The sequence below is a fragment of the Temnothorax curvispinosus genome, unplaced genomic scaffold (assembly GCF_003070985.1).
Source record: "Temnothorax curvispinosus isolate PA1 unplaced genomic scaffold, ASM307098v1 QBEX01006756.1, whole genome shotgun sequence".
In the NCBI taxonomy this organism is placed as follows: Eukaryota; Metazoa; Arthropoda; class Insecta; order Hymenoptera; family Formicidae; genus Temnothorax; species Temnothorax curvispinosus.
In genome coordinates, this window is record NW_020216536.1 from 104,888 (window position 1) to 227,866 (window position 122,979).

At 43.0% G+C, this 122,979-nt stretch overlaps 23 protein-coding genes and 2 non-coding genes across 33 annotated transcripts in view; 16 read left to right on the forward strand and 9 right to left on the reverse strand.

The window, feature by feature from the left end:
• The window catches only part of LOC112456363 (forkhead box protein K1), a 5,785-nt gene extending 135 nt beyond the window's left edge, over window positions 1-5,650 (forward strand). Inside the window, exons 1-6 of one of the 3 annotated variants that reach the window (XM_025018853.1) lie at window positions 1-100; window positions 1,074-1,408; window positions 1,909-2,703; window positions 2,788-3,044; window positions 3,131-3,233; window positions 3,350-5,650. The exon at window positions 1-100 is cut by the window's left edge and continues 135 nt beyond it. In XM_025018853.1, coding sequence (XP_024874621.1) covers window positions 1,131-1,408; window positions 1,909-2,703; window positions 2,788-3,044; window positions 3,131-3,233; window positions 3,350-3,527 — 1,611 coding nt within the window. In that variant the 5' untranslated portion in view covers window positions 1-100; window positions 1,074-1,130 and the 3' untranslated portion in view covers window positions 3,528-5,650. Of the gene's footprint in view, window positions 101-148; window positions 1,409-1,908; window positions 2,704-2,787; window positions 3,045-3,102; window positions 3,234-3,349 lie in introns of those variants that run through there. The other 2 variants (XM_025018852.1, XM_025018851.1) reach the window with 2 other exon arrangements.
• A 237-nt stretch (window positions 5,651-5,887) lies between these two features.
• LOC112456359 (gamma-tubulin complex component 6) lies at window positions 5,888-11,867 on the forward strand. Its single transcript, XM_025018842.1, has 15 exons — window positions 5,888-6,218; window positions 6,315-6,529; window positions 6,611-6,849; window positions 6,935-7,034; window positions 7,112-7,462; window positions 7,523-7,633; window positions 7,712-7,882; window positions 7,957-8,252; window positions 8,336-8,555; window positions 8,636-8,867; window positions 8,953-9,145; window positions 9,237-10,929; window positions 11,002-11,211; window positions 11,290-11,462; window positions 11,534-11,867. Exons 1-15 carry the CDS (start codon window positions 6,026-6,028, stop codon window positions 11,832-11,834), a joined length of 4,698 nt encoding a protein of 1,565 aa, XP_024874610.1. The 5' UTR covers window positions 5,888-6,025; the 3' UTR covers window positions 11,835-11,867.
• Window positions 11,868-12,009: 142 nt separating this feature from the next.
• LOC112456360 (isoleucine--tRNA ligase, mitochondrial) lies at window positions 12,010-17,612 on the reverse strand. Of its 3 annotated transcripts, none has more exons than XM_025018844.1 (16): window positions 17,532-17,612; window positions 16,146-16,344; window positions 15,734-15,856; window positions 15,507-15,654; window positions 15,235-15,439; window positions 14,846-15,153; window positions 14,597-14,763; window positions 14,268-14,504; window positions 14,015-14,187; window positions 13,794-13,932; window positions 13,435-13,592; window positions 13,219-13,362; window positions 12,924-13,137; window positions 12,605-12,857; window positions 12,362-12,543; window positions 12,010-12,261 (listed from the first exon to the last, which is right to left on the reverse strand). In XM_025018844.1, exons 2-16 carry the CDS (start codon window positions 16,335-16,337, stop codon window positions 12,028-12,030), a joined length of 2,877 nt encoding a protein of 958 aa, XP_024874612.1. In that variant the 5' UTR covers window positions 16,338-16,344; window positions 17,532-17,612; the 3' UTR covers window positions 12,010-12,027. The 3 variants fall into 3 exon arrangements, with proteins under 3 accessions (XP_024874612.1, XP_024874613.1, XP_024874611.1); XM_025018845.1 differs by lacking the exon at window positions 17,532-17,612 and adding an exon at window positions 16,399-16,407; XM_025018843.1 differs by lacking the exon at window positions 17,532-17,612 and having other exon boundaries at window positions 16,146-16,454.
• A 1,228-nt stretch (window positions 17,613-18,840) lies between these two features.
• On the forward strand, window positions 18,841-20,393 carry LOC112456387 (mevalonate kinase-like). Its single transcript, XM_025018892.1, has 2 exons — window positions 18,841-19,875; window positions 19,913-20,393. The coding sequence occupies exons 1-2, from the start codon at window positions 18,870-18,872 to the stop codon at window positions 20,224-20,226; spliced, it is 1,320 nt and encodes a 439-aa protein (XP_024874660.1). The 5' UTR covers window positions 18,841-18,869; the 3' UTR covers window positions 20,227-20,393.
• Window positions 20,394-26,252: 5,859 nt separating this feature from the next.
• LOC112456361 (cubilin-like) lies at window positions 26,253-37,397 on the forward strand. Of its 2 annotated transcripts, none has more exons than XM_025018848.1 (4): window positions 26,253-27,090; window positions 28,701-28,888; window positions 30,414-30,628; window positions 32,596-37,397. In XM_025018848.1, exons 2-4 carry the CDS (start codon window positions 28,783-28,785, stop codon window positions 35,002-35,004), a joined length of 2,730 nt encoding a protein of 909 aa, XP_024874616.1. In that variant the 5' UTR covers window positions 26,253-27,090; window positions 28,701-28,782; the 3' UTR covers window positions 35,005-37,397. The 2 variants fall into 2 exon arrangements, with proteins under 2 accessions (XP_024874616.1, XP_024874614.1); XM_025018846.1 differs by having other exon boundaries at window positions 28,705-28,888.
• A 457-nt stretch (window positions 37,398-37,854) lies between these two features.
• LOC112456366 (innexin inx2-like) lies at window positions 37,855-41,162 on the forward strand. Its single transcript, XM_025018857.1, has 5 exons — window positions 37,855-38,082; window positions 38,299-38,450; window positions 39,588-39,830; window positions 40,238-40,533; window positions 40,772-41,162. Exons 1-5 carry the CDS (start codon window positions 37,902-37,904, stop codon window positions 40,992-40,994), a joined length of 1,095 nt encoding a protein of 364 aa, XP_024874625.1. The 5' UTR covers window positions 37,855-37,901; the 3' UTR covers window positions 40,995-41,162.
• Window positions 41,163-41,280: 118 nt separating this feature from the next.
• LOC112456364 (tubulin beta chain) lies at window positions 41,281-44,400 on the forward strand. The gene is made up of 5 exons (XM_025018854.1): window positions 41,281-41,836; window positions 42,061-42,525; window positions 43,019-43,323; window positions 43,600-43,897; window positions 44,098-44,400. Exons 1-5 carry the CDS (start codon window positions 41,780-41,782, stop codon window positions 44,314-44,316), a joined length of 1,344 nt encoding a protein of 447 aa, XP_024874622.1. The 5' UTR covers window positions 41,281-41,779; the 3' UTR covers window positions 44,317-44,400.
• A 4,438-nt stretch (window positions 44,401-48,838) lies between these two features.
• On the forward strand, window positions 48,839-51,036 carry LOC112456369 (cuticle protein 10.6-like). Its single transcript, XM_025018862.1, has 3 exons — window positions 48,839-49,061; window positions 50,058-50,258; window positions 50,620-51,036. The coding sequence occupies exons 1-3, from the start codon at window positions 49,050-49,052 to the stop codon at window positions 50,887-50,889; spliced, it is 483 nt and encodes a 160-aa protein (XP_024874630.1). The 5' UTR covers window positions 48,839-49,049; the 3' UTR covers window positions 50,890-51,036.
• A 3,856-nt stretch (window positions 51,037-54,892) lies between these two features.
• On the reverse strand, window positions 54,893-55,186 carry LOC112456372 (pupal cuticle protein C1B-like). Its single transcript, XM_025018866.1, has one exon. It carries the CDS (start codon window positions 55,184-55,186, stop codon window positions 54,893-54,895), a length of 294 nt encoding a protein of 97 aa, XP_024874634.1.
• A 2,608-nt stretch (window positions 55,187-57,794) lies between these two features.
• LOC112456370 (cuticle protein 38-like) lies at window positions 57,795-58,309 on the forward strand. The gene has a single exon (XM_025018863.1). The coding sequence runs from the start codon at window positions 57,795-57,797 to the stop codon at window positions 58,125-58,127; it is 333 nt and encodes a 110-aa protein (XP_024874631.1). The 3' UTR covers window positions 58,128-58,309.
• Window positions 58,310-63,183: 4,874 nt separating this feature from the next.
• Window positions 63,184-64,296, forward strand: LOC112456371 (classical arabinogalactan protein 3-like). Its single transcript, XM_025018865.1, has 3 exons — window positions 63,184-63,241; window positions 63,565-63,762; window positions 64,070-64,296. The coding sequence occupies exons 1-3, from the start codon at window positions 63,230-63,232 to the stop codon at window positions 64,157-64,159; spliced, it is 300 nt and encodes a 99-aa protein (XP_024874633.1). The 5' UTR covers window positions 63,184-63,229; the 3' UTR covers window positions 64,160-64,296.
• Window positions 64,297-66,861: 2,565 nt separating this feature from the next.
• Window positions 66,862-77,021, forward strand: LOC112456373. Its single transcript, XM_025018867.1, has 9 exons — window positions 66,862-66,961; window positions 69,325-69,601; window positions 69,780-69,950; window positions 70,235-71,335; window positions 72,954-73,119; window positions 73,611-73,968; window positions 74,528-74,873; window positions 76,230-76,481; window positions 76,558-77,021. The coding sequence occupies exons 2-9, from the start codon at window positions 69,326-69,328 to the stop codon at window positions 76,960-76,962; spliced, it is 3,075 nt and encodes a 1,024-aa protein (XP_024874635.1). The 5' UTR covers window positions 66,862-66,961; window position 69,325; the 3' UTR covers window positions 76,963-77,021.
• Window positions 77,022-77,141: 120 nt separating this feature from the next.
• LOC112456374 (IQ domain-containing protein K-like) lies at window positions 77,142-77,749 on the reverse strand. Its single transcript, XM_025018868.1, has 3 exons — window positions 77,625-77,749; window positions 77,403-77,539; window positions 77,142-77,343 (listed from the first exon to the last, which is right to left on the reverse strand). Exons 1-3 carry the CDS (start codon window positions 77,733-77,735, stop codon window positions 77,160-77,162), a joined length of 432 nt encoding a protein of 143 aa, XP_024874636.1. The 5' UTR covers window positions 77,736-77,749; the 3' UTR covers window positions 77,142-77,159.
• A 298-nt stretch (window positions 77,750-78,047) lies between these two features.
• On the forward strand, window positions 78,048-80,083 carry LOC112456362 (titin-like). Of its 2 annotated transcripts, XM_025018850.1 has the most exons (3): window positions 78,048-79,237; window positions 79,313-79,687; window positions 79,838-80,083. In XM_025018850.1, the coding sequence occupies exons 1-3, from the start codon at window positions 78,289-78,291 to the stop codon at window positions 80,068-80,070; spliced, it is 1,557 nt and encodes a 518-aa protein (XP_024874618.1). In that variant the 5' UTR covers window positions 78,048-78,288; the 3' UTR covers window positions 80,071-80,083. The 2 variants fall into 2 exon arrangements, with proteins under 2 accessions (XP_024874618.1, XP_024874617.1); XM_025018849.1 differs by having other exon boundaries at window positions 79,313-80,083.
• A 103-nt stretch (window positions 80,084-80,186) lies between these two features.
• On the reverse strand, window positions 80,187-83,121 carry LOC112456365. The gene is made up of 4 exons (XM_025018855.1): window positions 81,939-83,121; window positions 81,369-81,668; window positions 81,095-81,276; window positions 80,187-80,730 (listed from the first exon to the last, which is right to left on the reverse strand). Exons 1-4 carry the CDS (start codon window positions 81,974-81,976, stop codon window positions 80,213-80,215), a joined length of 1,038 nt encoding a protein of 345 aa, XP_024874623.1. The 5' UTR covers window positions 81,977-83,121; the 3' UTR covers window positions 80,187-80,212.
• Window positions 83,122-83,601: 480 nt separating this feature from the next.
• Trnai-uau lies at window positions 83,602-83,693 on the reverse strand. The gene is given in 2 exon segments: window positions 83,602-83,637; window positions 83,656-83,693. It is a non-coding gene; the product is annotated as a tRNA-Ile (tRNA).
• A 315-nt stretch (window positions 83,694-84,008) lies between these two features.
• On the forward strand, window positions 84,009-95,141 carry LOC112456349. The gene is made up of 18 exons (XM_025018824.1): window positions 84,009-84,834; window positions 85,009-87,023; window positions 87,095-87,196; window positions 87,265-87,543; window positions 87,618-87,956; window positions 88,055-88,267; window positions 88,344-88,490; window positions 88,573-88,965; window positions 89,044-89,284; window positions 89,367-89,493; window positions 89,574-89,817; window positions 91,281-91,554; window positions 91,695-92,922; window positions 93,077-93,483; window positions 93,553-93,842; window positions 93,916-94,328; window positions 94,514-94,644; window positions 94,712-95,141. Exons 2-18 carry the CDS (start codon window positions 85,018-85,020, stop codon window positions 95,045-95,047), a joined length of 7,170 nt encoding a protein of 2,389 aa, XP_024874592.1. The 5' UTR covers window positions 84,009-84,834; window positions 85,009-85,017; the 3' UTR covers window positions 95,048-95,141.
• LOC112456348 (protein BUD31 homolog) lies at window positions 94,854-96,042 on the reverse strand. Its single transcript, XM_025018823.1, has 4 exons — window positions 95,759-96,042; window positions 95,464-95,586; window positions 95,141-95,375; window positions 94,854-94,946 (listed from the first exon to the last, which is right to left on the reverse strand). The coding sequence occupies exons 1-3, from the start codon at window positions 95,850-95,852 to the stop codon at window positions 95,158-95,160; spliced, it is 435 nt and encodes a 144-aa protein (XP_024874591.1). The 5' UTR covers window positions 95,853-96,042; the 3' UTR covers window positions 94,854-94,946; window positions 95,141-95,157.
• A 567-nt stretch (window positions 96,043-96,609) lies between these two features.
• On the forward strand, window positions 96,610-100,004 carry LOC112456346 (sphingolipid delta(4)-desaturase DES1). Its single transcript, XM_025018819.1, has 7 exons — window positions 96,610-96,700; window positions 96,833-97,229; window positions 97,793-97,969; window positions 98,070-98,209; window positions 98,303-98,516; window positions 98,608-98,819; window positions 98,898-100,004. The coding sequence occupies exons 2-7, from the start codon at window positions 97,148-97,150 to the stop codon at window positions 99,036-99,038; spliced, it is 966 nt and encodes a 321-aa protein (XP_024874587.1). The 5' UTR covers window positions 96,610-96,700; window positions 96,833-97,147; the 3' UTR covers window positions 99,039-100,004.
• Window positions 100,005-100,240: 236 nt separating this feature from the next.
• LOC112456343 (CCAAT/enhancer-binding protein zeta) lies at window positions 100,241-103,687 on the forward strand. Of its 2 annotated transcripts, none has more exons than XM_025018815.1 (5): window positions 100,241-100,448; window positions 100,605-101,735; window positions 101,827-102,430; window positions 102,504-102,926; window positions 103,088-103,687. In XM_025018815.1, the coding sequence occupies exons 2-5, from the start codon at window positions 100,608-100,610 to the stop codon at window positions 103,657-103,659; spliced, it is 2,727 nt and encodes a 908-aa protein (XP_024874583.1). In that variant the 5' UTR covers window positions 100,241-100,448; window positions 100,605-100,607; the 3' UTR covers window positions 103,660-103,687. The 2 variants fall into 2 exon arrangements, with proteins under 2 accessions (XP_024874583.1, XP_024874584.1); XM_025018816.1 differs by having other exon boundaries at window positions 100,608-101,735.
• On the reverse strand, window positions 103,663-106,481 carry LOC112456347 (chromobox protein homolog 1-like). Of its 2 annotated transcripts, none has more exons than XM_025018820.1 (4): window positions 106,334-106,481; window positions 105,579-105,696; window positions 105,239-105,482; window positions 103,663-105,073 (listed from the first exon to the last, which is right to left on the reverse strand). In XM_025018820.1, the coding sequence occupies exons 2-4, from the start codon at window positions 105,672-105,674 to the stop codon at window positions 104,850-104,852; spliced, it is 564 nt and encodes a 187-aa protein (XP_024874588.1). In that variant the 5' UTR covers window positions 105,675-105,696; window positions 106,334-106,481; the 3' UTR covers window positions 103,663-104,849. The 2 variants fall into 2 exon arrangements, with proteins under 2 accessions (XP_024874588.1, XP_024874590.1); XM_025018822.1 differs by having other exon boundaries at window positions 105,245-105,482; window positions 106,334-106,479.
• A 778-nt stretch (window positions 106,482-107,259) lies between these two features.
• Window positions 107,260-109,808, forward strand: LOC112456345 (isocitrate dehydrogenase [NAD] subunit gamma, mitochondrial). The gene is made up of 3 exons (XM_025018818.1): window positions 107,260-107,383; window positions 107,467-107,699; window positions 108,189-109,808. The coding sequence occupies exons 2-3, from the start codon at window positions 107,484-107,486 to the stop codon at window positions 109,125-109,127; spliced, it is 1,155 nt and encodes a 384-aa protein (XP_024874586.1). The 5' UTR covers window positions 107,260-107,383; window positions 107,467-107,483; the 3' UTR covers window positions 109,128-109,808.
• LOC112456344 (probable ATP-dependent RNA helicase DDX10) lies at window positions 109,669-113,378 on the reverse strand. The gene is made up of 12 exons (XM_025018817.1): window positions 113,156-113,378; window positions 112,884-113,075; window positions 112,543-112,815; window positions 112,333-112,454; window positions 112,056-112,257; window positions 111,824-111,986; window positions 111,487-111,670; window positions 111,234-111,410; window positions 110,907-111,139; window positions 110,608-110,801; window positions 110,038-110,432; window positions 109,669-109,954 (listed from the first exon to the last, which is right to left on the reverse strand). Exons 1-12 carry the CDS (start codon window positions 113,252-113,254, stop codon window positions 109,834-109,836), a joined length of 2,355 nt encoding a protein of 784 aa, XP_024874585.1. The 5' UTR covers window positions 113,255-113,378; the 3' UTR covers window positions 109,669-109,833.
• Window positions 113,379-116,854: 3,476 nt separating this feature from the next.
• On the reverse strand, window positions 116,855-117,905 carry LOC112456375 (cytochrome P450 6k1-like). Its single transcript, XM_025018869.1, has 3 exons — window positions 117,889-117,905; window positions 117,638-117,822; window positions 116,855-117,396 (listed from the first exon to the last, which is right to left on the reverse strand). The coding sequence occupies exons 2-3, from the start codon at window positions 117,638-117,640 to the stop codon at window positions 117,061-117,063; spliced, it is 339 nt and encodes a 112-aa protein (XP_024874637.1). The 5' UTR covers window positions 117,641-117,822; window positions 117,889-117,905; the 3' UTR covers window positions 116,855-117,060.
• A 1,692-nt stretch (window positions 117,906-119,597) lies between these two features.
• On the forward strand, window positions 119,598-119,670 carry Trnav-uac. The gene has a single exon. It is a non-coding gene; the product is annotated as a tRNA-Val (tRNA).
• The last annotated feature ends 3,309 nt before the right edge of the window (window positions 119,671-122,979 follow it).

Genomic DNA, 122,979 nt, shown 5'->3' on the forward strand with positions numbered 1-122,979 from the left:
CGTGTGCCAATTGCCAATCGCTGCCGGCGTCGTCCGCCGTCAGTTTTCGCAGTGCCGAGGCGGCACAAGGAGGACAGGATCGCCGACACGAGGAGGCGAGGTGAGAGCGCGGTAACGAGGCGGCTCGGCGACCACGACCGCGGAGACAGGAGCGAACTTAGAAGGCGTTTGACTACGCCGCTCGCGACGAATGCGCGAGCGCGCATGAGCGAAAGAGAAAGAAGGAGAAAGAGAGAGAGAACGCGGCATCGTGCCCCGCACGCACGAATAACGAACGAACGAACGCACTCGGCGCGCGGAGAAAGGAGCGTTTCGAGACGAGAGCCGAGCCGGCCATTATTTCGCGCGGGTACACGCGCGTTCGTATACGCATCGCGTCGCCAGTGCCGTGTCGTGTCGTGTCTCGTCATACGTGTCCCCCCGCGTTTCTCTCTCTCTTTTTCTCTCTCCCCCCTCCCCCGCGTTCGTTACACGCGCGTGCCCGAGTTCCGACTCTCGTCTCGCCGCCGAAGTCTCTCCCTCGTCTCCCGGGCGCTCCGATTTTCTTGCCCTCTCGTTTTTCTTCATCTCCCTCCTCCCGCGTGCCACCCTCTGCCGCCCCCCTGACTCCCCTGCCCGCTCCCGGCCGTCACGGCGCGCACGCACACCCGCCGCTCCGTCTCCGTCTCGCGTCTAATTTTCGTCATCTATACTCGTATCCCCGAGACGCCCGTGCTTCTCCACCTTCGCCGGTCTATCTCGCGTCCGTTCGCCGTCCGCCGTCGCGTTATCTATTTATCTAGCGTATCTGAATCGCGCGAACGTCCGTGAATTTATCTCCATCTCTGTCCGTCGATCCAGCGACCGTCTATATCTCCGTTTTTCGTTCCTTCTCTCTTTCTCTCGCGCGCGCGCCGTCTCCGTCCCCCTGGGTGCCCCCTCCGCACGCGCGTTTCTTCTCTCTCTCTTTCTCTCTCCGCCCGACTGTCTTCCTCTCCTCTCCTCACCTTTCCTTTCCTTTCCCGTGCCTGCTCTCTCGGCTACACGACGGCTCATTCGCTCTCGGTGCTATGTCTACGTACTCTCGTACCCAGGAGAGCGACGCGTGGGCCCTCCTGGCACTCAAGTCGGCGCCGGCGAGCCCGTCGAAGATGCAGTGGAACCCGGAGTCGAGCGGGGCGCCGATCGCGCGGCTCGAGGCTCGCGAGTTCGAGTACATGGTTAGGCAACGGCGCATCACGATCGGCCGCAACAGCAGCAAGGGTGAGGTCGACGTCAACATGGGCCACTCCAGCTTCATCTCGCGCCGGCACCTCGAGATCTTCTACGAGCACCCGTTCTTCTTCATGGTCTGCAACGGCAAGAACGGCGTGTTCGTCGACGGGGTGTTCCAGCGCAAGGGCGCCCCGGTCTTTCAACTGCCAAAGACGTGAGTCCCGCGAAGCGTTTATTTATTTATTATTGTTTTCGCCGGGTGGCCGGTATTTTGGCCTCGACGCGACGCGACTCGACGTCGCGTTGTTATGGCCTAGGATCGCTAGCTGTCTTTTGCTTTGGAATTTTCCTTGCTCGTCATTGGAGTGAGAAAGGGACAGACCCTAGTAACTGCACAGGTAGCCATGACCCTGATGATTATGTAAAAATGGACGGGCGACGAGCGTGACGATTGTTTCTGTAACGCAAATAATTAGTCTTTACAAAAGCATGAATAGAGATTCTGGATTCTGATACTAATGAGCACGCCATAAATATAAATAATAATTTGCAGCGCTACAGTAAGATACAAATTATGCGTGCTTTTTCAGGCAGGAAAACTTGTTTCACAATTTCGTATTAATGTAGTTACAATTGAGTTGATATATAAATTAATGACAATACTTATTCGAGATATTTTTTGTGACGACGATTGGCTTTTTGATGGTGTTGCAGATGTACATTCAGATTTCCAAGTACAACGATAAAGCTGATGTTCCAGTCGCTTGTCGACGAGCAGGAACAAAGTAACATTCGCGTGCCGTCGCCGCCGAAGCAGCGGGCACCGCTGCCTCCCCTGCGAATAAACATCCCGGACGCCGGATATAGCAGCCCGTTCCCGTCGCCCACGGGCACGATAAGCGCCGCTAATTCGTGTCCAGCGAGTCCGCGTGCCGGCCAGGGCAGGAGAAACATCTCGGCGGACTTACAGATGGCCGCGGTGTACGCCGCCGCTGCCGTGGCGAACGATTCGCAGAGCTCCGCCTTGGATAGGCACAACTTGGAGAGGCACGACGGCGGGCAGAGCTCTAGCAGGCAGATAAGCCCGGAGCCCGGTGCCGACGCGCGTTATCGAGGTGGTAACAGTTCAGGACCGAACGGCACAGCGCCGCGATACAGTCCACCGAAGGACGACTCGAAACCGCCGTATTCCTACGCGCAATTGATCGTCCAGGCGATCGCTTCGGCGCCCGATAAACAGCTCACCTTGTCAGGGATCTATTCGTACATCACCAAGCATTATCCCTACTACAGAACCGCGGATAAGGGCTGGCAAAATTCTATACGGCACAATTTGTCGTTGAATCGATATTTCATCAAAGTACCCAGAAGTCAGGAAGAACCGGGGAAAGGGTCGTTCTGGAAGATAGATCCCCAATCGGAAACCAAACTTATCGAGCAGGCATTCAGACGAAGACGGCAACGTGGTGTACCTTGTTTCCGCGCGCCCTTCGGGACGTTATCATCAAGGTAATGTTGAAAAAAAGTCCCGTATTGTGAATTGTCTGTATCGATCGATAAATCGTTTAATATATTATCACCTGTTTTCAGCAGAAGTGCCCCGGCTTCGCCGTCCCACGTAGGAATTAGTGGATTAATCACGCCCGAGTGTCTAAGCAGAGAGGCTTCCCCAGGACCCGAATCTTATCCGGACAGCTCGGTATCCTCTCCGGCTGGGCAACTCGCGACGAGTCAATCGGCGCCTGGCTCTCCTGGACATCCGTATACATCGTCTCAGACAACTCACAAGGGACGCCTGGTGCAAACAGTGGTAACAAATGGTGTCAGTGGCGATGCCACAGGAAGAGAAGGTGAATTTCTTTCCGTCGTTTAATCTAAAAGATTTCTTTTTTTTTTTCTATCGCTAAGATACCTTACGGTTCGTTTCTTGGAACAGAAAAATATTTGGTGCCTGGGAACGCTGTAGAGGACCATTCTTTATCTCCAGCTGGCCAATACAGTCCAGCTCCTGTTATTGTACAAACAACATATAATTACAGGTACGATTTGCGTTAGAAAGGCGTTACGTTACGAATTATTCAATTTGCACCGATACCCGCGGCTTTATCGACGTACTTCATTTACAATTTCGTGTGTATTTTTTGTTTCGCAACAGTGGAAATTTTATCAGCCCCGATGCTGGCATTGGGGGGATTAGCAAACGCACTCATGAAGAATCGGACAGCTCGCCAGGTTCACCGGCCCCGCTCGCGATCGTCGAGAGCCCCGAGCCTCCTGAACACCAGCCATCGCAATCGAAACGTCAACGTATCCACGAAATGGATGATCATTGAACTGATATATCTAGCATCCTGTTACGTAGAACATTACATTTACATTATTTGCCTGTCGTCGAACACACACACTGCAAACTTCATTTTATTTTAACCGCATAACCCGCTTTAGACTGCACATAATCGAGATCGAGCGTCAGTTCTATGTTCTCGCGAGAATTACGAGAAAACTGTTGTGTGTACGAGTCCGTAAAAGAAAATCAACCACTGAGAGAAAGAACGACGAGCGCAGAAGACACTTTTCCTGTCCTAGGCTTCATGTTCTCGACATGATTTCCTCAACAACAGTCAATGTACATAAGATATATATACTTTATTAAATGCTTTCTCTTTATGACTTGTTAACTTCGGCAGAAGATATAGTATATATGTATATGGAGCTTATTTGATCGAAGGTCATCCAAAATAGTAACATCAGCTGTTGCGCTGACACATCAAATTGCAATAATGTGATGCGGTAACGTGTGCCATTCAGCGTTTAGCCGATATATAAAATAGACAAGAGAGGAGAGGAAGAAACGAGAGTGTTATTCAGTGTAATCCAACCGAATGGAGCGAGAAAAAAAGTGTTTTATCCATAGCGATTTATCCATATAGCTGAATCCGCTGACCGACATCCATTTCACTCGCGCGATTTCTGTTTTTCGTATTATTGCTTGCACCGGCTTGGCGTCGTCATCGCGACTAGACTGCAGATTAACGATAGGCAAAGTGATAAGAAGAGCGAGAAAAAAAAATAGATTATTATTATTACAATTAGCGCTCTTTAAGACGCTCAATCGTTTTATCTGAGGGCAAGATAAGACACGAAATGCTATCAGTGCGACAACGAGAAGACCGATAAAGAAACGGGCGGACGAATCATGACGAGCTTCTGTAGCGTTGACGCGATGGTCTCTGTTAGAGATTGTTACCAGAGCCAGAGAAAACAAAAATAGAGCCTTATAATATTTTACATTGTGTAAAAGTAGGGACGCGATTTTATGGTGTAGTGGAACCTAATTCTAGCTGATCGCGCGGCTGAACACAGGAACACTTATTTTATAAACGCTATTTCCCTCACGTGCGCGTTCACAAGTCGGGCGAATGAGAGGGAGAGAGATATCTTCCGCGTCGAGGATTTTTTCAATTTTCCAAAGTTCTCGCGGCCTTTCGAATGGGCGATTGTCGCAACAGGACGGTTCACCTAAATCGATCATCTATAATAGTCTTTTCGTTTTTAATATTGGAAGAAATTGTTTCTGAAGGAATTAAAAGAAAAAGACAAGATATATGTATATAATAATATATTATATAAATAATATACATATTATATATACATATATAAAATGGAGAAGGAAGATTGGATTGAAAATTTAAGTGAGATAGTCGCGGAGCGATGTCGGAGGGGATGTAGCTGCGGTCGACGATAATGATGCCAAACTCGATTACTGATTTCTCCAGCGATCGGTTTACTTTTTCTCGTGCAATCGTAGTTAATCGTAAACTCGCCGATCCCCCTAGAACATCGGCGTTAGACAAGATAAAAATAAACACAAAAAAAAAAAAACAGGAAAAACGACACATAAGTAGCGTTAGACTTAACGGCGGGGCGGCAAGGAGGGGCGAGCAGGATTGAGCGTAGTTGTTATATAACGGAGATCGGAAAGAGAGGAGCATGGTGCAATAAAGAGGCAAGGAAAAAAAAAGAAAGGGAAGGAAAAACGAAATTTATTTTTCGCACCTTTCGCGAGAGCGAGGCGTACGAAGGCGGTTCTTATCTGAAGCGTTTATTTTTCTATTAGTCGGACGTGTACACGAGGCACAACAAAAGGGGGTGGCTTTCGGACGATTACCGGTAGACGGATTTACACGCTGTACAGTGTTGATACATACGTATCGCGAGCGACGTATGTCAACTATTATTATACATATACGTGCATACGTGTGCGAGATACGTGTACACGCGGCATGGTGCGCGCGCGCACGTGTACACGTGTGTCGCGAACAATCGATATATGCGTAACAAGCACACGTGCGCGACATACACATATATATACACACACCTCTCGATGTCACGATGTGCATGTATGTGTGCATATGTATAATAACGCAATAAAATTAATACTAATTACAAGTCGTCATTCCGTCGTGTTTGTTTATTTATTGTTTTTTTTTTGTATCTCCACGTGCTTCGTCTTTTCCTAAATCAGTTTTTGAATTTGATTGCCCCGAGGGATTGGAGTGTCTCGCTCGATCGAGATTTCGGTTCTCAACTTTTTTTGTTCGACCCGTATATCTCGCCAGTAATTAACTGATTACTGATTACATCTTTACTCTCTCCCTTTCTCTCCCTTTTTTTTTTTTTTACGAGCCGTTTCACGCTCGCCGCCAGATGTCTTCTCTACTCCGCGCGAGTCGCGTTGTTATGGCTGACTATGGCACTATGAAAATAATCGCCGTCTCCCGCGACTCGTCGCAACGGTTAATCAACAATCGCCTGACGGAGTACTTCGATCATGGATCCAGAACGGGGCAACGCCAGTATCTACGAGCTTGTGACGGAGTTGGTCAGGCACACGTTGCGGAGGAATCGCCCCGAGAATGGGAGCGCCTACGTGCCACCCACGAGCGACGTCAAAATAGTGAGGAGCTTTCGCTCGAAGGCTTACGAGATATTGTTAAACAAGAGTAACAAGACGTATGATCAAGGTACTTATGTGCCTCAGGTCGATGGCACAAGTTTAAATGAAAAGACAAAACAATGTAGGTATTTAAATGATAGCGCTTTGTCGAACACAATTGCAGAGAACGCAGCAGATTCTGAGATTGATCCCCTGGTGGAGATACTGAAGCATGCCTTCGTGCTCAGGCTGTCCCTGAGACGTGCGTCGGAGGCGAAAGAGTTAGAAGGTTTGATAAGCAAGTTGTATACTCAGGAGGGTAACACCGACGCTGTAATTTCCACCTTACGGCTGCTGATCGAGCTTAAGAACTTTCAGACCGACACGGGGGCTGCATTGGTATCTATTTTGCTCTAATTTGGTCAGGTAATCGGTTTTCAGGATTTATACCAAAGCTAACGTGAATCGAATTTTGCTTAGGACGTATTTCACTATGGAAAAACCAATCCCTTCTTACCTGAGGATGTTATATCTACAAATGGCGTACCAATGTTTCAAACATATCCCATGGAATCCTTTATCCTGCCAGAGAAGTTTGAGGCGATGCTGGGCATACGCAGAACCTGTACCAGGCAGGATACGGCAACCAATTTTGTTAGCAGAGTATCTTTCGAAGATCAGTGTGTATCAAAATCCATCCTAGGGATCCAAACAATTAGGTACGATCACATGGTCTTAGCGTTTCTTATTTTCTATATATACGTAACATATATTTTTCAAGGATTTTTCGATATATTATTTTAGGTATAATAATGCTATACAAATGACTCCCTGCATATCGAGCTGTACTGAGAATTCTACAAAACATGGTAGCATGGTTACTCCCTTCTTAGCACATATTATGGTAGGATATATCTTGCATTTTTCGATACATGTGTTTTTTTTTTTACGATTATATGTGAATTGTATCTTTTTTACCAGGTTGAACAAACAAATAAGATATATTTGTCTACTCAAAGATTTATGTCAAACATGACTTTACCTTGCGAATGGATAAAGCCTGTAGATAATCAAAATCGTTTCTGTGCTGTGCCGTCGGACAATTCCGATCGTAGTTTTACGAACGAATCAAAAAGCATCGGAAGTATTCCCGATTTAATATGGAAAGAGGTATTATTTTCCGATGATCGTATTTCCAAGTTACGAACGTGGGAATCCCTCGGAGCGCCGGAGCTTTCCAAGCAGTCGCTATTTGTCACAGATCTGCCCGAGACCGCGCTGCACCTGGCGAGGATAAGACAAACAAGTATTTTATCACTGCTGCCAAAGAAGGTAAAGACGACGATGCTTGTGCAAATATATCATGCAAAAATTGTTCCCTTTGTGTTATAGGCAATGCGTTCCGTATCCCTGATGCGGGAGGTTTCGTCCGAGAAATTTTTGTCGGACGTCAAATTGTTGTTATTCGGTATAGATTCGGATACCTTTAGATACGATACCGTGGTACGTGGAATTTGATGAATCACGCTAGCGCAACCGCGCGTTTTATATGCCTGTAAGTCATGATAAGTCCTGTTTCAGACGGGATTTAAATTGGAGGAGAACATCACTGTGCACGGAATAAGCTCCGAGGCGCTGGGGATTACTTGCCAAGAGGCGGTTTGTTGGGGCAACAGTTTCAGGTCCTTGTCACGCCTTGTCGTGCCCGATCCGCAAACGGGTAAATTGCAGCAAGATGGTCTCATATTCAAGGTGCGTAATACAATTTTTTCGCGCTACGACGTGTGTCTGTTCATCTTTTTAAATTACATATGATACAATTGCAGGCAATGTGCGCCAGCGTTAAAGAGCTACTCCTTTACTATCGCTCGGCGTTGCAGAGGATTCTCAACCGATGCGAATTTCATGGATTGTTGAGCCTGTTTAAACAGATTCGTCCGTTGGCGCATTTAATTGTGGAAGTCGCAAAGCTATGCGGTTGTAACGCGAATACGCAGTGCACCTTGGGCGGCGGTAGTGGGATTTTGACGCACATTTACAAAGAAGTGGCCAAAGTCACCAATCCTAAGGTCGCGTTGGTGCTTTACTCCATATTAAAGTCGTGCTGCGAAGTCTACTTTCGGTGAGAAAACGTCACATCTTTTTTTTTTATTCTTCACAAAAAGAATATTAAATCGGACGAATATTTACCAATTATTCTTGTAGGTTGTTGCAAAATTGGTTGTTCGAGGGAACGTGCGATGACGTTTACGGAGAATTTATGATTCAAGCACGGTCTCATTATCTGCGAAAGAGAGGACGTAAATTTTGGACGGAGAGTTTCGCGATCGATACCGAATCGGTACCCGGGTTCTTATCCGAATTGTCGGAGTCGATACTGCAATGCGGGAAAACGTTGCGACTCTTAAAAATTTGCAGTCCAAAGGTAATTTTTTATGACCCCGAGGCTTGTTAATTTTCATCGATTTCAATCAATAAAAAGATCTCTCGATGTTTGCATTTTAGAATCCCGTGTGCAACGCGTCTCTCAATGCTCAACCGGAAGTGAGGGTCTGCTTGAGTGTATCCATGCTGCGAGAGCAGTTGTTGAGGTGTCAGGAATACGAGCGTAAAGGCGAGGCGGCATTGGGACCAATCGTATCACTTTTGTCCGCGATTCAGGACGAGAAGAAAGCCGAGAGGGAAACGGCTGAGCTCGTCATACGTGCGCAACAGGAAACGTTGTCGAGGCTGGACAGTAATATTCTTACATCTTCAGTTTTTATCGCGTTCTAAATTAAAGAATGTACGTATTTAACTACCGTGATAATTGTTTCCTTTAGAGCAACGCAAGGAACTTTCAATGAAGGCCGCGCAAAGTAAACGGGAGTTGCTGCAAGAATTGAAGCAACAGGCGGAAGCGAGCGCCTTGAGTAAAGAAAGGGAAAAGGTGAACGAAATGCTAGCTGATAAATTGTTGCTCGAACAGATTAATCGAGAGCAGGAAGAAATACGGGAGCAACAACGGGCCGAGCGGTGAGATTTAATATCTTAAATAAAAGTCACTGGAAAATGATCGCTGGTTTTAGTTTCAAATATTTATGGCATTAATTGTTGCTTGTTTCAGGGAAAATCTTATAAACTACTATGACACGTTAACTGCCGATATAGAGAGCAAGCGTGCACGATCCATCTGGCGAAAGGCGAGAATGAGTCATTTCGAAAGACGAGTGGAATATTTGAAATCTGTAAAGAGACTCGATAGAGAAATATCGGAAAATCCCGCCACACTAAGTTCCAATGAAAATACGGTCGTCGACGAACAAAATGAAAATACCACGTCCGAGGTGTCCAGCCAAGATGAAAATAGCAACTTTGCGGAAAACGGACCGTTGGATGTAGCTGCGACAGACGTTTCCGATCAGAGCAATTCTAAAGAAAATCTATCGGCCGCCGAATGCGTCGACACGGATGTCCCGCCTGTCTCGCCCGTCGAAGATCGTGAGCTCGATAAAGATGGTGTATCGGACAAGGAAATTACAAGTGAAGAAATTACAAATAACGATTCCCTCGTGACAGCGGATACGCAGAACGCAGAACATCTACCGCAAGAATCTCTACCATTAAAATACAAGATCTACAAGAAGAATAACGAAAGGAGTAACTTACAGGATTTTCTGCGTGACGAAGCAATGAAAAGTATCCATACTATAATGAACGGTGATGATAAAAAAACGAGTGCGCTCAATACTCGTTTAAACGATATCTTAGAAACCGACGAGATGACGGAGAGAATCATTGGTGCTATTAAGAGGCCTAAGTCTTTAGCTATCGGGAGGATAGATAATATGACGACTGCGCAAACCAACAAACTTAAAGTCTTGATGCAAGAGTACGGTATGACTACTCCGAATAACAATGAGCTCAGTACGATACTCACGGACAATCAAGGAATTATTGATCGCGCAAATACAAACGGCAATAATCAGGTATCAATTGATATCAGTAGCGAATCAAGTTCGGATAATACGAAGGAAAACGCGAACAATAATGTTCTTTCGACAACCAATATCGAATTGCCGAAAGAAACGGCGAACGTGCCTACGAATGACGAAGAGTGTTCAAGTAAGAATAATGCAAATAATGAAGCCCACGAGCCGATATTGAATAATACGCAGCAGCAGAATAATATAGACACACCGATGTCGTGTACGACCGACAATTTCACCACGGCATCGATGCATACTCCTTTGTCGCAGATACCGAATAGCGACGATATATTCGCTTTAAACGCCGGCCAGGAAGTCTCGTCTTTATCCGACGACATGACAAAATCGATCACGGAAGAAACGTGCTTCGAATCTCCGATGAGCACTAATTTCAAGCTGCCGAATCTATTCGGCGGTGGTTTCGACGCGAAATCGTCGGTCGCACCCTCATCTCTGACCATAGCGGATGTCGAGATGATCGATCATACATCTCTCAAAGTGTATTTGGAAAAATCCATCATCATTCCCCTGCAGATACAAAGCCGGCTGGTTAACAACGCGATTATTAAATACCTGGTGAACGAACACAACATGCTTTCGCACTTGCACAGTCTACGCAGTTATTTCTTTCTGTTGAACGGCGAATTCGCGAAGAGTCTGACGGACTCGCTTTATTCGCGGCTTTATGCGATATCCGCGCCGATCGAGCTCTTCAATTCCGCCACCCTCACGAATCTCTTAGAAAAAGCGCTGATGAATTCGCTCAGCAATAATTACGCCAATTCGGAACTTTTGAGCCTTTCCGCCGTCGACAAACCGTGTCAGTTATACGTAAGCGCAATCATTTGTTTAAAACTGTTATGATGATACTTGCTCCGATATTAATAATAGTGTTTCTCGCAGATTTCAGATCCGAATGTCTTGGAATGCCTTTGCCTCAACTACAAAATATCATGGCCGTTGAATATTATCTTGGATGACACTATGATGCTGCAATACAGTAAGGTGTTCAAGTTTTTAATCATGATTGGCAGAATGTCGTGGGTACTACAGGAAGACTTTAATATAATGAAGGTGCAGCGTAACGCAGTTAATTCAGAGCAGTATCACAAGGTAGACCGTTTATCGTGGATATTGTGGAGATAACGTTAAGAAATTGTTCTTACTGAGTTTGTTCGTTTTTGGATGCAGTTACAGTTATACAGGCACTCGATGACACAATTCACGAATGCTCTTCACAATTATTTGACGTGTAGCGTCCTGAACTCGAGTTGGAATGAGTTCGAGAAAGATCTGCAGAATTCCCGGACAATAGATCAGATCTATCTTTCGCACATGAGCTACATTAAAAGGATACTTTCAAGGTAGTCTTTGTCATTCGATCGATTTTCCTCGAGACCGAATACAAATATAACTTACAGCGTTCCGATTTCAGGTGCATGCTCAACACGCGCGGAGAAAAGATGCGCGTCTGCTTGATTAACATTTTTAAAATCATATTGAAGTTTCACAATCGCTTGAGATCGCAAGCTTGGACCGTCGGCAGCGCGGGTCGGTACAGCCATCCGAATTACAAGAACTTGGAGCAAATGTACCAGTCGTTCTGCGAGTGGCGGACATATATGGCACACGTCGCGCACAAGTTGGCCACCAGCGGGTACCAGCCGCATCTAACGCATTTTCTCAATGCTTTGAATATAAATCACATGTACGATTTAACGACAAAGCAACAATAGCACTGTGATTAAATTCCGTCGTGTCTTCTTTTATTATCGTTGTATTGAATGTAAAAGAATATCAGTAATCTCTCTGTCGTAGGTATCGGGATTCATTAAAAGTAATTTAATTTTCGAAAAAAAAAGACATACGCTTTTATATTTGTTTATTTAGCAAAATGGGCGATAGTTAAGAAATAGCCGACCACTACGCTTACACGGATATCGATGATACATTCGCCACGTCGAGTACCTTAACGCAACGTCCACAGAGACCGTTTTTATCTAATTCAGGATGTCTCCTGCACCTTTGACAGAGTATTTTTTCAATATTATGTAACTCAACCTGCGTCTCGGTTTCCGTGGGTGATTCTATCAATGTAATTGACGACAGTTGCAAAATGTCGCATAATTCTGACGTAGAGGATTCTCGATCTTTTTGGAGAATCTGCAAGAATAAGCAGATACGATTTATAGTAGTCACGTTTGATCATTATTATTGCGACTCGGAGACTAATATAATTTATGATTTATAGAAAGTTCCTAACCGAGAGCGATTCATAGTCATCCTTTGAAGCTGTTAAGGTGGCCGACAATTCCCACGTGTTACGATCAGCCAATATGTTCACCTTGCTTCTCAAGTTTAAAGCTGTTTCTACGTGTCTAGCAATTTCTGGTCGATGCCAAGTTTCCGATACTTTATATTCAGTATGATACAATGGCACTGACGCTGTAAATAATATGCGAACGGTAATACAATGTGGAAAACGCTTTTTTGTTAAGTCGCTTACCCAAGTTTTCAGGATGGTACAGCCACACTTCTTCTGCTAAATGTGGCACGATCGGCGCAATGGACCTTGCAAATACGGTCAGGGTTGCGCGCGTCACCTCTACCGCGGCCAGACGCGTCGGGGATGCTGCTTCGTCGCAGTAAAGTCTGTCTTTAATCAAGTGACAGTATACCGGCGACACGGTGTTCGCCAGAAAATTCGTTACCAATTTACACGCGTGATGATACAAATAATTGTCATACAAGTTTTGAATCTGTAAGACAGAGGATCGATATCATGAATAACGTGAATACTTCTTAAATATAGCTTACAACCTTACCTTTTTATTATATTCATGCAGAGCGTGTAGCATATACTTGTCAAGATAGAGATATTCCGGTTCGACTGTGATTCCTTCGCTGTACGAATGTAAAACGCCTAACAGGAATCGTAAGACTAAGCGCAATTTTTGTACAGTTTCATGACTCTCGCGCAACAACGCGGTCGTGACCGGAACCTGACTGTGTTGGCATCCGTGACTAGCCACCCACCATCTATAAAAAAATTTTTTTTATTAACTCAACATATTTTATTTTTGACGATCGCTATCAAATCAGTGAATATTTTTAACTGACCTTAGAGTATCGATGCCATACGCCGGATCTTTACTCAAATTTTCTCCACCTTTGATAATTATCTCTGGATTTACGACGTTCCCAACTGATTTCGACATTTTCGAGGCTTTATCGTCCACAGCAAATCCGTGCACGAATAGCGCGCTTTGAAAAGAACAATATGAATATATAAGTATATATGAGAGCCGATATTTAATTTCACGTTGCATGAGCTACCTGTAGGGAGAACGATCTTGAAGAGCAATGGATGTTAGTAATGATGACTGAAACCAACCGCGAAATTGATCCATTCCTTCTAAATACAAATCTGCTTTATGTTCCGGCAAAACGGCCGACCACGAGAGACCGCTATCCAACCAGATATCCATGATATCCTTCAAGAAATGTAATCATGCAGTCATGCATTACTGACATTCTAAATTCCATTAAGGCTGCGGTCCACTTGACGCTACAAATGCTTCGAAGCATTCCTCTTCTCTTTTCTTTCAATGAAGAAAGAAGGAGAAGAACGCTCCAAAGCATTTGTAGCGTCAAGTGGACGGCAGCCTAAAAGAGATAATTAGTTTTGTACATACGGTTCCCCTCTCCAAATCTTGTATATCGTCATTCAATTCTTGCCGAAGCTCGCGACCAATTAATTTTTCGGTCGATAGCTCCCACCAGTAGTCGGTACCGTGTCGCTCCATCAGTCTGCACAGTCTCTCGACCCATTTTCTGCAATACAAAAGTATCCTGTAAGCAATCCTGTTCCCATATCGCAAAACTTCAATCAATTGTATTGCCAATCAGCAATCACCTGCTCGTATACGTATCACCGGTTCGTTTATTGTGCAACACTGGTATCGGCGTTCCCCAGGACCGTTGTCGAGAAATACACCAATAGGGTCGTTGCTTAACTTGTGCGATCAACGCGTTCAAATACGACGCCTGATTTTGCTCCGGGTATATCCTTATATTCGCGATGCTGTCCTTGCGTAAAAAAGACATAAGCACACGAGTGATGAATTCGTAGTAACATGCTTGTTTTCAGAAAGACCCGGCAAACTTACAATCGCCTTCTCCTTGATAGACCTTATGTCTATGAACCATTGGTGACTCGCGCGGATAATCACGGGCTTCTTGGTTCGCCAATCGTACGGATAGCTGTGCGTAATCGTGTCAGCATGCAACACGTCTTCACCGATATGCTGCAAGATCTTATTAGCGCCATCGTTTAGGACATCTAAGCCGGAGAACTCGTCGCCCGCTTCTTTGGTGAAACATCCTTCTTCGTCTATCAAAGATAACTAAAACAACGACGCGGATTGACCCGTTAAAATCGTTATAATACGACTGATTAGAATATAAATTACATTGTCACCGATGAAAGATGCCTTACCACTGGTATATTATTCTCAATTGCAATGAGAAAGTCCTCGGGACCGTGTGCGGGTGCTGTGTGAACTAATCCAGTACCGACACTGGTTGTAACGTGTTGTCCAGGTAAGAATGGCAAACGTTGTTTTGTAATGGGATGAAGATATTTGGCTTCGCTTAAGTCCTGCCCTGTTAATAAATCATCTTTCATTTATTACACAGTCGCTACATATTTATGAAGATAAAGTGTTCGAATGTAGCCAAATATTACCCGTAATAGTTGTAATTAATTTTAATAGACCAAGCTTCTGCTCAATATATGGTAAGCACTCTTGTGCAAGAATATACAGATTTTTCGAATTGTCTTCCACAATGCAGTATACAATGTCACTGGAGAAAGCTATAGCTTGATTAGCCAGCAATGACCATGGAGTAGTAGTCCAAATAAGAGCGTAAAGTGGTTTATTTTCAAAGTTCTTTAATCTCGAGGCTAATGCATGTGTGTCAAGTCGCATGCGAACAATAACGCTCTTGCTCACGTGAGACTCGTATTCCAATTCTGATTCTGCTAACGCCGTTCTACGATTATCAGAAAGAAAAAACATTTAAAGACTGAAGGAATCTTTTTAGAATGGATCTACGGATATTCCTAATTTGTACCTGGAGGACGGTGACCAGTGCACTGGCTTGAAGGCTCTGAACACGAGCCCCTTGTCGTACAGATTTATAAACTGTTGCATCTGGTTCTTCACGTACGAGGTATGATTCGTGAAATAACATCCCGATTCGTTCCAGTCAGCCACAACGCCCCACGACGTAAAAGCTTGTCGTTGCTTCGCTATAGCGTCGCTTGCATATCTTCTAGCTGCGATATAGCAAATTTTAAAGCAACAGGAAATACGACGTCTTGCGACGTTTATGTTTCGACATACCTCTGCGGCGAATCTCTAAGGGACTGTCGTCTTTTATGTCACTAAGCACTTTCTGTTCAATTGGTAAGCCATGACAATCCCAACCTGGGACGTAATGCACCCTTCTGCCTGTTATAATCTTGCTTCTCAGTGTAATATCCTTAAGGACCTAAGTGAATAAAAATAATTTCTAAATATCGGTGTAACAAAAAAGAATGTACCACCTAAAATTCTTTATTAATAAAAACCTTGTTAATAACATGACCCATGTGCGGCTCTCCGTTTGCATACGGCGGTCCGTCGTGCAAAATAAAGTCCGGCCCCTCAAGATTCTTCCTCTGCCAGTTGTACAATTCCAAGAAGCCACATTTCTGTCATAAAAATGCCAAAAGATTATAGCATGAAAATTATGCTACAAAAAGCTTAATTATATTCTTAACGCAAAATGCAAAATTATGCTTGAATTGTTTTGTACAGTTAAATCATAACTGCAGAATTTACACGGTGACGTTATTTAAATTGCGAGCAACGCTAGATACAAAATTCTATTTAAAAACACAGGGAGCCACTGCAGACATGCAAACATTTAGCGATCTTCTGTCGCAGGACAGAGGTTCTAATTTGGAGTGGAAAAAAAAGGTAGATAGACGAAAAATCCACCTCTAGCAAATAACTGTCCATCTCCACCCGTTTGCTGCCGCTGAGTCGCGCCGGGAAATTGGTCTGCGGTAGCAGCACGGTTTTCGTATAGCTCTGCTTCGCGGCGCTCTTCATGCCCCTCAGCCACATCGCGCGGCAGAATTCTGCGTAAGTCCGCAGGGTGAACCCGCTCGTCTTAAACAATCGCCTCATTCTCGCGCTAAGTACGGACATAATTCATATACAAAAAGACACTTCGTTTTATTATCCTAACCTCAGCTTTCTCAGCCGGATCTGTTACGCCATTTTTAAATGCCACAATCCCGTCGACGTCACACGCATGTGCGACACACGAGGTTTGCTTTTAAATACGGCGAGCTATCGATGTTACGGGCTATCGATATTTCTTTCATGAGATCTTCAAATCCTTCTTGGTAGATCTTCAAATCCTACTTTAATTATTTATACTTTGTATATTTTTGCTACTCTTAATGAAGTACAGAAAAGTTCTTGTTTTATAAATCACTTGTTTTATAATACATCGATGTCTCGATCGTAAGTTAAGAGCTTATAATTATCTTTATGAATGTTCTACGTGTGTTATATATCTTAATATTGTTTGCTATGTTTTGATACTATGAAAAAAGATCATTATTTTCCATGTTCCTTTAAACTCTGGCAAGATATTAGCAGTACGTCGTATTTTACAGGTGACAGATTAATCTGACTGTTGCTGAATCTCTAATTGCTAAATTAGAATTGCTAAATTAGTCGTCGTCTCCGATCTGTTTCAAGCCCTTGCTATTACAAGTAATATGTCATACATACTCAGATGTATATACATTCATATAGATTTCAATAAAGAGCTTCAATAATAAAAAATATATGTACAATTCAAGCATAAAAAAAATAAAAAAAACTCAGGCTGTCTCGCTAAAAGAACCAGAAAATTCGGAGAAGTCGAGAACTATCGAATCTCACTAGATCTCCTTCACATATAAATAGAGGATCGATAATAAGTTGGTGACGAGTTATTTTTGTCGGCAGTCGGCATTATTTATCAGCGTTTTTAATTTCTTTAACATGATAAATATAATAATCCGCGGGCTATCGATTCCGTACATTCACAAAGTGACATGTAATCTGACACAAAATCCGATTTCCTACCATCTATCACTCGTCATTACCCTAGTTTTCTAAATACTAGAATTTTTTTTTGTGAAAAGCAAGTATAAATTTAACATCCCAAGTAGCACAGCAAGTCACAATAAAATCAAAATGACGTCAAAATGATGGTAAGATGATGGTAAAATGATCAAAAATCGTCATTTTGCAGTCATTTTGACATCATTTTGACTTTATTGTGACTTGCTGTGCTACTTGGGATATCGGTACCAGTGTTCTTACACGGAGAATTCATGTTGATGTTTAACAAAACTTGCAGCCAGCTTATAGATGTGCGCACCACACTTGCATTCACTTCGCTACCTGAAATTTTCCATGCATTTCTATGACGATAATGCTAATTACGCGTACATTGGTATTGAATTGTGTGAGACAATAAAGAGATTATACCTATCAACTCGTTAAAGGAATACAGCAGTATATACGAACCCAGCAATCGCGCACACCAGTTGACCTACTAACAAGTGTCCTTTTCGCTCCTCATTCTTATCACGTGATAAAAACATTAGTATGAAATTATTTTTTAACGTAAAAATGTCGACGGAATTGGCGATCGGCGAAGATTTGGATAGCTCGCGGTATGTTGTTGTTATTAGTTGCTTCCTCGATATAGTAGTAGTATTCAAAGACAAAATACCGGTGGATATGTTTTATACATTTTAGATAGTAACAAAAGTAAAAAACGATATTCTTTACTGTTAACAGAACAAAATGTCATATGTGTTTAATATCATTATATTACATTGTGAATTATTTAGTGTATTATTATATTTATTATAAATTAGTATATTAATTGTTATATTTATTCAATGACATTTAACTTAACTGTCGCTTCTTGATAGACAAGCCTAACAATGTCAGAAATTGTGTTTATGTTTATATTGTTTATGTTTATGTATGTTCCGCGCGTGTCATTTTCATAGTCCGTTAAACTGATGCTGAGAAAGAAGTCGTTATTATCCACGTTCCTTTAGCCATCACTCTGAAAAATATTGTCTGCAACATATCAAAGGTGACAAATCAATTTGGCAGTTACTAAATTTCTAATTGCTAAACTTTAATCGTTGTCGTGGATTTGTTTTAAGGAAAGCCTTTGTTGTTTTACATCGTAAGTAATATATCACTCTCGAATTATATATAAAATAGTGTGAGATTTAAATTATGTATACGTCCTAATGTCTTCTCACGACGACATTAACGAAAACTTCGTGAGTTTCAATAACCGCAAAGTATGTAATCTAGGGTCGTGCGTATAGAAAGAAGTGAAGAAAATTTACGCTGTCTCGCTAACATCGACAGGAAAATGGGAAAAGTTGAGAAACCAACTGTTGAATCTTATTAAATTTCCTTTGTGGACAGAGGAGCGCGATAACGAATTGGTGACGAGTTACCTCTGCCACAGTCAACCACGAAAGAGTGATAAATATTATTTGTGGCCGATATCCTCATTCTGATCATCTTCGAGAGAGACGCGCAATCTGACGCGCGATCCAATTTTCCATAATCTATCACATTCGGACAATTTTCTGGATACTGGAAAGTTTTTTTTTCGCGCGAAGCATGTACAAGTTTACCATATCCGCACCGGGCAGGGTGTTCTTAAGCGGAGATCCTATGAGATATAACAAACTGTGCATAGCAGCCAGCTTAGACCAACGTACCAAACTCATATTCTCTTTAACTCCAAAAGCTCAAAATGAAGGTCACATAGAAATAAATTTCACGAGTATCCGGTTATATGCGCGGATACCTTTAAGCGCAACGGAGAGCTTTTTTGAGCTGGGGTGTAACAATCAACTCACTGAGGCTAACTTGCGTAACCTCGTAAGAAATTTTGTTGACCAATTATCACGGGAGGTATTCGGACGTAGTGATAATTACGACTGCAACGATCGCGCGCACCTGTTAAGCTTACAAGCGTTCTTTTTACTTCTCATTCTTGTCTCCCGTGGTGATCAAATATGGGTTTATACACAATCATCCTGGAGCGTGAAAATATCGACGAAATTGCCGATTGGAGGGGGCCTGGGTGGCTCCGCATCATTCGCGACATGCCTCGCGGCGTGCTTTTATCGTTGGTTGTTTCGGAAAGATGTTTTTAACCAACGCGATTTGTCAAGAATTCGTTATTACGTTCAAAAGTGTGAACGCATTATATTCAAGTCCCCGACTAGACTGATCGACTCCGTCATATCCGTGTACGGTTCGATATATGTATTCGAGAACGCATGGCCGACGAATGAACGTTTGCGGTATTATAATATTGAAAGAATTGGTAAAGGAATTCCGGGCATGAAGATCGCGCTGGTTTACTCGAATGTCCATAAACTTATATCCGAGCAAAACAAACAAATGGAGAGTATGAAGCAATCGTTTCCGTTCATCAAGTCCATCCAGAGTAACATCGACAATGTAGTGAACAAGATTAAAGTTACGTTAGACGACACGGAGCTAATGATAGGTCAGAGAGATCTGTTAAAAGTTCAAAAACTAGATTACCTGAAGGACGGCTACGTACAATTAGCGGTAAACTTTATTCTGCAAACTTCGATATTATCTATATATTGTGCTATCTCTTAGACAATGCCGTACATAATTATAAGCTGAAAACTTTATTCATCTCTTAACGTATACTTTGCAGAAACTTATCCGCATGAACCAAGAATTGCTACGTGCATTAGGCATGTCGCATCCAAACCTAGACGTTATTTGTAATGTTATTACGCCGCTTTTGTCAATTTCATTTGCGGGGAAGCTTGCAAATAATGGTGGAGGTGGATACGCGTTCATTTTACTGTCCCCGGACAGCCCAGACGCACACATCGATCCCATCGTAAACGCATATAAGTTGCATAATTTCACCGCCGAGATAACCAAATTAAATTGCAAAGGAGTGAGAAATGAACCAACTCTCTAGCAAATCAACAATATGAGCAAGTGAATATCAACATTATAAAGATAACTTTATTGCAACAAAAATGCGAGTCATGGAAAAAAATAGGCTTTTGTATAATATTTTCTGTATAATTAATATATTGCATACGTTAATAGATTTTAGCTATAAAAATACGCATTTGTGTTAAGTCAAAAATAATAATATTAACCGTTAATATTAATATTATATATTAAAATATTTTAATAGTTGCATTATTTAATTGATAATATTAATTTTTATTATTAATAATTAATAATATCAATTAACATTAATAGCAATTAATTAACATTAGTTTTATTAATAGGTCAGAGATAATTAAAATTAAACATAAGAAAACAGTAATGAAATGTTGGTCGAAGAATATGTAACGTTATTTTATGTCTCTTATTAAATTATATTTACGTAAAGGATGAAATATGCCTCTTTTATATTAGACGCGTGATTGATATCTTTACACTACAATCTCATTAGAAATCTATCAAAGCTCATGAAAATTCTGCGAGAAATTTACTCACAATGCTCGTTGAAAATTTTTATTCAAAATTTAATTACCATTTAACGCTAGATATAAATGTTTTCCTTCGTGTATAAAGCTTTGATACGCCCAATTGATATATACTTTATTGTAATAATAAGTCACTTTTCGTCTGCACTCATTGGGGAACGCAATTTTCGTTGTAGTAACGACGATGTTTCTTAGACATTTTTTCAACGCTGAATAAAAAGCTGCGCTTGTTTTGGTATTTATAGATTTTGTATTGTGTTTTGCTTTGTATTTATATATTTCATATTGTTGTATGCGCTAAGTATATATAATATATTGCAAGCAGAAGGTTCAAACTTTATTATTTCTCTTCCCCTGAAATTTTGTTCTTATAAATTACATCCGAGTTATACATCGCGTTCGAGTTGTACAAGCATTCTTATTAAAAAGCTTCGACAATATACAGTTTAGAGCTAACGAGATTCGACGAAAGAACGCATTCGGGGGACGAGATTCAAACAATTTTTCTTGTGTTTCTTCCTGTGCTTATATATCAGGCCACCAGGCCCCAGGTGAATTCGGGGCGCGAGAAATTTCTCTTGATTTTCAGCGGGCGTAATTAAGCGCGCGCGCGCGCCACGCCGAGCTGACGCGACACGGACAATAGATGAGCCGGGCGGGTAGCCTTAATTAAATGGTAAAAGCGGCCGATTAGTTGGCAAACTCGCGATAGTGGAAATTTATTATATCCAATGCAGCCCGCGGGGTCTCACGCGCGCGCTCCGCCACCGTCTTTCGTGCCGGCGCTACCGCACCCCCCGTCGCCCTTCTTCCGCGCAACCAGACCGGGCGAGCCGAGGGGGTTGGTTTGGTTTGTCGTGCATAAATCCTGCCGCTCTCCAGATGGGATACACGCCGCCGCCGCGCGGCGATCAGATAGATGCTTAATGCAATTATACGCCTCGGAAGGAGCACCGAGTCCGATGTACCAGTTTTCACGAGATTACGCGCGGCCAAGCTCGGTCGCGTCGTCGCGCTGATCAGCGAAGCGTACTTTTCCGTGTTCCTGATGTCGCCCCGAAGGACGACGGGTACCCTTGGATTTTCTGGAAGCGCGCGGTAACGCTATCGCGATTATAGAAATTAAACTGTCTTCATCTTTTTTTTTTAGGAAGAAAGAATGGAGGCAATGCGATAATATTGATATATGCAAAATGGGCTGCTCAATTAACGAGATTAATCGAAGCCGCTACGTTATATTTTCCGTCGGGTGTTGAAAAAAGGATGTTATATATAGACCGGCGCGTCGGCCGGGGGAAGAACGAAGATCAATTCGCGCACTTCTCGCGCAGACGGCTGATTACCCGCATCCTGATTATCGAACCTAACCAGGGAACACAAGCCTGCCCGCCGCCGCAAACAAGCCCGTCCGTGTTCGCGCTGCGTCGGCCGAAACTGTGGTCAGGATGGAACACCAGAAAGTGCCTCGTCCGACGTCCACCACTTCGTCAAGTGGCATAGATACGCGCGTCCCGGTCGACGAGCTCTATCTCATTTAATTCGTTTAATAGAGCAGTGATCTTTTTAACAACCCGATTAGACCGACTCTCGCTCTCTCTCTCTCTGGGGATCGATGAATCTGATGAATCGGTCAGCGCTCCTCGGTTCCATTATCGTGCTCCCCGTTTAGCCGCCCAAGTGCTCGACAAAGATATACCGCCGCGTATATACGGGATCGCGTCGCGCATATAAGTATTTGCAGATTAATCTGAATTCAATTCTCTCGGATTTTCGCGAAGGAGCGGCCCCCGACCACGCTGTTGCCTCCGAACTCCACGATTATGCGCGATCGATAAGGGGGAGGGGGGGGGAGGGGGTGGGTGATATATTCGCATATTTCGGCGTATATCCCGGCGCACCTCGACGAATTCTGCTGTTCTACTCCGACGTGCTTGGCGCGCCCCGCGTTACTCTGGTTCTACTCCGACATATTCTCCTTCTCTCTCTCGCTCTCTCGTTCTCTTTCCCTACGGCGTAATCAATATATCGCGTTGCTGAGACCTTCTCAGCGTCGTCGGCGGGTAGGTTTAGGCATGGCTTTTCAGGTGTAGCCAGACAGAGACGCGCCAGAGCCCCTGGGTAGATATGTATCGCCCGTCCGTGTGCATATACATCCGGTATCTCCGTGCTAATTAATATCTCGGACACGGCATCTCTCCCGCCGCGCGAGATGCTGCTGTTGCCGCCGTCGCCGTCGCCGCTGCCGCTGCTGCTTATACAATTAGCATCGTCGGCGAGGTCGAACGGAATCGATCGGATCGCTGGTTTTTAATAGAAGCTCGAGGCTGGTCTATTCTAATAAAAACATCCTTTTTATATCCCCCTCTCCCTCGCCCCTCCGTGTAAACTCGACGTCCCTGTTAACCGTAGTTGCTTTAGTCAATTTGGAGTAGATTTTTTTCTTCTCGGTAAAAATATCGACGAGAGAGGTAATCGCGTCCCCGTATAATTAAATCTCAAACTTTCTGATTCAATTGAAGTAACAATTTTCCCCGTCGGGGCTAAGTTCATCATCGGCGGTTAACTTTTGACATTCAAGGAAAATCGATTTCGTATCGACCAAAGATTCTATATAATGAAAAAGAAAGAAAAGGGCGAGCGAGAGAGACAAAGGGAAATTTATCTGGTATGCTCCGCGTCTTATATAGGCCGATATATATTGGTAACAAAGGGGGCCGTGTTTACGTCGTTCGGTGTATGTTCGCAAATTATTGATCTTACTCCGGAGCATATCTCGGGCAGATTCATTATCGGGCTTTATATACCGATAAGCTCGTTAAGTTTAATAAACGCAAAATAGAAGGGAATGATGAGAGAGATAGCCGACAAAAATTATGTCTCTGTCTAGCAAAAAGGTTTGAATTATCCAGTGATAGTCCTCTTAACCGGCCATTTACCGGTGCGTTCGTTGCATTCATAATTACTCGTTAGCTTTAATTAAATTTCACGAGAGAAATTTCCTATAGAGACAGAGAGAGAGAGAGAGAGAAGCTTCGCTCGTCGAAACTCGATGGATTCCCGTGGTGAGATATCGAGTCCGATTTCCACGCGAGATTCTCCTGATTTTGATTCTTTATTTCCTTAGTCCGCGGACCATGGAGAACGGGTTATCGGAACTTCCCGGGATCTGGGATCATTCCGTTTCACGCCCGCGCCGCCGTCTCAGCTCAATTCGCTTTCTTCCCGGCAGACAGCTCCCACTGATTGCGGCTGGATGCGATCGCGGCGGGCTGGTACGCAATTAATCAACCCGTAAATGACGCCCGCCTTGCCCCCGCTCGTGTTGTCGGACGGAGACGACGACGCTGCGCCGAGGCATCGGGCCTTAATTATACAGCCGGTTTGCGGCGGAGCCCAACGACGAGGCGTCTCTGTTTCCCCGCCGCAAACAAATTGCCCCGTAATTATTCCGCGGCTGTCGGAAAAGTCGGGCAGGGTTTCGGTAAAAGTATACCGACGGTGTAAACGAAGCTGGAATATCGTTAGACAGCTTAGATTAACGAGAACGCGAGTCTTTCTCCAGCGACGCGAGAGGCAAGACGATTCTCTCTCCGGCGAGATGTATCTCATTTTTTTAACAATGCTTCATGCTTGCTCATCTTTTCTTGTGCATTTCAGCTAAAGTGTCCGATTATAAACTACGCAAGAAATATTGTCATATGTTTAAATGAACGCGAAACTATAACATTGGAAAATCGAAAATCCGTTCGCTTCGTAGCCCGCGCGAGCGAGTCCTTCTCCGATGGCGATATTCTCCGTCAATAATTCGGAGCACTGGCGATTGAGTCGGACCATTATCCGTTACGCTGTTGTAACAGACAGATCTACAACGCTGCGCGAGATCTCGAGTCTTTGAGTGACGTGAATGTGCCACTCGATACTAGTCTTTAAAGCTTGCTTTAAACACCTCATCCGTGGAGTGCCGCATAACGAGCTGGAATAAATATAATCATTATGGTACATCTACTGATTTTATTTCACAAATTAATGATGGAGATATTCGTACAAGTGGGGAAAGTGAGGACACCGCGTAAATGGCACGTCGTAATAAATTTCCAATATATATAATCGAGTAAATAATTGCCATAAAATTATATATTACATTAACGAGCGTTCATTTAATAGTCATCAGGAAACCACGAAGAGACAAATGATTACTCTTTTATCATCGGAAAAGTATTCCATATAATTTCAATTATCCGAAGGTATCAATTAACGGACTTTATCAGATTGTAACAATCTACAAACGTCTCTGTAAGGGGAGGAAGGGGAAGGGCCTTTCCGATTTTCGGACAGATTATCGTGGGGCTTATTGTTCCCTTTTAGCTTCATCCGCGAGACCGGAGGCGCTCCATGCTCCATTATCAGTTTTTCGTGCGTTATGCCCGGACGCGGCCTTAATTACCTTCCTTTATACCCGCGGCTTATTATACGTTCCCCGAGTACAATATAATGCGGCTCGATAATCCCTCGCTCGCCGCTAGACTTAGCAGTATCGGCCGAATTACGGTGCGTGAAGCACGTTAGCGCGCGCGGCCACGGGATCGCATCCGTGTACCTCCCGGACCACAACGGCGCGGGGCCATAAATACGGTTTAAGTTATGGCAGCTACCCCCGTGCTATATCTTAAGTTTATTTCGACGCTGATTAATGTAGGATTGCCGGCGCACGCGGTGTTCGTGGCTCTCTCGAGAACGACCTTGCCGGAGCGAGATAAAAGGGTCTCGAAGACGGAGAGAGGTAACTTCGCCGTTGGGGGCTTGCCGAATTTCAACGTATCGGAGGGAAGGACGTGCGGTTGCGATTTATTCGCACGGGGGAGGACACGCGCAGCCTGCGAATTCGTCGAGGTCGCACGTGGATTCGGACAGTTGGGTAAACGCGAGCTAAACGGAGAAACGGCCTCCCATCCCCCTTAACGTTCGGCTGAACTCGCGCGCGCACCAGGATAACCGGCGCGCTCGTCGTAAATCGATACGTCAGGTGTGAATTGCGACGCGTCGCAGCGTCGTGGCAGCGGCGGCGGCGGCGGCGATGCGACGGCTTTTATTTTTAATAGCGGCTCTCGTGTGCTCTCGCGTGCGCGTTCACGGAGCGGAAGCGCTAAATTCGCGCGATAAGCACGCTACGCGCGTTAACATGCCTATCGATTGCCCCCGGCCCGCGTGAGAGGGCATAAGAAGACGGCCGTAGGCGGTAAGATGAGAAAAAACGGGGCGACAAACAGAAGCCTCGAGAGGTAGAAGAAGGGTCGGGGATAAGCGCGACAGGACGGAGGGCCAACGGCAATAGGTGCAATAGGTCATCGCAGGGCGACTCGAGGGGATGCGAGAAGGGTGGAGGGGGGGGCCAAGCGTGGAGGGACAGCGTGGAGGAATAACGAGGGGGGACAGCGAGCAGTTCAATGAAAGTCATCGTAAACGGAAGGGGAGCGGAACTGCGAAACGGGGCACACATCAGAGGGAACGGAGAGAGAGAGAGAGAGAACGGGTGGAGGGTAGAGAACGGGAGAGAGCGTTCCGCCATGCCGACGTCGTGGGAGAAAGACAGCGGGAAAGAGAACGCCAGAGAGCTTGCGCAAGCTTCGACCCGCCGCAGCTCCGATCGGCGGACGGCGGTTAAGCCAGCCGCACGTTCCGAGTTTTCGTGCCAGCAGTCGACTCGCAGCCTGGCTTTCCAACTGGCACGTTGGAGTGCTTTCTCGTACTGTGCCCTCTCGTTCCCTCGTCTCGTCCCTCTCCTCTTCTCCCCCGCGGTCTCTCCTTTCCCCTCGTAATTTCTCTTTATCTCTCTTTATCTGTCTCTCTTCTCTCTTTCTCTTTTTTCTCTTTATATATCTCTCCATTCTTTATCCCCGAGTCTCAATTCCACTCTCCGCGACATGACGCGTTGATGATCTACGCGCTGCTGGAAGCAGCGGAAGCAGTGCTCGTTCGGGACTAAAAACCACCACCGCCGTGCCGGTGGTGGTCCATCACGAGATTCAATTCCGAGCAGCATCCTCCTCGAAGCGTCCTTCGGAGCTTTATGTGCGTCAGTGCGCGGTTAAAAATCGCGGGAGAAACTGTGCCAGGCGACGTCGTGGTCGATACGTCAAGGACGACGATGATGTAAATCCCGGTACGCAAACGGTTCGCTCGAAAAGTCGCCTGTCCTGATGAGAGAGAAGATGGCATACTCGAGGGGACCCGCGTGGAGGATGTCGCGTCGGTGATTCCGATCGGCAGCGAGAACTATAGGCTCTCCGAGGATCGTCGGAGAAATTGGAGTAATCAGGGAGCATGAGAATGTTATGGTAAAGGTGCGTGGACGAACGTGCATGCCCCAGTGTCAACGATAATAGTTAAATTACCCCAATAAGTTCTCCACTAAAAAATAATTTCTATTATTTCTCTCATTTCTAGATTTTTATAGTTAAAATTATCTCAATTATATTAAAAAATTGCATTTGTCTTCCTATTTGGATCCTGAGATTCTTTCGTTTTGATAAAATAAATGTATTTTGATTAAGTAAAATTTTCCTCTCCTTCGTCTCCTACTAATTGTGATGTAGAAAAAAAGAGCGATCGCTGAATCCGAACTGTCGTCGATGCAGTCGCGATCAAATCGTCGCATCGTTACGGAAATCGCGTCCTCATCGCGTATGCAACTCGCGCATGGAAATGCGCGTTTTCGGTAATGCGAAATAATCACGGTCGTTGACGAAAATGTCGGTAAATCGGCAAAAAACGATCGCTCGACGATTCCCGCGAAATCGTCGATCCAGTCCTCCTATACCCCGTGTCTCTTTGCTTGTTTTGCAAAATGCGCGCCCGCGAATCTGCATCCTTTATGCACGCACGTAATCAACGAACGATCTAAATTGCTGATGCGCTAACCGCTCCGGAGCTCGGTTCATTCGACATTTTCGGCACGCGCCTGCCTTTATTCCATTCGCGCACGCCGACAGAATCTGAAAATCCGCGAGTGCATCGATCCTACGGACGATCCGACGGAGAGTTGGCCGGAAAAAAAAAACATTTTCGCGACCTTGGCCGTTCGCGATTTTGAAATCTCGGACTTCCGCGCGGTCCGAAGTTCCGGAGGTTCTCCTGAATCTTTAAATCCTCGTGTGTCGAACGGACTGAATTGTTGGCTGGAGGTCGCGTGTCCCGGGGAAAAAAAAATATTGAATTCTCGAGAGAACGACGAAACAATGAATGCGACGCGAGAATGCGAGGAGCGGGGGAGGAAAGCGACGGTGAATGAAGAGGGAGGGAACGGAGGGAGAAAATTCCGGAGGTGAAGTACCTACTGTTGTCGATAGCCAAGTCAACGCGGATTTAACCAATTATCACCCCCGCTCTCTCGACGTGGATGTACGAACGAGGCCCTTCCGGTATATGCTCGACCCATCTGGCAAACCATACGGCGCGGCGTCCCTTATTGTCCTTTGGGGAAACGATAACGCGATACCCGCACTTGCGCCTGCATCCCATCAAGTAGATCACGCTGTAGAGATATTGCGCTAGCGGAACAACGTAATCGCGGGCAAGACAAAATTGGACATTTTTTTCGGCACGAGCCAGCGATTTTTCCGGCTATTCTCTTCGGCGACTGAATCACAAAAATTTTTGTGGTAGATTAATCATTATTGGATTAGGAAAAAAAAGCTCGAATTAAATTATACGTTTCGCTTCGATGATCCTCGGTATTTCGCGGCGTGAAAAAGGGCACGATGTATTCTCGGCGCGCAAAATTATACGTACTATTTTTCGGAGGACTTTGCGGATGCGCGGCGTTCAATATTTTTTTCAATTTTTCGATGCACACACGGCAGGACGGATCAGTGAGCGATATTATATACGTATATACGAGCACACGCATACGTGTGTTGTTACGTGTATTTTTTTTATATACGCGTGTGCACAGGTAGTTCTCGACGGGAGAGGCAAATGGAGATAAGAGGAGAGAAAGCGGAGGTATTTTGACAGCCTCGGCACTTGTCCCGGGAATGCCTCGAATGCCTGTGCCGGTACTCCTCGGTAGCTGGGGCTGGGGATTTTTCGCCATATTCCTCCTGCTTCTGGCCACCCCCAGTCCCGCTGCCATTCGCAGAGGTAAGTCTAATCCGAGGGGTTGGGGGCGCGGGGGACCGAGGGGGTGAGTATAATTCCGGCGAGAGAGTTCAAATTTCCAGGCCAGCGCGACACGCGAGAACGATCTCTGTATTTATTCGCCGGCGGATGCAATCCGACACCGCGATCGTTTCCCGAGCGCTCTTCCGCAAACTTACGACATCTGTCTAATCAGTAATTACAATATTATGTTTTAGCGATCCAATAAGAATCGTGCGACTCATCTTTCGAGACATTCGAGCCGGATAATGAAAGAAAAGAAAGCGGTGATAAAATATGAGAAAAGCCTTTTCTCATGTCGTGTTTATCCTCGTGTCGCGAATATATATCGTATCCCGACTCCACGTTCTCTGTTATCTGTAACGTCAAACCGTGCGAAATGGCGCAACTTTCAATTTCTAATTTAATCTAGCAGATAAAATTTCGTTGCGATCGGCGGATAAATCTCGTTTACGACGGATGCGGTATCAATCCCTCTTCCCTCTCTCCTTCTCTCTCTCTCTCGAAAGACTTCGATCCTGGCAGTCCGCACCCGATGAATCCGATGATGTGCGGTTTAATGAAGACTCATCCCGGGAGCTACTTATCCCCGGGAGCTGTGCTAGCAATTATCGCAACCCCGTTACGCGGCTAACAGGCCGAATTATCGGTGTAAACAGCCGAGACGCGGCGGCCTCGGATCTTAACCGTCGTATTAGAGAGATTTACTTATCCCGGGTATATCGGTGCGGGCGCGAATCCCGCCGAGGGAGGTTTTGATACCGCGTGGAAAAGGTGATTTACGAACGAGAGGCGGCCCGGCCATAACACGAGGCTGCCGCTTTATAAGAGGTATCTGGCAAGCGGGTCGAATATCGATTACACGGCCGAAACTTGTGTCGCGTGTGTTGTCGCGCGCGCGTTTCCTTACCCTCCGCCATTCTCCTCCGTACCCCATCGGTTTCCGCGTGTCCCGTTCCTTCATCCCGTTCCCTCCATTACCCAACCGGGTCAACGAAAAATACCGTTGTTCTAATACAACGTGCAACGGAACGTCCCGTATTTTCGCGATTTAATAATAGATTTAATATAATAGATTCTCCGGGGGCCAACTCGGTTTTTCGAAATCGATATTTTCTTAGCGAGGACATCGCGATGGGTCGGTCATTTAACTTTATCTTCTCCATTTTTCGTTGAACCGAAGCTACGTGAAATTAATTAAAACGCCTGTTCTTCTGGGGAGTTGAGTTTTACTCATTCCGGGAATATTTGCGGATATCCTGCCCGCTTTAATTACGTATATTTTACTACCAATAAATTTCCCATTGCTAATTAATAAGGTTATTAATTCTTATTAACATAACTAATAACATTTACTTATAACTATAATATTGGTTATTTACTATGGGCTAGTAGCATAATTAATAATTACTAACTGAGATATAAAGAATGTGAACGAGATGAAGAAGAGGGCACTCCGGATGGGTCCCCCTTTGCTTCTTCCTCGTCCTAACCGTCTCTATTTCAGCGGACCGAGGCCACTGCAACAAGACAGTGGACATTTACGAAGATGTGTCGAGCCCGGCGGTGACCCCAGCGAACTGGGGTAAGCCCCTCTCGTGCTGGTACCGTTTCCGTGCCTTTCGCGGAACGCCCCGGGACTGGATTCTGCGGGTGCGCTTCAAGAAGTTTAAGGTCGGGGTGCTGGAGAACGCCACCACCTGCAGCGGCGGTTATCTGCAGGTGAGCGCTTTGTGTGCCTGTGTGTGCCGTCGTTCCGGGAGGAAGAGCAAGGGGAAGGGGGAGGAGAAAAGGGGGTGAGAGACAGCGGTCCTAATTCCGGGATCGCGCGTCCAAACGGCACTGCCGAATCCATCTCGCCGAGTCTCCACCCCCACCCCCTCGCTTCGCGCTCTCCTATTAATTGAATAGGGAGAATCCCGGCCAATTAATCGGGCGCTGGAATTTAATTTCGGTTCGACAATAGCGTTCCTCGATTATTCTTTCGATTCGAGTTGGATATCGGCGCCGGGTCGGCGCGGCGGGACGAGGCGAGGGAAACGGACAGAGGGATGCCGCTGATACTCGCGTATCTCTTTGAATCGCATCGCGTCGCGGACCAATGCATACGCGGCACAGTCGAACCCGCATTGTACACGATGGGAATGCGCGTATTTCATATTCGTAAAGCTGCGCGTTTTTGCGGGGAAAAAAAAAACCACGCAGTCGCGCCCGGATGTATATATAAACCGCCTCTGATATATCATTATCGGATTCGCCTCGCCTCGCGCGCAACGATGCATTCAGAGTCTATTTTACGCCTAGGCGAACCAGACTCGCCGTACTTTCGAGAAATCCCCTACGGCGAGGTGGAAAAATATAGGATCTATATTAAACACAACGATAGCTTTTATCTCCATATCAGGACTATCGAGCTTTTATCGTAATTTATTAGATTAACTTAAGCTAATTTAAATTAATCGAGTCAAATCTACGTTTGATCGAAATCTGCGATCGAATATAGTTTCAAATAGGAATTCTGGGATAACGTACTGACTCAGAGAACCCCTCATTCCGATAAGCCCCGTAACGCTCCGTGACGAATCGAGCGCACGTTTGCGGCGTATCGACGAGGTAATAATTCGCGAAAGTCTGTTTGCGCCGTGACCGTTGGAAGAATAGAATGGTTCGTTATCGCGTTAATCAACAGCGCATTTCTAGTTTCTAAATCTAGTTTCGTCCATCGGGACGCGGGAATTACACGAGGGGCAAGCGCAGCCGTATCAATGTCGCGAATTAGAGCGTTCCCGTATAAGAGACGAATGCGATAAGTGATTCCCTCACTTTTCTCCCCGTTTCCCGCCGCTTGCTCCTCTTTTGAGCGAGCGAGCGAGCGCACGAGCGAGTGAGCGCGCGCGGGCGCACTCGTCCTGCTGCCACCTCTCTCAGTTACTTCGGTATCAGGTATTGATCTTTGTGACGCTGTAAACCTCTCTCTTCTCCTCTCCTTTCTCTCTCTCTCTTTCTGCCTCTCCGTTCATCGTGCTCTCTACTATCCCCTGTATTTTCCCTCGCGACTTTCAAATTTACACCAGTAAAAAAGATGTAAAGTCAATAGTAGTCACTTCGGGTACATTTCCCTCTGCACGAGATCGTAAGATTCGAGAAGCGGGACGCGTGGCGAGACTATTGTATCTTTTCCGAACTATTATTTTCCGTTTGAATAACTATTTCCCCCGTACATAAGTTCTTATCTTTGTGTAAACTTGCAGATCAGTTACTTCCTAACAGACGGATTCCTAATAATCCTGTGCATCATTATATAGAATTATCGTATCTCTTATATAAATAACTATTAATTATTTTCAGTACACTTAATTTTTATATAGACTTATATTACTTCAGACGTGCGTAAACTCATAAATATAGAAGATCGTAAAAGATTGTTTTGCATTCAACCCGCGATTATACGATATAAAGAATTTTAATTATAGATTAAATATAATTAAGTTTCACTGATCACATTTTTTGGAGACGTAAATGATTATTACTCATAATCTCATTTTTTTTCGCATGACAAAATTTTGTCATAAGAGATTGGATATATTGGCCGTTAAACTGGATTAACGATTCCCGACACGACGTCCTCACGTTCATCGATCGTCCCAAACGTTATACATCCAACGCGCGTTTCCCGGCCGCTGTTCCAGATCATAGACGGCAACACGAAGACCGAGGTGAGCAATCGCAAGGACCCGGGGGTCTACTGCGGCGAGTCCGAGCAGCCGCAGACCTTCATCAGCGAGACCAGTTTCGTGCGGGTGATCTTCCACGCGGACAACTTCACCGATCAGACGTACTTCAGCTTCGACTCGCGCGCCGAACCGCAGTTCGAGGTGTATCTCAGATACGGCCAGCACCCGGAGCTCTATCCGAATCGTCGCGGCGAGGTCGTGCCGGGCAGCTATTGCGAGCGCGTCTTCAAGGACTGTCGACTGCAGACGTGCTACGTGCAGAGCCCGGCTTATCCCGGCATCTATCCGCGCGCGTTGCACTGCAAGTATCGCCTGAACACCCGGCTGCCCTTCATCAAGCTCTACATCGAGAACGAGGAGTTCAACATCGACGGACAGCGATGCGAGAACATCATGACGTGCCCGATGCGGCCGATCAGTTCCGGCTCGGAGCATTGCCCGTACGATTACATACGCGTGTACGACGGTAAGAACGAGAGCAGCCCGGTGATCGGCACCTTCTGCGGCATGGGCAAATTCCCGTACAGCATCATCGGCACCAGCGAGGATCTTTACGTGGAGTTCGTGTCGTCGCCAGCCGGACCGTTGCTCAACACCGGATTTCACTTCAACGTGGGCAACTGGCCCGGTCACGTGGAAACCGCGGGCGTGAAAAACGGCAGCTGCGACTGGCTGCTGAATAGTGAGTCTCTCGTGAGCGGTAACGAGGGCATTTTTCTCTCGGTCGCGCACTGGTACCCGCCGCACACCAGCTGCACGTATCTGCTACGCGGTCGACCCGGCGAAATCGCACGTCTCTATTTCCCTAGCTTCCGCGTGAATCGTATCGAGTCGCCGATCCAGCCTTACGACGGCGACTGCGGCGAGAGTCTGACGCTCTACGACGCCGACTGGCCGGACGACGCCCGGATCATCAAGACCTTCTGCGACACTTTCAGCAAACCGATGGAGAAACACGATTTCGTCTCGACGTCAAACGCGCTGTTCGTGCGATTCGAAAGCAAGACCGGCAGTTATTCCGGCAGCTCGCTCTATTACTGGGCCCACTACGATTTCTTCAACGCGACAAGATTCGGCGAGCCGACGCCCGGTACCGAGTGCGACGAGGTCTTCGCCTCGTGGAAGACGCGCTCGGGTCGTCTACGATCGCCGTTGAATACCTTGGTTTACAAACGACCGGGAGACCCGCCCGCCGATCTGTCCTGCACCTATAGCTTCATCACGGACAAACGGTTGTTCGCGCGCGTGATTCTGGTGATAGAGTCGATCAACTTTAAGGAGCACCCGTACGCCCAGTGCGGCCACTGTTGGGACAGTCGGGTGGACCGGGTGATAATCCGGGAGCCTAATCCGGATGGGATCAAGGGTCACTGCCTTTGTCGGACCAACAACAACGGCACTCCGGCGCCCACGACCTCGACGCCAGTATCGCGACCGCCCGTCCTCAGGATCGTCTCTCGGGGCGAAAGATTGGATCTGAAGCTTCATGTGGACGGCGCGCACGCAGCAGCGAGCTACTTCAAGTGGCCCGCGCCGCTCTTCGAGGCGAGATACGAGTTCGCGCACAGTCCCCTGTGCGGACCCGCGCTTCTGCCGCCTGCCACCGACGGCGAGATCGAGTTTCCGCATTACGAGGCGCTGGGATACGTCACGCCGCCGAGATCCATCAAGTGTATCTGGGAATTACGGGTGAACCGCGAGCGCGATCTCTGGCTGCACTTCGACAAGATCAAGTTCGCGTCGCGCTCCTGCGAGGACGGCAAGCTCGAGATCTTCCTGCCGGGGAACGTCGAGCCGTATCTCGGTATCTGCGGCGAGAATGTCAGCTACGTGAGAGAGATGCCAATTATTTCAGCGGCGCTCATAGCACCGCCGATGGATCATCAGGCGCCGAACGGTGACGTCGTCGAGGAATCGCCTGCCGTGATTATACAGTTTACGGGGTCCATGGCGCCGGCCCGGGCGGCCTTCAAGATTGCCTGGACCGAGCTCTTTCATTTACCAAGAGACGGATCCGGAGCCCTCAACACCGGCAAATTGGAGGACTGTGCCTTCCAGTGTCCCGGCGATGCAGGCTGTATCCCGTTAAGATTGGTGTGCAATGGCGTGGTGAACTGTCCCAGTCGCATCTTGCCCTTGCCGGGTATTCTGAATGGCACCTTCTACGAGCCGGATGACGAGTCAGTGGAGACGTGCGGCGGTCCTGTCAGCGGTAACGGCGGCGGTTTCGCCGGACCTGCCGGCTGGGCTGGCGCCGGCTTAGGCGCCGGCCTCGCTATTCTCTTGGGTCTGGCGTGCTTCATCGCCATGTGCAGACTTTGTAGAAGACGATCGCGCTCCAGGGACATACACGTGCCCTATTAGGAGGCGCGATCGTGCCTCTGCGAGTATATGCACGATCTCGGAGAATGCAGAGGTCTAAGAGCTGAATTTATAATCGTTTCTCGAGGAATTAAGATTGCTTCTTTATACCCGTATGCATATTTGTGTATATGCATATAGGTGTATGAACAAGAAATCTGTATTTCTGGAGAGAGGCGTCTGCGCGGTGTTTTAATTTTTTAAACGTCGCTTGGACGTCTTTAAGCCGGCTGCATCAACGTTGCTCGACGTTGTTAATTTCGGTTAAATAAATTTTCTTTCTCCGACTATATCATAGGTAAGATTATAATCTAGAGATGAGTAGAGCGAATCCCTGAGGCAAGGGATTATTTAACCCGTCGAGAGATCGTTGGTGCATTCGCGTTTAAGACCTCTGTGTTATTTGAGAAATGATAGGAAATGATCGAGAAGCATGCTCTTTCTCGAGATTCATCGAGGTGAAAGAGGTGTTATTCCGTGCTGCTCCAAACGACGGGCCCGACATTACAAATAATACTCTCAATATGATGCTTTCGGGTCTAATAAATGTCGAGTTTGCTCATTGATTGCGAGAGGTTGACTCCCGGATCTTTACTACTCTATCGCGGTGTTCAAGTATTACTATACTGTCTGTCAATGCCGATCCCATGTTCTGTCGGTCTTCTATTTACACTCTTTGCGGAACACTAATAGTCCATACATTATCCTCCTCTTACAGCAACGACGAAGTTCTAACCGAAGCTGTATTTACCACTGCCGCGTTATACTCGTCGTATTGTCATCGCGTCTTCTCTACACACACTGCCATAGACATATAGAACTTCATACATAGCCCTCGTCTCGATCGTTCTCCATAATGTCGTTCGCGAGAAAGATCGTAGATTCGTGGTGATCGGGTTATTTCCGTCGCTGATTGTACGAGCGGCGATAGCTTCGTTTCTAGCGATAGCAAGACACCCGCGAGATGTGGGTAGCTTCAGCGACACGCGCCGAAGCATTTTTATATTTTTATTATCTCGTTCCTCTAATCTAATTATAGAATCTCGTCAATAATCAGCATCGAAGTCCGACAATAATGAGTTCGAAACGTTAGGAGGAAAGAAGAGATAGATTAGATTAAGTTAGATTAAGTTTTAAATGATTACTATTGTTTTTTGAAAATATATTAAGATAATTAATAATTAAATATTTCTATATTATGATATATTAAATATTTTTTGTAATTAATTAATTATGTCGTATTGTATCATATATATTTTATACTGTATTTATTGTGGTTTATTTGTCAGGCGGCAATATATTGCTATCGCTAGAAAATCCGCGGAGGGTAGGCATGAATCCTCATTTCCTTTGTCGCTCGTACGGATGCAAATCAGCGAGCCGATCGTCGTAGATTCCGACTTCGGGATATAGTCCTTAGCGGTTGCTCAAAGTTGTCCTGCTTCGTGAACTCTCGAGAGAAACTCGTCGCGAGCAAGATACAATTAAATTGACTTAAAATACAACAGAAATGGCGGGAACGACGGAAATCGATAGTACATCTAGTAATTGTGGCTTCTGACGGGTCGTGACACGCCTTGTCGATTTAACATCTTGAGGTTCGGCGACGGTATCGAATATAATATATACACGTACACATATATATGTATATTACATTCGATATATATATATAGGTATATATAATCGCTCTAGTGTGCACGTTGGAGAAAGAAAAAGAGAGGAGAAATAGGAAGTGAGAAGAGTTATGATTCGCCGATTCGCAAGATGTCTGGACTCTATGACACCGAATGAGCGTGCCTACTAAAATATGCAGCTATTATGATGCATGTGATCGTCGACAGTGCAAACAGTTTGTATATAATAAGGCAAAGGTTAGAAGGAGGTTTGTAAAACCGATCGCTTTTTAGAAATAAACCGGTACGCTAGGTGAGACAGAGAAATAATAAAATAAAATAAAACAAAAGTAAATAAAGAACGCCGGCTATCGCAGCGATAAGGGATCCCGTTAATTCGATACTCGTTGGTTGGCCCTTCTCCACAGGGGGGGGAGGGGGGCTATTATAATTAGGACAAGAAACAGACTCGGAAACTTGGCCCGCCGCCCCCGGCGGGGCTGCCGCGCTCTAGGAACGATGTTTGTTTGTATATAGGGAAACATTTATGTAGGTTTAGCGACAATCTCAATAGCGGATACACACATCCACACGGATGTCCACATTCACACGACACGCACACCGACCGAGCGATGCGGTATTAAGCGCATTATTAACGAGCGCAGTTATCTTTAATCGACGGTATAACGATTATCTTACTACGACATGTAATTGCGATAATAATTATTATCATGATTACTATATTTTTTACTAATAAAGAGCATCCTTGGAGTCGAGGAAAAAGAGTTTCTTTACATACCGGACCTCTTCTGACAAATCTCAGATTCAGTGCGGCGATAAAGTTAAAAGCGAGAGGACCGTGCTGCCGAGAGCAAAAATTGCAGAGCGAGGGAGAGATCGTTACGTTCAAGATTTACGAGTCTGCTCGCCTGGTTAAGTGCGGACCAATTAGGCGGATGCAGTTTTGGGCATCGCCATTCTCTCGTCGATGATTTACACGACAGTAATTTCTCGCCCGTCGTTTTAGCGTCGTTCGTAATTTCGACTCTTCCGTCTTGCGAAATTTCGCCGTGACGCGTAATCCGATTTAGATTTCGTTTCATTTACGGCGCGTTTCCTCGCGTCCATAGATTTTAAACGTTACTTGCGCGCGAAGCCTGTCCTTCGCGATAAATTCCTTGACGAATTTAGAGCGGACGGTACGAAGGCTTTCTTTCGCAATGCGCACTGGAATTTTCTCTATTGTGCTTTGTTTCGGTGCTCGAGACAAAAGAACACGCGATAACCATGCTGGACCTCTTCGCACCTATTAAATGCCTCCTGCAGGAAGAATCCGTTCGTGTCGACAATGTCGTCTTCAGGCTGCACTCGCGCGTCACCGTTCTCCTGCTGCTCGTTTGCACGATCCTCGTAACTGCCAAGCAGTACATCGGCGAACCGATTTCTTGCATGACCGATACTTCCGTCGGTACGAATTGTTGTTAACCTTTTCAGCCTCAAGTGTGCGGGCATTTGCATGACTTTACTTAGAAGTCGTGCAAAGAACGAATCGCAGTAATAAATTTGCATTTAAAATTCCGTAAAATACTAAATATCTTTCCGCGTTTAATTATATTCAATTATTGCGCGGACAAGAGTTGATCATCATTAATGTTTGACCGTAATTGGTATATCTTGCTGGCAGACAAAGATCCCGTAAACGCGTATTGCTGGATCTACAGCACGTTCACGGTATCACGACATCTGAAAGGTATTCCTGGACGGGGTGTAGCGAGTGCTGGCGTAGGACAGGCCCTTCCGGATGACGAAGCCCGTCATCATCGATATTATCAATGGGTCAGCTGAATTTAGAACGTTCACGATACGGATGAGGAGATAACCGATACGGACAAATGTTCGATGAAATAGTCCGTTGACAGGACACGGAAACAAATTTATTAACCTATATACGGAATATATATGTATACTTCGATAAATTATCGATATCAAAATCGTCGTGCATTCGCCGCGATTTAAATATTTGCCTTCGTTATGAAATTTTTTATAAATTACGTTTCCCCGCGAGCCTCAAATCAAATCTTTGCTGAAATCAAGTTATATGAACTCGACCGAGACAAGTTTCTTTATTGACTCACACCCCTCAAGGCCAAAAGCTCAAGAATTTTTATGCTCGATATAAAAGTTCTCCGAGAGACTCCTACTTCCGTTAGACTTCTTCGGGAAATACTCGTCGGGGAAAGATCGACTCGGAATTCGTCAAAGGTATCCCTAAATTGTTTTTCGATGGGGCACTCTGAAAAATTGAAAGCGAACGGGAGAGAGAGAGAGAGAGATATGCGGGGGACGCGCGAGAACGCATTCGCGCGCGCGTGTGTGTGCAACGGAATTGGTCGATCGCGTAAGTTTCCGTATAGAATGCACACACATACTCGCGCGTTCACGTACGCGAGATGCATGATAACGGCTGCACTTCGTTCCGATGGTCAGGTTGCTCTCGGCTCACCCGCGCATGCAGACGTATTGCGCGAGCGTGAATGAAATCTGAAACGTGAACGCGTGAATGTAAAGGAAAACGTCCGGAAAAGACGGAAGACGGCGCGAAGAAACGGAAATAGAGATCGCAGATCCGACTGTTATCCCGCGTTGCTCTATATCGCGCGATTCGCATCGCGAATATCGCGGAAGGAAACGCATCAGGGAAAAAAAACTCTTCCTGTAAGAGAATTTTAGGTCCTCGAATAGAAAAATATTAAGTCAAATATAAATATCTTCTCCTTGCAGAAAATAAAATAATTTCGGCGATATTTGTCCGCGTATTTATATTCGTTTAAATTTGAAACATTTTTATCTTCTTTATTTTATTCACGATATTTTTTGTCTCCGTTGAAAGTTTATTTCTGTTCAAAATGAGTAGAGAGAGAGATAGAGTTCAATTTAAGGAAAATCGGAAATAAGAATGCCAATGTTCGTTAGGTCTGCTTCGTTCTCGGCTTACAAGCCATCTCTTTTTACGTGCCGCGCGGGTTATGGGGCATCTGGGAGAGAGACACCGTAGGCCTCCTTTCGCGGGATCTCGCGTCTCCCTTCCTGAAAGACGTTTGGACCGCGGGGAGGAAGCAGCAGCTCGTCGAGTATTTCACCAGGACGAATCTGCACGGTCACAACTTCTACGCCATGCGTTTCTTCGTGTGCGAGCTCTTGAACTTCCTAAATTCGGTAAGTATAATTCCCTGCCAGTTTTAGAAACGGAAGAGTTTCTACGGAGGTACTTAAGGGATCTCGATCGGCCAACCGGGGATTATGACGTCAGAAGCGAGGAAATTGCGCGGAAATAACCGTGAATAATTGATTTCTGGATTCGATAATGAGCCCGAAACACGTTCGAAACTTTGCTTCGAAAACGAGTCCGATATATCGCGAGGAAATACAACTCGAGGGCCCTTAACGTATAAAAATATTTTATACCACTTTACATTCTTTATAATTCCGTGCAAGTGTAAAAATCGACAAATTTACACGATCATCTTAAGGTTCAATATTCGCTGAGTTACGATTATTAAAAAAAAAAGTCACAGAGAGCGCGAAGTTAATGAAAACCCCCCGATAAAACCTTTCATCGATAGATAGGACAGATATATCTGTTGGATGTATTTCTGGAGGGACAGTTTAGGCGATACGGGCCCTTGGTGACCGGATTCATCGCGGAGACAAATCCTCACGACAGGATCGACCCTATGGCGCGACTGTTTCCGAAGGTGACCAAGTGTACGTTTCACACTTTCGGGCCCGCGGGTTCCGTGCAAACGCACGACGCCTTGTGCGTGCTCCCGCTGAACGTGGTGAACGAGAAGATTTTCGTCGTGCTTTGGTTCTGGCTAGTATTTCTCGCGGGCGTCGGTTGTCTGGCGGTAATTTATAGGTAAGTTTGTGCCCGACGGATATCGCGGCAATTCTGATTACGATGTCAGAAATATACGCGAATAATTCGTAAAACTTATTCTACGCGAGCATTAGTTTTTTGACTTTTCAATTTCCCAGCGCTTCACGTTAGAATTTTTTTATTATATACATATTAAAAAAAACTTTACGTCATAGATCTATCAAAAATCATAAGTATCGTTAAATCCACGCGATTGATATAATCCTTCCATACGTAGGATCGTAGTTTTCTCTCAAGCATGGGCGAGAGTGTATCTTCTGCGAGGCGCAGTTCGCAGACTCGAGAAATCTAAAGCCGAGCGTGTCGTACAAGTATTCCATTTTGGCGATTGGTTCCTCTTGCACCAACTCGCACAGAACGTCAATCCTATCGTGTACATGGAGCTGGTTAACGAGATAGCGAAAGCCTTCACGACCAAGAGTTTCGCGGACTTCGTCTAGATCCCCCTCGACTCACCTAAGTAGCATTACGCGGAATTCAATTTACGAAGCTCAAAATGTTCTTATAAGACATAAACGGTCGATGGGTATTCCCGTTATAAAAGTCCGTCGTAAAAGTGTATTAAATATCTTATGATAAAAGAAAGATAAATATTTAAAAACGATGTACTGTGCGATTTTAATAAAGACGATTAAAATCTTCTTAAAAAAAATTCTAAAAAGATTTATTAACATATTCGAATTATATTTGAATTATTAAATATATTATAATTACGAAATATATTTAAATTATTAAAATGTGCGTATTCTCTGTTTGAATTGTTAAAATTTAAAATCTACTGGGACGTACGAATTCCTTTTCGACAACCCGTGAAGCCGACGAACAATGCGAGCAGATACGCCGGCGGGAGTCTTTTGTTCATCAACGTTACATTCAATTGTCCCGAAACAGAAGCGGAGATACTCTCTTCTCGCCGTGTATCCATGGGAACGTGAGTTTGACTCAGCCAAATTACCCGAGTTACGGTTCTTAGGGTTAGGGATTTCGCCGGAATTATTACGAGTCTCGTCGCGTCGGAGATCTTTCGCGCTCTCGAATTTATCTCCCGGTGCATCCTCGCGTCGTCCCGCACCCCGGAATACCCGTGCGCGTTACGCATTTCCAAGGTAACGGAAACAGACGACGACGAGGAAGAGTTTTGATTTCGTCGTTTCGCTGCACCCACGGGTTTTGCGTACCGTGACGAAGAGGAAGGATTTGCAAAGTCGAAGTTGAACTAGCGAACATGCGCGAAATTGTGCATCTTCAGGCCGGCCAATGCGGCAATCAGATTGGAGCCAAGGTATGTTTCACTTAACATGAATGTCACTCGAGCGTTTTCAAGTAAGTATACATGTACTGCTTATCCAATAGACGATAAAAAAATCGATCAGAGATCGAAATTCATATATAATCTCGAAATTTTTATATACGTACGAAAATATCGTTTTGTCTGTAATCAGAACGACTGTGTCCAAGTATCGACTTCCTCGAGAAATTTCCATTTCAATGTTGCAACAATTATAGTTTTGGGAGGTCATCTCGGACGAGCACGGGATTGATCCTACGGGCACGTATCACGGCGACTCGGATCTGCAGTTGGAGCGAATAAATGTCTACTACAACGAGGCAACAGGCGGTAAATACGTGCCGCGTGCGATCCTGGTCGACTTGGAGCCCGGGACGATGGACGCGGTTCGCTCGGGACCGTTCGGTCAAATATTTCGGCCGGACAACTTCGTGTTCGGACAGAGCGGCGCCGGCAACAACTGGGCCAAGGGCCACTACACCGAGGGCGCCGAGCTCGTCGACTCCGTCCTGGACGTCGTACGGAAAGAGGCCGAGAGCTGCGATTGCCTACAGGGATTTCAGCTCACGCACTCGCTGGGCGGCGGCACCGGTGCCGGCATGGGCACTCTGCTCATCTCCAAAATACGCGAGGAATACCCCGATAGGATCATGATGACTTTCAGCGTGGTACCTTCGCCGAAGGTATATCCGCTCTTTGAATTTCGCTCATTTTTCAATCGCTTCGTTTCACTTTAAATCAGAAAAATCTCGACTTCTCTCTCGATTCTACGGATGATCGTGTCTAGCGTGGTTCTCGAAGAAATAATTTGAATGGGTTCTCTATATTCACGGGCAAGATCTCCATTGACTTTCGGAAACAATGCGAGATCGGATCTCACGTCGAGAGTTACGTTTCGAATTTTCATCGGGAATCATCGGCGTGGCGTATTACGCCGCAACGCGAAAGTCTTTCCCGATGCGCGCGGGATAAGGTACAATGGATGCGAGACAAAGCGGCCGCCAGGAACCGACCTTTTGTCCTTAATAGGACAATACCGCGCGCATTGCCGGCGTACAATGCTTGTACTTTCTCGTTTGTGTGTACACGGTTGCGCGATACGCGAGCGCGCCTGATACTCGCGGCCGCGGATGCCATACGTTGCACGTCAGCGTCTATTCTCGCCTCCTTCCGAAGGTATCGGACACCGTGGTCGAGCCCTACAACTGCACACTCTCGGTGCATCAGCTGGTGGAGAACACGGACGAGTCGTATTGCATAGACAACGAGGCGCTCTACGATATCTGCTTTCGGACCCTCAAGCTGACCACGCCGACCTACGGCGACCTCAATCATCTCGTCAGCGCGACCCTGAGCGGCGTCACCACTTGCCTTAGATTCCCCGGCCAGCTTAATGCCGACCTGAGGAAGCTCGCCGTTAACATGGTCCCCTTCCCGCGACTGCACTTCTTCATTCCCGGCTTCGCTCCCCTGACCTCTAGGTCTCAAATTTTTCGCAAGGAAAACTAATTGAATTGAAAAAAGCTAATTAATTAGAGCGTCAGTCCTCAACGAGAGTTGACGTTATATCGCTGCTTTATCCAAATGAAATTTCCTAAATTGCAGTAAAATCAATATAATTAATTAACTAATTAGAAGCAATTATTCGCGTACATATTTTTCTGTCTTTCTTGCTTTCGATGTAATTCTAAAATGATATTTTAGAGGTTCGCAACAGTACCGGGGCATTCACGTATAATTCTAAAATGATATTTTAGAGGCTCGCAACAGTACCGGGCACTCACGGTACCGGAGCTCACCCAGCAAATGTTCGACGCGAAGAACATGATGGCCGCGTGTGACCCGCGACACGGTAGATACTTGACGGTGGCCGCGGTATTCCGCGGCAGAATGTCGATGAAAGAGGTGGACGAGCAGATGCTCAACATCCAGAACAAGAACAGCAGCTACTTCGTCGAGTGGATACCGAGCAACGTGAAGACCGCCGTTTGCGACATACCTCCGCGGGGCCTAAAAATGTCCGCGACCTTCATTGGCAATTCTACGGCTATTCAGGTTCGTTCGTCGTTTACTTCAACCAAAAAAACTTCAACCGTGAATCAATCAAGCTTTTAGTTCAGTCAATTTCTAAAAATTGCAAATTTTCTCAAAATAAGTTACTCAACATTCGGTTTCGTCGAACGTCAGAGGTAACTTGTTCTCTTAATTTAAAAAAACAAATGTAGTTACATCGAGAACTGAATGTTTTTACGTAGGAGTTGTTCAAGAGAGTGTCGGAGCAATTCACCGCGATGTTCCGGCGCAAGGCGTTCCTGCACTGGTACACCGGCGAGGGTATGGACGATATGGAGTTTACCGAGGCCGAGAGCAACATGAACGATCTCGTGTCCGAGTATCAGCAGTACCAGGAAGCCACCGCCGAGGAGGAGGGCGAATTTGACGAGGAGGAGGAGGGCGAGGGCGAGGACAAGTGAAGATCGTCCCATCTACGGAAGATGTTTATCGAGTGCTCGCTACACCTGCTGCTTCCTTTCCGCTCTCGTCGCTTCTTTACGTAGTTATATCGTCCCACCCTCGTATCCTCTTAGAATGTAAAATAATATGTAGCCGAGCCAACGTTGGCCGACAGCTTGTTGTTCCTCGTCTTCCGCGTGTCCCCCATCGTCGAAAGTACATTACGTGCACGAAATAAAGGGAAAAAAAATGAGAGAAGAAAAAAAGAAACGAAAAAAGAAGCTCCTGCTCCATTTTCCCGCGTAAAAAGCACTCATTTCTCTAGCATCCTCTTAACCGCGTCTACAACACGACGAAACGGAACACTTCTCTCGCACTCTGGGATTTGCGCCTGGTTTCCGGGTAACCTCCGGTCGCTACGGAGATAATGCGAAATGTACGTATCGGGGAAACGTTTCCTGCTTCCTCTCCTTCAAGTAAAACTGCTACGCGCAAGCACCACCGAGAGCGTTTGCTTACCTTCGGTTGCGCACTTTAGTCAAGGAACGAGAAAGAAAGGACACATAAAACCTTAATTAAAAATTGAAATCGACCCCCCCCCCTTCACGTTCTACATGTTTCAAGCGGCGCGATATTCGCGGTATTCCTTGTTGCTCACCGGCGTGTTCATTAAATGCTTCACAATTAAATTTATCACGTTTTATTCCCGCTGTATTTCAATTTTAATACACGCTTAATTTCGCGATTCGTTTTATTAATTTTATTAAATGCCATTTATTCCGTCCGCGGAGCAACGGTCCGTTTAGCGGGCTAAAAATCACTCGGGGATTTATTTCGGGACACACACTCCGTTCTACGCCCGGGAGCGATTCTTTTACAATTCCCAACTCCGCGATAACGCGCCGTAATAAATCGCGGCGGGGCGCGTATCGGAGGCTCGTACATCACGCCGGCATCACTGCCGATTGCCGGTGCCGACGTCGGCGCGGTCGGCCGTATTCTCGCGCTCTCGGTCCTTGCGTTTTTACGACGATCGAGAACATTATTGGCAATAATTGCACAATTGCCGGCTCGAGGACTCGTTGTTAAGCGACGTGATGTCACGCATCCCTGAATGTACCGTGAAAAATGAAACGTACGCGCCCGTCTCGCGCAGCGCGCGAGAAATATCAGCTGTCCTCGGTCAATATTACATCGGAGATCCGCGAAATCCCGAGACTCGAGAATCCGGTGGGCTTATCTCGCTAAAGCGTCTTAAGAAAAGAATATATTAAAAGGGAATGCGTAAGAAAATGTGTGTGCAGATTAGACGACATCTCCTCTCCTTTTTGCACCACTCAACCTTCAGCAACTTTATGATACGTCGCTTTTACTATTTAAAAAAAAATGTCTTAAAAGTATATTTTCGAGATTTGGAGATAAGCTATGCGGGATCGCACGTCCGCATTTACCTACCTACCGCGAGGGCGTTTACGTAACCGCGACCGAGAGAGAGACGCGGATGGACGGGGAGGTCGGACACTCCTGCCGAGCACACGTGGGGTCCACACACGGAATGCTAATGCTAATAATGCAGACGTATAAACTTGGGGATTTAGATCACGGTGTTCCAGTTTCCGTCACCGCGCGTGTTGTTCCCGCCGCGGTTTCCCGCGCGATTTTACATCTTCGCTCGGCTCTCGCTAACGATCTCGGTCTCGCGAGCAAACCTTACATAATTACGTTACGGCGAAAAAAAGAGAGAAAATAAAATGGGCGCGAGATATCCTATCGTACTACAAGAGCGAGAACGTATTTTACGTATTTACAAGCGTTCGCTGCCACTTGTCATCGACGTCGATATATAGAATAAGCAAGAGGACTTATTCGACGGCGGCGGAGCTGACGTTGTCCGATAAGCAAAATAGAACGATAAATAAAAAATGCCATGTATCACATAAAACTCGCAGGATTCACGGGTTAACGGATTTAATCCCTTTCGGCTTAAATACAAGGTGTCCAACTTCTAGCGCGTTATTTTTTAACGACGGAATCCTTCGATTTGAACTCGAGTTTTTAGCGTGACTATCGCGGAAGGTCATCGTTTATCTTAGCTTTCCGATCTTTAGCATCGCGTATTTCTGTAATAAGTAAGTCAAGATTTTATAAAATAAATTCCGTCTGAAATTAAAAGAACGTATCATATAAAATAAACCATATTTGGCCACTGAGATTTCATTGGCGAGCAGACTTTCTTTTTTTTAATTACTCGTAACTTGGAAGTTATCGGCGTTCTCGATGTTTTCGCCAAGGAAAAGCCGATTCCCGAACGATTAAGCAATCCCGTCGTAAAACAAAATTAACGCTCGTCAACCGGGACACCCTGTATACGTGCCTCCGTAGGTATTGCATTGTGCATCGTCACCCGACTATGCATTGCTCTCTCTTCGGTAGCTGGCCGTCTTTTAAAAATCGATCGCCCGCGGGCCCGGAGGCAGGAGACAGCGGACCGTTTGTCTTGCAGCGACATTTTGCGTTTCACGTAAAGAGAGAATTCCGCGCGTATATATATATACAATACACCCAGCACGTCGCAACGTATCTCACTCGCGATATACGCGGTATCGTTCCGATATTTATCTTCGTTAGCCCCAATTCGCGATCGGTCTAGGCGTGCCTCGCGGGCACACGTAAGGGCAGATGCCGAGGCGCGCAGCCGAGTTAATCGCATCGTAAACCATTAGGGCTGGTTACAAATGGTCGCGTTACGCGAAAAAAAGGCCAGCGAAAACCGGTGGAGGATATATATCGAATCGTCCGTTTAATTCCGTTGTACAAATGCTAGCTCGTTAAAATCAACGGAGAATTTGCAGTGATAAAAAAATTAGCAGCAATTATCTCTGTAAAATTTCTTCAGATTTTCGCAAACTGCAAGTACGATATTAATATTGAAGAAATAATAGGAATTTTCATTGACGAAAGCCTTCAAAGTGGTTAGAAGAATTTATATAATAAAATGTAGAACTACATTCTTGGAAAATAATATGTATAATTAATGTTTCATTTCCAAGAACAAAGTTGTTGTTTTCAAGCTTTCTAAGTCAGCCTACGTCGAAGGTGGAAGCGGAAATAAGTGATTTGATAAAAATTTCTTAAGGGCGAGAAGTATATGCATGTTATGCATATGTATGATGCAGCTATGATGCAGCGCGTGCACTTTATTAAGAAGGCGACAGTGAATGGTAAACCGTTTATTATGCGGAAACTTTTCACGCTCGCGTTATTACTGTTTACCGGCGTTGTATACGAGGTGACGTGTAAGCACGAGTCGCAATAAGGACGAAGATAATCCGCCGCGACCAGCAAGGCTGCAGGTATACGACATTGAGCGAGGCGAGCAAGGAAAGTGTACGCAAAAATATTTGTTCCGCGATTAATGAAGTACGCGCCGCCTCTCTTTCCTACGTTCCTTCTTTTTTTTTTTGCGCTCGAGATCCGCATTATTCCGCGAGATCTCTCTGAGCGAGTGAATTCCATGAATAATCGAGTTGTATGTACAATGTATTGTTACGCTAGTTATGTACAAAGGACGCATTTCCACGAGCTCGTTGCATACGCGAGGTGATTCATTTTTCGCTCCGATGATGACCGGAAGCGACACTCGCGTTGACACACCCACTCATCCTCAATCGTGGAAGCATCGAGGATCGACGCGTAGCGGTGCATTTATCGGAAAAAGCGAAGAGAATATAGAAACGCGCGATATATATATAATATATATATGTATATGGAGATATAAAGATATAAAAATATAAAACAATAAAATCCGATAATAATAACGTAACGTGCAATAAAAAATATCTAAACTAAATTTTTCTTTAATATATAAAAGAGGTAGGTAGGTAGGTATATATAAAGATAAGGTAGATAAAATTTATAACAACGCGCGCGGCAAAAAAAAAAGATAGATAATAATTCACCAAGTAAATTTGCGATAATACGAGAAGCTAGTATAAATGCTAATGTAAAAAATTGTAATAAGAGAAAATTGTGGTAAAACGTAAGAGAAATATGAGAGAGAGAATTCCCTGTGTGTGTCGCACCGGTATCATCTCCGCACCACCGCGTGCCACATTCGATCCGTCGAGGTCCCCGTGTTGCTCTGTTCACGCTTCGCGGAGCACAGACAAGATCATAGACGCGCGAATAATTACAGAAAGCGATTGAGAGTGACCGGGGGCCGGCGGTAAAGAGAGACGAAGGAGAGACGTGAGGGGCAACCTCTCTCCTTTCCTCCCTCGCGATCGCGCGCGCGTACGTGTGCGCTCAAGGTGCGCACGGACGCACTTTTTCTCACGATGCGAATCGAACGACCGATACTTCTTTTTTTTTTCTTCTCCTTTTCTCCCGCCTGGGCCGATAATGGCTTCGTCCTTCGCGCGAACGGTCGCGCGGCGAGTCATCCACGGCACCGCAAAGGATCTAGGATCTAGGTGAGCGCGTAACGAGTCGCCGGGGTCCGACCCACCCCACTATCATCGGCAACAACGGCGGGAAACAAACGCGGGGACCCCACGCCGTTTACCTCACCTACGAATTCGCCTCGCCCGCGATTGGCAGGGAAAACTTTTTTCCGCATCTCTCCCCCTTGGATCTTTGACGCGTGAGCGCGAGCAAAAACAATCCGCCGGGGGATATATAAGTGATCTGACGGGGTACGTGAGATGTAGTCAGTCCACAGTACCGACAACAGATCGCAAGCACTTGGAGCAACATGTTCAAGCTGGTGAGTGAAGCACTCGGGGCGGACGAGCGCCGCGGCGAAACTTTTATATCGTGAAGAGTGTATAGATGTCCATCGCGGTTTTTCCCGACGCAGAGTCTAAAAGATATCTCTCATACATACATACATAACTTTATATAATTTTTCGGGATATATAATTTTTAAAGTGGCTCATTTAAATTTCTTAAAAGAGAAAACACAGTTGTCGAGCGCAGAATACATATCGCAAGATGCAAAAAAGTTCGTATTTTCGAAAATGACATTTATCCTCTTATAACTTTGCTTTTATGTGGAGATTAGACTTATCTCTAACTACAGAGAGAGAGAGAGAGAGAAAAAAAAAAGAGACAGAGTCGACTTGCAATACCGTGAGAAATGCTCGGACGTAACATTTGCTGTGAACTTTACTTGCCGCCGCGGGCATGATTTTATCGTGCTGGAATACGTTTGTTTCATTCATATCGTATGATACGCGCTTGAAGTTATCCTGGATATGCGTAAATAAAGCCGAAGGCTATGCGCGACGACGCAGACCGCTCGCTTAGAAGCTTCATGTTGTCATTTAGGATAATCTCGCGTAGAAGTCCATTGTCGCATAAGACCACTTAAACAAATTGGCGGCAAAATGTTCTCACGCTGAGGAAACACGCTGTTTTAATTTCTCTCATATTTATTTTATTTTTGCATTTTCTATGTTTATATATCTATTTTTAGTATAATCAGTTTTTTTCTTTTTTGAGGAACAAAGAGAGAAAATTGTTAACAAATCCATCGCTTTGCCCACCCGTGTCAGACACGCACTTTCTGTTCACAAAAATAGAACACGTTCCAATTATTTCATAACTATAATTCTGATTCCGTAAATGTTTCCTGAGTTGCACAACGTATCAAGTTTTGCATCAAGTTTCGTCCCGAATTCCGTCGCGATTTTTACGTATAGAAGCAGTTATGAATCTGAGGAACATTCTTGACGCATATATATCCTACATTTTATCGCAGATCGTCCTTTTCGCCACTGTCGCCTACGCGTCCGCCGGCGGCCTCTACTCCGGATACGGAGGGCTTTATGGCTACGGCAGCGGTTACGGCAGCGGTTACGGCTACGGTGGCTACGGCTTAGGTCATGGAGTAGCCGCGATCGCACCTTCGATCGGATACGCGCACGCTCCAGTTGCGACCAGCTACGCCAATACGTACAAGGTAAGTAAAGTAAGCTCTCAAACGGTTGGGCGTGTAACCGATACGAGAAGGGAAGGATTATCAGCGCGCCGGAGTAGCTTCGCCAACGGCCGGGGTGAATTCCGGATGAAAATTCCGGTTTTACTCGCTGTAATCCATAAACGAGCTCTCCGCGCAAAATGAATTCAGTAGAAATAAAGTTTTGTATTATTATTTCGGCTAAATAACGCTCCCGGACGAGGAGGGGGGGGGAAAAACTGGAATAATTACCAAGCACATTTTAAGGGAGAATTAAAATTTTTAATGAAATTTTAATTTATCCGTAGCTATATAAAATAAAATAACGGACGAGGTATATAATTCTCCCTCGTTTTGTCCTCAGGTCGCGGTAGCTCCACCCATCGCTAAGCTCGCCGTTGCACCTGCTATCACGAAAGTGGCGTACGCCGCGCCTATCACAAAAGTCGCCTACGCTCCGACTTACTCTGCACCAGCGTACAGCTACGGCCACTACGGATACACGGTTCCACCATCGGTCACCTATCTGAACAGCGGTCTTGGATACGGTCACGGTCTTGGATATGGTCTCGGCTATGGATACGGAATCGGCCACGGTTATGGATACGGCAGCTATGGTGGCTACTACCACTGAGCGGGACAACTGAGCCCAAAGTCCTCGGGGCATAAACGCCTTCTTCGACAAGTTTGATTGTAAACGGTTGGCGACGCAGCCGTACTGCCACAAAACATTGTCATCGGCTATGTACATGACGTTTATAATACACATTTTCATCTTTTACGTCGCCTCTATTTCTTGTAGCGCATTCGACGGCGATTTGAGTCGCCGTGAATACCTAAAGACGCAACGAAAACGTCCAGAAATCATCCTCAGATCATCCTTTAGCAGCGTAAAGAACCGCTCAAAAAAATTAGGGCATTTTTTAAATACCTTTCAGACAGTTACATCATCCGGCTAATTATTCGAACCAACTTTGGTATTACGCGTACATAAAATTCCTTAGCGTTACGTATTATCTGATCGTATCGTCGTTAATTTTCGTTTTCGCGGTTGCTGGAATTTCAACAGCTCGTTCTACCAGCATCTCGAGACATGCCAGCGTCGATCGGTATCGGTCCGTATCGCGATTTTACGCCCGCAAAGATCCGTCACGTCTGACCGACGGGGACGCGATTGTTAGAGGCTTTTATACATTCAGTCTTAGACCATCCATCCATCCGTGGATCCAGCGAAGCGTAAGAGCGTTGCGCAAGGTGAAAAAGAGGTGTTGAGCTGCGTGTGTACGAGCGCGAGGAAGAAGCGAGGCTTAAGAGTGGATCAAGGCTAAGGCGAGGCACCCGCAAACTTTGTTTATCCCGATCAGGTCGTTTTGGTCCTTTTACTTTGGCGTAACTTCAATCTCTCGATTTTATATAATAACGCGCGCTTTATGTAACATGCACTCGGGCGTTTCGTTAAAGTCGCAGTCTTATCTCCTCAATGTTTGATCGCGCGTCTTGATGAGCGCCGTCATATTACTCGAATATTCTAAGACACATGGCTAAAAAGCTTTCCTAACTGATCCTTTAAATTCATACAAATCGACAAAATTATTAGATATAAATTATTGATATAAATAATAAATAACGAATATTATCAGAATCAAGTTCATCTAGGACGATAATTTTATCAGCTAAATCAGATGCTTAATTGAGACAACAGCTTATTTCAATTTATTTAGACACAAAGAACGTTATCGATTTCAATGTGTCAAAGATAACATTCTCTGTCTTAATAAAAGCAAGGATGGATGATTAAATTAATGTACATTGTACAATATATGCACGCAATCTGATTGCGAAGCGATTCGAGTTCTTTAAAGTCAACATCACTGTTCAAGGTAGATCGATAAAGGAGATACTCAATGAATTATGCGTTCTCATTTCATGAATTTATATAATTTGTTATGTATCACGAATGTACGTCCCAGAAACACCGGTCGTTCTGTCAACGGTGATTGATACCATTTATTTGTGTTCAATTTGCAGAAATAATTTTCCTTCTTGAATCTTATATACACTGAGAAAAAAATACTGTTGTTTCAATTAAATGTGGAATTCCGGGGTGCCAAAAATATAAATAGTTGATTCAATTGTATAAATAGTGATTCAATTGTATAAATAGTTGATTCAATATTTGAATTATTAAAACGACTACACTATAGTTGAATCAACGATTTATACAATTGAATCAACTATTTATGTTTTTAGCACCCCGGAATTCCACATTTAATTGAAGCAACAGTATTTTTTTCTCAGTGTATTTTCGTAACCCGAACCTTGAGCCTCGAATTAAAATTCCATCACAGTAATCTCCGACTCGAAATTAATCGAGAAACGTGATTTTGTCTGTTAGGCCTCTCGAAGCGCAATTTGCGAGAAACGTTTCACTCTTCACGTGCCAATTATTCGCAAATTATTAGCATTTCAATATTTTCGAGAGTGGAAAATGGATTTCAAATTAGTTTGCGGTAAAAAGGGCCAGGTTCGGTGGTTGCGTGCGCAACCTGTATATTAATTGACGTGCGCTGCCTGCGCTTCTCGTTTACTCTTCGTCATGCTCGAAAGCGCGGTGGCGAAACTTGTAAAATATTATAACGTCACGAGTCCGGGCCGCGGACACAGTCGCTCATTCATTTATTTACTTTCCCACTTATCGTTGCACGCGATCGTGCTCCAGATTTATTGGAGCAGGGTCGTCGCCTCGCGACGAATTCCGCCCATGCCCGTGCACGGACTCGTTTTTCGTGCGTCGCGTCGGCGTCGGCGTCGGCGAGAAGCCGAGAGAGAACTCGAGAAATGCACGCGTATGCGAACGACGTGTCGTCCTCCAAGGTGAAACGCTCCGGAAAACGAAAATGGATTTCCCACCCGTGGCGACCGTGGAAAAAGCGAATGCGTATATATGCGCTCGCGACCGTGCTCCATTTTCCGGAGTCGGCGGTGATGAAGCCGGTCGGAAGTGGCTGCTGGGCTTCCCTACTTGTCGCGATACTAATCAACCTTAATTAAACGCAAATACATCGGGTGAGACATTATTATCGCGAATAACGCGAGAATAGGATCGTTTAATTAAAGAAGAAAAGAGATATGCTTCTCGGTTATACATTTCTGCAATGCGAAAGATTATATAAAAGCGGTATCTCACATTCGCGCGTATCGTCCCAACAAATAAATAAATAATTTAGATATCACGAGTGTTTTTCGTCTAATATTTCAAATACGTTTCAAAACGTGCTAACGCAGATCTGTGAGAAACCTGTCCATTGCAAGGCACGTCAAGCGCAATCTTTCCATCAACGTCGCACGGATGCGTTGTAATTAATCCCTCGCGCGTCTCTCCCATTGTAAAGCGAATATAAACGCAACATCATAACACCGCGTAGCCGTATCAATCCCATCGCGCGCGAGCGTGATGTAGACGTACTGTCAATTACCACGTCGCCCGGAGTCTGTATACGGGCGTGTAATAAGAGCGCGGCGCTGTCGGTCGGGTGCGTTGCGTAATAATAAAGTGCCGGGGCCGGGTTTATTTCGGGATCGCGAAGCAGGCGACTTTGAGAGACGTCCCTACGATGAATGATGGGCGTTGTTGCGTATAAGAGAATTACTTATGCGATTCGTTCGTCGGGAAGGTCGTCGCGACTTTCTACACCGGTGTCGTGGCCCCGTCGACCTCGCGAACTCGATACGCGTGATCTACGAGCGCGAAACTATCTTTTCGCCAGGTAACCGTACAAATGTCTATTTGCTAACTTCGTTTTTTTTACTAAATAAAGCATCTAGCTGCGTCACAGGTACATTTGGAAACACGGTACGACAAATAAAAATATTTGCATAACTCATCTCTCTTTCTCTCTCTCTGTCTCGACATAATTTTATGTGAGAAAAAATGCGTTTCTGCAAAGTGCTTCTGTTAAAATGTGTTGTATTTATACTGATGTATTAAACAAAGAATTTTGTTGGCAGCGTTTGTCTCTCGTGAAAATACTGAAAATATATACTTATGAAAAATTGTGAATACTTTGCCCATGCTGTATTATGGTCGATTAATAATATATACATCGAAAATGGATACTTATATGGATACGTCAAGCGACTTGTCGCTTGATGCGATTTTCCGGAAATATTCCGAAAATCTTTAGATTCGCCGTTGGATCGGCGCCGTCTGCCGAAATACGATATTAATTTACGTAAAACGGCTGAGAGGCCTCGTGACTTATTTACGAACGCATTTGGCTTTGCGCATAATGCGAGCGTTTCGACGCAAGCCGGCATTAAAATTCTCTTTGAAGCCTAAGTACTCGAAGAGGATTATTTTCCGCTCGACGAAATATATATCTCGTTTCGTGCGCGTCAACGCTCGCTATCGTCGCGCTGGATCGGCGATATGACACGCGGATATAACGCGCAATAATCGGACAACGATTGGGTGAAATATTAATTTATTTTTTATCTCTGCACGTGTTGAATTATATAACAAAAATCATATACGTGTAATTCTCTTTTCGAGCAAAAAGAACATCCGGGCGACATTGTCGCTCGGGAAAATCGGCCTCGTCGTGCTTCCAAGGAAAGTGGCGGCCCGCAGATCTACCCTAGTGGATGTAGCTGACAGCGGGTGCGGCGTACGCGAGCGGAGCCGCGTGAGCGGCGTAGGCGAGCGGAGCCGCGTGTGCGGCATAGGCGATCGGGGCTGCGTGCGCGGCGTAGGCGAGCGAGGCTGGGTGCGCGCTGTAGGCGATCGGGGCGGCCGCGTGGACGATGGGTGCGGGATGCGCCGAGTACGCGATGGGTGCAGCGGCGATCGCCCCGGATGTCAAATAGCCGGGGGCCGGTGCTGCAGCGACGCAGGCGACGAGAAGGGCGAGAAGAGCGGCGCACTTGTACATGGTGACGAGGTTTCGGCAAAAGTCGCTGAGACGAGGAGCTTGATTCTCTTGCGAGGATTGTCCGAGTTTTAGCACTACTCGACTATTGATACCGAGATCCGTTCCACGGCACCTATTTTATAGGACCGAAACCCCTCTTATACGCGGGAGAGAACTGGTTCCCCATCGCTCCCATCCTCGTCGTGATCTATAGAAGCGGAGCGGGACCCCGCACGCCCGTGGGCCAAGGTCTTCCGGATTCGGCGAGATTTCGCCGTACGAAAGATTTGGACGGCTTTGGGCGGATAAGACGGACGAGGGAGCTCGAATGCGGGGCCAGACGCGCCGATCTTACCGCACTCGGATGATGGATGGTTCGGATAATCGTATAATCATCGTTATGATTGGTTAACCGTTATGACTTTTAACGATATTTGCAGTCGGAACAATATGCGCCAATTTCCCTCCCTCCTGGGGGGGGGGGGAATAATCCACCGTATATAAAATTTATGACTGTTACAATGGCCCGCCGCATGTAAATAATTACATAGCGCCTATCGCGGGAACGAATTTGCGGTGCCGCAAATTATCAATTCATCAGTTTAATAATATATTAAATATTCGTGTATATAAATCTATAAACCTACGCATTATAAATTTCAGTCACGGGAGCGTGGCTCGTGAAATTTTGATATGCTACAGCGATACTCGTTGTAATTTGCCAATTAACAACGAGGACAGAAAGAGGACGGCGGATGCATCTTGCGTAAAGACGCATAATATTTTATTCCACACGCACACACGCCGTTGCGTAGAGAAGCGCAGCGGTCGGTAGTCGACGTTACGCACGTCTGACCGGTTGCTGCGATTTTCGTCAGTGCGAGCTGTCACGCATTGTCATTGTCGATGCGTGATTGCGCAAGGAACGGAGGGAACGGGGCAGAGAAAAGAACACGGACACGCACACACACACACACACACACACACGCTGGAACACGCGTGCTAATATTACACGTCGTCGTATGCGGAGCGCGTCGTGCGAAATTGTGTAAGTCGAGCATCTACTTTCGCGACTCGTGTCACAATGTCTCTCCCCCGAACCTGTCTCCCACCGATCCTGGTTTGCGACTACTCATCGGCTTTAGACATCGTGGGCGTAACCATCATTCAATTTTCGCGTTACTCGATAATTAATTTGATTTATTGAATCGAATATAAATATAGAAGTTAAAATAAAAAAATTTAAAAATAAAGAAAAGAAATTTTCTAACAAAAAGAGAGCTTCTGAAAGAGAATATTTTGTAGCGAGAAAAAGGTTAATGTATATCTATAAGCTTAATAGAAATATAAATTTAATTTACAAATAAATTAAAATTACTAGAGAAAAATTTCCTTCTCAATTATCTAATTGAGAAAAAAGTTAATTTTTCGCGGATTATTTTTTAAATAATTACAGACACCGAAGTTGAAAGTTTTTAAAAACTTTTTAGACGGACGATTTTTGAAAAAACTTTGTGAAAAAAAGTTATGCGTACAAGTTGTTGTGCATATAAGTTTGTTAGAACAACGTATGCGTGTTTTGTGAAATATAAAACCGCCTGACCGTCGAGAGAAAGACCCGCGAGCAAGGCGACCCGGCTCGTAAATTGTTGCAATTCATAAGCATTAAAATGGAGTAAAGTACAAAGAGAAAGAGAAGCGTTGCCTTCTAAACGACCAAAGTCAGGACAAACAACCTGGAAGCATCCTTTGCGCGAACAATTTTAACTCAGACCCCGTCGGTCTAACGCTTGACACGTATTTTAATTGTTTAAATATTGTTAACGAGGCGCATCTCGGATAAAATAAATTACAATGACAAGAAAGCAAAATTTTATAACAAAATTGTCCGTGCGTTCTCTAACTGACGTCATCAATTAAGCGACTGTTATTGTCACGTCTGCCTGTGCGTCAAGAATTAATCGAGGAAGTGACAAGCCGCTTTTAAACGTCGCTTTTAAACGTTGTTGCCCGAGGCGATTCGAGCTCGTATTTTGGGTCCGCCGGCCCGAAAGCTAATATGTATACATAAATCGCTTGATAATTACGCGTGATTGTTCCGGACGCGGCTATACTGTCGAGAGTTTGATGATCGATAGTCGAGGCTATGTCATTGAACCTCTCCATCCAGGCATCCATGTATGCGCAAACAAAGAGAGCCCGGAGATAAGGCCATCGATAATCACGGTCGCCCTTTCGAGTATTTCCCGTGTCCTTCTCGGAGAAACAAAACGATGATCGACAATTTCGTTCCCGTCGAGGCTACATCGCACACGAGGGTACGAAATACGACGCGGTGAAGGGCCCGCGCGTTAAGGCCACGAGCGATCAGGCAGTCCTTGGCAGTGCTCCTCCAACAAGTGGCCGGCGCAAAAAAAAAAAAAAAAAAAAGAACGAGTAATCGCGATGCGAGCCGACGAGCGACGTGAGGAAGGCAACAGGAATCTGTGGCCGGGACCGGGGACCGGGTGGCCAATGAGAGGTGGGAGAGGTCAGTCCCGACGAATATAAGGGGTCCTAGACGCCGCGTTCAGACACCACTCGCTCTTCAGTGCTCTGCCGAAGTACGAAGCAACGAACCTCAGCTACCATGTACAAGAAGATCGTCGCTCTCTTCGCCCTGCTGGCCTGCGTCTCAGCTGCGCCCGGCTACCTGGCGGCGCCCGCCCTTCACGCGGCGCCGGTCGTCGCGGCGGCACCCGCGGTCGCGGTCGCCCACACCCTCCCGGTCGCCACCAGCTACGCCAACACCTACAAGGTGTCCGTGAAGAGCCCGCTCGTGGCCGCTCCGGTCGCCTACAGCGCCCCGGTTGCCTACAGCGCGCCGATCCTGAAGGCCGCGCCGGTCGTCGCCGCTGCTCCCGTCGTCGCCCATGCACCACTCGCCTACGCCGCCCATGCCCCCGTCCTCGCTCTTCATTAAAAGGAAGAACCACTCAACACAATTAACCACCTCTCGCCCGTCTCAGACTATCAACACGCCACGACAATGAAGAAAAATGTCCTTTGTCATCCATCCGGACGCGTGACGATTCATCAGAACGATCGACCGAATCGACTGAACCATCGATCAACCAGGCACCCTGACTGAACTTGTACCGGCCTGTCCGCACGGTCGAACGACCGATCGCTACGATTAATCAATAAAGTTGCCATTTCTGCCTTTAAATAAATGTGCTGTGTGTTCAGTTCTTATTGATACCTTTTCAGTTATACTAGAAACTTGCTATTTCGCAGCTTAACTTTATATTTCAGGTTCAATATCGTAGTCTCTGAGTTTTCTTTTACTGCTCGTACGTATTAGAACACCTTAGAATAGTTTCAGCAAATGATATAACATGTTATTGTCGAACTGATTGTGAGCGGTTATCGAATTCTACCTCATTGGGTCTTCACGGCGTCTAAAGGGCTAATTCTTCCGTATCACGTAGCACCGGAAGCTTATCGAGAATCGCAGATTTTTCCTCGCACGATGCTAGAGAATTCGAGCTTTCTTCTCGCACGGGCGATCGGCAAACAACGTCGTGATCACGGAGTGATCTCGCCTTATAGTTTTATTTTTTATTTCAGCACGTAACGCGAGCGCCACGCCCGCATCGAGTACGTCCACCTACCTATCGGTTTACGTAAGGATTTTCGCAAAATAGGATTTGGAACGACTCGATGAAAACTGTTTACCGACTTGGCGATCAACGGTTGTTTGAGTTTCGGCTTTGGCCCCCCGCCGTTCACCGTCTAGGTCTAGGCATTCGCGAAGCGAAACTTTGCCGCGCGCCGTCGGGTCACGTATTGAATATATTTACAGGGAACATACAAACCCGCACTCGTGCACTTTTCACGAACCTAACTTGCTAAATTCTTTATGGGAGCTTTAAAAAAGTCCCCGTGAGAAGGAGAGGGGAGTTTGGCGAATTATTCAATATCGCACCTACGGTTTCGCGGAGGAAAACTGTAGACAGCGTCTGTACGGTGTACGGGTGTTGCTGTATACGTATCGAACGTGTTGAATTAAAAAAAAAACTGAAGCATTCTATGTCAGAAAATATAAGATATAATTTTGTCCTGAAAATGGTATCTTTATGAATATGGGTCTGGATTGAAAAGGAGAGGCAAATATTTAAAAATTACTCTACAAAGGCTTATTTTATCTTAACAGAATCATAAGTTGTTTTCTTTTTAAGCAATTCACTGATGACTTAAGAAAAGTTAATTAATCTTACTTTGATTACTTTCATTTTTCAACTGCGACATTATCTTTTGTTGAAATCGCCGTCCTTAGTGCCATACACTCAAGTAAAAATTGATAAATGAGATCATTAAGATTAAGCGCGTTTTCGGCCGTGATTTTACGCTCGAGTGCTTTTTGTTACGTCCCTCCGAGGAGTACCGCTCCTCCTTGCTTTCATGGCGTGATGTGCCTATTGTTACCAGAAGGCGAGGAGTAAAAGTAAAGTCTCAAGATCGCGCGAAGCCTCTTTGTTCGATCGTCAAGTGTATCCCACAAGTTCACGGCGGTGACAAAAAGCTTAACGCGTTCAGAACCAACAGCCGACAAAAACGTAATCCATATATGTTTCATCACCCTCGATTTTTGTAACACCGCTAATATCTGTTTCACAATTTTGATCTCGTGACCGATAATATTCATGTCTTAACCTTCGAGTTATTTCCGTTTAATATACATATTTAACTTTTAATTTATATTTATAAGTTCTACTTGTTGAACAAGAAAGTCCTTCAAAATGAAAAAGACGTTCTCCTAAAACAAAATTTTCAGAGTTCAAGGGAATACCTGTCGGCCCCTCCCGATGATCCTTAATATTTTACGCCAACAAGAAATACGTTCACAGGAATGTATTTCACACACGTACATATTTTCAAACAAGAACGTGCCTTCGGCGCATTGAATATTTCTCGACATATCCTATAGACTGGCAGGGCGTTGAATTCTTATTGCACGGACCTTGAAGGTCTCTCGAAGATCACGGAAACGCTCTCCTATATAAGCATGCGTAGATCCGCGTGCGTGCAGATCAGTCCCAGGTTCTGATCCAAAAGTACTGAAAACCTATCGTCATGTTTAGGCTGGTAAGATCGACGTTTCTTAACTTATAGCACTATTTAGCGACTAAAACGAAAAATCTATTCCCTCTGAATATCAAAATATCAAACAATTGGCAATTGTCGAAGCAATTAATTGAAAATAATGAAACATATATGTACATATGTATATGTTTATATATATTAATTTATACACATACATATTTGTTTAATTATTTTTAATTAATTGCCCCAACGATTTCCAAATATAAATCGGATAACAAGTGCCAATTCGGATTGGATTTAACCCGTTAATGCTGCTCATTTTATTCATTATTATATATATAATAATGAATTTATATGAGCATTAACGGATTAAATCCAATCGAGCTGGCAATCATTATTCCGAGCACACTTTGACAACAGAACATCCAATTTCCCGATCTACTGAGAATGTAAAGACGGTTAGAGAGAGAAAATATCGACGCCGCCGGCGTCCTATTCTTCCCGAGATCATCCGGAGGTTTCATATCCGCGACAAACGTTCTCTTTTCGCAGGTGGTTATTTCCGTCTTGGCGAGCATCGCCACGGTGCAATGTGGAACCATTCTCACGCCCGTTGTCGGCAAGCTCGTTTCCGAGAAGGTGGTCGAGGCGCACGGCAGCAACGTGGTGCACCCATCGTCGCAGCTGGTAGCCGCGATTTCACCTGCAGGGCTGAGATACGCGGACGTCGCGCTGCTGCAGCAACCGGTCGCCGAGATCGTGCAGCCGGTGGCGAAGGCTTCCCTGGTCGCCGAGAAAACGATCGAGGCCCACGGACACCAAGTGATCCACGACGCGCGTCCGTTAATCGCGCTGGCGAAACCCCTGGCCGTCGAGTCGCACGTCGCGATACCTGCGATCACCGCTCGCGACGTAATACCGTACGCGACGCCGATCTATTATTCGACGTACCCTCATCAGCTAGTCGCCGAAAAGACCGTGTCCAGTTACGGGCATACCGTTCATCACGTGTAGTAATCACCGGGCGAAGTATCGAACATAGGTGGTAACTCTAAGGAGCACGCGTGGATTTACAGAACAATATCTACGAGTTTTCTCACGTGGAATATTGCGGGATTGTATTGATATTAAAATCAAATCACGAAATCGAACGCGATCTCATTTGACAATATTTTATTAAAACAAAATTAAATCTTTGAATGGAAAATATAAATTCTTCTATTTCGTAGCTTTATAAATTTAAAAGAGATCTACTGTCAATCTACATTGTGCTCGTTAGGGTTAAAGGATCATCTTTTATATCAGCTTTTGCTCGCAGTCGGGAAACCACTATCGCTCACTCGAAATCATTCTTAGAATCAGTCATTTTCGCAACGACATTGTTCTCATAGATCAAGAATTATCCCAAGTTCGAGAACCATGTCGTTCGCGTGACTCGACAAACGGGTCGAAACTGGCAGTCTTTGGCCTGGGAAAGAGGCCGGTCAATCACGTTTGTCAACATTTGTATATAAAAAAAAAACATTGTATTGGACGTACTCGATTCGATGTAAAAATTCCTCAATAAATCTTCATCACGCATTTTCATGTCTAGACGCATACATGTAAATTTTAACATACTCGAAAAAGTGAGGTGGCATTCATCAAGTCATCCTGCAAAAGTTATTCCCTCCTGTATCCAAACTATTTGTTACCTATACAATATTGTTCTGCATTTTATTCAATATATTTTTATTTCTAATATTTCCTTGAGATTCGCATTCGCAAATTATGCAGCCCTGCATCGTCCCGTCAACAAGTTTGCAGCTCGATCAGTGATACGATATCTGTACCTCGATATAAATTGCCCGATGCGCGCGATTGCCTTCGAAGGTATATGCATGCTTGGATCTTCAAGGTCTTGGGTGAATGAACTGCGAGTATTGCTAATGGCTTCGGTATCCCTGGTTTATACGGTACGTCGTATGGCGTTGTAAAGCATCGGTCGGATCGCGCTTGTATATCCGAAGAGATGCGACGTAGCCGAGTCGCGCTGGCCTATCGAACCTTCTCTCTCGCGTCTCCCTTTCTTAAATCACGCCCGTCCCACACGGACACCGGGAATGTATACGTGCACATTCGCCGAAGAAAATACCGACAGGAGAATTGCAGCGAAAACGTACGTGCTGCGTCCAAGGGACGCGGATCGATAATTGAAAAATGTGAAGTCGAAGGGCTCTTGCGCCAGGATTGTTTCTCGAAATAGAAAGAAATAGAAATGGGAGGTAATGGAAGAAACGACGTTCCTCGGGACGAGACATTATTCTTATCGATGTAGTGTTCTGTCGTGCGCGTTTTACCGGCTGTATATATTTAACGAAACGTAATGCGAACGAAAAGAAATATGTACTTTAATTTTTGTTAAGAGAATAATATACCTGTAAGATTTAGATTATTAAGTATCTTCCTGAATAATATAAACAGTATTCTTTCTGCTGCTGCAACTTACTCGTCGCAATATATATTTCTTTTATCCACAAAGATTCACATTAATCTTCCCTTATATCTTCTGCTTCAAAGCAATCACTTGAAAATGTAAAAAATTAGGTAGAAAGATTCTTGCAAAAAAATTTAGCCTCGGGTATATTAATTATTTCTGAGTCCCATTAATTTAGTTCTCGTTTTCCATCTGTGTTATAAATGTGTCATAAATGTAAACCATAAATTATAGTTAATATAGGAGTAGAATGTAATGTAGACGTTAGTGCATTCTGATGCTAGGATGCATCGTCGTCGCAACTACAGGCTTTGCCCGTCCCTGAGACCAGGGAGGAATGCGGTGGTACGGCAGTTAGGAACTTTTGTAGTGCCGGACGGGTCTACTTTTTACGGTATCCCTCGAGACTTCTATAAGTACGAGGAGACCAGGCTGGCGCGGGCACTTACACGAAGTATCGTACCCGAGTGCATCCGCGCAGAATATCCTTGCCCGAAGCCGTCATGCTGCGATTCGTAAGTACATAAACGCAAAGTGCCGCATCCGCGATTAATTTCAAACGGATTAAAAATCGTAGCAAACATTCGCAATCGTAATTTTCGCGCGATTATGCTCCATCGCGGTTTCCATTGTCCCCAAATTGTCGCAATTTCGGAAGTTGAACGCTCTCGTTCACCACCGCGAGGGCGAGTGCCTTCCCACGACGATATTTGCCTCACGTAGACTCATTTACTTCGCGCGGTTCAACGGTTACTTATATTCGCCGACGTGCCCCCGCGCCGAAGTTTTCCAATTTAAATAAGAAGCGAGCTTTTCCCTTCACGACGATTACTTGCAGATCCTGCTCGCCACTCTCGTCGGTCTGGCGTGGTCCGCGCCAGCGCCGGCACCCAAACCGCTCACCCTCATCTCCGAGCTGAAGACCCCGGCGTCAACCGCCAAGCTCACGCCGCTGGTCGCACCGATCGCGCCGATCGCCACCCCGGTGATCGCGCCGATTTCCCGTATCGCCTATGCCGCGCCTGTTCTCCCGCAGGTAAGAAAATCCAAGTGCCAGATCTTGGCGTTCGGAATTCGAGAATCGACTCACGCGTCTCGCAAAGACGTTCGATTTCCGAAAGTAGCTGAACTATCCACCCAACAAGGGGCGGGTCGCCGATAGCTTCAATTCAAGAATCGAGCGTTTGCGAGCTTACATTTAAAGAATCTTAGATTTTGCGGAATCTACGAAACACTTTCTTCTTTTCTTTTTTATATTTCAATAAGGCTTATCGTTTTCCGTGATCAAATTGTGTTGAAAAATCGAGATACGATTTTTTTATTTTGTTTCTGGTTATTACTAGGTATCACCGTACGCTTATTATTCTGCACCGATCGCGGAGATCCCGTCGAGTTACTCGATCGAGCAACATGGGTACCATATTACCTACTGACCGCAAAAATCATCAGACCGGTAGCCGTCGACCTCAGTAAAGCCCGTGTGGAAGTATATGCGTAGCAGCGCGCAGCTTGTCTCCTCATCGATAATCATCATCTGTCGTGTAACCTCATCCACGAAAAAAAAAAGAACTTGGTGAAAGTCGACGAGTTTTATTTTCTAAACCTTTATCCTCCGCCTCCGCCTTTTATTCCTCCGACAACTTCAAAGAAATTACGTAATCATAGCTGATCCTCTTTATCGTTCCTCCCTCGCACAGAATAGATTATCAAGAGCTTCCTTCTCTCCTTTAAAAAATTCATATAATTTTGCGTTATAATATTATAGATGCATTTTGGAGCGAATCTTAATACGCTCGAGCGCGAAATTATTGTCCGCACGTGAAGTTATTGTCCGCGTTATTCGCCGCATCTCATCTACTTATTTGCATTCCGGCGCAGAAAACGTAGAAGGATATCTATGGAATTGGGTCAAGACAATTCACGCGCGGTTTATTAACGCGGCACGATCCGCGACACGCGAAATTCCCAGTGTTACGAAAGGCCGCGGAAAATCCCTGTTACGTAATGACGCAGTGCGTGGCCTGTGAAAGGAAATCGACAGCGTTTTGTGATCGCCGTTGTGATCACCGATACGTGACATGAAAGAAAAAGCAGAACGCTTTGAGGATCCCGGTAGTTCCCGGGGTCTGAATTTGAGTAATTCACCCTCTGGCAGCCGAAACGGTGAAAATTGAAAATTTTCACGTGAAAATTCTTCCAAAATTGCGGAATCGCATAACTTCCTCGCGGTGAGGAACTACGGGATTCAATCGGACGAAAAAACTCCCGCGAGACCCGAAATGGTAAAAAAAACGGAAAAGGTTCATAGGTTCATTGACACGACGGCCCTTAGAATATACCCGCGAGTACTTTCTCCCGGATCTTGACCCGAGAGCCTAATTATTTACGGAATACAGCTAACTCTTGCGTTTAAGCAATCTAATAACAGCTTCTTTTTCCAATGCTACCTATAATAGTCGCGTTCTGATTGATGGGCGTAATACGATGATCGTTTTCTCGCAGCTAGACGGAGACGTCGCTCGTCGAAGCACGTCTCTTCACTTTCTATCGCGATCGAGAGTGAAAATCACTATTTTATATCGAGCCCGATGATCCAAGAAGTCAAGGTCGATGCACCTCGTGACCGTGAGAAGAAAGTACCCGTATCGGTACATTTTCTCGGTTGTAACGGTTTTATTTCGGGAGATGGCGGCATGAGAGACTGGGCGAAGACTCTTCTTGCACAATTGCGGACAACACGATTCTACTACTACGAATTCGACTAGAGGAATCGATATTAAAATTAACGTCATGACGCGGATCACCGTGAAAACAATTTAGGCTAAGGACTGTGAATTTATAGATCGTCTTCGGAGTATACGGTTGCAACACCAACATCAAAGTTTCCTCTAATCGAATCCTAGATAAATTTATTATCTACGTGCGAGGTAACCTCGGCGAGACGACCCGGTAATTTTTACGCAATCTTATTGACGAAAATCTCAAAATGACGTAAAGGATATAATTATGTAAAGCATAATTAATTCATCAAATATAAATTAAATGGCAGACAACGGTTCTACATTTGTAGTATTTGTACATGTTCCTGTCTCTTGCATAACGTCAGATATACCAGAAAAACCCATTCGGTGTTCTCCAGGAACTGTGTGGCAAACTAATTTCACGAAAGACCATGCGAGTCGACCTCTTCGTGCTTGATGGGATTTCACACTCGCGGTCGCTTCTTTGTTTTCAAAGAAAGCAACTTAAATTAAATTCGTATATAGAGAATATTGGAACTTTAATGCTTTTAATTGTTTTATTTTTAATTATAGCGCGCGAAGGGGTAGCGCGCTATATAATGATTAAAAATATCCTCACTCGATTCTTGTTATATATTTTGCTATTATAAACATTAAAAGGTTTTTAATACAATGAATCGTCGTAATCAGCCGTGAAGCAATCAAGTATTAATTTGTCTAACAATAAGTCTAAATAATTTAGTGCGCCAGACCTTGTTGCCAAGAATTAATGAAAATTTTTAATCAAATACTGCAAATGTTGAATTAAGATATGTGTTTAACAGAAATCATATTAAATATACCATTGTTATTCTTTCACAGTGCAGGATTAATGGATTATTCAGTGTAAATTTCTCCCGAAGCCGGTATTTAAATTTCAATTGTACCGCATTGAAGTTCATTGTATTCTTTGTTTCCGATAAAATAAATATTCCGAATGTTATCGAGAGAAAACAGCAAGTATAATGTAAAGTATATAATTTTCTATGTGTATATCCGATAAGTATATCGTTTCCCAATGTACGTGAAACGGAAAACAGGACGTCACTTAGTAAGTCCTGTAGTAAGAGCGTAAAAACGGCGTAGAAATGTGACGCCTTTTCATATTCATGTGACGAAGATGAGTCTGACACACTCGAGGTACGTTGTTCGAGTTACACACCTTTTTCAGATTAGCTTTGTTTTTACGGTCTGCCAGAAGAAGCGTCACGAAGACGGATGTCCGCCTGTCGTCGAATGACTCACGGATCTACCCCACCGGTTCACGCGACGGGCCCAGCATCCCCGAAAGGGACGGCTTGTATATAAGATTCGTGACGACTTCGGTAAAAGCACTAGACTGCGGCGTCGTGCAGGGAGAAAGTGTTCGGTTAGAGAGCGAGAGTCCGAGTATAAGACGCGGTCGCGGACCGAGAAAATCAGTTTATCGCGGGTGCAACTGGAGACAACGGTCAGGTATGTATTTTTAAACGACTAACAATCAACAATTTTTTTATATTTTATCAAAAATATAAGAGATTGTTTTGTTGCTACAGTGGTGTAATTTTATTTTAAAAACATTTTAAATCTGTACGAAAATATAATTAACAATTGCAAAAGTATCTATATGTAATATTAGAGAAAAGATATTAATAAATAATAGAATTCACCGTGTGCGCCAAATTCGAATTCTAAATTTGAACTTTTGTTAGCTATACAAAATGAATGAATGAATCAATTAACAGAGGCAAAATCGGGATATAACAGGGGAAGTAATTATGCAGATGATCCTTTCAGTAAATAGTCAAATATTTTCGAAATAGCGATGACGTGCTTTAAATTATAAACCAAATGTAAATCGCGAAAATGGATATGGAATCTCATGTTTAATTACAGAGTAAGTTGTTGTCTAATTCAGAAGAGATTCTATTTTTCAGAAAAAAAAATATTTTTCGTCGATGCGCAGCGATCGTGGCAAGGAATGTTTTTATCGATTACCGATTGACCGAGACAACATAACATTTGCATACGCTCATCGCTATTTGTTTAATAATTGGAGAATTGAGATTTTTCCAATATATTTTTTAAACGCGCACAGATATTTCATAAAATGCAAAATACTTTATCGAAATTAGGAGTGAAAAGCGTTCGCCTACGTGTGTCGCTATATATCACGGAATATATATCTATAAAAACTTTCTCCTCTTTAAATACCGCCTCCGCATCGTCCCTATTCAGATTCCGCGGATTTGTCAAGCATATCTGACCCACTATTGTATGCTAAGGACGAGTTACCCTACATTCTGCTACGAAGAGGGAGCTATCGGTGATCAACTTTTATTTGACTTGGTTTTTTAAAGCAGGACTAATACGAAACTTTCAGACATTTTACTTGAAAATTTAAGTATTTCTTCTTCTTGCACTTTGTAGATTTTGTTTATATTTTTAAATGAAAGCCCCGAAATAAAAGAAGCGAATTCGACGATTTAACTTAGAGTAATAAAAATGCTGGATTTAGAATAGCCATAAAATTTTTAATGAGTCGAATGATGTAGGACGACTTAGTTGTTTTTCTATTGCCGGCCTACTTCGAAATAATTGATTTATCGTGAGAAGCGCGAGTCATTGGAGGATGGTTAAAGGGAATATATAAAGCCGGTCGCGTTACTCGTAACTTGGACATCATAAAGGAAGCCACGATACATGAATGTCATAAAGTGCCAATACGAATTCGCGGTATAATGAGATGTCAAGGCAAGTGGAAAGTAAAATATTGAAATTATTTGCACGTTCGCGACACGTAACCACTTTCACTGTCGTAGGCGGTAAAATGAAATACGCGCCGTGACGTGTTATGTAGACTTTTGCCAAATGTAGCAACTCTAGTCTGAAGCTCGCATATTAATAATCGCTTTAAAAAATGCTCCATCGCAAACGTTAGATCGTATATGAAAACACTTCACCCAATTTGAAATTTAAATCATCCCGCCCGAGAGTGGACGTCATACCGCATTCGTTACGCAATTGCTTTCCCCCTGTTGACAAAGTGATTTCGGAAAGTGTAAAGTAAAATAATACGAGAAGATGTACTCGGCAAGAGACGTCACGTTATATGAACCGGCCAAACGACTTTCACCCAACTTCCTCTCGCTTTCGTTGGTCCCTTCTCAGTTTAATTACACGCCTGTATGCGTCTTCGTGCAAGACAACCTTAGTCCCCGGTACCGTTACCGGAAACCGGTATCTACACTTGGATGAGTAAGAATGTTACTCCGGTAAGCAATAAAGACTTTTTGCTTTCTCGAGCAATCAAAAGATACCGAGAGACTTTAGAGTAGAATTGAATGTATAATTATACTGACACTGAGGTCAAATACGTATCCACGATTTTGACCCGATTTCGGTTTGAAGTAGCTGTGTTCCGCAGTCGTCGCGAACAATGAAACGAACGGAGAAAGGCGAGATGCACTTTCACGTGGATCTACGCTCGGTACTCACGGAGAAATTGTCGAGAGATACTTGCGAGAGATCGATTGAAAAGAAAATCATCAGGCGCTTTGCGTCAAAGATTAAATTAAAATAATAAAGTGAAAACAGAGTAGAAAGAAAAGTAACGAAATAAAATAATTACATTACATTAAATTGAAATACGTACATAACAGATAATGATATATGATCGTGTATCAAAAAATAAATTCTAATAATATATTAAATAGCAATTTGTTCAAAATGATGAATTATAATAAAATCATTAAAAGTAAAGTGTAATAAAAAAAAACAAGGTTATTTCTTGGTCAAGAAGATAGACATAAAACTAAGCCTTTTGTTTTCTGTTACAGGATGAAGACGCAATTCATCCTGATAGCTTGCTTGGCAATAGCGAGGCAAATATTTGGTACTCAAGTGTACGAGACGCCGAGTGACTCTTCGGAACAACAATGGCAGCCGTGGAAAACCCAAGACTCGATCCAAGCGTCGAACGGAGAAGAAGACAAGTATCGTCCCGTCACGTTCGATGCCTCTGCATCGCAACAAAAAGAGTCGCAACAATCGTTTTATAATGCGAATATTCAATCGGGCGCCAGCGGAGTGGCCGACGTCGTTGGCAAGCAACCGGTACGGATTTTATCGTCATCACAAAATATTTAAACATTATAAATATAATTAAAATCAGAAATATATAAATTTTGATAAAGTAATATCTTATATATACATTGAGTTAAAAAACGAGAACTTTAAAGAAAATATAACAATTTATAGAGATTTATGAATATGTTTGTATATTCAATTATAGATTGATTCTGTGATCGACAATATTCTCGTGTCTAATCGGCAAGGTCGCAATCTCGAGGGGTACGATGAAGTCTATTCCGATCCTAACGTACAAAATGCTTTGCAGCTTGGTAATGATACGATCGCACGTACTTACATCAGGGACAAACTCTGCTCCCTCGGTTTGATGAACGTGAGTATAGTTTTATAGGCCAATTAATTTTCTCAATCAGTAGGGATATAATTAGCATTCTTTAATTCAATTTCTTTTCTGCTTTAGAAGTTTCAAAATTATTTAATATTAAAAATATAATATTAAAATATGAGTATAATTAATGTTCCAAATTTCTTTCCTTCTTCATTCAATTTACAAATATCATATTTGTAAATTTTCGAAAGCTCAAAACCTATGTTTCACATATTAAATAATAACGAGACTCACGTTTATAAAGACGATGCATTAATTATCTTATACAGTGCGAAGACATGGAAGGACGACGTCCTTACTATTCTCCTCACCGCGACATTCATCCGCTCGACGTTATCTACGCTCAACCGGTGACCATCAAGCCGGTAGGCCGTCCACTTCCGGCCATACCTGTAAAGCGGCCCTACGGTCCAGCGAAACCCGTGCCATTACCTCCGAGTTTCGGAGGTTCCCCGTTGGGGCCCAACATTTATCCTGGACTCGGACCGACGTTCGGTAGACCTCCGCCTAGCTTCGTCGGGCCCTATCCCGGCTACAAGAAACCCGGCCTTCCTCCTCCGTTCGTATCCAAACCCGTATACGACCCAGGCGTCATCGAACCCGATTTCGAGGACAAGTTTATCGACAAGAAACAGGTGGTTTTGCATCAACCGAGTGCCTCGGGCGTTCAACAACACGTTCATCATCATTACCATCACGGAGAGGGTGCCGGCATCGCGCCCAATCCCGTAGTCGGGTCATCTCCCACGTTCGGTGGTCTCGGCAGTTATGGTTACGGAAACGGCGGTACTTACGGCGCCACGATCAACGATTTCGAGGATTACAAAAAAGCGTTCAAGATCAAAGCGCCCGCGAGCAACGGCGGCCCGTCGATTTCTTCCTCGAAAGGCTATGCCAATCGTTATCCCACTTACGAGAAGCCGAACGGCAAACAGTTCGCTTCCGGTGGACAACTCGGCGGCAATAATCAATTCCTCGGGAACGGTGGTTACGACGGCGATTATCCGTTCAATAACGGCGCTGACAGTAGTTTCGGTTCCACGTCTTACGAGGATTGCGTATGCGTGCCGTACGATCAATGCGCGACGATCAATCACGTGGGCCGCAAGGACGATCTCTACTTGGCTATCGATCCGCGCAATCTCGACAAGGACATCGAGGCTGAAACTGTCGAGGTGGTGATCACCGACGGAAACGGCACAATGAACGTCGTGAGGGTGCCCAAGGGAGTGAACGAGACCGAGCAGATCGAGCAGACGAAAAACGAACGAACGGAGGAAGAAGAGGCTGGGAAAGCGGAAGTTACGAAGCGAAACCGCAGGGATGTCAAGCACGTTACCAAGAAGGACGACAAGCAGGAGATACAAGAAGTAAGTTGACACGGGCTGTTTCTCTCGCTTTTCTTGCGAGTTTCGAGCGGACGATGCGACAATCGATGTATAAATTACCAAACTTTGATATTTAGAATTTAGAATTAAGAAATTAAAATTTAGATTGAAAATCAATCAATCAATTTACATTATTCGACGCATCGAAAGCTCAACTCGTATATTCAATTAAGTTATTGGACGTGCAATGCCAGAAAATGCATGCCACTTGCAGCACATATATGTAACGCTATTGTTTTAACGTATCGCTCAGTTTGACACGTTCATTCAGTCGGTTCGTCCTAGACCACGCAACCACGCAATTAAACGTCCGTACTAGAAAACGATAGATTAGAAGCCGTCGTAGCGGAGGACATCGGGACTCGTGCGATCTGGGTCGAACGAACGCCTCTAATAAAGCGCGAGCGAATACGACGGAAAAGCGACGGAAAGTCTCGACTATAATCAACGTGCTAATCCTCCCGGAAAAAAAGTAATCGGGATGAAAAAGAGAGAGAGACAGACCTCGGTTCTCCACGTGAATTTGTTCGACTCTCTCGTTGCAGAGACTGACGGTAGGAACCGGCAATCTGGACACCTCGAAACTGAACGTGAGGCCGACTTGGGGCGTCAGTTTCGGCCTACCGCAGACCGGTGGTGTCGGTCCGATCGCGCCCCACCCTGGTAATCCCCTGGGGACCCCGGGGTACACGCCGGGCTACGGGCTAGTCGGCGGACAGGGCATAAATCTCGGCCCGGTCGCCGTGAATCCGCTCGTAGCGGTGCAGGTCACCAAAGACGAGTACGGCGAGAAGATTGTCAAACCTTACGTGAACCTTCACGTGACGCCCAATCCAGGACTTATTCACAAACTAGGCCACCTCCTGGCTTACAAGAAATACGGACTGTACGGCGGTCATTACGGCGGTCATTATGGCGGTCATCACGGCGGAAATTACGGCACTTACGCTCCTCATTATCACACGCATCACGAGAGACCGATCTATCATTACCCGTCGAGACCGCCGTTTTATCCGTCGCACGATGTTCACCATCACGAACCGATCTACCATAAGCCTCACGGCGGATACTATCCCACCTACTACAAGGACGATAACGACGATTACGATGACTACGATTATTCGGATGATTATCGGGATGATTACTATAGAAACGTTCGCGCGGGAAACGCGTCGACGACGAAAGGTAGACAGTTCTCGTCGAAGGATTTACCGCAGGCTTCGCCGCAAGGACTGGCCGGCGACGAGCGACAGGGGAGCGGGAAGATTACCTTCTCGGACAGAAGGAGACGCGACACGAAGACGCTTAGCGAAACGGCGTCGGAGGTAAGGACACGGTCGGTTGGTCTGCTCGTTCCGCTGAACAGACTTAACCGTTGTAATAACGAGGTTGTAGAGCCGCTGTAAAGCGGCTGAGGCCGTCGGCGGATGACTCAGGACGACGATCACGGCGATACCGACTCCGCGAACTTACGAAACGCGGGACTGTCAAACTGAGCGGCGGTGTATAGCACAGATAGAAGTCGAGAACACGATAAGTAGAGAACTTGTCGCGGGTGCGTCGTGACGAGATTAACTGACCAATCTCTTTTTATCCGCAGAGACGATACGGACGTCCGCCAGCTTGCGGTGCTCATCACGTCTGCTGCCAGAAATCGCACATAATAGGGGCACGCCCGCGACCCGGTCAATGCGGAGTTAGGAACACGCAGGGCATCAATGGCCGTATCAAGACCCCGGTCTACGTCGACGGTGACTCTGAATTCGGTACGCGACTTCTAATGTAATTTACTGAATGGATAGCATTTGTAGAAAAGGAGCCAACTGTCAATAGTTTGAATTAGAGATATTTTAGAGAAAAATACCCGCGTCGAAAGACACAAAGAAGATATCTTTCTCTTTTGTTATAATTTCAAGAATAGCAAACGTTTATCTGATCGCAATTTTATAGAGTTGATGTATGTTTAATGAAAACATTTAATGAAAAGGGGAATTAACGTTCAATGAAACATTTCTGAATGTAGACCAGTCGTTGTTATCGTGAATTTAACATTACTATAATATTAAATTTAAAACATTAATTTTTCATATGTTTTAAATACTTAATGCGTAATTTCATATATTGTAATTTTATTGCAGTTTGATATTATTTGAGATCTTTTTCACACATACGTAACAATGAATATCAAATTTTTAATATTTTATTATATATAAATGTTAAATCATATTATTATTCTATGAAATCTTTCCTAATTCAGGTGAATACCCGTGGCAAGTGGCTATTCTGAAGAAGGACACCACGGAAAGCGTCTACGTTTGCGGAGGTACCTTGATCTCGCCCCGACACATCATCACCGCCGCTCATTGCGTCAAGACCCATGCCGGTCGTGATCTTCGCGCACGATTAGGCGAATGGGACGTGAATCACGACGTCGAGTTCTATCCCTACATCGAGCGCGACATTGTGAGCGTCTTCGTGCACCCCGAGTTCTATGCCGGCACTCTTGCCAACGACATTGCCATTCTGAAGCTGGATCACGACGTCGATTTCGAAAAGAACCCTCACATCAGCGCCGCCTGTTTGCCGGATAAACACGATGACTTCACCGGAACAAGGTGCGTTTTCCATTTACAAAACGCGACGGACCGTCGCGAAGACAATTATTTAAACAATTTTTTAATATTACGAGAATTGCTTCTAAATTCAAAGTTAGTATATTTTGAGTCTGAGTCTTATAACTCTCTAGATTTGTTAGAGACACAATTGATTTCAATACAGTTGCAGTGACGGAAAATTTTCGTGGAAATTTCTAAAATGTTTTTCGATCTTATATCTTTAGGATTATAATTATTAATAAACGTTATAGAGCATTATAACGTTTTTTTAAATATAATAATATCTCAAAGATTTTTAAATTTTATATAAACCTAGACGACTCTATCACCAAACGTGGCAATCCATTAAATCAATTATCTCTTATTTTCCGTGAATTCACGGAGAAGAGCAGCAGATAATATTTCAAGGAAAATTGATATACATAAGTTACATGATTCCAATAAATGTTTAAAAAATTCCTATTATTAAAAGTCAAATAATTGTAACCGAAAACTCTTTCGGACTCTCGCTCGTAAACGCGGCTTTAATCGAAATCTGATGAATCGTAATGTATGGCAGATGCTGGACCACCGGATGGGGCAAGGACGCCTTCGGCGATTACGGCAAGTATCAGAACATCCTAAAGGAAGTGGACGTACCTGTCGTCAGCAACTACGTTTGCGAGCAGCAGATGAGGCGGACGCGGCTGGGACCTACCTTCAATCTCCATCCGGGCTTCATCTGCGCCGGCGGCGAGGAGGGCAAGGACGCCTGCAAGGGTGACGGCGGCGGCCCGATGGTCTGCGAGCGTCACGGCCACTGGCAGTTGACCGGCATCGTCTCCTGGGGCATCGGGTGCGGTCAGCCGAACGTGCCCGGCGTCTACGCTCGCGTCTCTCACTACCTCGACTGGATCCGTCAGATTGTGGATTACTAAAAGAGAAAAATTCAGTTCCAAATCTTAATACGAAAAAAAGGACTTGGCAAGGTCTCGTTTTTCGAAATCAACCGTTGTTTAAACGAAAAAAAATTGATAACGACGGCTCGCGATATTTAATTTCGTAGATATAGAAAGAGGCATATATTTATGTGTATTATATTTATACACTAAAATGGTTAATTTTTATTTGTATACGATATATTCTGTTAAGTGAGGCAGAGAGATATTCGTTTGATCATTCGTGTCTTGTCTAGGTTTTCCTTTTTTTTATTTTTTAATTTAAAAATGCCTAACTTATTGTACATATTATATGTCTCTAGATCGTGCGATCTCGGCGCTATTTGCGCACCGAGGCTGACAATTTAATATACGGCAATACGCAATTCGCGAAGTGTGATTCGAGCGTTCGGATCGTCGAGTAATGCATTTTCTTTGCAACAGCTTATATATTATATTTATCGATTTAATAAATAACTTACACGTATACCTCTGTGTGTTCCACGACTGCTTCTCTGCTCCGTCGACGCATCCCGCGTAATTGCGATCGACCGAGAACTCTCTCTCTCTCTCTCTCTCTCTCTCGTGCGCGCGCGCGACCTGCAATCGAATTTGTCGCAAAAATGAAATGTTTAAATACTGCCATGGGCAAAAGAAAAACGGGGAGCGACAAAAGCGCGTTAAACGCGACAAGCAACGTCTCGACGTTTTCTCAAAGGCGCTCTACATCCCGCGAGAAAGATTCTGCGCGAGAAAATACGCCAACGCGAACTTCGGCCATTTTGCAAGGGCTGGCGTCTCGAAGGATCGTACGCTTCCAAGCGGATTCTTGAAATTTTCGACCATAAGTGGACATCGCGACGATATACTATATACATGTGCCTTTACGGGACACCCGAGGGATCATATCGCCTCTCGGATGTCTCTGATACCGTTCAGGACATCTTTATCGCTCGGAAAATCATTCAACTTACCTCTCGCGACCGGAATCGCGTGCATCGTTCGCGACATCGTCGCATATTTGAATCGGCGAGAACCGCGAGAACGTCGCTCCGAGCTCCGAAACCGAGGCATGCCGACCGCGTCCGAGAACGTCCGAACGTCCGAAGACGATTACGATATGAGTGCCGCCATCTCTCACCGAAATAAAAAAGTAACGGATCTGTCTATAACCTCTCGTGTGATTTTCAAAACACTTGTCTCGCTTGTCTGTTGTCGTTCGATATATACGTGGTTTTTGTAAGATAGACGTTGATCTCGATGTCGCGTCTCAGGAATAATTGAGGACGACGTTAACGAGGAGTTGAGCGGTGATCCGGTGCGCAGAATCATTCGGTGGACGAGGAAATCCGCGGGGAGTCCCGAGGTGGTGATCCAGGTCGACGATCGTTCGCCGGTCAGCCACGCACGATGCCTATAAAGTTAATCGGTCGTACGACGGATTTCAAGGGAAAGCCCTTGTGGGAGATCCTGGGAAACCTGAAGAACTTCGGCGTCGGCAGACTCGTGATAAGGAATCGCTTTCAGAGGTATCCCGAGCCCTGTTACATGAAGATACTGAAGGTCGCCGGGATGCCCATGCCTGAGGAACCCTACGTGAGTACTGGAGACGATGTGCGTGTCTAAATTCCGTTAGTATCGCTCTCTCTCTAACGCAGTTGCATTGTTTTAGACGGATCGCAAGGTCATGGTGCTGGTCGAGAGAGTCTTCCGCGGCCAGAAGAACCCGAAGCCGGTGCAGTTGGACAGCGCGACTTACAAGGCGGACTACATGCTGATACCTAAAGATCAGGAGCACCTCTACCTCAATAACACAAAGGTGCCGGAGATGAGAATCCTTCCTAAGATGACAGACCTTCCGCCGCTGTTCTCGCAGCTGGTAATACGCCAGATGAAGGCGAAAGGCGTCGTGGCACCCGCGGAGCCGAAATTAAACCTACGATATAACTTTTACGGAAGGAGCGTTAAGAATTACAGACTAGTCGAGGAGGGTGAAACCCCGACGGTGGAACTGAACTTTAGGGTGGACGAGTCTAGCGTTCTTTTCCCAAAGCCAGAGAAGACAGCAGCCTCGTGAGGTTTTACATATTTAATGTTCGTATGTAGTTGTTAAGAATAAACACTTTATAAATTATTCCCGCGAGGAGTGATGCAATAAATTACTTTAGAAACGTAAAAAGAAAACAGTCCGACTTTCAAAGCTCCACTCCGTTGGACGCGCGATCAAGTTCAGGAGCGTAAACATCCGCTTTCTCCGCGCGGATGACCTACAATTTATACGAGAGAGACCGTTATTCGTATTTTAATTCCTTGATTATACCAATATACCTTCCAAAACTGACGCATCTCCTGAACGTCCGTCCTTTTTCTAACGAGCCACCCGCGAACGTGTCTCTGTATGCGTGAGGCGGCCTCCTCTTTGGTCCACAGCCACGATTTCGGATAAATTGGCCTGGGACTAGAAGAGAATGTGATAAAATGATTTCTGAGAGGAACTGGGATATGTTTTCTTCTTACTGCGACTTTAGCCATAGCCTAAACTGTGGTATATTAAACACGTCCCGCCAGGTGCACAATCTGCTCGGATGCCGCGAGTTTCGGTTCCAAAGGATCTCCGCGAGATAATCCAATCCATTGAAGGAGCACTTATGTGTCTATAAGGCATAGTAATTTTTTTCCCAAGATATTTTTTGTATTTATTGACTTTGAAAACATGCGGTGTCTGGTGTAACATTATACTTCTAACGCATTTCGACGATCAGCTTCGAATAACATTTCCTTCATCGCATTTAATAAAGTCGGGAATATATTTTTATCTAAGTAATCCGGGACGCTTTCAGACGAATTCATCGTTCTGTTTGCATGTCAAGAGTTCTATGAATTTACAAAGCGAATACAGATACGAATCGGCGCAAGTTATATCGCGAGCTTTAAAACATATATACATGAAATTTGCTTGTCAACCTCAACAAAAAATAGATATTGATAATGTTAAAGTATAAGTAATAAAACTTTAGATCACATTTCGCTAATTTTTGCGAAATCGTGAAATAATGAATATGTCTCATATATAAATATGTAATCTACAGAAGCACGAAGTGTTATATATATATATAGGCTACGGTCAACGTGACGCTACAAATGCTTTGGAGCGTTCTTCTTCTCTTTCTTTCTTCATTGAAAGAAAAGAGAAGAGGAATGCTTCGAAGCATTTGTAGCGTCACATTGACCGTAGCCATAGATTCTAAATGTCCTGTAATTCTAAATGTCCTGTAAAAAACCCATGTCCTATAACTTGTCCCAAAGTCAGAGAACAGCTCCGCGCCGCAAGTATGTCACTTTATAAAATGCCTTTGAATAGATTTTAATGTTATTTAAATTAATTATTTGCAAACATTTATGAATGTTTCAATCTTCGCAAATTAAAACAGTCAAGGAATGGCCTAATGTGACGGACGGGATTTTCCCGCGGAAGAAGAACGATGCAGAACCGCGATTTCCATCGGGTGTTATTTCGAGAGACATACAAGATGAACCGGAACGGGTAATCGAGGAAACATATGTTGATAAAGTACCCGTCAATCATGATGTGCGACCTGAAGTAAAAGACATCGAAACAGAACCCATAGTTCCCCAGGAGTTTCCAATCATTCAAGAACCAGCTGTCGTTCCAACAGAAAAGATAGCTGATGACATTGAAGAGAAAATTGATTTAATTGAAAAAGAGAAATTAATCCAAGAACTTATAATCGTCCAGGAAGAAAAGATAATAGATCGTGATGAAAAGAAAATCGATTTTGTTGAAGAAAAGGAGTTAGTCGAAGAACCCGCAATCATCCCGGAAGAAATTGTCACTCCAACAGAAAAGGTAGTAGATCGCAATGAAAAGAAAATAGATTTTGTTGAAGAGGATTTAGTCCAAGAACCTACAATTATCCCGGAAGAAGCTGTCACTCCAACAGAAAAGGTAGTAGATCGCAATGAAAAGAAAATAGATTTTGTTGAAGAGGATTTAGTCCAAGAACCCACAATTATCCCGGAAGAAGCTGTCACTCCGACAGCAAAGGTAGTAGATCGGGATGAAGAGAAAATCGAATTAATTACAGAAGAAAAATTAGACGAAGAACCTGTCGAGAAAGAAATTGTCATTCCGGCAGAAAAGATAGCAGATCGCAATGATGAGAAAGTCGATTTCGTTGAAGAGGAGGACTCGGTTCTTGAAAAAATTGCAGCGGAACCCGTGCAGGAAGTTCCGATTGCGATTGAGGAACCTGAGATTATCGAAGACGAAATTAAGCTGGCGCCAACAACAAAGATTGAATTGGAACCGTCGCGGGAACTGGAAGAGGATTGTAATTAAGAATAATTATTGGCAGATATAATTTACAGAGAATTTCGTCTGATGTAATTTTGAACGATAATTTTAGTCGAGCCAGAGGAGCGCATGGAATATGGCGAGGAGGAGGAGAGCATCACTGACTACGAGAAATTTATCGACGAGGAATTGCAGGAGTCTCTGCCCGCCGTAATAGCGAGGGAAATTCCGGAGGAGCCAAAGGCGGTGCGTCGTGAAATTTCCAGGAATGCGGCCACCTTGTACGAGAGAATCGATCGCGAAAGACCTGTCAGACCAGCGGAGGAGCGAGAAGCGGTTACCGCAATGCCTGAAGAACGACCGGCTGAAGAAGAGGTATCTGCAAGACGAGCTCTCGAGAACTCGACAATAACAGAGCAGATCATCTCGCGTGAGCCTGCAGAGGATGCTTGCGAGGAAACATGCCCTGTAGTAAAGGAGCAGAAAGGCAAGCAGTTGGCTTATTTTCAAGGAATACTCAATGCTGTCATTTCCCGTATTGTATTGATCTTTCCTTCTCTCTACCTATGTCTACACCGTAACCGTATATATGTATATCAGTTTGCATTCCACAAATCGAGATTCGTTCCTATTGCAGAACGCATTATGCGCAAATTGAAGGCACGGCAGAGGGTCATAGATCATTATTATCTGACGAAAGGCTTCAGCTACTTCGAGGACGTATGCACGTGCTCTCTGGCTTGCATGGTTTATACTTTGAGCAGGGATCCGTTCGTGAAGAGCATATTCGCGTCTCTCGCATTGTTCGCAGTCGGACTGAAGCTGTGCTCCGAACTGGATGCGTGGGAGATGCCGAGTCGCGTTTCATAAGTTCAAGATATCGATATCAGTCGACACGTAATCTTCACCCAAGTCTCTCATATAACCACATGATATATAATAACTTGTTTATTCGATACACAACTATATACAATTTGAGATTCTTATATACAATCATAGGGGCATAAATAAATTAAGCGTTTAAGATTATTCGGGATTTCGCTAGCCTCTGGCGAAGCGAGGTTCTGACGATCCACAGCGACGCGATTAGCGCGAGTAACGCGATCGCCGGTATCATAATCGCTAAATAATAATTCTGCGAGGCGCGTGACTCGTATTTTGGAAGAATCACTCGAAGGACTATGTCATCCTGCCACTCGACGGTATTGTTTCGATCTGAAACACTTCTGGCACGTCTGACATGACTGCCGGGACAATCCAGAACACAATCCACAGATTCCAGACATGCCGTAGTCTTCACGGTGAGGAAAATCTCGTCGGTCTCTTTCATGCCTTCGAACATGAACGCCTGGAAAATCAGGTAATTCTCCAACGGTGACAAAGCGTATTGCTCCCGAGGACAAATCTCGTGCACGTCCGGATTCAAGCAGCCGTCTGTGTCGAGGATCCACAGACTGTTAACGATTTTCTGCCGCTGTCGCTCCTCCACGTAGTGCACCGTCACTTGGCCGATCTTCGAGTGTCGCCAGCCTTTAAACATACGAAGGGATAAATGAAAATTAAGATAATTGAGATCGCGTATAATTGAGACAATTTTCGCAATACAGGTCTATTCTCATATTTAATTGATTACGTGATTAATATAATTATAAATAATTATATAGTTAACGATCTAATTTTGCAATCTCAATTTTCCACTTGGGATTAATTTTATATTATTAATTTAATAGAATTATATAATTGACTTCTTATAAATATCTTTTTTTCTTCTCTTAGGGTGAAATTATCAGAGATCATATGTTACATGAAGTCGCGCTGTCAGAGTTTCAGACACACCATTCGTCTTACTAAAGGAATAAAAGTGCACGGTACTACTCGGCGCTAATGCGCTTACTGTCGTCGCCGTTGACTAACACGCGCAGCAGAATCTCCTCGCCGAGAACGACCGTGCCGCCGGATTTTATCCTCGCGTCGAAAATGTTTCTCGAGCCGTAAGTCTTCCTGAAGAGCCCCACGTCCACATTCAGGGCATTCTCGGCGCCGCCGTTCAGCACGCCCGGTACGTTCCTCGCTTTCCTGAAGGGAGCATAATATCTGAATAGCCCGGCGTCTGCCGCCAGATGCTTATTTTTTGCTACCTTTGCCGGGAGACAAATGACACGTCTTACGCTTCCAAAGTTTTCACGCTGATCTGCCTCGTGTGATACGCGATCCTCTGCTGGGTCTTACACCGCAACGTCACCCTGTGGTCCTCCCTCACTCGTAGACCGGGGATCACGGGGAATCTCAGGTCGAGGCAGTACGATTGGTTGCCGTCCGCGGAACAATCGACGACCCCGCAATCCCAGACCTGGTCCCTTTCAAAATTAATGCGATAAGAGTCCCTGACCGCTATCGCTCGACAAACATCGCCCGTCGCGTTGTCTATCACCGGTGGGGCTGAGTTTCTCGGCGCTTTGATGGATGCTCTATGATTATGGATTGTGTGACACATAATATAAAATTATTCGTATTATACGTATATAGACATACTATAGATTGTCAAGTTTGAATAAATAACATGATCTTATTAAAATTAAATGATCGATAGAATTGTTTAGATATGCTAAGTATATCAATCTCCTTTCTTTTGTCTTATTGCAAAGTGTGAGAATGTTTATCATTTTAGATTTGAAAAGTTTGGGAAAGACTAGCGTAGCTGCGGTAAAAGATCGAGAGTTTGAAGCGAATTTCATTACCTGAAGAACAATTCGTCTCCCGTGTTCTGACAGGACATCTCCTCAATACTGACGCTGTTCGCTAAGGACAATGGTGGTGTTTCACTGAAAGGAGGAGGAGAAGGAGGAGGCTGCGTTGTAGTCTGTTGAGGGTGTTTGCCTTGCGGGAAAGTGGGTCGACGATGATGCTGAGGTATTTGCGACCCGTCGCTCCCCGGATACCTGTCGTGCGGGCCCTTGCGCGTGAGGACTCGCAAGGCATCCCGTCCGGGCAGATGATACAGCGCGTTCGGATAGTTTCTGGTCTCATCCGTCACCGCAACCGGCACGTTCCGCGCTCTGTTATCGATCACTTCCGGCAGGGAGAAATCCGGAATCGAAGCTGGTGGTAAATAACCGTTGTCGTGGAGTATCGCCACCCTCGAGACGTTGTATCGGCGATGGAAATTCACGAAGACCGCCTCATCCTGAGGCTCGAATCCGCCCGCGAGGTTTCCCGAGGATATCGCGCCGACGAGGAGCAGCCACCGATATATCTGCAAAAATGATCGCCAATTAGTTAAATAAATTATTTAACGTAACGTTTGAATTAAGCGTAAATTTTCGAGATCGTTACGTGGGTCGACCACATTTTGTATTGCGGATCATAACACGGTTGAGACATATTGAGTAGCGGAGGTGTGACTGACAATCGGCGAAGTCGCGGGTGGGCTTTTAAAGCGCTTTTAAAACGCACGCCTTCACGAAACCGGATCCTGGGTAGTCATTGTTCCGCCCGGCGGACAAACATCGGTGAACACCGACCACCGCGCGATTTTAATAGGTACCGCATTTCGTGATTTGGTTGACGATCAAGTACTTAGCATAAAACATCGTTCGTGTATCCTCGATTTTAACGCGACTGCCATTAATAACGATAACGGCGAGATCTGTCGTCGTCCCTCTCACGCTGTCCATTATATCTCGATCAATTTGGGTCAGGAGGCTTCTCTGTGACTCGCATACAGTCGCACGATGTCCATTTTCAGATTTCCAGTCCGACATCACTGATATTATGTATGCATATGCATGTTAACTCTTTATGCGCCGCTGTATTTTTTTTCCAAGAAAAAACAAGCGTGCTTTATGGTGCTATATTTTACATCGATAATAATATATGGAATATGTATGCATACACCATTTATATGTATATATTTTAAGATCAATAAGATATATGTTATATATGCTACATCTACATATATTTTTTATTATATGTTATATATTTTTAAATACAATTATATTATATTTAAAAAATTTATTACATTTAAAAAAATATACATATTTATTACACTATGTGACTATATTTTTTTTATATGTCGCAAAGTTATTGGAAATTTTTTAACGATGGATTTTTTTGACGATATAATTTTTAAACAAATTTTTACTGAAAATGTACATGTTAATATAATTAATATATCACATTAATTTTTAATATTAAAATAGAGCATTGAGTATTATATAGTATAATTAATTACATTGTAATGTTATCCTTATTACGTGCCGAAATTAACGTAAAATGTATAGCGTCGGTCACATTTAATAATTAATTTAATTGACTGCATAGAAGTAATGTTAAACGCGAGAAATTACAAAACAATCAGATTGATTAGCATATATGTCGACGGACAAAGGAAAAAAAAAATAATGCTCCAGGTGAGGCTCGAACTCACAACCCCGGCATTGCTCACGTGAACTGCTTTATAAGTACCGTGCGCTAACCAATTGCGCCACTGGAGCACTTGCAAATGAACCCGGTAAACGGGGCTCTTCAGCGGTGGTAGCGATAACGCCGGAAGCCCCTCGCTTTTATTTCACGTATCGTCAATCTGCGCATCGCAAATAAATTCAAATATAATTTCGACAATTTTTGCAAAAATCGAGCTCAAGTGGAAACGAACTTTCTGCTCTATTATCGAAATAATTGTCAAATGTATTCGACGTACTCATACCTATTCGCGCATATTGCAAGTATTCGTTTTATTTTGTCACACGATTCATTCTTCCTATTCAATTGATAAGCTAATTAGTGGCGTCTATATTCCTTTTTTTTTTAACAATTCATGGCTAGCATTTTTTGCTCGATTTTCGTCCGTATCCTGTATCTGCAGCTGTACTTTTCTAGTTCGAAATAAAACGTGTGCACATCTCGGGTTTTAAAGAGAACAAAAGCGCAAAATTTGTAAACGAGATGTATTTAAAGAGCGAAATAAAAGAAGACACTTTTTTTTATCAGTCACGTGCCTTCGATCTGCAAATAAAGTTGTATGACGAGTTAAAAATAAAACGGATGCAGGTTAGGACGGAAAAAGAGAGAGCGAGAAGGAAGGTGAAAAAAGTGCAGAGAGCGCAGTTGAAACAAGTCTGATTACTCTCTAAATTCCGATGTTTTCGCGTCGTGAAGTTTAGGTTGTGCGTGTGTTTGTACGATCGATCGCACGCATTGCATTTCACGTTCTCGTTCTCGATCGAGGAAACGTGATCGGCGGAGGAGGTGATCGAGGACGAGGAAGGGAACGTGCATGGGGAGAAACGCGGTGCTGGCGGAGGCCGCGAGGAACGGAGGTTGACAGCACTGGCCGCGACCCGCGACGACACGACACGAACATGTCGGCTGCTAAATGCATTTTGACAGTCGACACGCAGGTCGATCAACAGTGAGAAAAGGAGGATCCGTCGCCGATCCCGAAACCGCCGCGCCGTCACGATCGTCGCCTCGGAGGATGTCATGTACGTCAATCGCGGTAACGCGAGGGAGAATGGAAGGAAGAAGTGCCACGTAACGGCGCGGTAGCGACGCACGTTTTTCAGAGTCAACAGTCTAAATAATCGCGAGTTGCGACGTCAATTTCCTGTCCGAGGATTTATATCGACTCAAGGAGTACGCGCGACTTTATTTAATACTCAACTTTGCTGTATACGTCTCGCAAGGAGACTGTCATTTACTTGTCATGCAGAGCATCCTGAATGTCGATCCTTCCCGACATTGCATTTATCCATATCCAGCAAAGTGAAGCCCTGTATGAAGTAATTTACACTGTTTCTCTTGTCTTAGGCGTAAAACATGAGCTGGTTTGATGCCACGGGATTTGCCAATCTGGCAAAGTCCGCTCTGAAGGGAGCGCAGAAGACCATAGACAAGGCCTTGGACATCAAGGAGGAGGAACCGAAGATTCAGCCGCGTACGGATGAGACTTCGGATTTTTTCGCGAGCTGGGGGCTGCAGAATGAACAGGAGGCCAACAAACGCGACGGCAATCCGCAGAAACAGCAGCAAAACACGAGCAGTATTTGGGGTAGCTTTACAGGCTCGTTTTTTGAGCCGCCAAAGATCGTAGACGGGAATGGATGGAAAACTGTCAAGCATTCCAAGTCTTTGCAAAGTGCCACCAGTCAGGATGAGCAGCAACGCAGCATGGTGTCTTCTACTTCCGCTCCCGAAAAATTGGCGACGAAGGACGCAAAATCCGCGATAGCAAAGAGTGAATCTGTACATAAGGAAGATGAGAGGGAGTCTAGTGCTATCAGTGAGTCTGTAAATACGAATCTTAGCTTGTCTAAAGAATCTAATGATAAAACTGCGTCAGAATCTTGTGTATTGTCAGAACAGTCGTCTTTGGACAATGTTGTTTCTATCAGTACCGATAAGACTGTAACTAAAAGTGCCAGTTTAGACTTGGAACAAATATACTATGCACCAACGGCGGATAATACCGACAGTGATTCCACGACGAGCACCGATGAAAAGGAAGAAGGACAATGTGACAACGAGGCAGCATCGGAAAGCAATGATATCAATCGTACATCGAGTCCCACTAATGTGTTCCATAAAGTACCTAATGTTTCCTCCGAGAGCGATAAGAAGAGTCTGGAGAGCTTGGAGATACTTGGTTCGCAATCCGACACCGATTGCACCACCACACCGGAGTCGGATCTCAATTCCGTTACTAATTCGTTAAGTCCCTCCGTCGTCGGTATCAAGGTGAATTCCGAATCGGTCGAGATCCTGCCGGACAGTCTCGTAACGTCGCCGAGCTCCGTGGAGATCCTGGGAGACTGGAAGAGCGACAGCAGCCCTTATCTATCTCCAATAGAGCCAAAGAATTTAGAGTCATTGCCTGTCCTGGGCGGAGACGAATGCACCACTCCATGCATAGACTGCACCGGCACGTTACACCCACCGAGTAGAGATCAATTCGAAACTTCGTCATCCGACATTTCTCCGTACGAATCACCGATGGAGGAAGTAAAAACGTTGAACGTCAGTCCGTATCCTTATAGCGTTGATAGTACACCGTCACCGAGCGCGTTATCCAGCTTGGACACGAATAAAAGTTCGTCGCACGCGGCGGACAGCTCGAAAACTTCCCCCGAAAGCGTCGAGGTAATACCAGACGTGGACGAACCGGACGAGAGCTTGGCCGAGGATTCTTACACTTCGGCTTCCGAGGGCACGGTCATGACGGTGCTTGAGCCGTTGCAACAATTGGACACGGTTAAAAATAAGATGGAACTGACTGATATGAACGTGAAGATGCCTATAAAGATGCACGATTCGTATCCGGACGATAGGCAAACGTCGGCAAAGGTTTGCACGGAGAGCAAGTTAAACTTGAGTCTTGACTCGCTGAAGGAAAAACACAATTTGCATCTGACGCTCGAGCCAATTACCACACAACCGATTCGCAAATTGGACCATTTGGAAGGAGTAAATGAGAAACCGGAGAACGTTTCTACCTTTTCTCAATTAATGAGTACCACTATAGAGCCGCCGGATCTAGATAGTCAAATCGAAAGCATGGATGAAACAAAGATGATCGAGAGTAGTAATGATCAATATTTAATATCTACCGATTCAAGCAGGGAAGGTACCTTGATAGAGAGCAGTTCGGAGGATAATGCGACGTTGATGTGCACGAGCGATTCCAAAGTCCTCGAGACACCTTTGACTACCAGTTCTTATGTGAAGACCATGCTGGCTGATGCTATGGTCGAAAAAAGTGAAATAATTGATATGGAAAGCCATTGCACGGAAGTACCGCGAGAAAATTCACCAATATCGTCAGAAAGGTATTATTTAATTCACACATACTGTTCAATTATATGACGGTTCTCCTGTTAAACGTCTGCTTCTTTCACAGCCGTTCCGATCTGGTAAAAATCGGGTCTGATCAAGCCAGTGGACATACGAGCGGAGACGAATTAGAAACTACAACGTCGAGCGATATTGAGATAATATCTAGGTACGAGTATAATAAAATGTTTCTGCTTAACGTTCAATGTCAATAATTAATGTATTGTTTGTCAACAGTCCTAACGGTGATTCGAGTTCAACCCAATCGCGACAGAGTCCGGCGAAATTACAGTTGAGCAAAGGCGGTGATTTGCTAACGAAAACTTTAAAGACCCGAGGCCATTCTCGAGAATTAAGCGAAATCAGCATAGGTTCGGACGAAACGAATATGGAGATTGAAAAGCTATTGAAACGCGTGCAGGAGATGACAGAGATTTTAGAAGCGAGAGAATCAAAGTTAATCGACGTGAGCAGGATAAATATGGAGTTACATGAGCAAAATGCAAATTTAATAAAGTAAGATTGCCGTGATTGTATCAATATCGTTCTATCTTCACATAATAGATATCATAAACAGATATGTTTTACAGGCAGCTTGAGAATTTTGAAAAACACGCGGAGCAAAATCAAAATATTAATCAAATCACGGATGAATATACGCAGCGTCTGTCGGCACTGGAGAGGAAATTTCAGCAAGCGATAAGGGAGCGTGATCAACTGAGGAAAAATTTAGATCAATTAAAGTTAGAAGCAGCATCGCGTTTATCGTCGCAAGAGATGTCGAATATAAACGCTGAGAAGGACGAAATCATAAAGGAGCTTCGTGAAGAGGGCGAGAAACTCAGCAAACAACAACTTCAACACAGCAACATCATAAAAAAGCTGCGCGTAAAAGAGAAAGAGACTGATGCAACGATAAAGAGTCAAAAGTAATTTAGTTATATCTTATTTATTGTATTAATTGTATCAAAAGTAAATTACAGCAAATAATAATTAAATTCATCGCAATTTTCACTTTTATTTTTAGAGAGCAAATAGAGGAACAAAATACGGAATTGGAGAGATTAAAACGATCGCTGCACGCGAAGGAGGAGGTCGAGCGCAGTCAAATAGAAGCTGTTCATACGCTGACAGCGAAAACGAAGAAGCAAGAGAAAGAGATACTAACGTTACAAGAAAAATTGGATAATGCAGTGAATAAGATGGAGGCTTATAAGAAGAGCTTGGATGCTGCAAAAGTGTGAGTGTAGAATCATTTAACTAATTCTAAAATAAAACGAGCTTTATGTACTTAATAAAAAAATTCTATATAATAGGGACTTAGCAGAAACGAAGAAAAAGCTGCTAACCACTGAAGAGGAATTAAAAGAAGCCGTGGATAACGCGGCTGAATCGTGCCAATTGTTTGCACAAGTGGAGGATTTGAAATTGAAATACCGTCAAGCCGAGGAAGCTCACGTCAAGTGAATATTTTACATTAAATACGCTATTAATTATAGTATAACTGATTTTTATTCTAATAGTATCTATTTTTTTATGATATAGAAGGGAAGAGTTTTTCAAGCATGAAAACAACGAATTACTTAAGCGATTAGAAGCTTCAGAAGCCAGAAGTGAAGAGTTATCCGAATCTGTCTCGATAGCAACAAAACCTCTGTTAAGGCAGATAGAACAACTGCAAGCAAACTTACAACATAAATCCAATAGCTTCATGAAGCAGGAGAAGGTTTTATCGGAGAAAATTATTAAATTGCAGTCCAAAATCGAGAATTTAACCGAGATGGATCGTCTTCTGAGAGAAGAGAATATTAATCTGAAAACCAAAGAATCGCATTTAGAATCGAAGCTCAACTTAAAAGAGAAAGAAAGGTCGAAATTGCAGGAATTGCACGATACATTAAAAGAAGAAAATGAGAGATTATTAAAGCAGAATAAAGAGTAAGTGTTTAGAATATGTAGACACGTTTTTTCGCGATGCATGCTAATATTCAATCTATAATAAAATTCAAATTGCAGACACCAAGATGCGATAAACACTCTCGAGCAGACACATTCCAGTCAAGTGCAGGAATTAAAAAGAGAGATAAACGCGCTAGAGAATAAGTTAGCCGTCGAAAAGGCAGCGACTGATGCAGAAAGGAGAAGAAATAACGCAATATTGGAACAGCAGCAAAATACCGATGAGGAATCACGATTTAGCCCTACTCTCAGCATAGGACAAGAATCTGTTAGCAGTGCAAATAGTGCCTGGCCAGGGGTATGTATAAAAATGTTACGGGATCACACACACACACAATCGACAATTATTTTGTATCTAATGTAAAATTTGCTTTTTTCAGTTCAGCGATTCAGTATTTGATAATAACTCTGGCAGATTTCCTCCAATACCATACGAAAGTATTATAACGGGCTCGAGTAGTACGTCGATCTTCGAGAACTTGCAAGCGCAATTGAAACAGAGAGACGGTAAGCTTATGTGTTATCGTGTTTATCGGTATTGCTAATCTTGGTTGTTGCTATTCACTAATTCTTACATGCTATCGCAGGTGAGATACAGCAACTTCAGTGGGAATTGTCTCGACGAAACACAGAGAGGGATACACTGAATTCGGAATTGGCGACGTTAACTTTGAAGGTCGAGGAATTGAGTGCCAGCGTCGCGGAAGCGCAGGCACTCAACGAGAGTCTTAACGAGACGCAAACCAGATACGACGCGTTGCTGCAAATGTATGGCGAAAAGGTCGAGGAGAATCAGGAACTGCGACTGGACCTCGAGGACGTTAAGGAGATGTACAAAATGCAAATTGATCAGCTTCTAAAGCGGCAGAATTAACTGCGTTAAAACGCAAAATTATCAGAAACAAAGACTTGCGCGCAGCCTATAATTCTCTATGAAACTTCAGTTACACACATGCACTTCTGCACGTTTTACTACATGATCACTTCATCGATTTCTAGCAAGATCTGGCGTAAAACAAAGTTTTATAGCGGACGACTTTAATAATACAGTCTAACGTAGGCGATGTATATTTATATTATCTAACGCAAACATATGCGGAAATTTGTGATAAAGGGCTTGGATGCCGATAAGATTTTAAAAGTTCTTTCTATCAAGTTACATATAAATCTATTTATTGAGGGTTGGATGAGAGCGATCTAAAAAGTATCGGAGGTATCAAACTAACACGTCTTTTCTCTTCCGTATTATCGTTACAGTTATTATTTCGTATGTAGGTATAGTTATTGTTTCACTCATTTTAATTTTAATTTAATAATATCAGGGAGGATCATGTGATATTGGATTGTATTATATAATGTCTAAATATGATGTAATATGTATATAATATAATCAGAAAATGTACTTTATCATTTAAATATAGTAACATAAACTCTAATGATTTCTTCATTGCAGTAAACCACGCGAGTATCGGGGTCTACATTTTTTTTAGTATTTATGTAAGCGTGGACGAAAATGCGAGGCGTTAAATATATAATTTCTAGAAATATTACAGTAAATATGTAGCACGTTTAAATATTACGCGGCTGGGATTTACGGTTGCGTGGTAATTGTCTGTTTCATGCCTATGCATGATATCACGCCTGGCTTGGTTATATTTAGACCCAGCGCGACAAGATGCACCGCCCGTAGAGATCCGCGATTACCCCGTGCGTTTCAAATGTCATAATCTTTTCGGCAAAATCATCGCTCTCCAAATTTCTCCCGTGTATCGCCCATCCTTGCCAGATTTCCGGTTTTAATTATCTCGGTTAATTTCCAACGTTCTGTGAGTATATATCAAGATTGTATATATGCGTACTGAGAGAGAGACTACTGACATATATTTTTTTCCTTGATCTCTATCTTATCTCCGATGAATCATTTACACATTTTTCAGAGATATATACTTTATAAAATTCAGTTATCCTAATCAATCGTCGTTAACACGATACATTGTTTATTTTATAATATAATTTGGGTGTAATAAAGTTCGTCGTTAAATAAATTTCTAATTGGATATTTTGTATAATATAAATGTGCTTTATTTCCTATTGTACATATGAATTCACGTTTGCAGATACATATTGTAAATAGTAAAAGTAATCTGCTTCGATTCTATATTAGTATATATTTAATCCGTCAACACACTAAAATGAATTTATAGGTTATAACTGTGAAAGATACATGTATTGAAACAGTATTTATGTATTTAAGAGACACGCTCTTTGATGTATGATATATTTTACTGTAGAAGCTCTAACATGGGAGACTCAGCTCCGATAAAAGGCAGACGCCTGAAAAATCGACAGAAGAGAAGGATGCCAGATGTAATATTGCATACCAGGAATGTAATGATTCCCATTGTGAAACCTGTGCCCTTTAAGCAGAGCTGCGACGCTACCTTATCAGAGAACAGGACTTTTCAGCGACAGATTCTGAGAACGCAAAACTGCATAAATAATCCTGCATTGCTGTTCTCAGAGGCACCCTTGCGTACATTATACGATCCCTTGGGAAACTCACTCGAGGTCAATCAAAATCTCTGTATTCCAAAAGATTACTTTCCCCTTTTCTTTTTCATATTACTTTTGAACGCAATCTCGAAAAATTATTAAAAATCTTGTTTAAAGCGTTAGTTTTTCTACATCTGAAGCTTGGAACTTCCTAGGTAAAAAGAACTGATCGCTGGAAAGCCAAGGATCAAAGTGCAAAGTATACTACTTTTGGAAAGAACGAGTCTCCAAGCATCGAGAAAATTAGTATTTCGCAAAATTTGTACCCATCGAAGAGATTATCCTGCAAGGAGAGAAATGATACGTTACAATTTCCCAATACAGTGCTCGCGCAATCCGAACCGTCCGCAGATGAAAAGAATTTGCACAAAGCAAGTTCAAGATCTATAAAATTATCAAGGAAGTGCGATCTGTCGCAGATGAAGGAAAGCCAGACGAGACACGAGGATATAATTGTACTTTTGCCAAAGATAGAAACGCCAATCAGTAATATCATGAGCAAACCGGTTGTGTCACTATCAAGTCAATCGTTCTACGATATTGCAGACACCGTCTCCACGGTGTCAACACCGTCAAGCTTCAAGATCGAAAATAAAAAAACGTTTGCAAATATTGCAAACAGGGCGAAGTCGATATCTAGTAAAGCGTCAAATCATTTGCATCCCAGTAACAGCGAATATGAAATTAATGTTTTACATTATGAAAATGAAGTTCTGCCAGGAAATAACTTCCCACAGTTTGCACAATCTCATTTAAAATCTACTAACACAAACTGGTCTTCTGTCTACAACTGCAGCAGTTTAGCCAAAATTCAGGATGACAATCTTGTTGAGGAGAGAAATGCGATAAAGAGCCATACGTGGGATGAAGATAAGACTGCGGGTAACATCAAATATTCTTGGGAAATAGATAATTGGATGCCACACACATCTTCTCAAAGAAAAGAACCTGACAACGCTGAAATGAAAACTGCTGAGAGAAATGGCAGAAGACCTTATGACTGTAAAATAAAATATTCCTGGCAAGTTATTGGAACAGGCACACAGACATCACACACCTTATTGCAAGACTTGTTAAATAATATGGAGGATAATAAGCCTGCGTACAAAATGTGCAGCATTAAATATTCCTGGCAAATTATAGGGATTAGTACGCAAGCGTCTTTGCACGATTATAACGATCCAGATTATTGGAGCGGCATGTTGCTAACGCCGAGTAAGAATTATAACGGGAATGAACATGAAATCGGCAGTAATGAAACAGATCACGCTAAACTGCATGATTATGTGAGATATCCAGGAAGATCGAGGAAATACCTGATATTGAACAATCAGCAGACCCAAACGTTTGCTGAGAAAGAAATTCAAGCTGACCCTAATGATTGCTACGCAAAATATTCCTGGCACAATTTAATTAAACAATATCTGTAATTAATAAACAAAAATTAATCTGTAAAATTTCAAAATTTATATTATATATATTTGAATGTTATATCAATAATTATTTATATTAATCCAAATCTATATTATCTTTTCAGATATGGAACAAATTTTAGAAGCGCTGACCAAACAAAAACCGTCCTATAAATTGGAGTTGGAGCAAATCGACAATTATGACGAATTATTGCACAAATACGTGACAAAACCATTAACGCCAAATATTTCTAGTAAGAGTTCCGATAACGGTAATGAAAAAACGAAGAGAGAAGAACTTCTGATGCGATTAATGTATGCATTAAAGAAATTAAACCAATATGAACGAAATGTGGACAAAAATCGGAGCACAAATGTATCACATCCTGATGCGGAAGATACTTTTGCACAAAAAGGAGAAGTATTGCCACAGAACGTGACAGACAATATCAAAAGCATTGTAGAATCTACACAGGAATACATAGCAAAACTGGATTGTCAATTGAAAGATCTCGACAATGCTGATCAGCAGGTAAATTTAAAATTGCTGCTTATTTTTATACTTGGTGATTACATTAACACGAGAAAATTGTTTTGTCAGATAGAAAATAGTATGATGAGAACGTTAAAAGATATAGACGGGACGTTTCAATCTTTGTTAGATGACGTGTGCCACGAGATCAATAAGAGACGCGAACAGCTGATACTGGAGACAGAAATTCATAAACACGAGAGTCTGATACCGTTGAGGGCTTGTAGAAGGGAGCTGGAGGCACAGGTGCAAAATGCGCAGAATATCATATCGATGAGCGAGGATATTCTACGGCATCCGCATCGATATAGCGCGAATGGATTTGGAAAGATAATTTCTGCGAGTAATGATATAGGCAGGTGAGAGCGATAATAATATAAAGATTACAGAGACTATCTCAGAGACTAAAAGTTTTAAATTATAACTTTTAAGAATCCCGGCGGTGCCGTATTCAGAGGAGCTTCCGAATATAAATTTCGATCGTCCATTGAACTCGTACAAGGAAGAGATTATGGAGCAGATATCGAAACTTGGCTGCATCTCTCGCACGGTACCCGTTCAGATAATAAACATTGAGGAGAGACCGGCGGGATTATACGTTAAATGGCACGTAACTAATCCGGAGTACTTCGCCGAAGAACAGACGTATGTCGTGGAGAAAGCTAACGGGGAGATTCTCGACCCGGCGTCAAGCAAGTTCGAGACGGTGTACAGAGGATCCGAGACTTCTTGCTTTATCAGAAATATACCTGTTGATCGACAAGTTACGCTCAGAGTTAGAATACAAGCGGACAACGTCGCAAGGAGCGTACATCACGTCACACGGACTTTTATACCGCCTTATAGTACGTATAGGGAAAGCGACCAATCTTTGTATTAAGAATAAAGCTTTTCTAAATCTGATATCTTAATAAATTAGGTCTAACACGGTGGATGTTTGGACGGGAAAAAGAATACTTTAAAAACGTTTTATATTTCGTGTGAGATTTTAATGTGGCAGTCATAAAAAAATCACTTACAATGATTACAGGCTGGGAACTTGATAACAAGGATTACGTGATCACTAATAACGATAAAGTTGCTGCAAAAGTTACGGATACCATAAGTACGTTGTTCTCGCAAGGTCCTCAATTCGATGCGAATTACATAATTGAATTCAAGGTAATTATATGCAATATGATTTTATTTACACTTTTTCGTCTACGCTTTAATTTTACCTATTATACAGTTTTTAGAAGTTTCACCAGAAGGAAACGATGACGAGGGCATTGCGTTAGTCTACGACCCGCAAGGTAGTCACGACACCTTGAAAAGAGCAGCCTCGCTGATGATCACGCCGCAAGGCAAAATCTTCATGGACGGTGACGAGAAACTGATGCGCCTGCCGAGGATGCGTCTCGGTGCGGTCATCATGATCTCTGCCCTCCGGAAAAATGCTCACGTGTTGCGAGTGAACATCGAGTCTGAAAACAAATGCGTCACGTACGACTGGCGGGTGCAAACGCCGCTCTATCTTGCCGCTAGATTTGCCGGGCGTGAAAAGTGGCGCCTGACGATCGAGTAAAGATGCGAGATACGTGCAAATTAAATTTTTTTTTTATTACAAAACGAGATGCACAATGTAATTTTGCGGCAATAAAGAGTATAAGTGCCTTACACAGGGGAGCGTCGCACTCAACCCGAGCATCCTCGGCAACCGCAATGTATGCACTCCACTATCCGGCCTTCCTCGAGCTTGCCCTTTGGCACTCTGCAGATGCAGTTCGTGCCGAAATTTGTATCCCTCGTCTGAATGCAGCGCAGGCAGCACAAGTTCTCGTAGCCGACCTTCTTCCACTTGGCGATCAAGTTTTTGTCGGCGATATTTTCATTCAGGCAGTAATCGTACAATTCTGCAACAAGTGAAAAACGCAAGGAGATCAGACGTAATCTCTTAAAATCTCTTTTTAAGAGCATCTTTGTAACGGCACGTCGACTTACCGCGACTGATGGCCTTTCTTCTGTAGAACAAGTCGTATATGTATCGAGATTTCTGATGGTGGATTTTAAATATCGGCCACAAGGACTCCTGTTTTCTTTTGCCCTCGTGAGGCTCCGTCTCGGCTGTAACGAAAAAAAAAAAACCTTTAATGTCCATTTCCACCAACGTAGATATAACTTTAATCTCGATTTGATTTACATTTTTATCTTTTTCTAGTTTTGAGAATTAAAGAGAGATAAAACATAAGTTAAACCGAAGCAGCTAAATCTAACCTCGCGAGGAGCAAACACTCACCTTCGCGCATCTTTTGCTCCAATTCCTCCAGCGTCGGCTCGATCAGTTCCCAACCGTCGGGCGGCGGTTTCTTGCTTCGTCGTACTTTCGGCATGATTTACTTTTGTTGAATAAATACTTAATTACACTTCGAAGAGTTTCGTCAAACAATCGCGGTACGCTATCCAAAATACGTCTGTTCGGTCTGTTCCTTGTAGCTACACTGACTACACTTAATTGTCTTACACTTTCTGCGCGTTTCTGATCCTTTAAAATTCATCAACCTCGGCAGAATTGCTTGTTAAATTTCCAATTGCATAATTCGTTATCCCTGTCCGATCTTTCTTTCTACATATTAAACAATTAAATTGTTTTATTCGCCAATTAATTATTTCATCCACGAAATTATCCGTAAACAATGTTGCTAGGGAATAACGCGCAATCCGCCAATCAATCTCCCGCTTTTGCGAGATTCCGGATGAAACGCTAAAGTCGATCCCATCGTCTAGCGATAATGGAGGGATAGTGCTGGCTCTCTTTATTCTCGATTATCTCGAAAGGAGAGAAAGGGAAGAGAGAGACAACGCTTTCCCGGGATTGCGGGTGGAGTTGTTTACTGTTTACAGGAATTATTTATCGCGCAATTTTTTTACTTTATCTGTGCACGCGATTTGAAGAAGTGGATGCATCTGCGCAACTACTGCGTGTGGCGATAAATGTTTCATTAGTATTTATCTCCACGTTGCACACACATATGTACGATGATGTCACGATTGTCACATACGCCGAATTAGATTACATCAGTTCCACATACCGAATGCTCCAAAATCGCCGAACGATATTTCGAGCTTGGGCCTGTTAAAGCAAATATCGAGAAAAAGGGAAAACCATCACAAAACTCATTGACGATCGAGCAATTAGCTTTGGCTGTTTGACGGTCTTTCCGACTCCAAATTTATTTCGGTAAAAAATTAATTTTAAAACTACAAAGGTTTAATTCGACAATTAACTTGAATGCGAGTTGAATTTTTAAATAAATTTTCCAAAAATCCGCAAATTTATTTATTCGCAACTTATTTCGTAACTTGATTCAAGGCACTCGACTCCATATTTACTCAACGCAAAACGCGTGACCGCGACCGGTGTGACCAGAACGTGATATCCGGTGATAGCAGGACACCCTGTATAACGGCAAGTAAGAAAAAAAGGCAAAGGCCGGCGCCCGGCAATATCATCAGGTAATGTGACGAAATCGCAAGTTCAAGGGTGCGTATGCAGTGTACATGCCTGCGTACTGCGTATCGCACGTCTACTTCTTGCCTTGATCGTCACTGACGATCCCATTCGGCTCTGGGCCATCGCCGGGATTAATCTCATCTGCCTTTTGTACGGAAATCGGAAACGGAAAAGATGGGCCAGCGGGTCTCGAGGACGGACTTCGAGTGGGTCTACACGGAAGAGCCGCACGCCACGCGCCGTAAAATAATTTTAGGTATGACAATCGCGGGAAAAATGTTTAATGATTAATATTTCCGGTGTAAATATTTGGTTACTTTGCTCTCTCGGGATACGAGGGAACGCTCGTTAATTGCTAAAGCCAAATTAGGAGCTAAATGGAGCATACGCGTAACCACGCCTATCCCGAGAAAATTCTGGTCGAATATCTTTGTGGCCTAGTAATATTTTGGATGTGGTATGAAAGCAGTACCGCGAAATATTAATTGGAGTAATTGGAGTAGATGAAGTATCTTCAATCTCTATTGTTGCCCAAAATGTCATTTTTAAGATTGTACTCCAATTTAGTGTCTAATGAGTCCAATGAGTCTATGCTATATGTATCGAGAATTGATATACAAATTTGTATTAAAATATATGACAAGAAAAGCTCAACAAATATATTTAATTAAAGCGAGATTATTTCAGACGTAAATGTATTTTGCTGCATTGTTTGTCGTGTTATCAAATTTTATAAATTAAGATGATATTTTAATGAAGTAGCTTGTTTATACTTATTATTTTTGAAATGTTTGTTACAATTAATATTTTCTATTCCAGAGAAGTATCCACAAATCAAACAGTTGTTTGGTTACGATCCAAATTTCAAATGGGTTGTCACTGGGATGGTATTGATACAGTTTCTGTCGTTCTTTATCGTCAAAGATTTGAGTTATCCGAAACTCTTGCTATTAGCATATTGCTTTGGAGGCGTGATAAACCACTCTCTTATGCTTGGTATGCATACATTTATTAATACAATAAAGCCACAGTTTGTCAAACATTATGCGCATGTTTAAACATATTACGCTAATTTATGTTACTTCTTGCTTTGCAGCGATACACGAGATAGCTCATAATCTTGCCTTTGGACATGCCAGGCCTATGGCTAATCGACTATTCGGCTTTTTTGCAAATCTGCCAATAGGACTACCAGTATCTGTCAGTTTTAAAAAATATCATCTCGAGCACCATCGGGTGAGAGAAATGATGAAAAATTGACTTGCGTTATCTAGCAATGTAATATATTTTCAATCAATATTTTATGAGGTATATTTGTTGCGTTTTCAGTATCAAGGAGATGAAAAATTAGATACGGATTTACCGACATTATTAGAGGCTAAACTGTTTTGTACAACTTTTGGCAAGTTCTGTTGGATAATGCTACAACCGTTGTTTTATGCATTCCGCCCTCTTGTAACGTACCCAAAAGTACCAACTCTTCTGGAATACATAAATTTAGTTATACAATTGACATTTGACGCCTGCGTATGGTACTTTTTCGGTAAGTTTCAGAATTTGTAAAGGATTCAAAGTTTATATGTTAATAATATAAATTGTGAATCTCGATTACTGATAAAAAATGTGATTTTCAGGTGGTAAAGTACTGTTTTATTTGCTTATTGGCTCTTTTATGGCAATGGGACTGCATCCAGTGGCAGGACATTTTATATCGGAACATTATATGTACAGTAAAGGATTTGAAACATATAGTTATTACGGTCCTCTAAATTTCATCACTTTCAATGTTGGATATCACAACGAACACCATGACTTTCCTGCGGTGCCTGGTTCGAGATTACCAGAAGTATGTAAAAAATTACTACGTCCATCCGATTATTATACCATGTAACTTGTTACTTATCATTTCAACTATCTTATGTAGGTAAAACGTATAGCCGCAGAATTTTACGACGATTTGCCGCAGCACAATTCATGGGTTTCCGTTCTGTACGATTTCGTGATGGATCCTGAAATCGGGCCGTATGCAAGGACGAAGAGAAGGCATCGAGGATTAGATCAATAGACTGTTTAAACTTCTTAGAAGCCTTTCTAAGAATACCACATAAGATTTATACGTCACTAAGTGTCTGTATATGGCAGAATTACATGTTTATAGCAATTAAAAAGTTTGCTATGTTTGCAATGGGGTCAAACGAAATGTGTCACATGCTGATAGGCACGTAAGCATATTTGCCTGTAATGTAATGTAAATTCAGGGAAAAATTTAGACGTAGTATTAATCTATGGGCAAGCAATTTTTCAATGTTTCTATTAAGCTGTTTTTATAAAAGCTCTTTTTTTAAATCTAGTCATACTGCATACAACAACTTTCGATTAAGTACTCATGTCACGTAATACGAGTTATTGTTTTAACACTGCTCAATCAAGTAGAAAAGGTGAAACGAAACATAATTTATCTATCATGATTCATAGAAAACATAATTTATCTTCAATTCTGTATCGATCTTGACTTCTGATTCAAATCGATTACTGTTTTTGTCTTTTATTTAATTGTGATCGTTCACTTTATAATTATCAGCTTTTTCGACGAAATTGGGTTTTTAATCGGATTTTCGAGAGCGATTAATACTGGTTACAGTCCTATTGCTATGTGATTGTACCTCATTCCCAAATAAACTTCCAAGTAAACGTGTGTCATAAAAATTGGTTTTAATCGCTCCTGGAACGATTTATAATAACCCGTGTTAGTTAAAAACGCTGCGTGTCTTGCAAAATAAAATATATCTGTGATGCAAGAGTATATACTCTATTACTCTATAACTTTTATGTATAATAAAGCGACTCTGGTAGATAACATTGTTATCGAAAACTCAAAATCTACTAGGAAATGCGTGATGGTATACGCCACATAATAGATAATAGAAAATTGTATATATCGCTTTAATGAGATGCAAATTAATATGACTGCACAGACTGTTCGTCAAATAACTGTATATTTTCCAATAAATATAAGAACATTGAAATAAAATGTATAGCACTCCTAAGAATTATGCCAAATAATTTTCATGTTTTTATCTCAATTTATGCCAAAAGTTTGTATGCTTGTTTTACAATAAATATGCACAGCATAAAAATGCAAGATTGTATAAAAATATGGATTGAAATTTGGCGCGGTTCTGTCCACGCCTGTAATTACATCTGACTACTTCCGGTATTTTAATCCATAATTCCATTAAAAGATGTTAGATGGCGTTAAAATTCGCCCACGTTTTCGCATGATTTTTAAAGAGCACGTTGCAAGGTTAGGATTTGAGAAAAATACAAATAAAAAATTAGATATTTAAATACATGCATAAACAGACTGTGATTTGTGTGTGCAGAATATATTTACATTAAACACGTTTAAGTAAGTGATCTGAACGAAAAGAGTTTTTATCACAAGAGATTTACCAATGATTTTGAGGTTAATAACGTAAGTATAGTCCGCGTTATTTTATATTTTATATCAGTTCTAATAATTGCAAGTGTGTTATTTTACAACGTACATTAGAACACTGCGTCACGTTACTTAAATGCACATATTTATTATTGTTCTGAAAATCATTTTAGTGTAGTGCATTTTTTTTAGAAGATGAAGAGAGGATTCGACGATAATTTTGCCACTGGCGAAGCCGCCACTGGTATTAAACAGAAGTGGTACGAGGAATATCAGAAGGCAGAAGGACCTTGCAAGCACTCCAAGTCCGAAGCCGACGTTTTGTATCTGAGAGATGAAGGAAAGAAGTATCTGGATGCAGAAACCGCCGCCTTTCAGCTGAAACAATCCAAATCGCACGACTCGGAGACCAAGTGGTTGAAAACGGCATTGCAACGGGGCACCACCTCGGATAAGATAGCAGCCAGTATAGTGCTGGTGCAAGATAATCCAAAGTACAATCTCGGCCGTCTGGTATCCTTGGTGTCCCAAGTGCGTGGCGCCAAGCACAATCAATGCGGCATGATCATTGTGTCGTTGAAAGAGCTCTTCCTGGCCGATCTGTTGCACCCTAAGTTCAGATTATTGAAATTGGAAGAACAGAATTTGGACAGGCTCAACATGGGAAATGGATCAGATTTCGTCGTCAAGACGAACGCCGCTAGAAATAGATTGTTGGCGCACTGGTACTTCGAGGACCAGCTACGCGAGCAATATGAGCGTTTTGTTCTGAATTTGTCCGCGGTGGCCTCCGATACGGTAGATACAAATCGTGAGAAGGCCATATCCGCGATGGCGGATCTGTTGATAGGCAACGCCGAGCAGGAACACAAGTTGCTGGAGTTACTTGTGAATAAAATTGGAGATCCGAGCAGTAAGGTTGGATCCAAAGCTGTATTTTGCATCAATAAGTTATTGCACGAGCATCCGAACATGAAGCTTGTAATCTTGCGCGAAGTCGAGAAACTGCTATTTAGAAAAAATGTGGGCCAGCGCACTCAGTATTACGCTATATGCCTGCTGGCGCAATATGTCCTGGATAGAAATGACGAGGAGATAGCCGGTACACTGATAGAAGTGTACTTTGCGTTTTTCAAAGCGTGCTTGAAGAAAGGCGAACCCGACACTAGAATGATGGCAGCGATTCTAATGGGCGTTAATAGAGCGTATCCTTTCGCCAAAGTGGACTCGAAGATATTAAATGAACACGTCGACTCTATCTACAAAGTGGTACACCTTGGATCGTTTAATGTCTCTCTCAATGCACTTAGCTTGTTGCATCAAGTAAGTAGCTATGGAATAGCATTTGCTGCTGCACTGAAGATTTATTCGTTTCTAGTTTGTACTAAAAGCAATTGTGTTTCATGGTTTTCAGATAACCGGCAAAGACGAGTCTCAGGCGAGCCGATTTTATTCAGCCTTTTACAGAAAGCTATTCGATCGGCAAATAGGAGTAGCGAATAAACACGCAGTGTTCCTCAATTTGTTGTATCGAGTTCTTCAGAAAGATCAAAGCGTGCTACGTTCATATGCTTTTATCAAAAGAATCTTGCAAATTGCGTTCTACTTTCCTGCGAATATGGCGTGTGCCATGTTGTACATTGTCTCCAAAATTCTTCAAAGCCGCCAAGATCTAAAACATATGTTGCTCGAGTCACATAAGGCTATTAAAGTCGAAAATGATGTATGCGAAGTAGACGATAGCTCATCGGATACAGAGGACGTTCGTGTAATAGAAAATGAAAGCTCCATTATGTTATCGAACGTCACCGTTGGCGAGGATACCGCGTCAGAAACGAAGCCTGATGTGAAGAAAGAGACAGACGTAAAAATCGAGGCACAAAATATAAAGTCGTATGATCCCTTTTGTCGAAATCCCCTGTATGCGGGGGCAATGAAAGGGCTCAACACCGAACTTGAAGCGTTATCCAGGCATTTCCATCCGAGTGTCGCTTTATTTGCGAATCAGATCATTCAAGGTAATAAAACTTTAAACTCATTATATATCTTTCACTATTATATTCGGTATAATATTTATAAATTTATTCGTAGGGAAGTCGATTGAATACACAGGCGATCCTTTGGAAGATTTGACGTTGATTCGATTCTTGGACCGGTACGTCTTTAAGAATCCAAAGAAGCTGGAGGACAAGAAGGTGCAAAAAAAGAACGATCCTTTAGCGCAACGTGCTGGATACACGCCTAAGGGGATACGAGCCCTTCCGGTCGATAGCGCGGCGTATCTCGACGAGAGGGAGGAACGAATACCGGTAGACGAGTTATTTTTATACCGATATTTGAAGCAGAAGGACGAAATCAAGAAACGTACGAAGAAAGAAGACGAAGACGAAGATGATGACGATTTAGACAGCGTTAATAGCGAAGAGTTCAATGATATGTTGGATCGTATGGGCGGCAGCCAAGATTTTGGCGATTTGGATATCGCGGCGGACATCCTACCTAGGAAGAAGAAAGGTAATGTGTTATCTTTGCATTTGATTTATGTAAAATGTGTTTTGTTGGCTCATTTATAAAAGGAAGCAACGAAATAATCCTTGCTCAAGCTTTCTTTAGTGTTTCATATATCTATAAAAACTATGAACGATATATCTTATCAATAATTACATTTGTAACAGGTAAAACAGATGAGGATTCTGATGACGAGGATGAGGATGATGCAGATAACGATGATCAATCTGAAGATGACGATATCACCGATGATGTATCTGAAGATCTTGATGAAGATGTCGGGGATGACAATGACTTGCAAGATCTAAGCGATATTGATCTTGCAGACGTAGATGATGGCGAAGATCTAAGCGATATCGATCTTGCAGACGTAGATGAAGATCTGAGCGACATGGAGTTCAATGGTTCCGAGAACGAAGAGGATGTAGACGACGAGTTAATTTCGAGTTTGAATAAAAAGCTAAACGCGAAGGGTCCAAAAAGTAAAGGGAATAAAAAAGGGATCGATAGCAACATATTCGTATCGGCAGAAAAGTTCGCCGAGATGTTGGAGGAGCAAAATAAAACGAGGGGAAAGCACGGCGGTAGCAATGTTTTCAGCAGCAGCGACGGTGCTAGCGCTAAGCAAATAGATTGGGAAGTGAAACGACATCAACGAATGAAAGGATCATTTGGCAAGAAGAAGCGAAAGTCTGTTCAAACGCATGATAATAATCGGGTTAAAAAATTCAAACGATGAATATGTAATAAACGCATTTCATAGACAATTTTATATTTTTGTTTACAATAAACCTTTTCCCAATGTCTTATTTCCGTTTTAATTCGAAGGCAATGCTATAAACAAATATGAAGTAGTTTAAAACGGATGACGCTTAATCATCAGCATTTATATAAAAAGCACTCGTCTTCTCGTACGATTTTTTTGCAAGAATGTGTTAATCGTTACAATACGCAAGAATGTGTTAATCATTATAATTCGCTCATACATCGTCATTGCACATAACAGTTTGTGTCTAATATAAACATTTTTCGATAATTTTCCTTTTGATACAAAGTGTGATTCAGCTAACAATATACCTATACTTTAATTAATGTGAACCAGAAAGATATCAAATCATATTTTCAAATTTTTAATACATAAAATCAGTGAAATGACGATGTCAAACAGATTATTGTGATTCCTCCATGACTTATTTTTATCAGTTTACAGATACACTGTATTTAGCGGCATACACGTGTGAAAAAAAGAAGTAACTAATTCGCGAGAACTTATCTACATTATTATTGCAAATTATAAAATTTATTATTTTGTTTTACAAGCTTAGAGGCAATTGCAATCGAACTAGCAGTCTCGTATTAATTGACTGGAACAACCAATCCAGCATTTATAAAAAAAAAATTATTTTTCTCTGCGTTTTTTTAATTTCTTCCCTGCCAATAAACTGATTTAATTACATGTTATATAATTTTATGCTTTATACATTCATTTGAACTTTGGAGGTTCGTAAATTGCGCATCTTTTGAATAGTTGATCGCTGTTAAAGGAACAGGTAGTTCGCATAGGTGCAACAATTTTTAACTTTTTGTATGACCATTTAGTACACACAAAAAGATCAAAGTAGCTATTTGAAAACATAAAAATATCGTTAATTAATATACAAGTTCATAAAGATACTATTACTATTAAAAGCAACATTTTGAAATGCACATCAGTGAATCGTCTAATTATTATTCGAAAATAGATATATCATTGATCAGTGGTGACAAGTGTACGAGTAGTGTAGTAATGTGGCTTTCTTCTTTCTTTTAAACTTTCGAAAAATCTTACGTTTATTTTTCCTCTACAAAAGTTAGAAAACTCGTAAATAACTAAGATAATTATGGAATAATTTTTAATAATAAAAATAAATCACGAAGGAACGCTGTGCGCTACTCCGGGTCAGGTTTCGTATTTTCTTCGTCGTGGGCCGGGCTATGCCACGTGAGTCGCTCCTCGTAAAATTTGATCACGATCTGTGGGCACTTCTCGTTAGCGATGCGCGCGGGTACCAGATCCGCGTCATCCGTTCCTTTCCATTTCATTAGGAACATCAGTTCGCCGCTGGAATCCGTCGCGCCGATAATACGTTCGGGATCCAGATTTCTGTCAAATCCTGTAAAGCGAAAGGCGTATTCGCAAATAGATAAAAATCCTATATTTGCTCGCTTCATTAGAGCGAGAGTGCTTATTCTTTTTTGAAAAATAAAGAATATTGGAAAAAAAAAAGAACAAATTTGTAAGAGAAAAATATGTAAGGGAAAAAATTTTCGATGCTTCCCTTTACCTTCCAACTTCTTTTCTTCCACCGCTGCCTTTTTCTTAGCTTGAGTGGGCGTCGGGGTGTTATTACTTTTTCGCTTCTTCTGTTCCTTCTCCTCGTGGCGTTTGCCAGATGCAGCTGCCTCCTTCTTCTTTCGCTGCTCTTCGAACTGAGCGATCAGATCCGGGCAGTCCAAATTCTCTTCTGGTTCCCATGTATTCTCGTCGTTTGAGTAGCCTTTCCATTTTAAGAAATATTCCACCTGTAATCCAAAACAATTTTTTTTTTTTTCAAATTAAGCTAACGCACCTTAACAATCAACACTTATTGAGATATCGTGCGGTAGGATCTCACGTACTTTTCCTTTCACAACTCTTCTGTCCAAGACCTTCTCCACACTGAACTCCTCTTCCGCTTCATTGTCGGTCGCGGGAGACTCCTTAACTTTGCTCATTGTTGTGCACACAAAGGAAATACTGCAAAAGTGAAAACCAAATAAGTCCCCCTGTAAATACTCATAAAAAAAAACTAGAAGAACGTTTATATAATGACACGAGATATATGAAAAACAGAAAAAAATCCAAAGCTTAAATTCGTGTCAGCCTAAAATGAGGTGAATCAAGTAGGAAACGTCAGAGCTAGGAACCATCGTTCACCTGGTTCTCGCACAAGAATGTGACTTTCATCAAATCACACACGCTCGGAGTCGTAAATAAAACAGAGAGGAGGAATTGCGCGGGGGGCGCAGACCAGCTCCGGTGCGGCGTGGCGCGGCGCGGTACGGTGCGACGCGGGGCGCGCGGACGCGATCGTTTCGAGGTTGACGCAATCGCGCAACGTGACGCGAGCCGGGACAATCGACAGACGAGAGACTCCCGGGTGTGGCGGTCGTCGAGGACGAGTCGCGGCGCGATCGCGTGAAAATTGTCGCGAAATCGGTCGCAACTCGGCGGTTCGGTCTAAGATGGCGGCGTCGGCGACGACGCGATCGCCGGTGTTCCTCCACCTCCGCTTCCTCTCTTTTTTAGGCCTCGCGACGTTGCCCGGGACTCGCGAGCCGACGACGCCGACGTTCGCGAGCTCGAGAGCAGATTCTGGAATGCGAGTACTCACCAGTCGTTTCAACGTCCAAGAGCACAGCGACCACCTTCGCCTGTACGCCACGCTTCTCTCTCTCTTGCTGCGTGAAGTGCTTCGAATGACTGCGAACTGCGATGCGAGCCGCCGCACGCCACAACCGCACGCGATGCTTGCCGCGAAAAATGTCAGGCTGGCCAACCTACCTACTACCTACTTCACCTACTTGGCGTGAAATTTTCTGCGTAGGCGGAAACGGTTGTTCCTCCATTGTTTCTATCAAAATATTCAAAATGCAAATTTAATTTCGTTTTCTACTGTCCATCTCTATCAATGTAGATTATTAACTATTATCTCGTTGCAAGATATATGCAATTTAATGTAAGAATTTCTTCAGTTTCATCGTTATTTACTTTTATTTATTATATATTAGTCATGTGACCTCTAATCTCTTTTTATGTTATTATTTAATTTATTATTTTTGGTTGATAACTCTTGTGTTCAAAATGTTCCGTTTTATATATAACTTATTCTTTTAATTAGATAATATATAAATAGATAAATTATATTATTTGTGGACATTCTTATTTGCTGCTCGTTTATTGCCCTACGATCTTTCCATCACGTTTGCTTTACAAATACGAGCCTGATTTTAAGTTTATTATTTTTATAACAATTTCTGATTGGTGATTCAATGGAAAAATCCCAAGCACCGGCCAATGAATGGCTGTAGTCAATCGAGACGCTCCCATGAAAATGGCTGCGTTCAGCCGAACCTCTGCTTAGCGAAGCGAAAGGTAGCAATTAAGTGTAATTGGTTGGATCCAAAGGTAAGAACCAATCACATTCAGTTGCTACCTTTCGCTTCGCTAAGCAGAGGTTCGGCTGGACACGGCCAATAGCACCCTGAATTGCGTGCGTCGTGCTCCGACTGCTCCAAGCAGTCCGTAGGTAGGTAGTGCGGTGTGGTGTGGGGGGTGAGTCTAGCGTGGTGCTGGGTGCTGGCAAGGCAAGGTCTCTCGAGTGCGTCGTTGTTGGTCGTGGTGCGTCGAGGGTGTCGTTAAAATAGCACTCGCGAGAATAACGGTACGTATTGGGCAATGATGCGTGTTGAGCGATCACTCGAGACTCGACAGCGATCGAGGGATTGATTTTCGTTATGTTTACAGCGAAATAATACGGCGAGATGGCTGCCCGCTCGGTCCTTAGGTACCTGAAACCCAAGCCCATAATATTCCAGAGCCATCGATGCGCCTCTCTGTCCGCCTTCGACATCCAGCACAAGACCCCCACTATAAAGAAGGTTATGCCCATACCAAAGGCCCATTATGGTGGAAGGCACACCGTCACTATGCTGCCCGGAGCTGGCATCGGACCCGAGTTGATGGGTTATGTAAAGGAGGTACATAGACGTTGTCCTTGGATTTTTTATGGTTTTTACCAGTATAAGAATCATTAGATAAAAGATGCGCAATTTCTCGTCAACCTATCTAAATCTATTGGAGACTAAACCTTCTACCTTAAGCTATTGAAGCCTAAACCATCTATCTAAAGCTATTGGAGTCTAAATCTTCTATCTAAAGCTATTGGAACTTAAACCTTCTACCTTAAGCTATTGGAGCTTAAACCTTCTATCTAAAACTATTGAAGTCTAAACCTTCTACCTTAAGCTACTGGAGCTTAAACTTTCTATCTAAAGCTATTGCATTCCTAAAGCCCCTTACACAATGCTAGGCGATAACGACACAATTATCGACAAAGCTACACTACAGCATTGATACATTGCTTCCGATAGGCTAAAAATTTTGTTGCTATCGCCTAGCATTGTGCAAGGGGCTTAAACCTTCTACCTAAAGATATTGGAGTAAAATTTATGATTTGCTTGCTTTAGGTTTTTAAATACGCTGGCGTACCGGTGGACTTTGAGGATGTTGAGATTGACCCCAACGCGGACGACAACGTCGATCTGGATTATGCAATTACATCGATACGCAGGAACGGAGTGGCCCTGAAGGGAAACATAGAAACGCGCAGTACGGAGACTGACGTCCGCTCTCGAAATGTCGCTCTGCGAAATGAGCTTGACCTTTACGTGAACGTGCTGCACTGCGTCTCTTATCCAGGCGTGAACTCGCGCCAGAAGAATATCGATATCGTTATCGTGAGGCAGAACACCGAGGGCGAGTACTCCATGTTGGAGCACGAGAGCGTTAGCGGCGTGATCGAGAGCATGAAGATTATCACGAATTCCAACTCGGAACGCGTCGCTCGCTACGCGTTCGAGTACGCCAAGAGGAACGGCCGCAAGAAAGTCACGACGGTCCACAAGGCGAACATCATGAAGCTGTCGGACGGGCTTTTCTTGGAGATCTCGCGCAGGGTCGCCAAGGATTACCCGGATATCATCCACAACGATATGATTATCGACAATTGTTGCATGCAACTCGTATCGAATCCGCACCAGTTCGACGTCGTGTTGACGACCAATCTGTACGGCGCCATCGTGTCGAACGTGGTGTGCGGCTTGTTGGGCGGCGCTGGTCTGTTAGCCGGCAAGAACTATGGCGATCATTACACGATCTTCGAGCCGGGCACTCGTAACACTGGCACCAGCATCGCCGGCAAGAATATCGCGAATCCCATCGCGATGCTGAACGCCGCGGTCGACATGTTGCGTCATCTGGGCAATAAGCATCACGCCACCGTCATTCAGAACGCAATTAACAAGACCATTAATGAAGGGGTGCATACTCGCGATCTCGGCGGCACCGCGACGAGCAGAGAGGTTGTCGACAATATCCTCAAGCACATCAAAATCGCAACCGCTTAAGAAGACTGAAAATTATTATCTTAGCCGAAATCTCTTGTAGCAACTGTCCGTGGAAAGTGGCGAGTTTGAAGTACATATACCAAGAATCTTGTGTGATTTTTAGTGAGATAACGTATTACTAAAGAATATATTATATACGCGATAAGCTAGTTAGTCAATTGTCAATTGCAAGATAAGGAACGTTCCGACAATATGCGGTAACGAGATTTCGTCTATTGGCTCGAAAACTGCGAAATATTTCTCTCAAATCATTGTTCTTGGATAATTCGGCGGTTTTTAGCTTTGCTATAGATCACAAACATTGAAACATGCGTTCTACAATATCCTACTTGTTGAATAATCGGAATTTTATAAAATATTTGCTGTACATTGTAAGTAATAGCAGTTCCTATAGATGAATTTACCAAATATTATCACTGTGAGAGTAACTTGTATGAAATGTGAAGTACTCGTTACACACCTTACCATTAAAAGAATACTCACTGGTATTTGTATGCGTAAGAAAGGTACGATCATAATTTATTAAGCTGACAAATATTCGTATGCCGCCTTAGTACAATTTTATTTAGTTGAACTAATATCATGACACAAGATGTAAAATTACACTTTACTTTTAAGATAAAAACGTTATATTGTAAAGTGTACATACCGCCGCGTTCATAAATAAAATGTATAAATTTACATTTCTCTAAATATGCACTTGGTGCTAACTCTGTATTAATTGTAACGCTAATTCCTCGTCGGCCTGTAGATCGTCAACATAGGATACCTTTTGTTTCTTCTTCCCCTTATACTCCTCTTGCGTTATTAATTTTCTTTTGGACGGCCTATAACAAAGACGTTAAAAAGTTTTCAATTGAGTTTTCCATAATCATTCATTATTCATAGATACAAATTACATGATTTTTACCTGTGAACTATGCTTTCCTCCTCAGATTCTTCATCTTCTTCAGATTCGTTGGCAGTTGATATTTCTTCGTCTTGATCTTGTTGCTTGCCATATATCTTATCTGGATCAGGTAACCACGAGATATCTGGACCTTCACCAGCCTCACTTTCGCTACCGTAATCATCACCAGCATCTTCGTCTCCTTTGTCATTCGTTTCTCCCTTTTGAGCAACCTTCAGTTTCCTCTTCTCCTCTCTGTGTCTTTCTTTAATTTTTTCTCTAAATCTTTGTTTATCGTACTGGTCCTCCTCGCGTAAAATTTGTTTGGCCATTTCGATATTAATACCAGAATCGACTTCATTCTCGTACTGCCGTGCTAATTCTGACATTTTTGTTTTGGTAGGATCGACTAATTCCTGAAACATGGGTATTTTATATAAGCAAGCAGGTAAATAATCGAATAACTGTTAAACTCGAGAAGAAACGATTAGTTTAGATAAATATATGTTCTGAATTTTACTAATCTCTTAAAACTGTATAAGATTACATAAATCGCAAGTAGTTTATATTGATGCGTAATATAATTCTTACTTGTCCCTCATCATCAAATATAATCTTCTTATTAGGTATAATCTTCTTTTTGAGAATCTTTTTGGCCAATGCGACCTTTGTAACAGATTTCTTTTTCGTCGAAGTCTTTTTGTCCTCATTCTCTGTTACTGGAATATCATCAATATCTATATTTTTTCTTTTTATAGTTAATATATCTTCGTCGTCACTATCATCTAAAAAAGGCATGATTACACATAGTTAAACGTGATCTTTTTATAAGGGGTAAGTAATAAGGAACCTATAATTGAATACAAAAGCGATTCTTTTGATTTTCTTACCAAACTGAAGAGCAGCAGTATTCTCCTTTTTAACTATTCTTCTTTCATTATTTTTATTATCGAGAATTTCATTTTTGTCAGAGTTATCCTCGCTATCTTCTTGTTCGCTGTTGTCTGCCGAATCAGTTGAAATTTGATCTATTTCTTTTTCAGTCTTAACGTTATTATTCGACATTTTCTTCTGCATTCTTTGTAAGAATCGGATTCTCGGAGGTATGGCTAAACCTAACGATCTGTAAAAAAAAATTCTACTATGAAAAAATATTCAATACATTATACATACATATAATAATTCACGTTCGACGATAAACGACTTCTTGTGCTTACTTGGCATATGCGTCCGTGTTTAAAGCATGCACATTGAAGATCTCTTTATCCTTCATTAGGAAAACCGATTTGACGTACGATACAAACGCTCTCTGAGCTGTTTCTTTCAATGCCACATCTCGCGCCAATAAAGCTTCGAGTTTACGATGTGGCGACTGCAACTTGTTTGGATTGATCCTACATACAGAGATAGATGAGTAACGAATGTAAATACATTAGAGCAAAACTTACATATATATACAGAAGACCTTACTTTATCATATTTATTGGGATTTTACGTTGCTGAAGTCTCTCAATTATCGCTTCTTCAGACGGTAACAAAACTAAGAGAGATTCACCACCACTTTTAAACCTGGCGGTTCTGCCTGCTCTGTGTATGTAGGCATTGACGTCTTCCGGACAGTCCATTTGAATCACCCAATTTACAGCAGGAAAGTCTGTAAAATTATAGTTATTACAGTTTATAGTTAATAAAATTATAAAATAAAACGAGGAAATTTTATATAGTTTTCAACGTGTCAAGAAATTCTTTGGTACAGAAATTTGAATAATAAATCTTTTAAACAATATTTCGTAGAGCAGGACTTTACCTAATCCGCGAGCGGCAATATCAGTCGCGAATAAAACAGCGTGCTGCTTCTTGCAAAATGACTCGTAAATACTTATTCTTCTCAGTTGATGAAGTGTGCCGTAAAGAGCTAATAAACTGACCCCCGGCCGCAATCGACAAAACGCTTCATACACGTATTTCACCTAAAATAAATTTGACAGGATTACAACAGTCTATGACAATTAGTTGCTGATATAAAAATAAACAATTACTTGTTTGCAGCTGGAAAAGAACACGATAATCTTCTGCTTTGTATGATTTCTTATGAAGGACCACAGCATTGCCAATTTATCTTCCAAGGAACATACAACGTAACTTTGTTGCAGGTTCTCCGGCGTGCTGTGTGCAGAATGCTCGTGCACAGACACGTACAACGGGTCTTTGAGACTTAACCTCGCCAGATCTTTCACGGATCTAACAAAAATAAATGAAATACACTCAATAACATCACAAGACAAAATTCTGCACAATTTATCTTTCAATACGTACTTAGTCTGAGTCGCTGAAAAGAGCAAAGTCTTCCTTTCAAGGGGCAAGTTTTCAATAATGGAATTCATGGTCTTCTCGAAACCCATATCTAAGCAACGATCCGCTTCATCCAACACTAATATCTAAAATCATATCTCAGTTAACCTTTTTCTCTTCAAAGGCATGTAATTTATTTAATCAGGAGTAAGAAAATGTTATTTAACAAATTACCTGCATATTTACACAATTGAATAATGGATTCTCGTCCATATGCTGGAGCAAACGTCCCGGTGTACATATAACTACATTGCACTGGTCCATACGTTTCTTCTCGAATTTCAAATCCTTCCCCCCTATGATCAAGCCTGCTGAAATATCGTGGTAGTGACCCACTTTCCGCAACGTCTCGTATATCTGATACGCCAGCTCTCTCGTTGGCGTAATAATTAATGCACCTAGGCCATCCAATCTTGTCCATTGTTTGCAATACAAAATTTCCAATACCTGAAACAACGATTTATCAATCATACATCGTAGTCAGCTAGGGCTGCAAGGTTCGTAAAGATTCACACCGGTATGAGAAATGCCAGCGTCTTGCCGCTGCCGGTTTTCGCAGCCCCCAAGATATCGTTGCCCTGCAAAGCCAAGCCGATGCTCTGCCTCTGAATATCCGTCATCTCAACGTAGTCGTTCTCCGCTAAACCCTTCAGAGTAGGTCGCGATAGAGGGAGGTCGTTGAACTTGGTTGCTTTCGTAACGTCTATCTACAATTACGCATTGTAATTAGTTTCATGTCCCTTTACATACATTGTTATACGACATTATCGAGGTTATATATATTTACAGTGTTGTACTTGGACCGTAACCCCTCGATTATTTTACTCTCCGGCGTGCGTTTCTTCTTCACATAAGCCTTTACTTTCTTCTTGTTAGCCATAGTCATTTATTTTTCTTCATTCACTGTGAACTGTAAATGTTATTCTATTCCGTCCGAAACTCTAATCTGTGTTCTCGGCAACTCCACGTGTTTATCTCATTCAACAGTTTCAACACTGAACGACTGAACACACGTTTCCAGCCAGAGAGAAGCACACTACCGCCAGTACGTCGCTCGGTAACCGCACATGGTTTGCGTCCGTGCTAATGGTTCGTGTCCGAACTAGCCAGCTGGAGGCTGGAGGGGATATTATTATTCTGGCCGCGGCGGCCGCGCTCGGCCGGCCCGGGAGTTGCATCTGATAACACTCGCGTTTCGAGAGACAGCTACGTCGACCAGACACCACCGAGACAGAACGCAGAACGTAGAATACAGCCAGTTAAACCTGTGAAAGTTAACGAAAGATTCGGCATACGTTGATCTTTTATTGTTCGTTGAAAGTTTTCGGTATTTTTGAACCGGCCGCGGCCGCGCGCGTAGGCCGTGACGTCATGCGCCGCTCCGCGCCGCCGCGCCGCGCGGATCGATACGATGACGGTGACGTAGTAAGCAGTGTAGGCACCTGCGCAGTTCGTACTAGCGACGCGACCGTTGAACTCGAAAGCTCCGTACCTCGATCGGCGCGTTTTCGACCTTTGTTTCTGGCGATGAGCGGACTTGTCACTTGTTTCCGTCAACGCTCGGAGTAGTGTTACCTGCGTGAGTGACTCAGTTATCATTCTTCCGAGGAATCTCGCACCGGTAGGAAGTGTTTGTGCTTCGCGCGCGCTCGTCACCGACGTCACCGTGCTTCGTGCTGTTTTCGGAACGCGCTCGTTTCGGTAATTGGCATTCCTGCTTCCTCGTTTCGCGGGCCGCGGGAATACGCGCTACGCGATCGAGTACCGCGCGCCGTGTGCCGTGTGTGTAAAACAATTTACGAGTGTATGAGGTGTTTATCGGAATGAACGTGTCGCGCGACGCGCTCACTCGAGACGTCGAGGCGGAGGTATGTATGAACGACTTGCTTTGCAGTTTCGCGCTGTGATATTCGCGAGTGATAGTCGCTCCTCCCGCCATGTCTGGATTCGCGAAGTGCGTGGCATTTATTTATCTCGTGTCGTGCTTTGAACGCTGACGTGCCGGACGTGTCGTGTGATTTAGCTCCGATTCTCTCCGTAAGGAAAAAGGGCTGAGTGATATTGATCGTGTCAAGTGATTCCGGTGATTCGATCGGTGATAACGGAACGCCGCGATACATCGCCCGTTCGTGAATGCTTCACAATCTCGGATTCTCGTATATCTCGCGTCGCGTAAGATTAGCGGCCGGCAGTCACGCATCTTCGTTGTGCATATTAATAATGTAGTTATACTTTCGCGAGATTTACGAGTTTGATACCGTAGGTACTGTGCATGAGTGCGATATTTAATTTCAACAGCGTATCTCTGATTAACGAAGTGCGTGTCTTTATTAACCGTTCGCTCGACTTGCGTAGTATCGCCGGTAACGCGGTGATGAACGTGGAACGACGCGGAGCACGCGGCGTCGCGACTCCTTCAAATTTGCATGAAAAATTCACGTTACCCGATTTTATATTACAGAGTAAAGTACTTCCTTCCCACGGGTACGACCTTGGCGAGGTGGGAAGGCTCAGTACCCAGTACGAGGATTTTACCCAAGCAAAACTCTTGTTCTGCTTGGATAAAAATTCAAAGACGGGGAAGCTAACGTACCCTCGTTCGCCGATTTAATTGAATGAACGAACCGCAGCCGGTTCGTCGCGCGTTTGCATCGGGAGTGCCGCTCATAAGTAATCGGATTAAAGGACTTTTTTAAACGGGAGTGCCGTACAATATCGCGCGAGAAAGACTTTTAACAGAACGTAGTCCGCGCGCGCGTGTAATTTATCATCCGCGAGTGTTTCTCGCGAGTGTCCTGTGCGGTGAGACGAGGAAGCCTAAGTGTTCTGAGAGGAGGAGGAGGCCTGGGAGAGGCATCGGGCACCGGCGGAGCAACCTTGGGGTGAGTATCATCTCTTATATCTGCGTAAAATTAATAGTTCTTTTTTATTTATTCGACGTGTTTTATCTCGATAAATTAAAAGTAATTAGAGAAACGGGTTATCTAAAATTTTACTCTTGTAAAGATCGTTTTCGGTGAACACAGATACGTGTGTTGCTAAATATTTTATTGAAAGACAAATTAGTTGCGCGTAAAAATTATATCTTGAAATGTTGATCATTTTGAACGCTTCTTTAATTTGAATCTTATGTTTGTATGTTACAGTATCACCGTAGCTATGTGGCTGAACAACTCCGCCCGTTGCACATCGGCGTGGTGAGTCAGAATTTTTTTTATTGAGGTAACAAATCTACGATTAGTCAGATATAGAGCCATTGTATCTCGGAACATATCGACGTACGACAATAACGTACTCTAAAAATATTACATCTCGTAGATTTGTTGTCTTAAAATGGATGGGCTAAAACTAATTACGGAAAAATATTTAATCTTGGTGTCAGTTCTTTATTGATTTATTGTGCACGTGTGCTTGAGGAAATACTCGCACACTTTGCACGCACGGAGCTCGCGAAGAGCTCATTATCGTTCATCAAACTATGTTGACGGTCTGCCGCGTTCTGTAGGTATAAATAATAGCTTTTGAGTAAAATTTTTAAGTAAATAAATTAAATTTTCCAAATTTTGTTACATATATTAATTCTCTACTTTGAGTAATAAATATTTTAGAAATACAAAAAACAAAAAGTAAAATAATCTTCTGACAATTAAAGTAATGATTTTTGTAATATAAATATTTTATTTAGATTCCTTTAAAGAATTATTTTTGGCACTATTTTTCTCAAACAAAAGAGATAAGGAATAAGATATCGTGTTAGATGTTATAAAAAAAATATCTGTAGATAGGGAAAAATCATGGTAGTTAGGATGTGTTTCATTCATACCCTTTATTTGTTCCTTTCCACATGTTTAGCCAAGATTAAATATTATATAAATCGATGCAAGGAAGCAACAAATAGATATATTTAGAATATCGGTATGCATAAAGAAAAGCGTAGAATATGCATAAATATAAATACATATGCATGTATAAAAAGGACAAGAAATATGTTGGTCTTATTATGCAAGTTATTTTATAGAAAACATGATAATTGTTTTTAATTAATTAACTAAAATTTATTTCAATGAAGCATTGATTTTACCCTAATTTTTTGTAACCTATCCATCTATTTTTGATTGAGAACGTGGCTTTATACCGGTCAAGTAATATGTAACGTGAGATTCTAAATATTTTGTCGAGAAACGCTGAACTTTTTAAATTTTAGAATTTATTATTTTAGAATTGATCGTATAATACAATTATATATTCAATTTTGCATGCAGTAATATATATGAATATATTAAAAATAATTTTGGTATAAAATGAAAAATATAACGAGATATATTTATATCAATATAAAAGTTTATAAAGATTTGCATATATTATTTATAACAACGCGATTATTTATTAATTATAATTGTAGGAAAAGTTTCTTTTTCTTGGATCTCACGTCATTTATTTCATTTATTTTAAATAGCATTAATATTAAGTTTTCGGACACAGATATAATACATTGTTTAACGGCAATGTCATGGGTACCCTTGGATCAATTTTTACCGAAGTTTCCTCGCACGATTCCACTTCGTATTTGCTCAAGATCCATAAGCAGTGCTAACTTTATTTGTAAAAGCTCGAAGCGTTGACCTACAGAACATATAACAGTATAATATTCTATATTATTTTAACGAAGAAGAACTAAAGAAATGTATATTACTATCTTAATATATAAAGAGCTATATTAAAATTGATTTTCTTATCTATACATTCATGTGAGCCTCCTCCAAATGGTAAATAGACGCCTGACGGTCTCTCACGTTTGTTCCTTTTCTTAAATCGCTCTGGATCGAATATATCGGGATTGGGGAAATATTCCGAATCATAGTGTAGGCCAAGTATCGAGATGTAAACCGGTATATCCTCCTCAATTACAAGATCGTACTCCGGCACTTTATAATTTTTCATAGCTATGCAATTTAGGAACCCCAATGGCGGGTACATTCTCAAAGTTTTTGATACCACCATATCGAGATACGGTAATGACGTTTGTATCTAGTAATAATAAATAATGCATAAAAATAATTTTTTATTTAAATTAGAATTGCACAGTCAAATTTTAAGGTTTTCTTTTAATTTTTAGTTCACTTTCTCTGACTTAAAATATATTGTCTTTGCATTATAAATTATAAATATGTATAAAATTATATTTAAAAATATATATATTAATAAAAATAGTTTATAAAAATAAAATAAAAAATTTACGAGAGGAAAATAGTGGATGATAGTCACATACCATGTCATAATGTAATTTTCCATTAGATTTCTCGAGTGGTTTGAGAAGTTCTTTTCGCAGAGTTTTTTGAATCTCAGGTTGAACCGCGAGTTGATACAACGCGAAGGCCGTAGTCGTTGAACAGGTTTCAAAACCAAATAAGAAGAAACTAGCTGCTTGTGCCAAAAGATCATCGTCATCGAATGCTGAAATTTAATACATCTTTAGAGTTTTGAAAGCTCTCGATACTTATCGCAATTAAATTTGATTACCATTATTATTAATCAAACTTGACGGTTACTTTGATTTTGTCACCGTAAGCCGTTATGTTACACATCTATATTTATACTTATATATAAACTTATATATAAGTATAAATAAAATAAACGTAATTATTTCGCTTACTAAAGTCTTCAATCCTTTCTTCATAACTACTGTTCCTCTTGAGCTCGATCAGAATATTGGTGAGGTCGTTTCTCTTCTCGCCAGACTTTATGCGCCTCGTCATTATCAACGAGAAAATTTTGCGCAGAAGAACGGTGGCATCTTTATCGAACATTTTTAGTTTAAGTAAACTAATTACGTTTGGAAGAAAGAACATGTGGAGCATCTTATAGCCGCGATTATAATTATCTTCTAACATTCTTTTGCCAAATTCGCTGAAACATGAATCTTCGAACATGTTTCCGTCGAGTCCATAAGCAGTGCTTCAGATCACATTCATAGTTAATTTTGAACTTACATCTATTACATCTATTATTTGTCCATTACCTGCGGTCATATCAACAGTTGATTAAATCCGTTTAGCTGTAGATATTATACTGATTTTCGCATTTTTTTCCTGATCAGTTTGTTTCATTTAGTGATTTCGGCGCTTTTGACATGCTTCAGAAAAGTATAAAAAGATACTTGATATTGAATTGATGCACTAGTATCTAGTGCATATTATTCTGACCGCAGGCGTATTGATGTGCAAAAAACAAATTAGTTCTTTCAGCTCTGTAGTTTGTAAGACGTTTACCGGTCTTCTGCGGGAACGCCGCCAGCGGGAGACCCATCATGCCACGCGCCGCGCTTATATATGTATAAATTAATTAAGTCAGGGCATTTAGGAAGTCGCGGTGTTAGGGTCGCTCGTGGTGGTTTTAGTCGGTAGGCTATGGGCGCGCGATGCCACGCTGAGGGAGGCTCAGGGGATTTCGGTCCTCTGAAGCGCCCCTCGTAACGGTGGTACGCGTGCGCGTAGAATCCGACACTCCCCCTCCCTATCCCAGGGCGGGGGGTTTTTTGAAAATTTCCACCACGTAAAAAAAAAAAAAAAAAAATAATGTAGAGAATAATTTTTAATTCCTTTCAGTAATTACACTTCTATTAAGCGAGAATAAAAGAGGACCGCCGATCGGAATCGGCGGGGGTGGTGGTGGGCCTCTATAGATTGATCTATTTTTATCGGATGTAATCAGAAACAAGTTACATATATCAGCGGACACTTAAAGATTTTAGTACATATTATTATTTTATATTTATTTATAGCTATAAAATTGCTTTTTAATGAAATTGAGTTAGGAATGAATGCACAGTGTTAAAGATAAAGTAAACTTGATGAAGCTAAATTAAAAATCTTATTATTTAAGAATTAAAACGGCCTTTTAATTATTGACTGTCTCTCAATTTACTCTCAAACACATATTCCAGCTGTTAATAATTCTTAATTAATTATTTTAAACGTATACTAATTAATATCATTGATTGTTAAAATTAATTAAATTCGGATAATGCTAAAGTAAATTTTACATTTTAATTTTCGATTATTATGTATTTAATTATTTATTAATATGTACGGATTTTTGCTTATCTCTAAGTACACATACAATAATGCTATACATTATTAACTCATTATTTCATTATTTATTTTTAATGTATATTAATATTTTGTACATGACGTAATGAATAGTCTTATTTAAGAAAGGTATTGCCGTCAGGTTCCGTGGTGTAGCGGTTATCACGTCTGCTTTACACGCAGAAGGTCGCCAGTTCGATCCCGGCCGGAACCACTTTTTTTTTTCTTATACTTTTATTACTTTAGTATGAAATATTCAAGAAAACATGCCATTTAATATTTTTATAAATGATAAAACAAGGAATGAGAAAGAGAGAATGTATACAATTCACTTTTACCACTGCATAGTGTTACAGATATTGATAGAAAAAATTGAGATATTACATTTTTTCATAATTTTCTTTTATCGAAGCATAAAATGTATTACGAAGTGTTTGGTGATATATTCCAAAGGTATCTTATATTATTTAATAATTGTGATTGTTAAAATAATAGACTAGATTGCAGAAATAATTGTCACATTCGTTGAGGACCATTTATTAATACATTTATTCTATATTTACTATATTTCAAGCATACATCTGTGGAACTGAGTTCAACCAGAAAAATAAGAAGAAATCAATTCGGTAATTTTTTTGAGTAATTAGTCTCTAGGAAGTGAATGAAGCTAAACTTATCTGCGAGAAAACTGTCGAGCGCTTCATCGAGTGCTGCTAGCCGACGTCACACTTATCGACTCCCGGGCGAGGGGGCGAAAGTATGAAAAGATTCGAGTGAGAGATAGGGTGGATCGAAAGGAATCCGCGAGAATGGCGAGATATGCGTGGGCGAACCGTGAGAAACCGCAGGTGACACCTTGTCATGGCGGTCGGCGGTTCACACTTCGGTTTCTTTCGTCCTTTTTCTGGTGACAAGACAACCGAAGTAACGGTGCAGGGCCGCTTTCAGCGTGGAATTGAGAAAGTGGAAAGCACTCAGTCGTGCTAAATCTAGCGAAGTTAAGGGAGCGAACTTTAAATCGTATTGTAAAGAAATAAACAATAGAGAAGAATTTTATATATTTTAAAAAATATATTGAGATATATCATAGCAAATATATATTACTTGTAAAAGCATGAAAATATATTGTAAAAACATAAAATTAATTAACGAAGGTCTGTAGATTTTAGAATCGACATAAGCAAGTTTAAAAATTTTCCTTCTTTTCTATAATATAACTCTTCGAAGATACATTGTATGTGTCTAAATATTGTTGGTTTGCTATCTCAAGAATATTTTTAAAGTATTCTGTTCGTAGTAAATACAATGAGTCAACGAATTGTCACGATAAAACGGCGGTGATAGTCCTATTGTAGGAGACGGCGTCCCTGCAGGCGTCGAGCGTCTTTTTCAGCGAAACGCGGTAGGAGGGATAAAAGGTTTCCTTGTTTAACAAAATATCGTCTCCGAGCCATTAGCCCGACCGTTACCACTTCAGCGCGATTTTCTGCTCCCGCTATCGCGTCGAGGAGGCACTCGAGGATCTTGCGGATCCTACGAGCTATCAAACGCAGACCTGCCTTTCACCACCCTCCAAGGATAACTTCGATATGTTGAAATTAACGGGAGAGCTCGGTGGCTCGGTACCCTCGAGACTGTCGCCGTTAACTCGACCTTTAATTTCCGTCAAAGTGATCATGATGTCTTTCCTTCGTTTCTTTATTTATTTTACGTTTTTAGGAGGCGTCCGGAGATGATGAATGGCTTATAATAAAATTAAGGCGCAATCCTGTCAATCATTAAATTTTTCGCAATAAAATTAAAAAAAATTATATAGATTATAGGAATGTTTTTTTTCTAGAAGAAATAAATTTCAAGTTTGTCAAGATATCAAATTTTAATTTATATATGTTATATATTTCAAAATAAATTCCTGTCTCTCTTGTTAATCTTTAAAAATATTTTTCAACAAACAAAATTTTTTTTCTTCAGGCTTACTTCTGTGCTGATCAACCTCGCGAGTTTCATACGTCGTGCATAAAATATCTAATGGATAAAACGGTGGCCTGATCGTATACACGTATACTCTCGAGATGGCGATCATTGATTTCCAGGGAAATAATAAATGAAATATACATAATAGTGTATGCCATTACGCTTGTCTTGCGTAACCGTAACGTCGCAGCGCCGTGAGAAACTACCAGATGTCACAGTCACTCCCAGAGTACGGTAACAGGAATGTATTCCAACGAGGCCTGTCAGATCTTTATTTAAGGATCAATCATTGCCGAAGTCGATCTATGTAAATCGATCTAGAAACTACGCAGCGTGATCATAAGGTAAGATTCGAATAACGTTTGAAATAAAAATCTATTTAAAAATATGCAGAATGCTTCAGGATTGTCATTCGAAGGTGATGCTTTCTTAACGAAAATTTAATTTTATTTTTTAATGTTCAATTTTAAATATTTTTATAATTCACAAAAATAGATTCATTTGTTATACTTAAAAATTCTATAAAAATAAAATTTACGGTTCTAAATTTTATTTCTAGAGTTTAATTCACAAAATTTTTTAAATCTTGGATCTACAATTAAATATTTTATTAATGGAAAATCTTCAAATCTTTAATTCGTTTATATAATATTGTACAACACAATTGTTCATTAATTTATTAATATTAAGTTTACACATGCTTTAGTCTTCCTTACATTCTCACTCATTTTTGCTTCTTTTTTCCTCTTTTTTATTACGTGTTATTATTGAATGCTGAAAAGGGTTCAACCAAGTATAAAATAAATTTCCTTTTCACACAATCCCCCCCCCCCCCTCGCTCGCTTTCCCTCACACCCCTCTCGCGGTTCGCTCAATAACGCCGCCGGTGGTTCTTCCCGATTAGCCGGAGGGAGAGGCGGTAAGAACCGCGCGCGAATTGACTTTCGCGCTTCGACTCGCTCACCGCCGTTTACAACAGGGTGGAAGAGAGGATATTCCTTGCTGCTTAGTCGAGGGGTTGTGCTCGTTCAACCCCTACGAGGATCGCGAGATCTGGGGCTCCGCCTGTCGGCCAATCGTCGTCGCTGGTCGACGTCTCGCGCACGTGTTCTCGCGTCGACGGACAGCTCGTCCGCCCAGCCGCGCGAGCCCCCGGGGGATGATAATTCACGCTGGCTGACACCCTTCTCTGCGCCACCGCCGCGAGCCGCGGCCAGATCGCGACGGGCAAAAATTACGAGTTATACAAATCGCACGTGCGTACGCGAGTTCGACGCGTTTTACTTGCCGACAAGAAGCGATCATCGCGAAGACAGATCGAGAGGTTTTCCACGATTCTCTGATCGGGACAGTCGGCAACAATCGACATGGAATTCGGAGGGGTACATCTCGCGGCTGTATTGTGCGCGGCTTTATTCCGCGTCTTGTGAATTGTTATGCGAATTCTGGGGGATATCTGCTGTTATCATGGCGCGCGTCTCTGACCACGTGCCGGTGCAAACTCTGATTTAGATAATAGAGAGTTCTAAGGCGATTGACTCATCGGATC

Coding starts and splice junctions, on each gene's coding strand:
- LOC112456359 (XM_025018842.1), top strand. CDS start 6,026: ATGGATCCAGAACGGGGCAACGCCAGTATCTACGAGCTTGTGACGGAG. Junction 9,146..9,236: donor GAGCAACAACGGGCCGAGCG/GTGAGATTTAAT, acceptor TGCTTGTTTCAG/GGAAAATCTTATAAACTACT. Junction 11,463..11,533: donor ATTAAAAGGATACTTTCAAG/GTAGTCTTTGTC, acceptor TTCCGATTTCAG/GTGCATGCTCAACACGCGCG.
- LOC112456360 (XM_025018843.1), bottom strand. CDS start 16,358: ATGTCCGTACTTAGCGCGAGAATGAGGCGATTGTTTAAGACGAGCGGG. Junction 13,933..14,014: donor GGTGATACGTATACGAGCAG/GTGATTGCTGAT, acceptor TTTGTATTGCAG/AAAATGGGTCGAGAGACTGT. Junction 12,858..12,923: donor TGCATGAATATAATAAAAAG/GTAAGGTTGTAA, acceptor TCTGTCTTACAG/ATTCAAAACTTGTATGACAA.
- LOC112456387 (XM_025018892.1), top strand. CDS start 18,870: ATGTACAAGTTTACCATATCCGCACCGGGCAGGGTGTTCTTAAGCGGA. Junction 19,876..19,912: donor TTCGATATTATCTATATATT/GTGCTATCTCTT, acceptor CATAATTATAAG/CTGAAAACTTTATTCATCTC.
- LOC112456361 (XM_025018846.1), top strand. Junction 28,889..30,413: donor TCCCGCTGCCATTCGCAGAG/GTAAGTCTAATC, acceptor TCTCTATTTCAG/CGGACCGAGGCCACTGCAAC. Junction 30,629..32,595: donor GCAGCGGCGGTTATCTGCAG/GTGAGCGCTTTG, acceptor CCGCTGTTCCAG/ATCATAGACGGCAACACGAA.
- LOC112456366 (XM_025018857.1), top strand. CDS start 37,902: ATGCTGGACCTCTTCGCACCTATTAAATGCCTCCTGCAGGAAGAATCC. Junction 38,451..39,587: donor ATCATCGATATTATCAATGG/GTCAGCTGAATT, acceptor AATGTTCGTTAG/GTCTGCTTCGTTCTCGGCTT. Junction 39,831..40,237: donor TCTTGAACTTCCTAAATTCG/GTAAGTATAATT, acceptor TTTCATCGATAG/ATAGGACAGATATATCTGTT.
- LOC112456364 (XM_025018854.1), top strand. CDS start 41,780: ATGCGCGAAATTGTGCATCTTCAGGCCGGCCAATGCGGCAATCAGATT. Junction 41,837..42,060: donor GCAATCAGATTGGAGCCAAG/GTATGTTTCACT, acceptor CAACAATTATAG/TTTTGGGAGGTCATCTCGGA. Junction 43,898..44,097: donor GCAATTCTACGGCTATTCAG/GTTCGTTCGTCG, acceptor GTTTTTACGTAG/GAGTTGTTCAAGAGAGTGTC.
- LOC112456369 (XM_025018862.1), top strand. Junction 50,259..50,619: donor GCTACGCCAATACGTACAAG/GTAAGTAAAGTA, acceptor TTTTGTCCTCAG/GTCGCGGTAGCTCCACCCAT.
- LOC112456372 (XM_025018866.1), bottom strand. CDS start 55,186: ATGTACAAGTGCGCCGCTCTTCTCGCCCTTCTCGTCGCCTGCGTCGCT.
- LOC112456370 (XM_025018863.1), top strand. CDS start 57,795: ATGTACAAGAAGATCGTCGCTCTCTTCGCCCTGCTGGCCTGCGTCTCA.
- LOC112456371 (XM_025018865.1), top strand. Junction 63,763..64,069: donor CCGCGCCTGTTCTCCCGCAG/GTAAGAAAATCC, acceptor GGTTATTACTAG/GTATCACCGTACGCTTATTA.
- LOC112456373 (XM_025018867.1), top strand. CDS start 69,326: ATGAAGACGCAATTCATCCTGATAGCTTGCTTGGCAATAGCGAGGCAA. Junction 69,951..70,234: donor GCTCCCTCGGTTTGATGAAC/GTGAGTATAGTT, acceptor TATCTTATACAG/TGCGAAGACATGGAAGGACG. Junction 73,969..74,527: donor GATGACTTCACCGGAACAAG/GTGCGTTTTCCA, acceptor AATGTATGGCAG/ATGCTGGACCACCGGATGGG.
- LOC112456374 (XM_025018868.1), bottom strand. CDS start 77,735: ATGAATTCGTCTGAAAGCGTCCCGGATTACTTAGATAAAAATATATTC. Junction 77,540..77,624: donor ATCGTCGAAATGCGTTAGAA/GTATAATGTTAC, acceptor TATGCCTTATAG/ACACATAAGTGCTCCTTCAA. Junction 77,344..77,402: donor AGGCTATGGCTAAAGTCGCA/GTAAGAAGAAAA, acceptor ATTCTCTTCTAG/TCCCAGGCCAATTTATCCGA.
- LOC112456362 (XM_025018849.1), top strand. CDS start 78,289: ATGTTTCAATCTTCGCAAATTAAAACAGTCAAGGAATGGCCTAATGTG. Junction 79,238..79,312: donor GCGGGAACTGGAAGAGGATT/GTAATTAAGAAT, acceptor CGATAATTTTAG/TCGAGCCAGAGGAGCGCATG.
- LOC112456365 (XM_025018855.1), bottom strand. CDS start 81,976: ATGTCCTGTCAGAACACGGGAGACGAATTGTTCTTCAG. Junction 81,669..81,938: donor GGAGACGAATTGTTCTTCAG/GTAATGAAATTC, acceptor CCATAATCATAG/AGCATCCATCAAAGCGCCGA. Junction 81,277..81,368: donor AGCGTGAAAACTTTGGAAGC/GTAAGACGTGTC, acceptor TGCTCCCTTCAG/GAAAGCGAGGAACGTACCGG.
- LOC112456349 (XM_025018824.1), top strand. CDS start 85,018: ATGAGCTGGTTTGATGCCACGGGATTTGCCAATCTGGCAAAGTCCGCT. Junction 88,491..88,572: donor GCCGAGGAAGCTCACGTCAA/GTGAATATTTTA, acceptor TTTATGATATAG/AAGGGAAGAGTTTTTCAAGC. Junction 89,818..91,280: donor CTCGAGGACGTTAAGGAGAT/GTACAAAATGCA, acceptor TTACTGTAGAAG/CTCTAACATGGGAGACTCAG.
- LOC112456348 (XM_025018823.1), bottom strand. CDS start 95,852: ATGCCGAAAGTACGACGAAGCAAGAAACCGCCGCCCGACGGTTGGGAA. Junction 95,587..95,758: donor GGAGCAAAAGATGCGCGAAG/GTGAGTGTTTGC, acceptor TTTTCGTTACAG/CCGAGACGGAGCCTCACGAG. Junction 95,376..95,463: donor AAGAAAGGCCATCAGTCGCG/GTAAGTCGACGT, acceptor CACTTGTTGCAG/AATTGTACGATTACTGCCTG.
- LOC112456346 (XM_025018819.1), top strand. CDS start 97,148: ATGGGCCAGCGGGTCTCGAGGACGGACTTCGAGTGGGTCTACACGGAA. Junction 98,517..98,607: donor CTGCGTATGGTACTTTTTCG/GTAAGTTTCAGA, acceptor TGTGATTTTCAG/GTGGTAAAGTACTGTTTTAT. Junction 98,820..98,897: donor CTGGTTCGAGATTACCAGAA/GTATGTAAAAAA, acceptor TATCTTATGTAG/GTAAAACGTATAGCCGCAGA.
- LOC112456343 (XM_025018815.1), top strand. CDS start 100,608: ATGAAGAGAGGATTCGACGATAATTTTGCCACTGGCGAAGCCGCCACT. Junction 102,431..102,503: donor TGCGAATCAGATCATTCAAG/GTAATAAAACTT, acceptor ATTTATTCGTAG/GGAAGTCGATTGAATACACA. Junction 102,927..103,087: donor CCTACCTAGGAAGAAGAAAG/GTAATGTGTTAT, acceptor CATTTGTAACAG/GTAAAACAGATGAGGATTCT.
- LOC112456347 (XM_025018820.1), bottom strand. CDS start 105,674: ATGAGCAAAGTTAAGGAGTCTCCCGCGACCGACAATGAAGCGGAAGAG. Junction 105,483..105,578: donor GAAGAGTTGTGAAAGGAAAA/GTACGTGAGATC, acceptor TTTGGATTACAG/GTGGAATATTTCTTAAAATG. Junction 105,074..105,238: donor AAAGAAGTTGGAAGGTAAAG/GGAAGCATCGAA, acceptor TTCGCTTTACAG/GATTTGACAGAAATCTGGAT.
- LOC112456345 (XM_025018818.1), top strand. CDS start 107,484: ATGGCTGCCCGCTCGGTCCTTAGGTACCTGAAACCCAAGCCCATAATA. Junction 107,700..108,188: donor TGATGGGTTATGTAAAGGAG/GTACATAGACGT, acceptor TGCTTGCTTTAG/GTTTTTAAATACGCTGGCGT.
- LOC112456344 (XM_025018817.1), bottom strand. CDS start 113,254: ATGACTATGGCTAACAAGAAGAAAGTAAAGGCTTATGTGAAGAAGAAA. Junction 112,455..112,542: donor TCAATTGTGTAAATATGCAG/GTAATTTGTTAA, acceptor ATATGATTTTAG/ATATTAGTGTTGGATGAAGC. Junction 110,802..110,906: donor TACTGCTGCTCTTCAGTTTG/GTAAGAAAATCA, acceptor TGCCTTTTTTAG/ATGATAGTGACGACGAAGAT.